General features: G+C 37.5%; 1 protein-coding gene across 3 annotated transcripts; it reads left to right on the forward strand.

Annotated features, from left to right (window-relative positions):
- The first annotated feature begins 7,231 nt into the window (after positions 1 to 7,231).
- Positions 7,232 to 111,078, forward strand: NAB1 (NGFI-A binding protein 1). 3 transcript variants are annotated; one of them, XM_036927940.2, is made up of 8 exons: positions 7,234 to 7,547; positions 17,486 to 18,323; positions 29,817 to 29,950; positions 32,294 to 32,345; positions 42,222 to 42,311; positions 43,913 to 44,075; positions 48,139 to 48,255; positions 49,773 to 52,342. In XM_036927940.2, the coding sequence occupies exons 2-8, from the start codon at positions 17,505 to 17,507 to the stop codon at positions 49,859 to 49,861; spliced, it is 1,464 nt and encodes a 487-aa protein (XP_036783835.1). In that variant the 5' UTR covers positions 7,234 to 7,547; positions 17,486 to 17,504; the 3' UTR covers positions 49,862 to 52,342. The 3 variants fall into 3 exon arrangements, with proteins under 3 accessions (XP_057359703.1, XP_036783835.1, XP_057359701.1); XM_057503718.1 differs by having other exon boundaries at positions 43,916 to 44,075; XM_057503720.1 differs by lacking the exons at positions 48,139 to 48,255; positions 49,773 to 52,342 and adding an exon at positions 110,927 to 111,078 and having other exon boundaries at positions 7,232 to 7,547.
- Positions 111,079 to 144,179: the final 33,101 nt, after the last annotated feature.

Consider the following 144,179-nt stretch of genomic DNA (forward strand, 5'->3'; position numbering starts at 1 on the left):
GAGGTTGGAAGAACATAAATGAGAAGAATGACTAAAAATTCATGTAATCCAGAAAAGATACTGTAAAACAAAGTTAAAAACCTATCAAAAAGTAGTCTGAAAGACAGCCATTGCTGGTGGGTTGATCCCTGCGCTGGGAGTAGGGGGGGCTTTTAGTCTGTGGGTGATAAAGGCCAGAATGAAGCTGGTACTCTTGGGAGATGGTTGTGTTTGTGAAATCCCTGAAAACTGCAGTCTTGGTGGAGTGGGTTTCTTTGTCCTCCCCTAAAGAGCTACAGCAGCCTGCAGCAGGGTCTCTAGCAGCACTGGACCAGCATTGCAACTGGTAGGCCCAGTGTTCTAGAGCAAAACGGGCAGTGAAAAACTGTGACATCAGAGGCTGCTCAGAAGCCAATTTTGTTACTGTTTGGATGTGGAGGCCCACTGAAAGAAATGAACACTACTCTGAATTACTGTGCCAAAGCCCCAGGATTGTGCAAGCCCCTAGAGCAGAGGCAGCCTCAAGAAGAAGATACAAGTGGATACATGCTTGGATGATTAATCAGAAAAATAAGACAGATATGATTGTATTTGTACCATCAGTTTAAAGCAGTTCAAGCAAACTATGTCTATATGTGTATATGTATATGTATTTGCATCTATATCTATATATCTATCTGACACAAAACACAGTTATGCAGGTTTGATTATTATGAAGGACTCAATACATGTTTGTTGGATAAGTTCCTGATTTTTGTTGCCATCTTCAAACAAGTAAGTACAAATAAGTACAATTTAAATTTTTATTTCATTGTAAACTGCTTTTGAAGCAGAATCTTTGTTAAAAAAATTAACATTTAGATTTCCTCCCGATTTTCAAGGTAATCCATGCTTTTTGAAATGTTGTTTTAAAAAAGCACAATAATCTGTAATAGTCATCCAGAGATAACTACTGCTAACACTTGACAAGTTTCCTTCTGTATTTATTTAGGTAGAGAGATTATGGATTGTTCTCCTCTGCTTTATTTTGAACACTAATATTACATCACGAGCGTTTCCCAAGATTATTAAGTATTAGTTGAATATATTCCATCATATAGATGTGATATAACATTATTAACCAATTAATTATTTTGGATGTTTTGGTTTTTCAGTTGTATAAATAATGTTGTGATAAATATCCTCTTCTTAAATGTATATGAGCTTAGGATAATATCCTAGAAGTAAATCTTTGGGTCAAATCATATGAACACTTTGAAACTCTTGGTTCAATTGGCCAAATTGCCCTTCTAAAGGTTGTTTACCTTTACTGGTTACCAGCAATTTGCAGAAGAGCCCCTGACTTTACCAATAATAGGATGAGTTGGAAAATTTTGTTTAAGGAACATATTTTACAATTGGAAAAAACTCTCTATTAGAGATTATTGTTACAGTACAAAATGAAAAAAATACAGCAGTAGACAATGAAGAAATCATGGTCCATAACATTTTTGACTACCATGTATGGCCAATTCTGGGAAAGCTGATGAGTCACAATGTATAAATATGGGTAAGAACAACAATATAATTCAAGCCATAAAAATGCAACTTGGCAATTATATATGAACAGAACCATATTTGATTTACTTTTATTCCAACAGTTTTAAATCTCTTATTGTACAATATGCACATGCCGTTCGGTGTCTCCTCCTAGAAGTCAGTCAGTGTTGAGGCATTTGTTGTGACAAATAATCCAACCCATTCACACACCCATCTTCTTTATATCTGAACCACAGCATGGTTAAAGCACTTGTGGTGGATGTTTTTTGAACTTTTGTTTCCTCTTCCTGATACATACCTGTACCTGATACATACACCTCTCCCCATCCAACTAAAAGATAATACATAGGCTCTTTTCAAGTGAAGAAAGTAGGAAACCACTGTTTCTCTGACCCTTTTTCCTGCAGATCTACCCCAAATACTCCATTGCATCATTGCCATCTGTCCCAGGGCAAGAGCACACTTTTGTGGCTAGCTTAGAGGAATTTATGTTAGGATGACCTCTTCTCTGTCTCTTCCTTTCTCTTCTTTAGGAGAGTCAGGTACTTGGGTACTTTTTTGGTTTTTCACTTCTCCCAGAATAGTTATGTTCACTTTAGTCAGCTTCTCACAAGTGCACACTTGTCTTTTCTTTTGTTTCTCTCCCTCCTTCCTTCCAACTCTGGTCCATTCACCTCAAGAAAAGCTCTCTTCCTTTGCGTGCTCTGTTCCTATTCTTGTTCCGTTTATGAGCTACAAAAGCCCCGTAGGTTGGATGACAAAGTAACACATCTTTGTCAAGGTAACAAAATCTTCCATCACCCTCATGTGGAATGCTCAAAGGGATACTCTAGCTGGTGATGTCCTTTGCCTGAAGAGTGTAGACTTGGAGAGACAAGTTCAGACAGTGAGTACAGACCTGCTGTCAATTTCAACAATCTGGGTGGAGCCAAATATGTGATTGTGAGCAATAAGAAAGCCGAGAGTAAAGTTTGCAAATGGAAGATGGTTTGGAAAAATTTCAGAGACTGTGAGCAGACAATTTTTACCTACATTGCACCCTCCCTTGAGAATTATTAATGGCCAGGGTCTTAGTCCACTCAGGTTGCTACAACAAAAATATCATGGACTCAGTGGCTTCAACAACAATCATTTATTTTTCACAGTTTGGAGCCTGAGAAGTCCAGAATCAAAGCACTGGCAGGTAATTTGATGGCTGGTGAGGGGCCGCATCCTGGCTCACTATGTGGCCATCTTCTTGCTTTGTCCTTACATGTCAGAAGGAAGCTCTCCTGGTCTCATAACCAGTCCCATTCAGGAGGGCTTCATGCTTATGACCTAATCATCCCCCAAAGGCCCACCTGATACCATCACACTGGGGGTTAGTATTTCAACATATGAATTTTGGGAGAACACAATAATTCAGTCCACAATAGCCAGGAAGGAGTGGACAGTCCCGTGTTGTTGGGACTTGAAACAGTGTTACAGAACAGTTAACTGTTCAAGGCCTACACAGTGAATGCCAGAGAAAAAGAAAAATGGGGGAAGAGAAGAGAAAGAGTAGCTGAGTTGTAATCACTGCTGCCAGAGAAAGAGAATAGAAGAGAAAGAAAAACAAGGCTCTAATCCTTAAAAAATATCTGGAAATTCTCTTTAGAAAGTCTTTCAAAAGTTGCTGTTTACATTCTCATCCATCTTAAACACAAACTTTTAAAATAAAATTAGAATCGCTCTTCAACTCAATTAAATGTTTGGTTGTATTTGCTGTTTAATATTATATTAGTATTTTTCTACTTTTTACATAATTAGCAATGGATAGTATAAACCTCCTCATCTGTGGAAGTCAATTGGAATTAGATGACTTCTAAGAGCCTATCTACTCCCCCCAAAATGGGTTAATTCTGTATTTCATTGCATTTTTATAAGCATTTGCAATCCTGCCTGGAAATCTCATTTCTTTCTTTTTTTTTTCCCCAACTGGGATTGCCATACAAATTCAAAATAACTAACTTACAACCTATTGGAAAGTCAACTAGTTGTACATTGAATTTCTGTGACGTATTTGAATATACTTTGAATATACAAAGGAGGTTGAACTAGGTGAACTTCATAATCCTTTACATCCTAAAATTCTAGTGTTTTGTATTAAAATACAATGTATGAAGATTTGCTTACTTTTTAGAAGAGCAAGTATTTTTAGAGTCATGGTTCCTGAAATGATCAGTCATTATATATATTCCTATTAACTTACCTTTAAGAAACTTGTTTATAACCTCTGTATATTTTTAAATATTCAAATCTCCATACACTTAAAAACCCATTTAATCTATTATACCCAAAGACATGCATTATTCCAAAATAAGGTAAATTTTAATTATATTTCTGTAATAGGAATATTGCACATGACTCAGTTAATTGTAGGGCCACAACCACATAGAGAGGAAAATTCATTAAATTTAGAATTGTTCTGAGGAACTACTGGAACAGGAAGATAGAATATTGTATCTTAGATATTGTAGGTCATAAGTTATACTGTATTCATTCTCTGCTCTAAGAAAATTTTACATCTATTATGTGTTCATGTTTTGAATCTGATGCATTTTAAAGAAACTTTCTGAAAGTAATACATTAATGCTCTTACAGTGAAATTTTCACTCAAAGGTCAGAACCACTACCAACTTTCTACAATATTTTTTTTATTAAAAACCTTTTAGTTTTACAATGTAGAAACTTTTTTTTGTCCAAAGAATTCCTTACTTTTGCAAATGCACTACACTGAAGTGTTTTTAATACATTTTTTAGATTGAGTTACATATATATTTATGGAACTGAGAAGTGTAAGACATGCTTACAAGGTGGAATGGAATATGGAATAATTAGAAACTGTAACTGTTACCTTACATGGAATGCTTTCCCTTAAAAAACCCCTAGGGTCTGGGAGTGGGAGATCACTGTGTGTGTGTTGAAGGAGGTGGGTAAGGTAGTATTTAGGGGTGGTGGGTGAACTAAGTGGCAAGGAGCTAAATAAGAATTAGTGCTTCTTCATCTAAGTTGTCTCAGATACAGGTTTCATTCTCTTTTTGAGTAGCATATTGACTACAGTGTTGTCACAGAGAATACAGCATTGGATGCCTCAAAGTTTAAAATTTTATTTCCTTCATCTTCCTTTCTTCCACCACTACTCCCAGCACCACAGGGTGTTTAAAGCAATGCAAAGTGGGCCAAAAATGCCATTCTAAATATGGGAAGAATATACTATTTAAATATGCCCATAAAACAAAGGAGAGATTCAGTGTTTAACTACAGACATAGAGTAGTCCCCCCTCACCTGAGGTTTTGCTTTTGCGGTTTCAGTTGCCTGCAGACAACTTTGGTCTGGAATCAGATGATCCTCCCAACATAGTCACATCAATAGTAGCCATATGCTAAATTGAAATGCCTACATCATTCACCTGACTTCATCTCATCACTTAGGCATTTTATCACTTCACATCATCACAAGAAGAAGGGTGAGTACAGGAAAATAAGGTATTTTGAGAGGGAAACATTCACATAACTTTTATTACAGTGTATTGTTATAACTGCTATATTTTATTCTTATTTACTGGTGTTAATCTCTTATTGTGCCTAATTTAGAAATTAAACTTTATCATATATAGATATATATATCTATATATGAGAAAAAAGTATATATAGGGTTTGGTACTATCTAGTTTCAGGCATCCACTGGGGGTCTTGGAAGGTATCCTCCACAGATATAAGGGAGGACTATTCTAACCAGTTACAAGTCAGAAGAAGTAGTATCTGCCCTGACACATTTCCTCTTCAGCATCCTGTTCAGTGCTGGCTGGACATATATAAGTTCAGGAAGAGGCTTTAATGTTTCTTCGACACTGGAAACAATTCTATTGGGAGTCTCAATTGTCCAGGTTAAGACTACTCACTCATTTAATGACTTGTGAATCATTGACTGTACGTCTTTATGGAAGAAAGTTGTATTTCTCTAGCTGTTTAGAACCAACATTTGCAAAATATTGGGATTCCACAGAGGAACTAGAAGAGAAGAATTCTGCAGGTTTCACTGCTTGAAAATTTAACATGTACCTTTCCAAGAAATTGTCTTTACAACAACCTAAGTTAACTTTCACTTCAGAACAGGGTCCGCAGCTGCAAAACCATGACAATAGGCTAAGACCCATTTCTAGGAGTGATTTCTTTAGTGGAAGAATTCAAGAAAGTAAGTATGCCCATTCATTTGCAGTATTAACGTAACTACTCTAGACAGATCCTTTCACTAACACTGCATTAGAGGTTTAATCATATATATTCCATTGTGGTATTACTCTTTCTTATAGCATGTTTTTGCCAAAAAAAAAAATTCAGTACTTTAAACAAGGTCTTTTTCTTTCAATGTTATCATCCCATCCATTGCTGCAACATAAAGATGTGGTATGAAGAATTTCCCATCTCAAAGAATGCCTTGTATCCCCATCAACAAAGTAGGCACACTCCGGGAGGCCAGCCAGGATGTGGGAATGGCCTTTTATAAAACTAAATCTTTATATGTTAAAGCGGGATTTTACCTGTATTTGCAATTTTATACTTACTAAACGCTTACCCTCCAAGAACATAATGCTAAGATTCAGGGAATTTTCTCATTTACCCGTTTTTGCAAAGGAATTAAAAATAAGATTCTAAAGTTTTTAAGATTTTTTGGCAATAGTTTTACATTTCTGGAAACGTTTTAATGCTTGCTTTGGTTACAAAAGTTTGCAAACCAAATTCGAGAATTCTACAGCGTGCCCGGAGAACTCTCACACACCCCAGGACTGTTCTAGCGCCGTCGGATCTGTACACCATGGAATGGAAAATATTAACAGGCAGGTTTTCAGGATTGAGAAGGTTGACAATAAGTTACCCGGCAGGCAAGACGGTAGTCAGAGCTTCACTTCGGGTTCGTTGGTTCCCACTCCTCCCCTCCTCCCACCACTCCCAACGCCCGGTCGGTGGTGGGAGACTCAAGATGGGAGAGGCAGAGAGTCTACTGACGCTGCAGACTCCCTCGGGGCCGCGCACCTGCCGCCGCCCCGCCCTCGTGCGGTCGCAGCCAGCTTCCCGCAGGGAGCCTCCGACCGCCCTGCGAGGGGAGCACCTGGCCCGCCATCGGGCCTGGAGGCGGGGCGGGGGCGAGCCCGGCGCCCGCTCACGCTCGGTATTTTTGAAGTCAGCATCCCAGGGGAATGTTAGATTTTGCGGGGTGTTCGCTTTGAAATACTATATTGGGAACCTTACACGTTAAAAAAAATTTTTTTTTAATTGCAAACCTCCCCGGTTCACTCGGCAGCGGGAGAGCAGGCCCGAGGCGGCGTCCCCTCCCTCCGGCCCGCCACCCCCTTTCCCTGCCCCCTCCTCCCTCTGGGAGCGGGACTCTCGGGAGCCGCCCACACCCGAGGCCGCTCGGTCCTTCCCAGCTGCCGTGTGAATGGGCCGCCCTCCGGATTCCGGGGCGGGGGCGGCGGAAGGAGGCCGAGCCCGGGCCCGGCGGCGGCCGCCCCCGCCCCGCAGCGGCCCACGCCGGGATCTGCGTCACTCGGCCGCGCGGGGGCGGGCGCTGCAGCGGCGAATGTAGCAAGAGCGGAATATCCCCATGTGACAGCGCGCGGGGGGCGGAGGCGGCGGAGGCGGCCCGGGAGAGGAGGGGAGGGTGCTGAGCGCGCGGAGCGGGGGAGGAGGGGGAGGGGAGCACGCAGCGGGGGAGGTGCCACCGCCGCCGCCCGCGCGCCCGAGCCTGGAGAAGCCGCAGCTGCCGCCCACGCGGCCGAGCGAGCGCCGTCGGGGCTGGCGGGCGGGAAGAAGCGGCGCGCCCGAGTTGCGGGTGGGGGAGTAGAGGGAAGCGCGCCCACCGCCGCTCCTTCCCCCACTCGATGGGAGCGGGGGCGTCCCGGCCGCCGCAGCCGCCTGAGGAGGGAGCGCCGGGGGCCGTCACTTCGGAGTTGGGGCTGAGCAGTCTTTGGGAAGAGCGTGCCAACCCCGCTGCAGCCGCTGGCCGAGTACGTACCAACTCAGTGTCCGCAGAGCGCGGGACGCGTTCGCGCCGGTGCGGCCCCTGCTGAACTTGGGGCTGCGGAGTCGCCCGGCCGCGCAGGCATTTGGGGGCGGGCGTCCAGGGGAATCGGCCCCGTGCGGCCGCCGCCGGAAGGAGAGGGCGGCATCGGACTCCTATGGGCGATTCCCGGAGAAATCCGGTGCGCTGGGGCACGAGAAGAGGGCGAGCAAGGCAGCGGGCCTGACTTGTGCGTTTTCTCTCGGAGGAAACTGGGAGTGCCGGGTCCATTCTAACCGGTCTGGGGTCGTCGCGCGGGCCGCGAAGCTGTCGTGGGGTTGAGTGGTGTATTGTGCGTCGTGGGTGCGCGCCAGCTCCAGTTTTGCAGCCACCTTCCCCAGGGGCAGAATATTATTGGTTTGTTTACTTTATGAAAGTGTTGCCTTTACAGTTTTAATTTTCGCCCTGGCTGTCCTCTTCTTCCGAATGTACTTTTCTTTTTAAAAGCGGAAGGAGAGTTTTGCTTGGAAGTGGCTTATAGAAACTTGGCACCTAGGCGCAAGGAAGAGAGACTTCTTGTGCTCTAAGGCCGAGTGTGGAATTTGCAAACACATGTGGGACATAAAACCCTTGGATGCAGAAGTGTGTGACCTTATTCATGGAGAAACATTGCAAGTACTATCAAATGTTAATAGTCTTCAACCTCAGGGTTCACAAGGCTTAAGAGAGAAAACGGCACTTCAGTAAGCCTAAATGTAGGATCTGGGGAAAAGGATAATTGAATCGAAATAGACATTTAGAGGTTCCGTAGGTGAAGTTTTGCAGCGGTGATCAAAAGTAATCCTTTAGTTACATATACTTATCCCTCACAACGTGAGATCCGGGAGGCATGAAAAATTTGGGGGTAGCTGTCAATTTAAAATTGAATCCGAGAGAGTCGATTTTGAGTAACCTGTCACTACCAACTGGTTTGCCAGTGACGTGTCTGCAAACTGAAGGAGTGCAAAGATCAAAACCTGAGAGGGAAATTCACAGATCTTGTTTAAAAATATTTTGGCAGTTTTAATAGATAGTATTAAATTGCATAGGAACAGAGGAACGGAATTTAAAATAGATTAGTCACGTAGGAAATGTTAGGCTTCTCTATTAGAAAAGTGTGCACACAGTGAATTACCTTAGATTTTCACTTTTTTGAAAAATTTCTGTAAAACATAGCAAATTGTGACATTTCATAATTTATGTGTGGGCTGTAGGAAGAAATACTGGAAGAGAGGATGCATAGGATTTACTTTGTATTTTGGGTGGAGGCTGATTTTCTTGAAGGCTTAAAAGTGCTGCTTCTAACCTAATCTAAGTGCCAGCAAAAGTGGTTTTTAGACTCAAGTGCATTCTTTTTTCCTCCATTTTTTCGTGTTATATGAGACATTAATATAATAAATTTAACTTTGAGTACGTTTTTAAAATTATGTTGCCCTTATACACATTAACACGCACACAAGGGTTCTCTTGAGAATTTATAGATGGCTGGCAAGGTCAGCCTTTTTTATTCCTGTTTGGGTGTAGATTTGGAAAATTAGGTCTTGAAAGAATAATTTCAAAGAACCACTGGGATTGTTTTAATCTTTGGCTCTTGCACAAAAGTTAATGTGCCATCGTTGTATTAGAAAAAATTCATTTTCCTTGGCCCTCTTGATTGCTTGTTATATGTGAATGTCTTGATAATTGCAACAATAAAAACTTTGAGGCCTTGCAGCTTTTTTAAAAATTTCATTCTGCCTGCTAATTGGGGATGTAATTAAAATGACAAAATCCTTAGGAATTCTATAGCTGGATACAAGGAAATTTAGTGACCTTATATATCTAATAAATAATTAAATATATTTAGTAAGTGCATCTAATTCCTAAATTATTAATAAAGTTGAGTAATCTCGGCTAAATTAATTTAAAATTTTCCTTTTTTGTGACTAGTAAATAACGTCCATTACCCTATAGAAAAGGTAATAGATTTTCATTCTTCTTCCTGTTACTTAGAGAATCCAAGCATTAGGTATTTTCTTTTAATCACACTTAAAGAACATACTGACTTGTTATTAAAGAATTTGGGTGTTTGTGTTGTGGATGCTTTGAAAGAAATTATATGTATTACAAAGTGGAGGAGATGTTTGAGGAATTTATTGCATGAACTTTAAATATTTAAAGTAAAAGATAGTTGGATGGAAACATAAGTATGTCAGGTTTTTGTGTCTGTTGGCCTAGACTCTGTCAAAGACTTGGGCCTTATCTATTCCATTTTACTACGTCTAATTGTTTTTGTAGATGCTTTTCATATGTATTATTGGGAATGAAAGCTCTGTAAAATTAACTTTTGGATGTGAAGCAGTATTCTGGGTACCACAAAACCATGATATATTTTATGTTACTTTTATGGAAATGACCATTTTATATGTTTTGAATAGTTTAAAGTCCTGCTAAAATGCATAATAATCTGTATATGTATATTTCATTGAGTTTATTAAATATATTAAGGAATAAATAAAACCCACTCAAGCGTAATGTAAGGTTCCTAGCCCCTTTGCTTTGGATTTAGTTTTATCTTACCTGTTTCATTCTTTTTAGTAGAATGAAGAATAGTACAGTTATTATATTAAATGCAAATTTCCCTTTTGATCTGACATGTTCAATAACTAGTACAATAGTAGAATATACTCCCTTAAACTTAATAATGGAACAAGTGGGAAATTAGAGAAGTTGATGTTAGGGAAAAAATAGTAATCCTCATCTTGTCAGAATTTTCATAGCTAAAACATACCATTAAGCTTTCAAAAAGTTTGTCATTTCTCAGTACATTATATTTAGAGGGCTGTGGATTAATTTGCATAGTATATTAATATTTTTAAAGAGATTTTTTAAAAAACTCAAAATTTATATATATTGCATGCATATTATGTGCTAAAAGAGCACTTTGTTGAATGAATTGACTGTTAGTTGATTGAAGAATTTCTAGCTATATTGTATGAAATACTATTGAAATTATAGTTAATGCAGTTACTGTTTAATTACAAAATGATTTTTCTAATTTTGATAAATTTAAGCTTACACATTGAATACTTTTGGTAAAATATGAAGAGATCTGTAAGAAATTTTTTTTCTAGCTTCATTCAGAATTCAGAAAGAAATCAATAAGAGAGAACATTTAAGTCTTCCCAAATTACTGTTAATTCATTAGGAAGTATATAATTCATAGCATGACAGTAATAAGATGCAAAAATTTCTTAAGATATTTCACTGACTGCTTACTAATGTGCCTAGAGAAATTGGGTTTTGAAACACACATAGGAGTTCAGTACCTAGTCTAACCCTGCAATCTTAAGTAACCCATGATGTAACTAAACTACATTTAATTGTTTTAGCCTGAGTCCTAGACTAGGACAAAGTGAGAATTCATTTCCTAGGCTTAAGGCTCATCCTTCCCTAAGCCAAATTCTGGACTTTCATAAACCTTTTCAGTTTTAACCTGTAATGTACCTTTTTCACCAGGTTCCTAAACCTTCAAGCTACACTCTCCCAAATTTAGCAGTACTTCAGAGGCTTTAAATGTAGTCTGCCTTCAGATTTCCTTCCTCACCATTTCCCATCCCCATCTTTCATTCCCTTAGTGTGCACCGGATCTCATCTAGATGTTAAGAGGAAAACAGTCTGGTGGAACTAATTCACCTTAATCTGTAAATGACTCATGAACTCACTCTTCTCAAGTTTTTTCACATTTTTTAAGTCTGTAAGAGGTTGCTGTTAACTTAGATAATTTTAAAGTAAAAATTTCAGGCTCTATTGGGAGGAAGGAATTTATAGTCCTCTGCATAAATAAGTAAGATCTTACTGGGATTTCACCCTTGGTTTCTCCCTCTCCCCAGAAGAGTCGCTCTTTGGAATGCCATAGATTTCGTAAAAGTATGTGTATACCCACATACTATATATAAGTATGTATTTACACATACATATATATTTTTTTCCTACATAATAAAGAGGAGGATTTAAGAGTAGTGACTGAATCATTTGAATATAATGATCATTTATAAGATTGATAGTTTGGAGATAACTCATACTGCATTTTAATTTATAGAGGAAAAAGACCTAGGATCTCTCAGACTGAAATTGATGTCTTAAAATGCTGGTATTGGGGCTAGACTAACACATTATGTGTATAACACTAACCTTGTGTAGTTCCTGTATTTGGGAGAGCATCCTTTGATATTTTGGAAAAAATAGCCATTTAATAGGAATCTGCCATATAGCCTTATAAGAAGAAAGTATGGAGGATGAGAGAATGAAAAGGATCATAGGTAAAGTAGCAGGATGTGTAATTCAGGGTATACCAGTTTACCTAGAGAGTGTCCCTTTTGGAACATGAGAGGAGGCTCCTGAACAGATTCTCAAATAGGTTTCATTCAACAGCCTTTATAGAGAATGTTACCTCTATACTGAACACTTTTTCAGGAATAGAGGGGGATAAAAGATGACTTTAGATGCTACCCTTGGGGAGCTTATCACCTAACGGTAACCTGTTCTGCAGAGCCAGGTAAGGCTGCTTCTGTGTTCTGTGTCCTTAGGTATAACACTCAGCTCCTGAGGTATAATCACAGTTTGTATATGTCCCCTTACTTGTCTGTTAAACTGATTCTCCTTAACTGATTCTGCACGAAGGACCGTCTTTGCTCTGTATCTTCAGGACTCGCTCAGTAACTGACATATCTGAAAAACAGAAAAAAAATGAGAGAAAAATTATCGTGGGGTTCAGAGAAGGGAGAAGACATCTACAGCCAGGGGGTCTGGGAAAGGACTTATGGAGAAGGCCATAAAGTAAAGGAGTGAGTATGCCTGGCACAGTGGGAGGCACACTTGAGGAATGCCCATTGTATCTTGCAAGAGCTTAGGGGCATGTTAGGAACCGGAGAGAAGGCTGGAAAAGAAGGTTTGGGCCTGGGATACCTCTATAAGTAGTTTGGATTTCTTTCTGTGTGCAATGGGGGGAAGTTTGTACAGGTGTGTAAAGAGCCATACCTGTACTTGAGGAAGAAAAAATTAGCATTGCAGTTTGGGATGTTTTGAAGGTGAGGAAGCTGTTTTAAAAGTTGGAGCAAGAAACAGTGAAAACTAGAATTAGGTGTTTTTGAAGCAGAGAAAGAAAAAGTGTGGTGATGTAGCCTAAGGACATGTAGATTTGAGGAAGGAAGAAGAAAATAAAGATAAAACCCCTACTTTTATTAACCCAGGAAACAGAAGAGAGTTGGAAAGAGTAGACATGGGAATCTGGAAGAAGGAAGGAAAATGGGATAACACACTTGTTTTTGGACTTAACCAAATTTGAGATTTTGACAGTACCCAGGTGGTAGTTGAAATGCTAAGTTATCAGAGTAATGATTTGGGCTAATGGTTCTCAAACTTTTCAGGTATGAATATCACTTTTTAAATTTAAAAATTGCAAATATTCATTAACATTGTATTTGTTGTTTGAGAATACATAGAATGACAACTGCTATGAATTCCACTGTTAATGAGTTTATATTTTATTAAGTCAAAATGTTTATATACTGTTATTTGCAAAGTAGACATGTGTAAGAAGCATCTGTTTTACTCAGTAGCCAGTACTTGGTGTTCATTTGCATTTGAAAACACTTTTCAGTAGCTCTATGGGTCCCTGGCCCATGAACCACTGGTCCAAGCTACAGATAGCCACAGTTATGACTACAGTCTGCTATAGGTGGCAATTAAAGGTTGGGAGTGGATGAGATCATCAAGGAGAATATGGAAAAGACATCTAATATGAAACTTAGGAGAATTCTTGCACTTTGTAGTAAGGGAAGGTGGGGAAGATGGCATCATATGACGGTACCGAAGTCACGGTAAGAGCATTCCAGAGAGTGCTGTCAGACTGCAGAGAGGACAGCGAGGGAGGCTGGTGATGACTCAGTAGTTACTCGAGTGTTGTTAGAGCCATGGGGCCAGAAGGTAGGCTGAAGCTTCTTGGAATGAATTGAGGCAGGTCTGAAGGAATAGTTTTTTCCTTAGTGACTACTGAAGACCTTTGTCCTATGCCAAGTCCCCACATGCCAGCTTAGAGAATGTCAAGGAAGTTGTTTCCCATAGTCATTTCAAGTGCTTCGTTGTGTTTCTGGGATGAGGAAAGAGTTGACCAATAAAATTTTCTGGATCAAACTAATTCACTGAGCATAGTTTGGCAGATAACTGATCCTACCCATAAGAAGCCAAAGTGAGCTTTTTTTAAAAGTTCTGGAACAACTCATTACCACTTAAGATAGATCGATGAAAAACACACAACAAATGGCCTTAAAGGGATCCATTGTTGTTTAATTCCTCTTCCTCTTGAACTGACCAGGCTGAGGAACATTTAAACTGGTGATAAGAGGGAGTTTACTGTACATAGGCCATCGGTTTAGCTTTTGAATGCAGTAAAAAATGAGTAACTGGTTTCTCTTAACTGTGGAATTCATAAAAAGGTCAGACTGCATGGTTGTTCCAGCACATCTTGAAAAGGCCAGGTAGCAGTTTTCAGCTGAACAGATTTACTATACTACTAGGTACCTGTATATATTGGTATATACTGTATGTGTGTTAGGAACCTTTTATATTTACTTCAGGTTGGAGCTATGCAGATAGATGCTTTCCCTTGATTTGTTTGAACTTCACGTTGAAGCATGAGTAGATACAGAGATTGTAAAAACAAAATCTCATCTTAAGAAAATTATCCTTTAAATCAAATCAAATTATGTAAGAGGTGTAAGTGTTCAAATTATTACAACAGGCTTTTGTAGGAAACTGAAACATTATCCTAAAGCAAAATCTTAGGGAGAAAGCTCCTTTCCCAGCAGTAAGTGTGGGCCTTTAGGAAGCCTCCTGGGACTTTATAAATAGTTCACTTACTTAACTTTCATCTGGTATCTTGACTTTGGAAATGTACTAGTGGCCCATCAGTCCTTATGGAGATAATATGATCATAACTACTTTTGTTACCAGTACATAAGCGTTTTCTCTTAGGAACTAGGGGGTTTCCTTTCTTCTTGGGTAAAGATGAGAAAAGATAAAAGTTTTAAGTTAATATTTTCTAAATCACTACCTTGTCTCAGAAGAATAAAATTTAAGTTTGGGTCTTGTGGTCTCCTTTTCTTAAGTTTCTCTTTTATATTTATCTAACATATATATTTTCTTATTACTCATAAAAAGATTCAGAAATTCTAGATTTTCTCACTAGTCTTCCCTGTATTTCATAATTTGAGGGAGCCTATATAGTGAGATAATTGATAACACCTTAAATTTTGCAAGGTTACAGTCCTCATAAAAAATTTTTTTTGTTTGTACACACACATGTATTTATATGTGTGCATGTGTATTTTTTTGTATATTATTGAGTTGAAAGTTTGTGGAGCTATTTACATTAAGTGTATGATGGGAAAGTAAGGTTCCTTCTACCTCAGACATCTTCTAGAAGCCCTTCTATTTAGTATAATGTAGTTCAATACAGACTTTAACTTGTGTCTATAAATCCTGAAAGCTCTGTTTTTATGGGTTAGTGTCTAGCTGGATGATAGACTCTCTCCTTGGAGAGTCTCCCCTGCTGTGGGAGGACAAGCAGATTCTCCTGTGGGTGAATCATAAGGTACAAGAATGTTTTTATCCAGAGGGCTGAGGTGGCATGAACACGAAGGTGGGTTTAAAGAATCTAGATGATCACAGAACATGTAGGAGTTTGTGGTGCTCGGCGGGTATGTCAAATAGGGATCTTCTAGCGTAATTTGCCACATTTGTCAAATCATGGGAGTTTTCCTGAGATGCAACTCAGGGACCTGGGGAATTGTATTTTTCAAAAGGCCCCCGTGTGGTTTCCTGGATATTAACACAAGTTACTGGGTCTCAGTTTAATCTTTTTTGTGTCTCTTGGGCAGTCATCAGGTCATTTGGCAATGCCCTTATAAAATAAAGAGCCATAAAATTGAAGGAGGTCACTAGGTGATCAGAGCAGAATGTGGATGTCACAAAGGTTCCAGGAGGTGGGGCTGACCAGGAGTCAGTCCTCAGAGTAACAGGAAGATGCATTTCCCTTGGATGGGATGACAGACTAAAATTCTAGTTGATGTCTTAAAGCAAAAGTCCCAGATTGGGTGACCTCTTGGCCTTCAGGGATGTTCCTGATTTTCCCTTGCTTGCCTTATCTCCCAGCTAACAATTACTTCATACTATTTTGAGATAAGAGTGTATCGTCCATTTTCCTGATTTAGGTATTTGAGCCTTCTGTAATTTTTCTCCATGGATATCTACAGGGTTCTTTTAATCCTAAGGCTGCACTTACTACACGTTTGTTGGTTTCTTTTAAGTAGAAGTACTTGGCCAATTCCTCGTTGTATGTGGGAGGTCTCCAGGCAACTGTGAATAATTTTTAAAGGCTGCTAAGAGGTCAGGAAATACTTTGCCAGGTCTTTTTCTTTCTCTTAAATGCAGGCTTCTCTGTCTTGAGTGGGCTTTAAAAGTATGTTTCTTCCTTAGGCTCTCTGCTGCTGCTTCGGAGGGCTTTCTCACCCTCTTTATCTTCAACCTTTACACATTTCAACTGTAGTCTGTTATTTTACACAAGGCAGTTCAAGTGCTGTGTGTTTGAAAGGGAATCCCATCATCCTGATTTTTCTGTATCCCCAGTGCCTGTTGCAGCTCTAATTCTCATAACGTAATCCCATAGTCATCTATTACTCTTCTTTTCTTGGAACCAGAGAAAGTGTCAAAAATTGGTAACTGTTCCCTTTCCTTCATCACTTATACCTAAGTGATCACCAAATCTGGTCGTTCACTTGTTTGAATTTTTCCTGCCTCTTTTTTTCTCAGTTCCTAAATGTGTCACATTCTGGTATTCTTACCTCCAATTCATACTGAAATCTATCTTCCTCTGTCTACCAGACTAATCTTGCTGACTTTTCTTTATGAAATGGAAATTACTATACCTATTTCACAGGGCTGTTGTGAGGATTACAGATCTTCCTTATGATGTGTTATATCCTGATAAACCCATTATAAATTTGAAAGTAGCATAAGTCAAAAATGGGTTTAATACGCCCAACTAACCAAACATTATAGCTTACCCTAACCTACCTGAAATGTTCTCAGAACACTTAAATTAGCCCACAGTTGGGCAAAATCATCTAATACAAAGTCTATTTTATAATAAATTGTTGAAATCTCATGTAATTTATTGAATATGGTACTGAGAATGAAAAACAGAATTCTCCTATGGGTGCAGATTGGTTATGAATCTATCAGTTGTTTACCCTTGTGATCATGTGGCTTACTGGGAACTGTGTCTCCCTGTGGCTGCCCAGCATCATGAGAGTATTGTACTGCATATTGCTAGCCCAGGAAAAGATGAAGCACAGTTTCTACTGAATGCATATTGCTTTCACACCCTTGCAAAGTTGAACCATGTAAGTTGGAGACTGTCTGTAGGCATATATACTGTTCATCATATTGTCTGATACAAAATAAGCATTCGGCGAATGATAGTATACTTCTTGCCTCCTGAATTTAATTACACTTCACCTTTGTGTCCACACCAGGAAGTAGCAAAGTAAATAGTCAAAAATATGGAATATAGAGCCCTGTGTCCCTTGGTTTGAGTCGCTAGACTTCTACTGAACTAGTTAAGAGATCACAGGCAAATTACTTATATTCTTTGTGCCTTTATATTTTTCTCTTTAAGAGGGGAACAATCATATCTACCATTAGGATTGATAGGAAAGTAAAATGTGGTAACAGAAATGCTTCCTTAATAGTCAGTTGCTAGGTAAATGTTCCTTGTTTTTGTTCTTCCCCTACTGTGTTCTTAAATCATGTATGTCTAACCAGTAGGCTCAGATTTGATGAGTATTCCCTCTCTTTTTTCTGCAGGTTGAGCCCATCCACAGTAATGGCTGCTGCCTTACCCAGGACCTTGGGAGAGTTGCAGCTGTATAGAATATTACAAAAGGCCAATCTGCTTTCTTATTTTGATGCCTTTATCCAACAAGGTGGTGATGATGTGCAGCAACTCTGTGAAGCTGGAGAAGAGGAATTCTTGGAAATCATGGCACTCGTGGGCATGGCTAGCAAGCCCCTTCATGTTAGAAGGCTACAGAAGGCTTTGAGAGACTGGGTTACGAACCCTGGCCTTTTCAATCAGCCTCTGACTTCCCTGCCTGTCAGTAGCATACCCATCTATAAATTACCAGAGGGATCACCAACGTGGCTGGGAATATCCTGCAGCAGTTATGAAAGGAATAGCAATGCCCGGGAACCTCATTTAAAAATCCCCAAGTGCGCTGCCACCACCTGTGTGCAGAGCTTAGGACAGGGCAAGTCAGATGTGGTAGGGAGCTTAGCACTGCAGAGTATTGGTGAATCCAGACTCTGGCAAGGCCACCATGCCACTGAGAGTGAGCACAGCCTCTCCCCGGCAGACCTGGGCTCCCCAGCGTCCCCAAAGGAAAGCAGTGAGGCGCTGGATGCCGCAGCCGCACTCTCTGTAGCTGAGTGTGTGGAGCGAATGGCCCCCACACTGCCAAAAAGTGACTTGAATGAAGTGAAAGAGCTGCTAAAAACCAACAAGAAGTTGGCCAAAATGATTGGTCACATCTTTGAAATGAGTGATGATGATCCACATAAAGAGGAGGAAATTCGAAAATACAGTGCAATATATGGCAGATTTGACTCGAAGAGAAAGGATGGGAAACACCTCACGCTTCATGAGGTAAAAGCCCACATTTTTCTCTGTATGTGGCCTGTTGTGTTTTCTTAGAGATAAGTTAATAGTTTGCAGTGAAGTAGCTACACTCCCGGAAAGTAAGGGCAAAAACACTTAGGTGTTAGAAAAATATAGCTCTTCTGTGAAAATAGACCATATTTATTGTGTTAGGGTATTTTTGTGTTAATCTCAAACACGTTGAGCTTTGGAACTACAGTTTAGGGTGACTTTTAGAATAGTATCAAAATATAAGCAGTGAAAGCATGAAGTCTTTGCTTTTAGAAGGCAATTTGCTTTTTAAGTAAGAAATAAAGTAGGATTTTAAGTATTATTTAAAAAACACTTTTGTAGGCTTTTTTAGAAGAAAAGGTTTATAAAAAATAACCAGACCGTAAGTAATTTTCAGCTAGCATGGAAGACCAAATTATAATAGATGAATATTAGAAGAATTATTGTGTCTTTGAATATTGTTTTGGTTTGACATTCGGCACTAAAAATTCTTATCTTTGTAGAAATAATTCTTAGGTAGAGGAATGCATATTTGTCTCTTTCTTTGCATTTATACCCTTTCTCCTCTTCTCCATCTGCTCAGCATCTCATATTTAAGATTTAGCTCAAGCATAAGCTTAAGTCTTCTGTGATAATGGTTTCCCCCAAGTGGAATGACCTTTCTTTTTCATTTGTATCCATCTGTACACTGTGGTCACAGTAGCTTCAACACTTTATTACACTTATTTGTATGCTGGTCTGCCCTTACAATATACTTTGGGTTTCTTCAAAGCAGAGATAATGTCTCATTAATTTTTACATCCACAGAGTCTAATGTAACCTGGTAAATACTTAGAAAATAAATGTATTAATTTTCAAAAATTATAAAAGCTACTTCATAGGTAAATATTTTTATGGTCATTTATCCTTTAGAAGAAAGTCCTCTAAGAAAATGTTCAGTTGAATGCAGTATTTCATGTTAGAAACATCAGATCTTACCCCCATGTACTTGTATTTTAACATGAAAAAGAATACTTAACTAATTGTAAAAATACTTAATCATTGCAAAAGGATATAAAGTAATTGAATATGTAACTTTCAGATATTTTTATTTATATGTAAAAATATGGATCATATTTTGCACACTGTTCTCCAAATTCTTCTTTTTTCTAAATAGTACTCTCACAGTACCATATACTATTAGAATCTTTACAAGTGAGTACACAAAGTCCTACCTTATTATTTATGGGTTGCATTGTATTCTGTAGTATGAATATTTTGAATTATTTATCTTAACTATTCACTTTCTAATGTCTTTTAGGTTGTTTTCCATTTTTTTCGATATTGTATATGGTGGTATGTGAACATTATACACATAAATCTACATTTGTACATTTGTACATGTTTTTCTTAGAACATATTCCAACATGTAAAATAATGAGATCAGGTCAAAGGGTACATAGATTTCATATTTTAGTGGGTGCTGCTAGATTGCCTGCTAAAAAACTGCAACAGTTTCTACATTCACTGTCACTATATTCATGTCTCCCTTTCTCCACACTCTTGCTAATACTGTTCATCATTCTTTTTAATCTTTGCCAGTATAAAGGTGAACAGTTTTAACTGCTCAGATTTGCTTTCCTTAATGAGCATAAGTATCTTTTCAGATATTTAACAGACTTTCAAGTTTGTGTTCATATCCTTTGTGGGGGTTGTCTTAGCCTTAAAAAAATTGATTGGTAAGAACTTTTTATATTTTAAGTATATCTAACCTTTTTTTGTATATTGTAAACATTTTCCCAGATTATCATTTGTCCTTTGACCTTTCACACTGTTTTGCTGTGTGGAAGTTTTATTTTATGTAGTATTATCTATTGCTCTTGTCCTGTATGATTCAGTAGTCTAAGTCTCTATTCATTCAAAAGTATAGTTACATTATAAAGTTACTGTAGCTAAATAATACATTTTGTTATCTGGAAAGGCATGCTACCTCTTCAATTGTCTTATTTTTCAGTGTCTTTTTTTATGGAATATTATGCATTTTTCCTTCCAAATGAAATTTCTAATGCATTTGCAAATTTCCCAGAAGTTTCTGTTGGTATTTTGATTAGAAATGCCTTAAACATACAGATTACTTTGGAGAAAATTGACATATTTACAATAATGAAAACTCTTACACAGTAATATAGTATATGTATTTACTTATTTAGAACTTTTATATTCTTCAGTAATTTTATAGTTATTTATATAGGTTTTGCTTATTTCTTGTTAGAGTATATACTTTGAATTATATATATTTATATTAAATGTCTATGTTTTACATATTTAAGTTTAATTTGTTTATAGAGGATCTATAAAAGGGATGTATTGTAAATGAAAAATTTTCCCCCATTTTAGAAGTCACTGTCACTGGCTGATTTTTGTATATTAATCTTGTTTTCAGCAACTTTATTTTCTTATTATTACATAAATGATTTTGAATAAAAATGGATACTGGAGCTTAAGATCAGAGAATTGGTTAGCAAAATTCCTTAATCATAGTGAATCTGTGATTTGACCTATTTGGGCATATTCTTTAGCAACTGTTATGTATTATTGTTGCCATATAGTAACTAACAAGAATTTGTACGTAGATCTAGAAAAATACACTTAGCATTATAATTTAGATTACTTTTAACTTTCATTTCCTATTGGCAGTTTTAGTTCTATGCTTTAGTTTTCATATATGTTTTATAACATAGTAGATGAAACAAAGTAAAAAAAACACCCCTATTTTTATCAAAGTAAAAGTATGTTAAAGAGAGGACTTTAATAAACTTAGTCAACCTCACTTTTCTGTTTAAAATCCTCACTAACCTACTTAAAAAGAATCCAAAACAAATAGTTCACTCTTGGCTTTTGCTAAGGAGTTCTTTGCTTCTTTCAATAAGTAGGTACAGATGATATATAAGTAATGAGACCATTGTGGATTTCCCAAAATAAGGGAACACTCAGAATGAATGCTAGTAGGCTGAGATGAGGGGGTGGGGACTTTGGAAAAATGTGGCTTGTGTTTTTTGAAATTTAACTTAAACCATTTGTTACTTATAACTCAGTTGTATGTGATCCAATAACATAGTTTAGAAGGGTATGAATCAGGATGCTTTCTTCAAACTAGTACCATCCAACAGCATGATGGATATTATGAAATCATGAGGGAATTAAAAGAAAGAAGGTACTATACAGTGTACCTTTTAGACATTATGATGATTTCACACTTTTTCTCTTGACTATTTAAAATGAAAGATATTTAAGTTTTTCTAAATTCCTAAGATTAAAGTCTGCTATTAGTTTGTCTTCAGTTTTCAAATAAGTAAATGTATGACTTACTCTTACTTCACTGATGGTAGTCTTTCTCAAGAGTTTTCCTCATATAAAACCTGTGGACACGGTTCTCTGTCTTTCAAGACATAGAGCTGTATATAGGTCACCAGTGGGTAAAAATCAGGAAGTTGTCTACACCTGAAAAAAATGCTTCAGGTCTTATAAGTACACAACATTCCTTCTGGTATGTATTTTTATACTTGCTTCTAAATCCACTGTACATCATATGGTAAAGATTTATGGACTGAATCATTGTTATAAAAAAATTTTTTTTAAGCCAAAGAATCAGTGATGGCTTAGGACCTGGCTAGGTATGGCCTCGTTTGTAGGAGTCAGACCATAATGCTGGTGCGAGGGGCTAAGTCCTAGAGTCACATTAGTTGTTGGTGTGGTGTAGATGCTAAGGGACAAACAGAAGCAGAGCTAGAAAGAAGTCCAGGCAGGCAGAATGTTCCACCTAACAATCCAAAGTAGTTTACCACATGTTAGTAGACCATGTGGTAAACTAGGCAAGCAGCATGTGTCAGGTTGTAAATCAACGAATAGACAAGGAGAGAGAAACTAAAGTTGAGAGTGGAGAATGTAGGAACTTGTAAAATTCAGAAATACAAGCAGGTAGACAACTTGGTATTATAGAATATTTGTCAGCAGATAGCAACTTCCAGTGAAAGAGCTCTGGGACTCAAATATAGGAAGGGGAAGTGGGGAATGTAAAGTCAATGGGAAAGTTGTAGACCCAGTGGAAATTCTACATGAACTTGAGTGCTAAGCAGGTTACCAAGATAAGGACATAGGCCCATAGAATAAATGATGATGCGAAGTTTAGGTCCGTTTCCACTGTTGTGTTGAGAACTCAAAGCTGAGTATTTCGGAGAAGTCCAAAAATCTTTGTTTTCAGAGAGGAAGAATGCTGAATTTGGGAACCTCATAGACCTTCACCATTATAAGTAAGTTATGATGCTTTTATTCTGAGCTCTTAGCTTAGAATAGGTAGATTTCAGCATCTAATACTTGAAATGTTAGGCATTTCCTTCTGATAATTTTTGAAAGTAGATTATAGGGCTATTAGGATAGTCTGTTTTTTCTTGAGTCACTTTGGTAAGTCACATTTTTCTAAGAATACGTCCATTTCATTTAAATTTCAAACTTACTGGTATAAAGTTGTTTAGTTTTTAAGACCTAATACTGTGTACATTTATCTCTTATTTTCCCTGAATAATCTTGCCAGAGGTTTGTCAACTTCATTAATCTTTTAAGAGGTAGGTTAGTGCCAGTGGGTCAAATCTTGCCTGCCTCCTGATTTTGCAGATTTATTTTTACTGGGACACAGCCTGCCTATTTATGTATTGTCTGTGGGTGCTTTTGAGCAAGATGTCAGTGTTGAGTAGTTGTAACATAGACTATTCAGCTTGTAAAGCTTAAAATATTTACTATCTGACTTTTTATAGAAAAAGCTTTCCAACACTTGGCGTTTATGAAAAAGCAACTTTTGGTGTGGTTGATATTTTACTTGTGATGTGTACATGTGTGTTTTTTTCTGCCTTCTTACAATTTATTTTATTATTCTTTCCTAACTATAAGTAGGGTGCTTAGTTCATTAATGTTTAGCTATTCTTCTTTCTAATGTAAGCAATTAAAGCTATAAATTCCCGCTATGTGTTGAATTAGCATTATTCCCAAAAGTTTGATGTGAGGATTTAGTTTAATTATTTTTCAATTCTGATTATTTCTCTTTTTATTTATGGTCTCTGACCCATGAGTTATTTAGAAGTATTTCTTTTTTCCATCTCAAAATATAAGGGTTTTGCCTTAATTAATTTTTCTAGTGATTTCTAACTGAATTACATTGTGGTCAGGAAACTTGGTTTACATGAGAACTTTAAAATTTGTTGAAATTTCAGTTGTGGTCCAGTGTGTGGTCAGTTTTTTATGTGCTTCTGTAGTTGGTAGTGTTCTGTATGTGTCTGTTTTAACAAGCTTATTACCTGTTCTTTAAACCTTACTATTCTTAATTGTTTGCTCTGTCAGATTTGAGTGTTAAAATTACCTACTTTAATTGTGTAGTTGTCTATTTCTTTGCATTATGCTGTAGCCTCATTAACTTTAATAATACTTTTTACTTTGAAAACCTATTTTGTTTGATATTAATATAAATAACATGTGTTTTCTTCTTGTTAGTAATTCTTGTTATCTTTTTCCCATCCTTTTATTTTCAGTATTTTTGAATCTGTGTTTTAGATACATGTCTTGTAAATACCAGTATTTGGATTTTTAAAAGTCCAGTCTTACATTCTTGTCTTCTAATTGGGACATTGGTCCATTTACATTTATTATAATGACTAATATTTTGAATTTATTTACATTTTATTTTTGTTTCTTCCCTTCCTTCTCTTTATATTCAGATTTACCATCTGGAATTAGTTTCCTTTTGCCTGAAGTACGTCATGTGCAGTTTTCTTAATGAAGGCCTCTTGATGGCAAACTCTGTTCTAACCCCTCTCTGCTTAAGCTGGAAAATATCTTTTTTTTCCCTCATTCTTAATTGTTATTTTTCCTGGGTGTCAAATTTTATGTTGTCAGTTGTTTTCCCTTAGTAATTGAAGGTATCATTTCCTTGACTTTTTGACTTTCATTGTGTTTTAGAAGTCACTGGTTATCTATTGTCTTCTTTTGAAATCTTCTGCTTGCTTCTGCCCAGTTTCTTCTCTCCTGTTTTCTAAATATTTCTTGGTCTTTTTTACTGCATTACTACTCTTCAGTCATATTTTCAACTCCATTTATTTCTCCAAATGAACTCTTTGAGGGTTTCATTCTGTCTTTCTGCCAGTGTTTACTCTTGATGTCTTTTTCCTTTGTATGTTTATGATTTCTGTGTGTGAACTCATATATTTCTTGGAACTGTGGGAACATTTTGAGGCCTAGGAAAAAAATGGATGCTCCTAGAGGTTATGTGCTTTTGCTTCTACCATGCACCTGTACTCTGCACAGTACAACTCTGGGACCCTGTGGAAATAAACTCTTCATCCTACTTAGTGTGAATTAGGGCCGAAAATTCATGTGAGGACTGATTTTGAGTTATGAAGCTTCAAGAGAGTATCTTCTTTTCTCTCCTACTCAGTAACAAGGTTCAGGACAGGTAATTTTCATTGCATTCTGCTGGGGGTCCAGGTGTATTTCTAATTTGGCTTTACATTCAGCATGTAGAGTTCTTCCAGATATCAGCTTTATGGAAGAATAGACTTATCACCTTTGACGGATCCTGGGCTTTCCCTCTTCCTGCTTTAGACTCACCAGCCCTGCAAGGCTGTGAAGACCGAAGTTCAGGTTCATTTAGTTTACTAGCACCTGTCCTCAACTTAGTCCTTTTGAGATACTGTCATCATTCATTTTAGCATGAATAGTCCTTATCCTCTTCCTGGTTTATTGATGCATTTGAGATAATATTTCCCTCTTTATTTAATCCAACTTTTTCAGTCATTTTCTGTGAAAGGGGCCAGTTATGGCACCAGACCCTTCCTGTGCTGGGAATGAAAGTCTTGATTGCCTTGAACCTCCTTTTCACACATTATTCACACAGTGTTTTTATGCTAACAAAGCTTAATAGAAAGCCATAGTCATTTGATTGTTAAATATTATAATAAAAAATTTAAGTTTTTAAATTTATTAAGGTATCATTGATAGATAATATTATGCTCAGTCCAAAACTGTGGTTACTACATTCCCCCATTATCAAGTCCCCACCATATATCCCATTACAGTCACTGTCCATCAGCATAGTAAGATGCTGTAGAGTCACTACTTGTTTTCTCTGTGCTATACTGTGTGCCCCCCTATATTATGTGTGCTAATCATAGTACCCCTTAATCCTCTTATCCCTCCCTTCCCCCTCCCCCTCCCCAGTCCCTTTCCCTTTGGTAATGGTTAGTCCATTCTTGGGTTCTGTGAGTCTGCTACTGTTTTGTTCCTTCAGTGTTTGCTTTGTTGTTATACTCCACAGATGAGTCAAATCATTTGGTACTTGTCTTTCTCTGCCTGGCTTATTTCACTGAGCATAATACCTTTTTGCTCCATCCATGTTGTTGCAAATAGTAGGATTTGTTTTCTTCTTATGGCTGAATAATATTCCATTGTGTATATGTACCACATCTTCTTTATCCATTGATCTACTGATGGACACTTAGGTTGCTTCCATTTCGTGGCTATTGTAAATAGTGCTGCAATAAACATAGGCGTGCATATGTTTTTTTGAATTTGGGATCCTGTATTCTTAGGGTAAATTCCTAGGAGTGGATTTCCTGGGTCAAATTGTATTTCTATTTTTAGTTTTTTGAGGAACCTCCATATTGCTTTTCACAATGGTTGAACTAATTTACATTCTCACCAGCAGTGTAGGGGGGCTCCCCTTTCTCCACATCCTCGCCAACACTTGTTGTTGTTTGTCTTTTGGATGTTGGCCATCCTAACTGGTGTGAGGTGACATTGTGGTTTTAATTTGCATTTCTCTTATGATTAGCTATGTGGAGCATCTTTTCATGTGCCTGTTGGCCATCTGAATTTCTTCTTTAGAGAACTGTCTATTCAGCTCCTCTGCCCATTTTTTAATCAGATTATTTGCTTTTTGGTTGTTGAGGTGCGTGAGCTCTTTCTGTATTTTGGATGTCAACCCTTTATTGGATATGTCATATATGAATATATTCTCCCATACTGTAGGATGCCTTTTTGTTCTACTGATGGTGTCCTTTGCTGTACAGAAGCTTTTTAGTTTGATATAGTCCCACTTGTTCATTTTTACTTTTGTTTCCCTTGCCTGAGGAGATATGTTCATGAAAAAGTTGCTCATCTTTATATTCAAGAGAGTTTTGCCTATGTTTTCTATGAGTGTTATGGTTTCATGACTTACATTCAGGTCTTTGATCCATTTCAAGTTTACTTTTGTGTATGGAGTTAGAGAGTAATACAGTTTCATTGTCTTACATGTAGTTGTCCAGTTTATAATTAATAAGTTTTTAATTTTAAAAGTCTAATTGTAAATGATGGAAAGCTGACTTTAAGAAATCTTTCACATGAAGATGTGAATGGAATTTTGGTATTTTTAGCCTTAAAAAGAGGAAGTGGAGGATATAAGTAAACCAGTCAGAAAGAATATCTTATTTTATGCTTTTAACAAAATTAGTAACTTAGAATTTTTAAAAAGCTACTAGCATGGTGCTGCAGTGAGTGACTACTGTTTTGGAGTATTTGTATCGTTTTCGTTTTTAAGTATGTCATAATAGTTGATTTAATTATTAGCAACTGAGAGCAGAAATATAGAAAATACAGAAATACATTTTTGAGGGGGAAGCTTGATGAATCTGCTTCTTCTTATACCTTGAGGTGAACTATAGTTATTTCTTTATCCTTAGTTTCTACCAGAAGGCTCCCTGAGGAGGAGGGCCTGGAGAGTTCAGTTTGCTTTTTTAGTCTGTTAAGTCTGAATTGAATAACTAAAGACTGTGTTTCTATTGCTGGCAGGATGATGGAAGGAATACCAGAACAATGTTACCAGTTTATATTGAAAAGTTATTTTCTGTGGTGTGCATAAGCTGGTACTTCAGAAATGTTGTCAATGAAAATATCTTACAATCAAAAGTTCTCCATACTAATTTAGATTTACCAGTACAAAAAAGAAACAGCTACATAAAAAGCAACTTGAGAAGGGTCTTCAAGGTTATTGTAGCTACTGCTAAGCTGAAATTGAATTTATTTAGGAAATTAAAGTACATTTCACTTTCATCTCCAATATGTTGTGTCTTTCAGAAGCACTTAGGGAAGAGACTGATCTGTTGATGATTGTTTAGAAGGAGGGGAGAAGGCTGAAAATAAATTTTCCTATAATGCTTTCATATTCTGATATGGATTTAAAATAGGAAGCCTGGACTTATTAATAACCTTGTTGGTAGTAGCCAAATTATTTGAGAATAAATGAGTGTAAATTACAGTTGGAAATCTAGAGAAGAGTATGTTAGATATCTAATGTATATCACACCATATACCATATACAATAACACATTCTAGATGGATTAAGTACTTAAATGGGAAAAATAAAACTCTTCTAAATTATGGGAGAACATTTATGTATTGGTAGGGTGAGAAGGGAGTTTCTATTTCTGGCACCAATGATAAAAACTATAAGGCTAATGACAAACTAATGAAAAAGAAACCCCAGTACATGTGATGAAAATTTAATGATTTTAATGCATAAAGAATTCCTAAAGACCCTAAGAAACAAAATAGTGCAAAAGAAGAAACAGGCAACTGCCATGAGCAAGCAGATTTTAGTATAAGTCAAAAATATAAGAAAAAGGTTAAGTTTTACAGTCAAAGAAATGCAAACTATATCCAAATGTCATTGCAAATGTGTCAAGTAGGTAAAGCTTTTAAAAGTTAATAACCAGTGTTGGTCCAAATCCTGGGAAATGGACTCTCATATAATTGTAGGTAGCATTATGATTTGGAGCAACTTTTCTGTAGAGTAATAAGGTGAAATATATAAGTCTCTTAAAATTTAATATATCCTGTGACCTAGCAAGTCTATTTGTAGGAATTATTGGAAGAAAATAGTTGAATATATGTGCAAAGATGCACATTTTTAAGAATGTTCTTTGTAGCTTTCTTTGTAGTACATGAAAAATTTGGGGTAGTTTAATGTCCAGAGTGAGGATGATTTAAGTAATGTATTGCTCTCCTACAGTGGAATATTTTATGTCCAGGTAGTAAAAATGATATTGTAAAGAATATTTAAATTCAGTGGTCAGTCAACAGATAGATAGTTAATGAGCATCCAACCCATTTCAGATATGGATGTAAACAAGCCAAGTCTCTGCCTTAATTCATGTTAAAAGTAAAAAAAACAGCATACATAAGTGCAAAAAGGGAGATTACAAATCTGTATTCCCATACTTATTTATATATTTACATATACATAGAAAAATATTGGAATAACATACATTAAAATATAAAGTGCTTCTGGATGGAAGAATTGCATGTTGCCTTAATTTTCTTCTTTTGCTTCTCTGTATTTTCAAAAATTTTGAATAACAAAAATTATTGTGAATAAAGTGGGATGCTTGGGTAGGAAGAAAGAGTAAATAAATGCCTGATTTCTTATGGAAGGAAGACAAGAACTAATACTAACAAAAACTTGGTCTCCTCCTCAATGGCAAATGAGTCCTTTGAGGTAGTGGTATTATCCCACTTTGCCTCTGAGAATACTGAGGCTCTGAGTGTTTACATAGAGGCATACAGCTGGCAAGTGATGGAGTAGTCCTCACCTCAGGTCTATCTGCTCTCAACTACCATTCTCTTTTGCCAGGAGTGAGTATGTGTCTTGCTTTTTTTTTTTAAAAAAAAGAAAAGGTGTTGTAACTCTTGGCAATTTACTATTTAAATTGACAAAAATTATGTGAAAAAAACCTTTCTAGCTTATTAAACAATTACAAGTTTTAGTTTAGGATAACATTTGCTGTTTTCAATGTTAGTAGAAGGTATTGGTCAACTAGAAACTTTCTATTGACAGTATTTTAACACTTAGATGAAGGAGTAGAATCAGATGAATCTTAAAGACCTTGATTTTCCATTATAGCCCTAATTTGTGATAACTCTATTTTTTACTAAGTGATTTGATATTTAACTAAAATTATTCAGTTATATTTCTTAAGAATTTTCATGTCAGTTCACATTGAAAAAAATATCTGTCAGACCACATGTATATTCACTTTTGGTTATTATCTAAATATTATATAAATAATATAAATATTATCACAATATCATGTAGTCAAATTCCTTGGCTTTTCATAAGAAAAATGAGATGCAGAACTTTTTTTTAACTTTTGTTTTTATTTTATTTGCTTTTCATAACTGTCATACCTAAACAAAAGTAAAGCATGTAAATATATAAAACCAGGATAATTGCTCAGTTTGTGTTATAAGAGATGGTAGTTGTCTTTTCTTCTTCAATTAGGCATTAAGACTAATTAGGAATAAGGACTAGCCTAATATTTGTAAGTTATGATTTAATTATACAATGATGTGACATTTTAATATTTTTAAGTGAAAAAAATTTTAACATTGATAAAATATAATTTTTAAAACTTTATTTTGGATATGCAGCTCACTGTTAATGAAGCAGCTGCTCAACTGTGTGTGAAGGATAATGCCCTGCTGACAAGAAGAGATGAACTTTTTGCTCTGGCTAGGCAGATTTCTCGAGAAGTCACTTATAAATATACTTACAGAACTACCAAGTAAGTGTTAAACTAATTGGCAGTATTTTTGCATTACTTGATAGAAGTAGAGCTTGGAATACCACCCATTGATAAAATATAAGCATTTCTGAAAAAGAAATGTGATTATAGTTCTATAAAATTAAACAGTGAAGTGACTTTTCAAAACATTATTGCCAAAGTGACTCTTGTTTCATTTAATTCTCTTTTGTCTGTCTGTTATTTTGGAAGTTCCTGGCACTACAGCGTTGTTCTGCTGGTGGTTTTAGACATTTCTTCTCTCACACAGATACCCTCGTTTTGAGTATTGTGATGGGATTCTAGTTAGTCAGCATTATAGACATATTTGTACAACTATTAACTACATGAACTCATTGAACTCTCTGAGGAAGTAGCATGGTGTCTTTTGCAAGGTGTTTGCAATCCAATGAGAGTATCTGAATAGGTAAAAAGATTTCATTGACCAGTATTTAAGGGAAAATTGGGAGATACTAGCTTACTAGCAAGTGGAATATGGAACATGCATTTGAAATAAACAATGTTGAAAAGCAATGGTAATTTTAAAATTTAACATAAATGCACCATATTTTTCTTCATCTTATCTTTACGTGAACCCTAAGCATTGGTTTTATTCACTTGGTTCTGCATTGACCCTGATTTCCAGCGCACATCAGTTAGGCATGCCATTGCTTTTTTGAGTAAATGGAATTGACTGCTTGCATTAGAGTGATGGAGTGTATGTTGAAAAATCACATCCAAAGCACCTTCCCCAGCCCTAATACATTACAATCTCTGGATGGATCCTTGGAATCCAAACTTTAATAAGCATCCCAGATAATTCTTGTGCATATTCAAGTTTGAAAACCACCATTATATGCATTTGCTTATCACCATTTTCCCTAACTCATAACAGCTACATTTTCTGCCCTTCCCTAAAGGATCCACATATTTACAAATTGACAAGTAAAATTACACAGAATAAATGAACAGGGTAAGAATATGCAGCAATATTACAGGATTATTTATAAGATTTTTTTGTTATAGTTACATAATCAAGAGCTGGTTTGATGACTTTACATTTTCTTCACTATACTATACAAAATTCTTTCTGAGTGCTTTCTTTTAAGTAATTTTTTAAAATCAAAGTTCTGTAAACCTTGAAATACCATTTGCATGATTTAAGAAGTCATTTAGTACACAGGGCTTACTATGAAATTTGGCAGATCCCCTGTTCCATCCCCTTTCCCTTCTGAATACACCCCAGAGGCAAATGCTTTCAGCAGTTTTTAGCTGTTTCTTATAGTATTTACATTTATATCTCTTCTTTTAAGTTAAATATATTTTTTAAATACATAACACTTTTACATAATGTAGGAGCCACACTGTAAATAGGTAATACAAAAAAGTTGAACTCCCACTCCTGTCTCTTTTTATCGCTGTTTCTCTCCTCAACATAGGTAGTTTTATTAGTTTCTGTTTCATCCTTCCAGTGCTTGTTTATGCACATGTAAACAAATACAAATGTATTTTCTCATTTTTACCTTTTTTTTCAAAAAAGCAATAGATAGCACATATCTGTGTTATTCTATATTTTGCTTTTAACATATTGGAGATCTTGCTATATTAGTATGTGAACATATTCCTCAGATTCTACAGCTACATGGTATTGCATTATGTGGATATACCATGATTCACTTAACCAGTCTGCTATTGATGGATATTTGAGTTGTTTCTAGTCTTTTGTCATAAATACAATAAATAACATACAATCATAATGATATTTTATTGATTCTGAGATACAATTTTTCACATTTTAACATCTTTTAAGGTATAATTTAACAACTAATGACTTACAGTTTAATTGTCAGTAGTGTTTGCTATATGTATAGGTACCTCTGAGATAGATTCCCAGCAGAGAAAACTAGGTTAAGAGAAAGTACATCTATAGTTTCAGTGAATAGACAAAATGTATTTTAATCTTATGCATCCTTAAGCATTCACCTCATAAATGGTCATGTTTGTCATTTTATCCTAAATTGTTCCTACTGATCCATAAGAGGATATCATGAAATACAGTCATCCTTCATATTTTTTCCTTTTTCATTATGTGATAATCATTGCATACTTATTGAGTACTTTCTGTTAGGGAAGTTCTTAGGTAGTGGCCTTTTAAAATGTATGTAACTGTCTGTATATTTCCTTAATATTAGTTTAGAAACCATGAAAACTCTCCTTAATTATTTCACTGTTCATTATGAATGTCTTCTGGTACGTGGTTATATGTTCTGGTGGAAGTTTGTAGATTGAGATGCCTTTAAATAAAATTTGTTGCCTTCTCAAGTTTTTCTCTCTCATTCCTCTCAGGTCAAAATGTGGAGAAAGAGATGAATTATCTCCAAAGAGAATTAAAGTAGAGGTATGATTATTTATTATATTTGCTATATGTTAGCTTACTGCTAGTTCAAACTAAAAGAAAGGATCGTCACATAAACTAGTGAAAAATGTTTATCGTAAAGTCTTAAAAACAGTACAGAATTTTGTTGCTTTGAAGTGATTTGAACTAGAATATTAAAGTAAATTCTTAGAAGGAAACAACATTGATGAGAGATCAGTGTCCAATTAGTTTATCAAAGGTTGACTTATAAACACCTGTTTCTTACAGATTTACAGTTTTATTGATTAAACTATTCCTTTTATAATCTTATTTACATCATTAGTCATCAAATACATTCAGAGAAACTAAGGTTAATTTCTTTATGTTAATGAATCTGAGATAAATGACAATTTAGTAACTGCAAGTTACAGAGACCTTACAGTAATTAAAGCCTCTTAGAGGATCATGTTGGAGCTTGTTCTTTTGGTTTTAGACCTGCAAGTGTTAAGGTGGGGAATTGAAAGAACAATGTGCTTTTCTTAGGGCTTTCAGAGTTATGGATTAGTTTCAGCACTACTGTTCCTTAATTTGGATTGAATACTTTTTTTAAAGGCCAGTATACAGCAGAGTAGAAATTTGAAGTCAGGTGGCTCCTTCCTTCTTTTCTTGGGCAAGGATGGGGATCAGTATTCCCTTACCCATCTGTCATTTCATTTAAAGTTAAAAGCAAGTATGCTACATTTCCAACATCAAATTATTCTTATTAAGCATTTGTTTGTATGGAATAATCTTTCATTCATACCAATGCCAGAGTTATCTTTTAAAAACATAAAAATCCATTTCTTGTTTAAGTCTTTCCAATGGCTTTCTACTGTACCCAGAATAAAATTTACACTTTTTCCTGAGGCATCTAACACCATGCATGATCTGACTCTGGTTTTTATCTCTAACCTCATTTGCAACCATGTTTTCCCCATTTACTGTGTCCCAGCTATACAGACCAATTTTCTGTTGCTGGAACATGCCAAACTCATTTGTGCCTCAGTGTGCACTCTTTGTTCCCCTGACTTCTCTGCCCCCCTTTCTTGCCTCCAAATCACATTTAGGCTCATTCTCTCTTTTTTTTTTTTTCATAGCTCTTGCCAGTATCTGAAACATTACATATTTGTTTTTAATTTATTATTATTCTGCCCTATTAGATGAGAATAGTGCTTTTATCTGTCTAGCCACTACTTTATACTCAGACTTTAATATAGTGCTTTACACTTAATAGGCACTTAATAAAACAAACCTTTTAGATGACATAATAAATGGCTATTGATAAGAATCTTTGACTTCTAAAAACTCGAGTCTAAAGCAGTGGTTCTCAAAGAAGAGAAGATTTTTGTCCAAAAAGGGCGCATTTAAAAAAATAACACATTCATATTTGTAATCTACCTCACTGTTAGCTCTGAAGTGATATTTAAGATGAGGTAGCCTCAGATACTACTCAGAAATTTTGTTTTCTAAAAGGCCATTGAAAGATGAGCTAACTAATGAAATAGTTTTGTCATTGTGCCCCAAGATGATGAGTAAAAGAGGATCTTAGCCTAACTCCAGTAGGATTAGGACTACCATGGAAAGGAAAGGTAGGTAAACAGAAGCTACTAAGAGGGCATGCACTGTTGGAAGCTGAGAGGAAGGAAGGTACAGGCTTAATGCGGTGCAGGAAAAGTAATCAGCTCCTCTAGAAATTATGTCTGCCTTTGTGTCTCACCATTGCCCTCCACCCCCTGCCAAGTGATCATAATTCAAGCTGTTCCTACATTTAAGCCCATTTCCTTTTTTGTCTAGCTTCAGAGATCACTTTTGAACACTGAAGTTTGAGATCATCCATCTCATTGGACTGTTTGACCTATAGTTTTTTCTTCTTAAGGCTATATCGATAAGTCTTTCAGACCCTCTCAATGGCCCTGATCTCCAATTTAAGCAAATTGTTTCTTATAACTAGTTACAGTGTTTCGAGTTTGACTTAAGGAGCTCAGTCAGAGTTTTGGGTTATAACAATAGAAGTGACCCTTCTATTCCTTGAGATATGTTACATTTACTGATAACTGAATTCCATACTGTTCATTATAGAATTACGTACATTATATAATTACATGTGATATCTATAACTATATCATATAAACATAAGATATATTTAAATATATCATTGTTTTACTAGAGTTCACAAAGCTATTCTAACAGTTCCAGATTTAGAACAAAATCCATGTTTCCTTTTTGTGAGAATAAAAATTCTAACTCTTCCTAAATAAGACAAGTGACAAACTCCAAGCTGCTTTAAATGTTCTTATAGAACCTAAATTCTTGATTTTGTTTCCCAGAAATAAATAGGGGCTTTCACTTTGAATTTAGGACAGTAGTTTATACTTTTTTTTTGTTGGCTTCTTTAGTTTTAATTTCGTTTTGTTTTTTTCTTAGTTTTTTTAAAAGCGCTCACATATTGCCGGGCATCATATCTCTTCAAAGTGTGTGTGTGTGTGTGTGTGTGTGTGTATGTCTGTGTCTGTCTGTGTGTCTGTGTATACTACACATGTATGTAGTGTATTCCTTTGCAAAATATACAACAGTGGTATAAATTCTTGTCTAAATTCTCTAGTGTATTCCAAATCAAATTTGAGATACTAGAGTTGTTCATTTGGTTCTGGAAGCTGATACTGAGATAGTATTGGCTGTGTAGGGTTACTTACTTCCATAAGAAGACTCTTCACCAAGTATAAGTGCTTTGTTTATGTCTCCTGTTTATGTGGCTACTGGGGAGGGGGGGAATTTCTGGCATGAGAAGAGACCAGGGGAGGCCCTATTGAGGAGATAACTATTTAAGCTGGGTTTTAAATGAAGGGTAGAATCTTAGAAGGTAGGAATGTGGGGTGGAGGATGGAGGTGCATTACAAAAACAAACTAGCATCAACAAAAACACAGAGATAAGACAATACTCTATATTTAGAGAACAGTGAGACCAGTTTGTCTAGAATATGTGACTGACACAAAGGACTTCATAAGTAAAACTAGAAAGATTTTAGAATTCTTTAAATATAGTGTTTCTCTGATTTCATTTGAATATTTCTTTTGTGCTTCTTAGCTTACAAAGCATCACTTAAAAACAAGTAATACAAAGATAAGCTTAGCCTGTTATACTTTATATTGTAAAGTATAACAGATTCCTAATTACTAGGCCCAAGTTAATGAGACAATTTTTCTTTTCCCTTTCATCTCAATTTTTCCAAAATCTTTAACAACAAATTAGCATGCCAAATTGCTGATTTTCTTCCATCTTGAAAGGATAATTTTTACATTGAACAAAAAGAAATAGAATGTCCAGCAGATAAAATAGAAATGACATCAAAATAGACATGTGAGAGGAAAAAGAAACTTTCTTGCATACCATTTCAGTGCATTAGGATATATGAAGAAAACCAATGCTGTGTTCAAGTTCCATAACATGTTTTCTTGTTATTAAATGCTGTATTCTCTTGATCTGTTTGTGAAGGTTCGGTGGAATGAAGTTTTAAAATCCACTTTTGATTTTTCTCCTCTTATGTGGTAGGTTGTTACCCACTAGGGCTAGTTAGCTATTTACTTGTTTTTGTTGTTAAATATTAGAATATATGTTTTAGCGAAGTACTCAGGATAATCTGCTATCCTTAAAAGTGCTCCTTCCTACAGGGGATGTTAGATATTAAAAAACAGCGTTTTTAAACTTTATTTCTATGATTCCTAGAATATATGAGATAGACACACAAGAAAAGGCCTGCTAACTTGGGGACACTTTAGGTGTAATCCATTATTTGGAATGAAGCCTCTAGGGAAAGTACCTTTTCAATCTTATACATTAGTAATTGAGGTTTGGGAATAGTTCTGCCCGGGCTAGATGAATAGATTGTCCACCTGGAATACAACCGTCTGTGTGAAACACTTTCAGCTAAAATGAGAACAAATTATGCTTATTCTTTTCTTTTTATCAGATACTCCAAATCTAGCTCTGGGGCAGTTGTAAAACATAACTGCTTTTTGTTCACTCTGTTATACAGCTGTCTCTGCTAGGCATTTGAAATTCATTACCACAAACCTTTTCTGCCCTGTGTGGGGACTTTATGATTTCCATTTCTAGCCAAGGAGAGCCTCAGAAAGGCTCAGTAATGTGCCCAGGTTGCCACATTGCTGTCTAGTGTCAGAGCCAGGACTTCAAATCTAGCCTCGGTCTGACTCCTAAATTTCGAAGCAATACCATGCTCCTGGATGCTAATGAGTAGTCACAAAGTACCTTAGATGTGAAAAACACATTTAGAATTATACCTTTCTTCCTGCTAGTATGGTATGAAGGGCAAAGTGTGCACAGGACTGGTAGGTAGTGTTTGACAAAGGGGAAAGAGTGGCAGTTATTTTTTATTCTAAGGAAACTTATACAATAAACAATTATAAGTTTTGAGTAAAAAATTTAACAATATAAGCCTTAAAATGTGTTATAAGGCATTACCATTTGACAGACTTAATTCTTTAGAATGAGGAAAAATAGTATGTTGGAAAGATAAACAGTAAATCAAGAAAAATTAGTTAATTTATTTATACTGTACCTGCCACAGAATGTATTTAAGACAGCTTGACAACTAGTTAAAGGAGATGAAAAATCAAGAGGCAAAGCCCCTGGCACACTACTAGTCTTCCCCTAATTCTTTTTAAACATAAGCTAAAAGTGGATTTAGTTGATAGCCTTTCTTTTTCATTAAGAATATATCATGTTCCATGAACAAACCCTGTCATTATCTCCAGTGTTATGAATAATATCTTAGAAGAGAGGAAGGATATGTAAAACAACCAGTCTTAGGACCTGTGATGGTAGCTGGCTAAATGGGCTGTTACCATTTGGATCTCATCTGTAAATTGTCTTCATTCACTGAAAATGTGAGAGGCTAGGCAAAGAGATGAGAGGTGACAGCATTCTTGATCCTGTGTGGGCTGAGAGTGCAAAGCAATCAGAGATGACTGAATGAAAGACCTGAAGTGTTAATAGAGACCAGAAAGTCAGAGAATTGGGGCTTGAAAAAGAAAGAGAGGAAACATCTGTTAGCAGTTCCAGTGGGGGAGGAGGCGGGAGAGTGAAAAGGGGGAGGGAAGAGGGTCAGAATATGCACCCATGCTGTTACTAAGCTTGTTGTAAAGAAAGTTGGTCTAATTTGATGTAGACTCTTACCCTCTGGATCAGAAAAACAGAAGCATTGCAATCTGCTATTCATATAGAAAGTGTGAGTAGAAAAAGGAAAATGCACATGTGAGGCTGAGAACATCTGCTGGAACAAGTCATTTTAGAGAGCCAAGCAATGGCTTTAAAGCAGCTTGCTTGTTTTGGTGGGAAGGTGAGGAGGAATGGGGGTGGAGACTAATGGGATGAGAGTAGTTAGGTCATGAACAGCATCCCACCCTATTTCTTTTATTTTCTCAGTGCTCAGACTCAGTCTTGCCAGTAAGGGAACACTGTGATTAATGACAGCAGCCAAGAATATGACGTGAAGATAAATTGCTCATAGCATGGTACAGCTGGTTACCGCGGAAAAAACCTGAAAGGCGTAACAAAAGTCCTGCACCAAACAGTGTGAAGGAGACCAGTTTCTTGGGAATGTTCTCACTTTTATTTCTAAGTCATATAGTTTGGGTACCTGAGACCTTCTTTATATGTCATGAACTGATAAATGCTCAATCCTGTATTTTTCCCATCCACAATGAACCTGTCAAAGACTGTGAGAGAAAATCAGAATGACTAATGTACCCGGATTCAGAGAGACCACTGATTACTTACATATTGTTATTTATTGCTTATTACCTGTTTTTATTTCTCTTTATTAATGATGGATCAGTGTCCATTTTCCAAAAACTTTCTCATGTAGAGTTTGAAGTTCCCCCTTCCAGCTTTTACATATTTTCATGGTTGAATAATCCTGACAGTGGTGCCACCATATATTTATAGCAATGTGTGCTTTCCCAGTATTTACCATTTGCATTATTTTGTTGAATCCCCACAAAGCTCCATTAGTCAGATAAAGCAGTTGCTTTAATCTCCATTTAAAAATTGGGAACACTGGAAATAATGTTAACTTCCTTGCCTGAGGTCACACATCTGGCCTCTAACATGAGAAAACTAGATCACTTCTTCCTCCTGTAAGCTCCTTTAAGAGCAGTACTGAGACGTGGGAAGTTTGCTCTGGGCGCACTTGACTCAGGGCCTGTCAGTGAGCAGGAAACTCTCCAGTGCAGTTGTCCAGCCCTAAACTTGCTCCAAGCTGACAACTCTGCATCTGCCTACGGAGCCTATGTACAAGGGGCCTCTGTCACCAGCAGATCCCAATTGAATTTATCAACTTCCTGCTCACTGCCCAAGCCTCCTTCCTGGTTCTTGTGGATGCTACCACCAAACTTCTGGTTGCCAAGGCCATATCTCAGAAATTCATGTATTTCTCTGTTGCATCTGTCCAGGGCTAGGCCACTCTTCTCTGTCTTCACCACAGCCCTTTAGCCAGCTTTCCTACCACCATCTCTGCCACCCCCCAGTACATTGTCCCCATCCCATTCAAATTGGGCTTTCTAAAATGCAGTTCTGCTGGTCTCTTCCCTGTGACCCTCAGTGGCTTCTCTTTTTAGGAGAAAATCTAAAATTCTTAACATGGCTTACAAGGCCTGACAGAATTTGGCCTTGTGTATCTAACTTCTCTCACCACTCCCTCTTTCTGAGCATATTCCATGTTAGCTATATTTTATATTTTCCAACTTCTCAAGTGCATCCTGTTCTTTGTGCCTCCAGGTCTTTATATAAATTGCTCTCTTTCCTCTAGAGAACTCTCTCCTTTCAAGTCCCAGCCTAGATGGCATGCCGTCTGAGAATCCTCCTCTGATGCAGTGTTGGCTGCTTCAGCTAGCTTCAGTAGCATCCAAGGACTAAATTTATTTCTGAATCTCTTTGTCCATTTCCCTTTCTAGACTACATTTGTCAGGAAGGCAGCAGTCATTGTATTCCCAGCCTTGAGTTTAGAGTATAGAAACTGTTAGGCAACAAGATATTCTTGCTAATGAATAAACAAGTATTTCCAGATTTCCATTGTTCTTTTCACTAAAACAGTTCCCCACCAATATCATCAGTATTCTCTTGCTGGTTTTAGTGTTAAATGCCTTATTACTACTCATTATCTAAGATGTCTATACTATATAAATATCTCTAAAATTTATCTTGTCCACCTGTAACATAGAGATATAATAAGTTACTTATGGCATGCCACCTATTTTTACCGTGATTAAATTTGGTGGCTTTTGGGAGAACTTAATACATATCAGTGGCAAATATTTACTGGGTGATTTCTATGTGTGAAGCATTGTGTTAATAGGTGTTTTTCATGAATTAAAGTTAGCTGTGTGCTGTTGTCATCCCATTTTATAGATGAGGAAATAGAGAGATGAAACAGTCTGTCCAGTATCACAGCAAATAAGTAGTAGAACTGGATTTTGAACGCAGTGCAAACCACAGTTAAACTACTTCAGTTTATGAAAAACAAAGCTGTAAGAGAAATGCCTCTATTTAGTAATAGGAGTTTTATAAGTGTGCTAACTCCAGGATTTTATGGTTTGAGTACAGGCTTTGAAGTGGGTGTCTGTACCTGTAAAAAATGGTAAAATGAGGGAAACCCAGGGTTATTTCTGATGGGGAGTAAATGGAAATAATATATATATAAAGTATAGAACATAAGAAGAACTTATACAATGGAGGCACCTGAAAAATGTTAGCTGCTCTTATTTTCTAAGTCTTCTACTAGCTTACCTCATTGAACTTTAGAACTTAGAGGAGAGTTTGCTAAAAGAAAAAGTTGGATTTATGTCTCAGTAAGTTCTTAGGGGAAAAAATGGAACAAGTAAGAAAAAGTGTACTTTTCATTTAGATTTAGACTGTATATACTTGTAAAAGTTTATCTAGTTTAGTTAATGATTACATTCTATACATTCCTCTAAGCCAAGACCCCTTGGTCTTTCAGTGACCTAAAAAAGTAGATAATTTTAGTACTTTAAAAATGTTGATTATATGTTGACCCACCATAAAGCTTACACAAGACTGTCCCAAGATGTCAGCTTTATTTGCTCTTGACTCTGATTATTTCATTTCCTATCTTTGAATTTAAAAAATAGCAAATATAATGATTACTTGGGAAATGAATTTTGTTAGATGAAATCTTTAAAAACATGAGATCTACAGTGAGAAATAATTTTTTTAAAAAGGCCCTGATGGGGAAAATTTTTTGAACCAGTATCTCATATTTCAAACAGGTCAAGATATTTTACTATTATATCTCTTTGTGCTATGTTACTGTAAGAACTTTGGTTTTTAATGATTCACCCTTTGCTACAAATTCATAGCTTATATGGGAGAGATGTTTTCAGTAAAGTTACCAGAACCATGCTATTGTGGTGTTTGTACACATGTATAACATAGGGGAGAAATGTTTTGGAGGTTAATGACAATTTCTGCGAGGAGTCCTATTTTGAGTACAGTTACTAAAACCATGCTGTCATGATGTTTTTAGTTATAAATTTCATGTGGAGCAGTACGGGCAAAAAAGCCCAGCAACTTAAAAAAAGTAGTAGATGGATGGACATTTATACACATAACATAAAATAAGTTGAAGTGTTGTCCAGGAATAGAGTGCCTCAAGTGGGTTCTATTTAATATAAGAATTTAGTATGTATATTGATAAACTTATTCAGCAGTTACTACATATTAAAGGTAATATCTTACTTGTTTTATTTTGTCCTCACAACCCTAATAGATAGGTTCTTACCCTTATTTTTCACATGAGCAAACTAAAGTTCAGACAGATTAAGTTACTCATCCTTGTTAGGATATAGCTAGTAAGTGGTGAAATCAGAACATGAGTGCAGGTCTTCCTAATTCCAAAGCCCCACTCCATGTCATATGAGATGGCAAAGGAGAAATCACAAATCAACATGGAAGAATTCTTCTGAAATCCAGGTTAGGTATTATTGCACAGTACTTCAAAAAATTTTACTTTGGATCTTTATCACATGACATATAACAAAATAAATTACAGATGGGTTAAAGACTTAAATTTGAAAAACAAAGCAAACCACAAAATAAAGCTTTAGAAAAACTGGTGAGTAGATTTGAGGACTTACCAAATCTTTAAAGCAGAATACCCTTCTAACTATAACATTAGAAGAAATCACAAAATAAAAACAAAAATATATACAACTACATTATATAAAATAAAAAAATGTTTGAATATCAAAACAGAAATATAAATTGGCAACAGTTAAGAAGACACCACTTAGTACTGTCAAGGAAAACTGTCATATATGCTTATGGTATGATAATCAGTAAAGGCTATTGGGGAAAGTATGTGAAAGACATAAAAATTTTCATCCCTTTGCAGTAATTCTTCTAGTAATCTATTTTATTGGGTAATCTAAACTATGGAAATGGTATTTCTGTATATTTTTGCAGTGTTTTTCAAGCCAAAACTAAGGTAAAAAATATAAATGTCCAAAACGAGGGTAGTGATTTAGTAATGAACCATTAGATGAAATGTTATCAACAGTTATATATTAACAGTTATATATATCGTGAAGTCTGCATTCTGCTATAAAATAAGGTGGATGTTTAAATCTTTTTTTTTCATTTATGTTTTTACTGAGGTTACAACTGTACAAATAAGGTAATTGTACTATAAAAGACTGAAATGAAGTATTGTACATTAAAATTGTAATCATGATTGCTCTAGTAGTAGGATTAAGATCGTTTTCTTTGCTTTAATTTCTGAATTTTGATAAAATGGCTGTTTTATTTATAAACTAAGTAAAAAGGACTTATTCTTTGACCCACAGGATGGGTTTCCAGATTTCCAGGATCCCATGCAAACGCTCTATCAGCAGGCTAAAGCTAAGAATGAAGAACTTGCTGCTCTTAGTGCACAGGTGACAATAACTGCCAGTTAGTTATATTTCATAATATCTGTGGGTTGGAAAATAAATGGCTGCTTCAACTAGCTTCAGTAGCATCCAAGGACTGAATATATTTCTAGTTGTTTTTAAAATGTCATCTGATCTACAGCTGTATCAGTAAGATAGCAGTAACAACTTGGTTTGACTTGGTTTATGAGCAGAATCTTATACAGTTATACTTCTTTATTCTTGTAGTTTTGTAGGAACTAAGACTTTCTCTACTTAGGAAAACTCAAAAGAAGCAATTTGATACCCGGAAAACAGCCATGTTGACTATGGCTGTGTGTAATACAGCTCTGAGATAAAATAGTACTAGTTCTTAATAAACCATCCGGAGTTGACATTATAGCTATTGGTAAATCATTTTAATTCATGTATAATGAAGAATTACTAATATGTAGCTTCAGGCGCTTTTCCTAAGTTATCTGTGTATGCTGAAATTAATATTTTAAAAAGCTATTTCTGCAAATCATGCTTGAGAAAGCACAGTTTTATTCCTGTTGACTTTACCCTAGTGACTGCTTTTGGTCAGATTTAGTAGTTTTGTTTTGTTTTTCTATGTTAAGAGGATGAAAAATAGATTTTCCCCTCAAAAGTCTTACTGAAATTTTATCAGTTAATTAGTAACAAATTCAAATTACTTGAAGTTTTAGTTCCTTTTAATCTGGTTTATGTGCATTCAGAAAAAACACTATAAGCTTTTACCCTACTTTATGAATTAATATATTTTGCCTGTTGATTTTTATTGTTGTGAATCAGGATTTTTTGTAACTAATTTTGTATAGTAGCTTCCTTGTACTATTATATAGTAAGGTAGTGATTCATATCTGCATTTTGACTATTACCTCCTTGGCAAAATACCACATATATACTAAGTTTGAATATCACATATTAGTAATATAGAGCAGTACACAGAGAAGGAACTTAAAAGACACATGCAGAGATAAACTGTGTCAGTCAACTAATCGTGTATTTTAAAGCATCTTTTTATGATTGGTTGGGAAATACTGCAGTTTCATTCCATGATGACGGTGAAGATCCTCACTGGCACTGATGTTTTGCTGCATAATTTGCATTGTTTAATTTTAGTGGGTGGTGTGTTTTTCTTGTTCTTCTAGACAGCAGTTTTACACCTTTCTCCCCCAAACATACTGCCACCATTTCAGAGTCTGCGTAGTGCCAAATCCTAAAGTAAAAATGCCCTGTGTGTTAGAATCAGTTTATAGCAGATGTTGCTGTTGCTCTAAGGTTCTTTTTTTAAAAAAGTCTTTTAAAGGACTCAGTATTTTGCAAAACAAAGCTAAGGTTATTTTGCTTTTAAGCTGAAATGGATTTCTCTTTATAGGATTGAGCAGAAAGATTTTTTTCTTTGGCACAGAATCCAACATTTTATGTTTTAACGTGATGATATAGACATCTATGCATATTTATGGAATGTGTATACCACATGAAGTGTGAACTAATTTTAATGAATACTAAATTTATTTGCTGGAGTCTGAAATTGGCATCTTTAAACCATTAAAAAAAACTTTGCATGTTTTAGTTACTGATTTTATTTTTGCTTTACTTACTAGCAGCCTGAAAAGGTGATGGCAAAGCAGATGGAGCTCCTTGGCCCTCCAGCTGGCTATGAGAGACTGCAGCATGCTGAAAGAAGGCTGTCTGCAGGACTTTACAGGCAGAGCTCAGAAGAGCACAGCCCTAATGGCTTAGCTTGTGATAACCATGATGGACAAGGTACATCTCTAAAATGACCTACACCTTTATAGCTAACTACTATGTGCACTTCAAAGAGAAAAAAAATCTACTGATTTTTAACGTGATATTTTGTAGAGATTATTTTATAGATTCTCTATCAAAATTAAGTTTTAAGTTATCCCTTTTTCAAAAAAGGAAAGAATTCATCCTGCAAATTTAATATGTGAGGTTTTACATGATAAAGTTTTAACCTTATGATCCCTGAACAATAGCAAGCACATGCAGTTGACCTGTTCTTTGTAAAGGCTGAGTGGGAATGAGATGTAAACAGTACTGTTTTTTTTTCCCAGAGAAAGAGATTTCATGAGAGATGTTAATCATTTTTTTAAAAGAGCAAAATTTCATATTAGATTTCAAAAACAGATTTGTCTGTAAAATTTATCACATTTGGTTCCTAAGAAAATATGATAACTGCTTCTAAAATATTAGAACAAGAGTTCAAGAGATTTGAAGAGACAGTATAAGAATGGAGAGACTTGAAAAAATTTTGTCTTATTTCAGGCTTCACATTGGCCTATAGTTCCTGTGGAAATATTTTGTGTGCCATATACTTTGGAAATTGTTCTCCTAAACTTAGGTTTAGAAAGGTATAATTCATGAGTATTGCTACCATTTTTAAAAGTATTTCATTTTTTTTGTTCACATATGATGAAAATCTTGTGTCTTCAAGATTCAGTGACAACAAAGTCATTGTCATTCACTCATTCACCTGATACTTTTTAGTATCTCCTATGTTCCAGGCATGTTTCTAAGAATGAATAGATGAAAGATGAAGCAGTGAATAAGATGAAGTGCCTACTTGTTTGTAGCTTACATTCTAGTAGAGGGAGGTGTACAGTATATAATATACAGTATAGAAATATATCCTCTAGTTTCAAATGGTGATAATGTTTGAAGAAAAAATTATTATGTAGGACCTTTTTAAAAATATATATTACTGTTATACTTTCCTAGAGAATGGTTACTATTGTCAAAAAAATGAGATTTCTAAGTAAGAATACCATCTTGAGCATTCTCCAACTGTATAGAATATTACATATGTCAGCAGAATGGAATACTGGAGGAAAAGAACATTCTTCTTTTTTAGATACTACAGAAACTTTTTAGTTGAGTTATTAACTTCCCTAGTCATCCTTGATGGTTAAGAGTTAAGAAGCAAAAGCATTAATGAAAGATTTGATGACTAATTGGTGACACCAGGATAATTCACTATGGGGTAGCAGTTTTCTAAGTATGATAGATTGAGGGTTATGACAGATAATACGATTTGGTGTATAAAACTTTGTTTTGCCATATCTGTGCTAATTCTATTTGTTTTATGGATTTGCCATAGGATTTGTTTGTTCTTTTTAATAATAGGCAATTGGCTTGAAGCCACGTCTGTCTCTCTCTAGCATTTATTACTATGTGGTCAATGACATGCCTTGGTAAATGGCTGTGCTAGTAAGATGCCTTACAGAGGGCATGGGTTGTATGCCAAAGCTGGCGTGTTACTGGAGGTCTCAGTCATTTGTTTATTTTAGTTCATGTGTAGCTCTTAAAAATGTACTGGCAGAATATATGATAAACCCACAGCTAACATCATACTGAACAGCGAGAGGCTGAAAGCTTTTCCTCTGAGGTCGGGAACAAGATAGGGATGCCCACTCTCCCCACTGTTATTCAACATAGTACTGGAGGTCCTAGCCACAGCAATTAGACAAAACAAAGAAATACAAGGAATCCAGATTGGTGAAGAAGTCAAACTGTCACTATTTGCAGATGACATGATATTGTACATAAAAAACCCTAAACACTCCACTGCAAAACTACTAGAACTAATATCGGAATTCAGCAAAGTTGCAGGATACAAAATTAACACACAGAAATCTGTGGCTTTCCTATACACTAACAATGAACTAATAGAAAGAGAAATCAGTAAAACAATTCCATTCACAGTAGCATCAAAAAGAATAAAATACCTAGGAATAAACCTAACCAAGGAAGTGAAAGACCTATACCCTGAAAACTACAAGACACTCTTAAGAGAAATTAAAGAGGACACTAATGAATGGAAACTCAACCCATGCTCCTGCCTAGGAAGAATTAATATCGTCAAAATGGCCATCCTGCCCAAAGCAATATACAGACTCGATGCAATCCCTGTCAAATTACCAACAGCATTCTTCAGTGAACTGGAACAAATAGTTCAAAAATTCATATGGAACCGTCAAAGACCCCGAATTGCCAGCGCAATCCTGAGAGGGAAGAATAAAGTGGGGGATCTTGCTCCCCAACTTCAAGCTCTACTACTAAGCCACAGTAATCAAGACAATTTGGTACTGGCACAAGAACAGAGCCACAGACCAGTGGAACAGAATAGAGACTCCAGACATTAACCCAAACATATATGGCCAATTAATATTTGATAAAGGAGCCATGGACATACAATGGGGAAATGACAGTCTCTTCAACAGATGGTGCTGGCAAAACTGGACAGCTACATTTAAGAGAATGAAACTGGATCACTGTCTAACCCCATACACAAAAGTAAACTCCAAATGGATCAAAGACCTGAATGTAAGTCATGAAACCATAAAACTCTTAGAAAAAAACATAGGCAAAAATAACATGGACATAAACATGAGTGACTTCTTCATGAACATATCTCCCCGGGCAAGGGAAACAAAGGCAAAAATGAACAAGTGGGACTATATCAAGCTAAAAAGCTTCTGTACAGCAAAGGACACCATCAATAGAACAAAAAGGTATCCTACAGTATGGGAGAACATATTCATAAATGACAGATCCGATAAAGGATTGACATCCAAAATATATAAAGAGCTCACACACCTCAACAAACAAAAAGCAAATAATCCAATTAAAAAATGGGCAGAGGAGCTGAATAGACAGTTCTCTAAAGAAGAAATCCAGATGGCCAAAAGGCACATGAAAAGATGCTCCACATCGCTAATCATCAGAGAAATGCAAATTAAAACCACAATGAGATATGACCTCACACCAGTAAGGATCACCATCATCAAAAAGACAAACAACAACAAATGTTGGCGAGGTTGTGGAGAAAGGGGAACCCTCCTACACTGCTTGTGGGAATGTAAACTAGTTCAACCATTGTGGAAAGCAGTATGGAGGTTCCTCAGAATGCTCAAAATAGAACTACCATTTGACCCAGGAATTCTACTTCTAGGAATTTACCCTAAGAATGCAGCACTCAAGTTTGAAAAAGACAGATGCACCCCTATGTTTATCGCTGCACTATTTACAATAGCCAAGATATGGAAGCAACCTAAGTGTCCATCAGTAGGTGAATGGATAAAGAAGATGTGATACATACACACAATGGAATATTACGCAGCCATAAGAAAAAAACAGATCCTACCATTCGCAACAACATGGATGGAGCTAGAGGGTATTATGCTCAGTGAAATAAGCCAAGCGGAGAAGGACAAGTACCAAATGATTTCACTCATGTGTGGAGTATAAGAACAAAGGAAAACTGAAGGAACAAAACAGCAGCAGAATCACAGAACCCAAGAATGGACTAACAGTTACCAAAGGGAAAGGGACTGGGGAGGATGGGTGGGAAGGGAGGGATAAGGGTGGGGAAAAAGAAAGAGGGCATTACGATTAGCAAGTATAGTGCGTGGGGGGCACGGGGAGGGCTGTGCAACACAGAGAAGACAAGTAGTGATTTTACAGCATCTTACTACGCAGATGGACAGTGACTGTGAAGGGGTATGTGGGGGGGACTTGGTGAAGGGGGAACCTAGTAAACATAATGTTCTTTCTGTAATTGTAGATTAATGATACCAAAATTAAAAAAAATGTACTGGCAGAATCGTAAATTTTGGGACTAGCATGAATTGCCATTTTTCTTCTAAATTATTGTTTAAAATATTTCTCCAATTATTATTTAAGTTCTTCAGTGCCTGTTGATTTTCCTTACCCCTTCCCTAAGGGGGTGTTCAGGCACTTGTTTTTAAGAAAACCCATGGAGTGTTTTTAATATTATTCATACTGCTTTCTGTTTTCTTTTCATTAGGAGAAAGACCTTTGAATCTCCGAATGCCTAATTTACAGAATAGACAATCCCATCATTTTGTGGTGGATGGGGAGCTGAGTAGACTTTACTCCAGTGAAGCAAAGTCCCACTCATCAGGTTAGAATGTGGGGTATGATTAATCTCCCTCTCCTCCCAAAAGCTCATAACTAACAATGTTACTTGTCAGTTTTTCTGCCCTTGGAAATAATAGAGTGTCACAATAATAGCCAGTTTTTTTGAGAGCATGATATATTCCAAAGAATTGACAGGGGAAAACTCATGAAGGTTAAGATTATTTTGATTGGCTACTACGAGAATGATGACTTTCATACAAATTTTAAACCAAATAATAAGTGGCCTAAGTGGCAAGTTTGAGTTGTGTCATTGCCTTTTTCTGGCATTTCATAATATGGAATTGATGGATTGCATGTTTGCTTTCATGCTAAGAGAACCTTGTGTACCAAAATCTAAACTTTTCATGCAGATACATTTTGGGGATGATATTCCTATTTCAGAAGTAAACTGAACTCCCTAAAAGGATAAACTCTTCCTTATTATAATTATATTTTATATAAATTATAATTATAAATTTAATTATAAATGTAAATTATAATTATAATTTACATATTTTTATCTAAGTAAATTGAGTTAGACAAAATTAAAGTAGACTAACATCATTTGAAAGAATCTGGTATCATTCAGTCTTTGGCTTAAAATAACTTCAGGAATCACTTGATCAATTGCTTCATTTGTAAAATAGAGATAATTTCTGATTAAACAAGATACTGATGTTAGTGCCTAGCTGATAGGAATTCCATAAAATGGTAGGTACTATTTTTTTATTACTTTTCTTATGCACAATTTAAAACTCACTTATGAATAAATTGAACTTCCTAATTTCAGATAAGCCATTAGTATTTACCTTTTTGGAATCCTTTTCAAAGTGCATGTGTATGTGCGTATGTATCCCCCAGTATAGTACTTCATGTAAATACTACATTTTATTGTCATTCTGTAATGTTTGTGTGAGGTTGAAATAACTATACACAATAACTCCAAGGAATTATTCCTTATGAAAGTAGTCTTCCTTTTTTTATTCCTTTCTCCCACCTTAATGTTTCATGGCTAGAGAAGCTTAAAAAAAATAGTTCCATGTGTAAACATGGAAGATGTTTTCCCTCATTTCTTCCTTAATAAGAAATACTTTTTTTAGTAACTTTGTTGTATACAAGTGACCAATTTTATTTTGTCATATTGGACAAAGCATTAAAAAAATTGTCATGTTTTATATACTAAGTGCTGTTACCTACATTTCATGACTTAACTCTCATACCACCATGTATATGGATACTATTCCCATTTTGTAGATGAAGATACTAAGGCTTAGAAAGGTGTGCATACTTGCCCAGGGATGTACACAGCTCGTAATTGGTGGAGATGGTATTTAAATCCAGAATCCAAACCCTTAACCGCAACTCTGTAAACATAAGGTTTTTATTTGGAATTGCAGAATCATAAATAGCTGATACTGTTTGCTATGGAGTTTGGGGATTTGTTTTACAAATCAAGTTTTTTGTGATCCATTGATGTAAAGTATCAATATCAACACACTTTGTGTTTTCATTTTTATGCAGAGAGCCTTGGAATTTTAAAAGACTACCCTCATTCAGCTTTTACTTTAGAAAAGAAAGTCATCAAAACAGAGCCTGAAGATTCAAGATAGCTGTGATTCTCCCACTGTACTCTGGAAATGGCATCTGATTTAAGGATAATACTCCATCATAGAAATAGCCTTAATTACCAATGCTGCCTCATTCAGCTCAAACAGATTTCATAGCCAAAGCAGAAGGACTGATAACAGTAGTCTGTGGGAACCAGGATGACAAAACAACAGCCACAAAAGAGAAAATTGAGACAATGTTGCAATCTATAACAGAAATATTGATCCATTCACATTCCTGTGTAAGTCATTTAATGTGGAAAGGCTTACAAATTAATAAGTAAGCATTCACTATTTAAGACTGTACAGTGTATTTGTGTAATTTATAGAAGTAAAATCTAGATGTTGAGGCCTATTTGGCCTAATAGATGTGGATACAATTTATTTTACTTGAAATCTTGTTGTCTATTTTAAGTGTATTTAGCATAAATATTATGTCAGTTTAGAATCTTTGCAATCATAAAAAAGAAAGTTTAAGTTATGTAGTTATTGGCAAGTTTGAAATGACTTGGAAAAATGGAAGCAAATGCTCAATTTAAACCAAGGAAAATATTGTGGATTTAGTATTTGACAAAACTGATTTTGTTTAATAGGAAATTTGTCATTTTTAGTGTAAAACATCATTTTTACTGGCTTAATCAGGCACAGGTACACAGTAAATACTGGAGTGCAGTTAAAAAGATGAGTAGAGTAGAAAATCTCTCTTAACCTAGTTGACCCAGATTGCATTAAATGATAGTTACTTAAGGTATAACAAAAATAGGAAGTTATTACTTGGACAGAGAAACAAGTAGAAGTGGACCTATGGGTAAAAGCCTTGACTTAAACATTGTTATTTCAGAATGTTAATTAGATTAAGTCACAGTAAGTTAACCCTAAATGTGATAAGGATGGTAACTGTTAATGAAGGCTATAATAAATCATAGAGTAAGTACTCTTATATCCAGAATTCTTCTCAATGTACTGGACTCAGAGAAACTGGATGGCTCTGCCTGGGGAATGTCTTCTCAAACCATTACAAGTGTGGACAATCACTGCATTCACATTTGCAGGCATATTTCTATGGAGGTTTAGTTGACATCTCTATTCATTATTTATTTCACAATTTCATTTTTGTACACCTTTCAGATTTGTAAATGCAGTTTTTTCTTAAAATTCATTTTAACTTGGAAGTATATTTTAATCTGTTGGCCCATTTAATTAGTGGGCTGTGTGCATATACATGGGGTTGTGCTTAAATGTCAATAAGGTACTTGCATACTTATGAGAATTTCAGATTGGAATGCATAGTAAAAAAATACTATTTCTGCCAGTTAACATTTCTATTTTGTTGGCTTAATAGAAGGTATTTCTTTTGTCTACTTCCTCCAGATTTATCTAAACCCAGATATTGCCGAGAAGAGTAGATTGACTCGGAATATGTATTTTTTTGTTTTTAGTTCTGGTCTAGGTCATAATTGTGTAAAAAATACTAAGTCATAACTTGTTATACTAAAATTCATCAGCCAGATGTTAGATGAAATGTCTGCACTGTAGTCTCTGATCACTGTCATATAACTGCCCTTTTCATTTTGATTTGTAGAACAAATAGCTTTACAGTAGAAACACCAGTAAACAACTTTTAATACTCTTAAAAGGCTTTTTTCCCTACCTAACTGTTTTAATTGTACCACAGTGTTTTACCCACTGAAGAAGCTTTTTATGGACCTTGCAACTTTGTTGCTAGCTTGAGGTTAATAACTGTGGTTGTACAGTTCACTGTGTGTAGAAATAGTATGGGTACAAATTTAAATAGATTGTTCAGTTTTTAATATTAGCCATAGAACTGGTTAGTATCTCAGTAGTTTCATGAAACGTTTCCTGTATTCTAATCTATTTTGAGAAATTTTGTGGGTTTTTTTAAAATTGTGTCTTACAGTTCAAGTTTGTAGATTTTAATAAGCAACAGTTTTTAAAGATGTGGTAATTTTCCAACTATTTATCCATTTTTCATGGCCCCACAAACTGCATCTTTTGATCCATGAATAGGTTTCCGTAAGTATACTTCTCTGGTCTTTCAAGCTTAGTGATAAGGGGGAAGCAAAAGAAAAATCAGTAGAATATGGTTTTTATTTTGTAAACACTAATGTATTAAACTTGCTATACATTGAAGCAAATAATATATATTTTTATTTGAATTGTATATATGAATTGGTTGTCAAAACTAGTTGATTTTTTCATTGTGTTAGAGATATTTTCACTGAACAAGGTCAATTGGTTACCTCAGTATTACAGCCAATATAGTCCAAGGGACCATTTCTCCCAAGTCTGTGTTGTACTTTATTATGTGAAGTCTGTGTTTTTGTGACTCTTAAAGCTGTTGGTGAGGTGGGATGAGTGCACCTGCTTCCTGTGGCAATAAAGATTTTCTGTGCCTCACACATTTATGTTTATAGAACTTCTGCATAGCACTTTTCACAGTAGGTAATACAAGCCTATTCTGCCTCCCTTCTCTGATTATTTGGGCTGGGCTTTTGTGTCAGGGGCCAGGTACTTAGGTCTTAAGCTAAGACTAAATATTATTGTAGGCTACCTTCATTTCCAGAAAGTCATTTGTCATTCAGGTACTTTGTTGACTCTGGTCTCTCAGAGAGTTTGACTGTTACTGTTCTCACTTAGGAGAAGTTTACAAAGATATTTTTAAAACTATTATATCTAACCAACTAAGTTAATAAATAAGGAGGAACATTAGGATTCAACATTTATAATAATACGAATATTTGTAAAGTGTTAATGTAATTTGGCCTCAGTAATTTACAGGCTAATTATATGAAGTTGAGCTAATCTGTGGTAGGCCATGAAGTTTTAATTGATGAGTTTGGTAGATAAATGAAGAGCTTCAATGTGTCCAGCACTGTGTTAGGTACTAGGGTGAGAGTGAAGGTCACAGAAGAAATATAAGACATGATCCTTGCCCTTTGGGAATACCTAGTTGAATGGGAACTGATACCACTCAGATAAAACACAATTTTTTGTGTGTAACAGACTTGAGATGAATAAGGACCTGACATTCTAGTGCATTCTGTATGCAGTAGGCATTATTATGATAGTAGGCATTTTTGTAGGTGAAAGCATATTTAGTGAGTGAGACTTAAAAGAGATCAGCCAGGACTGAAAGAGTTAACAGAAAAGGTGAGATGTGATAGACCCATAATGCTAGTGCATTTCACTTTGAGGCCACTTAGAAGAAAAAAAGGTTATTACAGTTTTATTTTGAAGCTGAATGCCAGTTTGGTCTGCTTACCAGGATAATTCTTTGGCAGTCCCATTGAACCTGTCAAAAGGCAGGAGTAGAAATACGTTCTTTTTCTTGCCTTTAATTAGCAAAACTACCTGGCTAAAAGCTTTAGGATTTGGTGATTATGAGGCTGCTAACACCTACTGTACCTTTACAATTATAGTTGACAGTTCTTAAGACTTAAAACCTAAATAAGCACGCAAGGAATTTTTGACATATGGTCTGCTCACTTGGCTACTCAGATTTTAAGTGTTATTGATGTGATACCCCTTTTGCTTGTAATTCACTTAATACAGAGTCTTAAAAAAAAAAATCAACCAAGATATTAACCTAAGGAAATTAGAGGCTGATCTTTTATGGGAAATGAGTACAATAGATAAATAGCTGGAGTTAGAATTGAGCAAACATTTTGTGCTTGTAACAGCTTGAAGCAAATGACCAAATATAGTAGCTACTGTTTAACTAAAACCACCCTATGGTCCAGCTGTGTGCATGAATGGTGTTTCAGGGATTTCAAGCTTATATATTCATAATTATGTGTGGGTGGCCTCATAAATGAGATTCTTGATTGGGCCTTCAAAGTTAGTATAAGAATGATCAAATTTCCAGAAATTTATTTTTATTGTAGATATGTTTAATCTTAAAAACCTTACTGTTAACTGTATCTTTAGTGACCCTGTAAGATGATTCTGATTTTACATATATGTGATCAAAAGCTAAAATTGCTAGGCTAGGGTTTTTCTTACTTTTTTGAGTATGCCTAGGTTAAAAGCTTTAAAACCTCTTCTCTAGCTTCTGTTTCTACTGACCTGTGAAAAAAATCATCTTGAAGGTTTCATGTTTTTTATGTGGAAAAAAGCTAATCAAATTGGTTTTTAAGTGTAATTTACAAGTCTTTTTCAACCTATAAGTAGCAAATTTTAAGTCACTTTTAAGGGAACTATGAGTAATGAGTTGGTTCCATTTACAGAATTGGTTAAGGTCCTTTATTTCATTGTTCTTTCATATTCTCCCTGTCTTTTAAGGACTACATAATTTTTAAATATTAAGACAATATACTGTTGAATTCTGGGTTTCCTGCTTGTATCTGAGTATTTGGTCACAACTTCCAAGGTTGTTCTTCTGACAGCTAAATAATCTACTTCCATTATCACTCTAATGTTAAATTTCTAGTCTTTACAAGTTCATCTTCAGTCAAAGGAAAATTTTATGACATTTTTGTAGCAATTGGATAATACTTTAAAAACATTGGAAATGAATCTCATAAAATATCGATCTCAATTTTGTCTTAACATCTATAACCTTTTTCAGTTTTATTTTTATTGCCTGATTATAGACACCTCAGTAAGAAATTTCATCTATTTAATTTTACTTTATTATACAATTCTATTTAAGTTTTCCAGTGTAACTTCTCAAAACAATTGAATTCTTCATCTCGGAGAAATAGAGTTAACTGAATGGTGCCGTCAAACGTAATGTTGAAAAATGCAGATTAAGTACATAGAACTTGATGTTCAAGATAGAAGTGCCACACAAATGTTAAAATCATCCCAAGAATTTTTGTTGTCAACTTAGGAGTGGTAAATTTTGTGAATTTCCTGGTAGTTCAAACAATTCGGTAATCAAACCCAGGCTAGTTTTGCTGTGGGTGAGCACCAATGACGGTTTAAGTTTGATGGTGCTTCATATTTACACATTCTGAAACGTTATGAGTCATCCTTGCATTAAAAAGTTTGCACCTCATAAATTTATGTTTAAAGTGCCATATTCAACACCCACACAAAATCCTCAGCAAGCAAGGCCATTCTCTTACAACTGTCACAGACACCCTCTGCTGACAGGTCACTTAGGCTCAAGTATGTAGGAAGGTACTTAAGTAGTACACACGTAGGTGGAATCTTACCGGTAACTGGCTCAGCAGAGGCATTTGATAATTTTCTGAGGCTACTACCGTTCTCAACTGTGAACTGTTAAGCCAGATACCTGCGGTCTAGCCCCATACCCTGTTTTTTATTACCCTTCCCAGAAGACAGTGATTTCTTTGGTAGTGTATTCTCACACTGTAGGCCCTCCAGAGTCTCATCATTTTAGTGATGTTTCCATGGTTCCAAAATATGTGTACACTTTCTACCCTCAGGTCCCTGACAACATAAAGCAGGGATGTTTTCCAGCAACAATGAAAATGGACTAGATCATCCTTTTCCTTTCTGAATTTAGCCAGTCATCAGAACATGTACCTATATTGATTCAGTGAATTTCTTTTGCATGCATCAGCTGGCTCTCAAGTTGGGCCACATCTTTTATGATTTTTATTGATGAGATGGCAAGACAGTTTGTATAATGAGATAGACATCACTGATATAGCCAGGTACTTCTCCAATTCTTAGGGTATTAAAAGGCAATTGGCAGTTTTTTAAAAGAATGAACATTCCAAGATGAAATAAATTTGAGGTTACCTAATATATACAAAAGGAAGAAAAATTAATATTATGTAATATTTAAAAGAGAGAAGACAAGGTTCTCACATCCTAAGACTTTAAGCATGTATGTGATAGTTTACAGGAGAAAGAAGTCACTTTCTTCTATGCTCCCTTATTAAAATGGCAAGAACTAGTGCTTTGTAAAGCAAATGATCTAAAACTGAGGCTTATACTCTTTTCATCTAGTGGTAATTGTATTAGTGCCATATATCAAATCTACTGTAATTTCCTAGCTCTGGGCCAACTGATGCACATTTAATCCTCTGCTAATTCAGGAGGTAATTATCACCATCCCCATTTTGCAGATGAGAAAACAGAGGTCTCAAGATTAGGTAAATCACTTGTTACACCACTAGTAAGTAGTAACTTGGGCCTGTCCACTTTTTAAATTCCAGAGTCCACATACACCTTACCCTGTCAAATTTCCTTTGAAATGAGTGACCGGCACTGTATAAGCATTTTATTCTCTACCACAGTAAACACTTTAAGATGAAGATAAAGCTTAAGTATACACACAAAACCACTAGGCTATCTATGAGTTTGGGTTAGCTGGTTAGTTATTGGTATCTAGACTCCAGCAGGATCTTCTGAAGGAATAAATATCAAGTCATTCTGAAGGCAGGTATTTAAGTGGAGAAGTGAAAGCACATTTTACTGCTTTGGAACGAACACATATGAAAGGCCCAGGTGGAGAGCAGAAAAGTCACATTCAGGTTCCTCTGGGAAATTTAATAGACAAGAGCAGAGAATTTAAATACAAATTTAGAAATGAAGCACCTATAAAAGTGTCCACTAAGTGAAATCTTTTGAAACTCATAAAAAGGTTCTCATTTAATTTGGGAAGCAATTAGAAGCTTTTGAGGAGAGGAGTGGGACAGTCCAAAAATGTTTGGAACACAAGGACCAAGTAATACAAATTGGGTCTTACATAAGGTTTCAGTGAGCGCCCAAAGAATTTGAATCTGGCTCTGACATGAGGAAGGAGTGAGTGGGATGCTGTTGGGAGTGTTCAACATTTACGTTGTCAAACTGAAATCAAGCAGTGAGAATAAGGGTCAACGGGAACAAGAATGAAGGCAATCCAGTCATTCAATATTTCAATCACTTGTTAACCACCTAAAATATGTAGGCATAATGTCAGGAACTGGGAATACAAAAGACAGAAGACACTGTACCTGTCCTCGCGGGACCCTCACTATCTACAAGAGGAAGATGGCAATTGATGAAGTGGCAGGACTTGGTAATAGACTAAAATCCATGTCTGGCTCATTAGAAAGGAATATATTGATAACTGGGTGGGAATTAACCATGCTTGTGACCCTGGGAAAAGAAGGAAGTAATAGAACCACTCTCCAGAAGAGAATTTAGGAAAAAGAGTTTGCTGTTTGGTAATACTCTGCTTCAGTCGTGTTCAGTTTTGGGGTTGTTTGTGTATGTGAGTAGGTTGCCATGCAGGCAGCAAGAGATATCAAACCAAAGATACTGTAAATGGCCCAAGCTGGAGTTGAGGATTTTTGAGAATCTGAAGTCATTTTCCTAGAGACTCCACCAAGAGCAAAGTTAGTTATAAACTGGTAATCCATGAATAAACTTTAAAGAAACCCCATGATTGAAGGTTGAGGGTGTGTTTTCAGTGTGGTATTTAGAGGGAGGAGAGGATGAAGGGATTCAATGAAGGAAATAAATTAGCTAGATTTCGAATTCTGGTTCATTTAACTTTATTTGATTCTCCAAATTTTACCCACAAATTATTTATTACAAAGAGAAAAGGCTAACTTTGCAATTGTGAAATCTAGTCTATTCTTTCCCATACCAAATGGAAAAGTTCTAAAAATATCATCTTTACTTAAAGCTTGAAAGGCTATCTTTATCTTTACAATTATGACCTTTTCACAAACCAGCAAATTTGGCATTGTTTTCTTCATTTTATGAAAGAAAAAACTGCATCAAGAGATTTAGGAATTCACTGATACCTAGAGAAGGAATTAGTTTGAAGGTGATGATTGCTTCTGCGATGGTTTCTTTCCTTAATGAGGAAGGAAAATGAGACTGCATTAAAAAAAAGAGGTTGTCTCCAGCTCTTTATGTGAGCCAATGTGCAGGCTACAAGCTCCGTAAGACAGTGAGAGGAGGGTTGAGGAAGAAGCAGCATAAGGTATTGATGGCTTGAGATAAATTCAAAATCAAACAATTATTTTACTTTGCCTGTTTCCTAAACTGAAGGTCATTTTTAAAGGAGATTAGCTGATTATAAGAAAAGTTTCCATTATTAACATTATTTGGGCATACCTAAGGAAAAGTGGCCATAAAAAAATTAAGATATGATTCCTAAAGAAACATTTAAAATATAAAAAGCATTATTCTGAACAAATGCAAGAAGAGAAAGAATTATAAACTGTGCCCACTCCCCAGGTCCCTTCTGTGTCATTCAAGGTCATGAATACCAGGGAATGAGTGTCATTGCCCACTGTCTGGGAGGCTGCCTTCCACAGTGAGGGGACAGTGAGCTCTGTTTGACATGTTGAGTTTCAGAGTCCTTGAGTTCGTCTTAGTGGAGCTAATTAGGATTAGCTCTAGAGATAAAGTCTGGAGCTAGAGTCAAGACTGCAGTCATATATTTGGGAATTATTGATGTCTTCTAAATGGTAGTTGAAACGATGGGAGTGAATGAGAGAAGATGAAAACAGAAGATAGTTAAAGATAGAAATGTATTAACTCACATGGAGCAAGTGCAATAAGAGCCACCAAAGATACTAAGAAAGAGCAGTCAGAGAAATAGAACTGAGAGAAACAGCCTAGAAACCACAGAGTAGAGGTTGTTAGTTAGTGTCAAATTAGACAAGAGTCAACTAGGATGAGAACACACTTGGATTTGATTAATGAGAAGGTCACTGTTACCCTATACTCTATCAAACAGTAATTTTGTAGAATAATTTATGCAAGTGTTTAATTTGGTAAAGTAAAAATTGACATACTGATAAAAGTAAATATAAGGGATATGAAAATTAGTAATGGACTTGATGTAAGGCATCTTTTGTTCAAATCTAAAGGTTGCCAATTTGATAAAGTACCACATCCCTCCTGTATCACAGAAGGTTAGACAGATTTACTTAAAGCTGTTTGACACATTCATGCTCACTATGCAAGCCAAATTCAGGGTGCCTAGAGCCCTTAAAATCCTTATCCCAGCCCCTGTAACAATCTGCATCTCAAAAGGCTGACACTATTGATTGGGAACACCAAATTTTACAGCAAAACAGATTTGTGCAAAACTTTTTTTCCTACATGTTTCAGAAAAGTGATCTTTTAATTGTAAAATACTAATGATTCTTGACCCATGATTCTTCTAACTTTTAATCATCTGACCATTTACAATAACCTTGTGTTCATTTGTTTAAAAACTATATTTATTTTTTCACTGCTGATATATAGTTTCTATGGCTTCAAATATAGGTAGTAAAAATCAAGAATGAAAAGGATACTTAGAAGAGAGCAGTAATAATTCACAAATGACTTATTTAAAAGATTTGAAATATGTTTTAACCTCTAGAATGTACCTGTTTTCTTCATGCGGAGGGTAGCTTTGGGTTATGATTAGAACGAGTCTAATAAATGTAGTTCAACCTAAACACATTCTCCTTAATCTTACAGGAATGATTAATTTTGATGACTTTATTAATTCGTGAAAGTAAACTTGGTACATCTATCTGCTCTTTGCTTCCGCCTCCAGAGGGAGTGAAGGTACACAGTAAGAGAGCTTTAGGAAGCTGTGTCCAACCACATCCTGGCACTTTGGGAAGACAGACCTGCCCAAACTCAAAGAACATCAGAAGTGGGAATAAAGAGCTATAAAAAATAAGATTTTAGTAGCTTATAATCCACTATTCTTGAGCTAAAATTCAAGGTAATTAACTTTGATATAAAACTCTGGGTTAAAGTAATTAGCTTCATTCTTTGTAACTTGCTGTTCGGATTTAATAAAAGTAGCTTTCAAAATTCACTTTATTCTCAAATCTCTCACAAGATAATCATTTTGCGTTTGCCTGATGGGGGATGGGGCACCAGAATTCTAATAATGAGGTAAATGTTATCACATGGGTACTGATACACACATACAGATGGGAGAATCCAATCTTTTCTATTGAAAGAGTGTATAATGTTCATCCCATATCTTAAGCATAGATAATTTTGGGGTCTCACTTCTAGGTCTACAACTAAAATATAATGGGCATCTTGTAAAATAAGTTCTTGAACTTCTGTTCATATTAAAAAGCAAATTCAAGAAACTGAAATACCCACCTCTGCTTGAAAAGATACATGGAAAAGGAAATAATAAACTTGGATTCTGTTCTTTTTCTTTGGTATTGCCTGTTTAATAATCAGGTGAATGGGTAATAATAGGCTATATACTCTGTTCATTATATAATGACTGACGCATATAGTGAGCTCTTGGTTGACTGTGATAGAGCCCATTCAAATCAATTAAAGCACACAGGGAAGGTTTTTGGAAGAATATGAAGATATCTCAAAGAACTTGGGGGCAGGAAGTCAGTGAAGCCTCAGAAAAAAACAGCCCAAGAAGCTGGGAATTCAGAAGCAAAGTTCATTCTCTCCTGCTCTCTCAAGAGAAGCTGAATGCTTCCTAATGCTCCTTCCCTCTGCATGTCTGCTTTATCTCTCAGACCAGCAGTGTCTGGCTCAGCTTGACAATGACTTTCTGTCCAGACCCCAACCAAGATTGATAAGAGTCTCAAAAGCCCAATTCCAAATTCCCTGCTGGAAGAATTTGATTGCTCCAGCCTATAGCAGGAACACATTCTCGTGTGCTTCAAGAAGTTGGATCATATCACTGCCTGCTCAGTAGGAGCCATGAGAGCAAAATCCCTGAAAAGGGGGCTTGCACAGTTTCCCTAAAAAGAGAGCATTGGGCAGAATGAAAACAACAGGAAAAGGAAAGGACTTTCATCCCTAGCCTACTGCAGACCTCAAATTAAGGCAAGGAAACTAATAGCAGGAGTAAGTATCCTGTAACATCTGAGGATGAAGCACTGCCACATACTCCCAAACTCCAGTCTTTCTGCTACTCCTCAGTGTTCAGAGAGAGCTTCTATCTGGAGATGTCCAGTAACAGTATGGAGGAACTAGTCTTATTATCTTGTCTGTATCTCTTTCGAGAGGGATACCAACGCTTAAGGTTTTATGTTGCAACCATATTCTGCAATCTTCATCAAGAAAATACTAACTTCAGAGTTGCAGTAAATACTACAGATTTTCATAATTTCACAGTAAAAATATAGAACCATTCAACTGCCTATTAGTGTAAATCTCTATAGTGTTTTTAAAAGTTGGAAACACAAAGATTAACTTTGAAACTATAAAACTATTGATTAGCACTGTTTTGGTTGCTAAGTATATAAGCTCACTTGAACTATCTTAAGAAAACTTAGAAAAATAGTTTAAGAATACAGTGATGTTTAAGAATATGAGAATAAAAGGGCAGCTCCAGTTGCGCAGAAACTGAGAAACTAAAAAGAATCAGGAGCCCACAGAGTCTTCTCCCCACTGCCCTCTCTGCTTCTCTGTGGGAGTCCATTCCATTATTATCCTTGCCAACTGGTTTTACCTATTCTCTAACTCACAAGGTGGAATATGAGCACCAACAAAAGTGAGTTTACTCACTTAGGTAATTTCTTGAAATATGAATGTGTGTGTGTTTCTGTTTTGTAATTCTTTCTGCTTCCCCAAAGCTATCCACATTGTCTGAAAGAATTAGGAAGGTTCTAGCTGGCATGCAAAAATAATAAACAGTTCCTGCTTGCTTTAAGAAAGTTTTTTTAATTTACAAAATATGCTCTTTCGTAAATCTATCAGAAACAATAGTTTCGAAGGCAAAGGCACTTTTTTTGTCTGTTTTTTTTAAGGTTCACAGCAAAACTGAGTGGAAGGTACAGTGATTCCCCATATTCCCTACCCCAAAACAGTTGTAGAAACCAAAGCTTTTGATCTGAATGAGGTAAAAAGAAAAGGATTATGAGGAGTGAAATTAAAGGTCTGAGAAGCAGCAGGGCATGGAATTTATGTCCTAACACTAATATATTGGAAAGAGTCTTGTAAAAGACCCTGACTGTAACTACCCCGTTCCCAGGGAGAAGGGTGGCAAAGTCAGTAGAGGCTGGGATAAGGGACCAGGATCTTGGGGGGATCATGTGGATGAAGGCAGAATTGTCCAGAGAGGCTGTAAGTACCTTACTCACCAGGGCTGGGAGCCAGGTCTGCTGATCATGGGTTACCACTGGAGTGAGCACACACTTGCCCTGGTCTTTTGTACCAAGGAGCCATGATTAGCTAGGCTTTGTTGCTCTGCTACCTGTAAAGACCTTTCCACTGACAGCAGCCAGGACCTCATATCCCTTTGGCCCATCCAGCAGTGGGGGTCCTCCTGGACTCAGGGATTTGAGGGTCTCCGTCTGATCTGCTCATGTAGATAGTCGGCCTTTACAACAGAGCAGAATATTCCTAAGCCTTCCACCACAGAGGGTGGGCCCTGACGCCACAGGTGGTTCATGGTAGTAGGGAAAGTACCCATACTTGGGTACTACTAGACAGTGGGGAACCTGACTTTGACACAGGGCCACATAGATTGCTGCTATCTCCAAGTTCAATTCCATATTCCTAGGGAAGGAACTCTGATTGGCTTAGCATGGGTCAGGTGTCCCGTCCAGTCCAGACAACTGTGGAAAGGCAGGTGGAGATTCATCCATTTAGGGTCTGGTTTCCTGGACAAAGGCTCTGCAGAGTGCACAAGCTGGTGGCCACAGTGAGCCTTCCCCCAGGAGCCTTATGAGGAATAGACGTGACAAAACTAAAGCTAAATAAAAGAAGTAGAAAAAAGAAAGCCCAGAGTGCGTGTCAAGCAGTGCTGGTGTGGTTTGGGGACACATTTGGGATTCACTTTGCCTGACAGCCAATGTCCTGCACAGACTCAATAGGGTCTAAAGACCTTTAAGACCCATAAAACTTTGTCTCCAGATGTTTGGTGTGAATTATATCCCCCTAAAAATTCACATGTTGAAGTTTTAATCCCATAGTACTTCAGAACATAACTATATTTAGAGTTAGGATCCTTAAAGAGGTAATTAAATTAAAACGAGGTCTTACTGGGCCCTAACCCAATATGGCCGGTATCCTTATAAGTAGAAGATATTTGGATACAAATACATGCAGAAGGAAGACAATGTGAAGATACAGGAAGATGCCCATCTACAAGCCGAGGAGAAACTCATCCAAGAGATCCTTCCCTCAATGATCTCAGAAGGAATCAGCCCTGCCCACACTTTGATCTTGGATTTCTAGGCTCTAAAATTGTGAGAATAAAAATTTACATCGTTTAAGCCACTGAGTCTGTGTTTTTTTTGTTATAGCAGCCCTAGAAAACTAATACACCAGAACATTGTTTTCCAAAGGAGGTTTCTTGATCTCTGCATTTTATGGATTTCCTAATATCACAGACTAACAGGTTCACTGAATTATAACTATGGTTTATTAGGAACGGAGAAAACATTGGTATTATCCATGTAAAGTTTAGCATGTCACTACAGAACAGAAAAAAAAGCTATGCCTTCAGCCCAGCTAGTGACTGGTGGCTTCACAGGTAGCAAAATGTCCATGTTTCAAGAGATTTCATAATCTCCGAAACCAATCAGCTGTTTGGTTATTGAACCCTCAGGATAGCCCACAAAAGGAATTATTTTAAACTCAGATGGTTTGAAAGATAACTATTTGACTATCTTGGAAATTTAGTCTATAGAAATTCATGTGGATACACTGGAATGTGGGGATATGGTGCTGATTAATTAATTCCTTGCATGATAGGCTAAATGTAAGTTGTCCTGCTCCTTTGTTGGTCTGCCAGCTCCTTGGGGGCTTCCCAGGTGTAATCTGAAACGTACCCCCATTGGTGGAGGGCAGGGAAAGACTCAGTAAAGAGGCAGGCCACGCCAGGTTAGTTAGGTGGCAGGTTTAACGAGCAAGAGATCTTAAATGTGAAGCTAATCTTAAGGCGGCTGCAAGACAAGTGGATCTCCATGCCTGCCTGCCAAATCTTAAAAGGTTTTATAGAAGCCTTAACTGGGTCCAGTCACATGTATAGTCCAGATGGTGTCAGAACTCTATCATTATTTCAAGGCTATGTGCTTGAGGCAGCCTCTAGGAGCATGGAGGGCAAGCAGAACCCACATTCTGAGGAAAAGTGTGGAGGTGAGGAGCCTCCAATTGCTGCGTCTAGCTTACAGGTCAATTTGCGTTCACACCTTCTCCAGGATGCTCCCTAACCTCCTTTGGTGTTCTTGAGTAGAAATATCAAACAATAATCTCTGGTGAGTATCTTGCAACATGTAAATGCATGTTGCACACTGCAATTACAGGCTGGATACCAACCACGGATCAGCTGATGTTGGGACAAGTGATTTGTCATTTAAACTCTGAATCATTTAATAGAACACCCAAGAATATCCTACTTCAAAAAACTGAAAAATAAAACTGAAGAGAAGGCGGGGGTTGGGGGATGGGGTGGTTACCAAAGAAAAGTGGATTTTTTGGCCAAATTTCTTTAGTCTTGACTTTGGGCTAAAAGTTTTTATAGAAGTAAATCCCTAAATGAATGTGTCTTTCTCTTGTTTCCATAAGAGTTTCTTATGCAGAATACATTTCATTTTCTGATTGCAATATAAAAAAATAAGATGGGACAGTGTTGGATGTCTGCTAGGTCAGATAATTATGTTTAAAATTCTATAATTGAAAGCTGATTGAAATTGGAACAGTGTTCTTTTCCAAATAAAGCAAATTCCAATGGGTTCAGCAAAATAAAATTTGATACGGAAAAACTGTGAAACATGAAAATATGCTACATTTAGGGCATATAATAAATCAATTATTTTGAACATAAAGAAGCATATAATTTTTGTTAATAAAAAATAAGTTTACTCCAACTTTATTAAATCCTTGTGGAACAATATTTAAAGAACATTAGCTTGAATTTATGACATTTTTGTTGGGTCTGCTTATATTGTCTTCCTTACCTAGTTGGAATAATTTCGTAATTGGGGAAAAGTTTCATTCTGTCTCTTTCTCTGACCAAATTACTTGATTCAAATATTTTTGGCTTATCAAATTCCATAAAATGAGCTGTATCTACTGAAACATACTCAGGGAAAACTTGAAGGGAAGACAATAAAAAGGCCAACTACTCTCAGTAATCCCCTTAGGGGCCAAGTCCCGTCCAGCTCTTGTCTTGGCCTGACCCCTTGGCCTGCCAATCTCTACCCAACCAGCGAGACTTGGTGAAAGTGTGTGAAGTGTTTTGTTGTTGTTACTGTTGTGTTTTCCCATGGAAGTGTTAGATTTGGGGATAGGAGGACTGTGTGAGAAAATCACTGGTGTGGTTCTATCCAAGGCATTCCCTTGTCCCATCTAAGGAAAAGCTCTTCCCAACCTGAACTTTAAACAGAAGATGTCTACTGTAGGTCCATCCTTCTCTATGTTCCTCCCTCTATTTTTCCCAACACCCCATTAATGGGCCCATAATTTCTCTGGGGGAAATTGACAGGAGGAAGAGGAGGCTCTGTCCAGAGAAACCTCTGGATCTTGAAAACTTGAGGTCCTCAGGCTTTGCTAAGATGTCCTCTGGGGCACTGATGCTGATTCAGTCAGTGCTGGAAGTGATGGGCAGGATCCATTTCACCGTGAATGAGGGTGAAAGTACCTGTTCTAATCCCAGTTCAGCCTCTCTACTGTGAGAACTGCTATCAATTTCCCCATTGGTTAATCAGCAAGCAGTCACACCTCACCGATGCAAGCATTACTTTCTATCTAAGACAACAGAATCTAAATTCACATTTTAAAAATGATACTTCTTCCATTAGCATGGCTTCTTTCTTACTCTTTTCAGAAAGATAGAACCTGCTATTTTTTTGTGCCAAGAAACACTTCTTTCTTTCCTGGGCCTGCCTGGAAGCCTTGAGCCACCACAAGAGCCATAGCTCCAAGAGTGGTTGCTGGGGTTTCGATCAGATTCTTTGGATTCCAAGTTTCCCCTTGGTGGGATTGGGACAATGAAGGGAATATTCTAGTTAATCCCATTTCTCAGTGTTGTGCTCATATAGCAAATACATAACTTCTTCTTTATAACTTTTATGTAGGATACACATGTGGACTTTGTGGGATATACACAGATTAATGAGACAATTTGAATTCCATAAGTGTAGAAGCTAATGGGCCATTGAAGTGTGTCAGCAACTAGTCATGATGTACAAAATGGAATAGCTACTTTAATATGTTGCAAATGGGGAATGTTGAATTTAATTGGGGAGAATTGATTTTGATCAGAAAAGTCTTCTTGGAAGCAGTGTCATTTAATATCCTTCAATGTGAGTAAGGTTTTCGTATTGATTCAAATATTTTTGGCTTATCAAATTCCATAAAATGAGCTGTTTCTACCAATATTGGTATTAGGGTCAGTGGTATTAGGACCTCCGTGCTCCTAGAGGCTGCCTCAAGCACATAGCCTTGAAATAATGATATAGTTCTGACACCATCTGGACTATACATGTGACTGGACCCAGTTAAGGCTTCTATAAAACCTTTTAAGATTTGGCAGGCAGGCATGGAGATCCACTTGTCTTGCAGCCGCCTTAAGATAAGCATCATATTTAAGATCTCTTGCTCGTTAAGAGACAATGGTATTAGGGTCAGATGACACACAAAGGCCTAGAGTATTAGAAAATATGGCACTGTTGGAGGAACAGTATGGGAAAAACAACAAAAATTTATTTCCAATTTTGAGAAATATATGTCAATAAGAAGGCTGGATTGGAAAGGCTAAGATGTATATACTTAAGTATATATATCAAATAGTTGATAGGGCTGGTGAGCTTTGCTTGGAGATATCATGTTTCCTTAAGACCATCTGCAGCTAGCAGAAATTCAGTCCTACCATTTCTTAGGCCTTGGAAGTTCATTTCTGTTGTTTGAGGCTTTGTATCTCCCCAGTAGTGCCATTAACTAGTCTTGATTACTTCTAGTAATCCAAAGAGAGAGTAGAGTCCCTCTTTGTATTGTATTACACTAGAAATACCTTCAAAAGTATATAGTAGATACATAGGTAACTGCTTATAGAGAGAAAAGAAAAACAATTTAAAGCGAATGTATAATGTGATAATACTATTTTAATATTGATTTAATTATTCATGATGGTTATAATGTATGTTTGAAAATCTACAAAAGTGATTTTCTACCTACTGGAGAATAAATGGGCTATTTAAAAATACAAGCCCACAGACAAATCCCTGAGGTGCATGAGAACACATTTCTCTCCTGATAATTGCCCACAATTAGAGCAGATTCTTTCTGATACATAAATTAAAGCAATAAAATGAGAGAACTATATATAGCATGGTTGCTCACACTGAAGGAAATGAGCTGTAACTAAATTTTTGCCCCAAATAAATTTGTTCTGTAGTTGTAAGCACTGATAAGAATAGGTTATGGAATCACCAGATGGGAAGAAAACAGTCTTTTCTTCTAAGCTAGGTGGATCAAACCCCCCATAGGGACAGGAATCTGTCTTGTTCTGTTCATCCATAATAAATGTGAATCCACAGATTAGGCTGAAAAAAGAAATGAGAGTGTTTTGTGGGTATTCCTTACTTACTGGTCACACCCATACAGTATCCCTCTCTTAAGAGGTGAGAACTGGGCAAAAGTTGGCAGATCTCACATGCTGTGGCCAGTGCTCAGGGACAGAGCCCCGTTCCTTATCTGTGGTCGGGTTGGTTGTGGCCAGGTGGTAGTACTGAGAGCTCTGTCCTGAAGTGGCTTCTGAGATACTAAGTCTGAAATCAGGATACCAAGCTGGAGGCTTCTAGGGAGACCGCTGGCCAAGATGTAGAACCAAAATAGGGAAAAGAGTCAAAATCAGAGATTCTGAAGCACTTGGTGGATGGGCTGGGTTCTTTTAACAGATTTGAAATGAGGTGGACCATACCCTCATTCATGGGTATTAAGTACAGACACTTTTTTCTCAAAGCAAATTTTCTAAACATAAATTGATTAAAAGACAACTGACTAATTAGAGAATATGTTTTGCCTAAAACAGAGTTCTTACAATTACAATCAAGAACTGGCACCCCTAGGAATTTACCCAAAGAAACAAAATCCCTGATTCAAAAAGATGTATGCACCCCTATGTTTATCATTTGCAATAGCCAAGATATGGAAGCAACCTAAGTGTCCATCAATGGATGAATGGATAAAGAAGATGTGGTACATATACACAATGGAATATTATTCAACCATAAAAGAAAATAAATCCTGCCATTTGCAACAACATAGATGGATCTAGAAGGTATTATGCTCAGTGAAATAAGCCAGGCAGAGAAAGACAAATACCATATGATTTCATTTATTTGTGGAATCTAAAAACAAAGCAAAAGAGAAGGAACAAAGCAGCAGTAGGCTCATAGACACTGAGAAGTGACTACTGTTACCAAGGGGGGAGGGGTTGGGGTGGGTGTGGGAGTTGGGGGATAAAAGGGCACAATAATTACCAATCACAGTATAAGTTGATCATGGAGACTGTTGAACCACTGGGATGTACATTTGAAACCAACACAAAATTTTATATGAACTATACTTTAATAATAAAAAAAAGATGTATCAGTGGTGGATATTTTAAAATTTAATCTTTAGGATATAAGATATCAAGGTAAGATTGATACTAGGAGTTAAAAAAATAAATCTATCCAGAAAGCCAAAAAAAAAGAAGAAAAAAAAGAACTAGCACCAAAATAAGAAAAATAAAAACTCTATGGCTCACACAGGCTAGGAGTACATTCCTGCTTTGTGTGACTGGCTGCTTGTTTAACTCTGCCTTCTTTTGTTTATCTCATACCACTTTTGTGTTTTATTTGAATTAACAATGAAGGTGATAAGAATTGTGTATGAGGCTTTTCAGATCCTAACCTCATCTCCAATGGAAATAATCATGTTTATACAAATTTTTTGATAATGTGAGCTTTCCAAAGGAGTACAATTTATGCATTATGGCAGAATAGATATTTTCATTTACATTTCTTTGCTTAAATTTAATATTATTCATATTAAAAATATGGAAAATAGCAAGAAGTATATCTAGAAAGACATACCCTCAAGGACTTTATAATCTAGTTTAGATGAGAAATACCCTTTCCCCAGCTATTCAGTCAACCACACTGTTCTCAAAAAAAGAAAAGAAGTTAAAAAAGTTCCTTTTAAAAAAAATCATGTTTTAAATTGTCAAGTTTGAGATTCTGAGATCAAAATCTCATATTCTTCTAAGTTTTCTAGCACAGTTCACTGATATAAAACCCTTTTAGAGTGCACCATGCACAGTTGTATGCTGTATTCCTCCTCAAATATTCAAGCCATCAGAATTGTATTAACATATTTCTCAAATGAACATACAATAACTAAGGTTGCAAAAACACATTATTTAAGGAAATGGCATTTACACATTAAGTTGGTAAAAATATTTTTAGAAGGTACATCTTAGAGTTGAAATCTAAGAAGGTACGTCTTTGAGTTGAATACAAACTCAGTAATTATCTGGTTCCAAATATCCTCTAATGTACCTTCAAAAACTAATATATGAAATATGAGGAATATGAATAAAAGAATGCTGAGACCCAAGGCAAGTATTGCCAATATTGGGCAAGATTTGGGCAAGGAGGTCCCGCAGGGCATTTCAGAGGTGGAGTCAGAATGGGAAACAGCCTCCCTGCCCGCTTCTTCTGGTGCTGGAGAGAAGCCAATTTTTATTACATTAAAGATTTAATTGTACTGAAGTTACGATTCTCAGAAGAAATATTTTTACCAACTATATGTGTAAATGGCATTTCCTTAAATAATGTGTTTTTGCAACCTAAATTATTGTATGTTCCTTTGAGAAATGTGTTAATACAGTTCTGATGGCTTGAATATTTGATGAGGAAGTACAGCATACAACTGTGCATGGTGCACACTAAAAGGGTTTTATATCAGTGAAGTATGTGAGAAAATTTTTAGAAAAACATGAGATTTTGATCTCAGAATCTCAGCTATAATGAACTATATTCAGACATATTTTTATATGAGACAACTGGTGCTTTTATATATATATTTTTTTCCACAAAGTGCAATAGTCTTGCAAGATAGAGATTATTTTAGAGATAAAGATATGGAAATCCAGAGTGACTATAACCTGCCAGTGGTGAAATATAGCAAATATTGGCTAAGCAAGGATTTAAACTAGATCTGACCTACTACAAAGCCCAAGAAAAAATTATGGGAGAAATAGTTGTTTCTAGTTTTATACATCTTATTTTAAGAGAAAATCTTTTTTGTTTACTTACTTTTTAAACTCTTCATCACAGGCTTCAGATCCATAAAATGAAACCCTAGCAAACTAATCTAACCATTTTTTGTATATTGAAATTCAATATTCCCATTGTCACAGTATTTCTTACAAACTACAGGGTTCCCCTGCTGCCCAAGAGTAGAGTGTTCCTATGAAACCTTTCATAAGCCAGAATGGTGTAAACTGAAGAATCAATTACCATTAATTTATATGGAAAATTTCTGGAGTGTTCCCAGACCCAAAAAGTAAGTTTTCTTAGGCTTTTCTGATACCTTAGGATACATTTTGCTAATAGATGTGCCCAGTTGCTCACAGACACAGATAAAAGCTACGGCAGTATGATGCTGCGTTCCTGAGTGTGGTTCCTGGGGAAGGAGCTTGGCAGGGCCACTCTCACAGCTTGGGGTGCACGTTGCCTCCATAAGGGCTCACTGCAAAACAAAGGCTGGATGCTATTTTCACTTTCTACCTTTTTATCGTGAAAGTGAAAATACTCTTAGGATTTCTTTTGATTAGTACAAACAGTTACAAATGTAGATGTTTCTTGCAGAAGTGAAGTGGTGTAATGCAAACTCTTGAAAAGCAGGGGAATACCTGTATTTTACATCAAACCCTACCAAGACAGGACATATACAAAAAAGTAATCTGTCTTCTTTTAAAAGATAATACTAACTTTATTAATTTAATCTTCTGACCTTGCAAAACATGAATCATCAATTTTTTCATTATAAAAATACTATGCTCACATTATATTTTTAAAATGTAGAAACTGGAGATGAAAGAAATCAAGCCTAATCCCTTTAGCCTAAAAAGGAACTCTTGCATGTTGATGTGAGTTTAAAATTTCATACGTATATTTTAAATTTCATATACATATTTTCTTAGGCATTTTTTTTAAAGCTGAATAAATTATGACTACAGAATATTCCCCTTTCACCTCTTAACCCTAACACAAAAGAATTGGGAATTAATCTCCACTCTTCTATTAAATAAAATAAGACTAGAAAAAGATAGGTAGAAAGAAAAAGAATAAAAAAGGATCGATAAAAGCTTTCATCAGTCCTTAATTTGTTAAATTCTCATTTTTTCTGAAGGTCTTATTACATTCTCAAGTACTGTGTAAGTGGGTATAAGGATCTAGTTAGATAAGTCAGCTATAACAAATACCATAGACTGAGTGGCTTAAATATACGTCACTCATTTCTCACAGATATAAAGACTAGAAGTGCAAGATCAAAGCGCTGTCAGAATCTGTGTCTGATGCGGACCCACTTCCTGGGTTGTAGACCATCTTCTTGCTGTGTATTTGTATGGTCTTTCCTTGGTGCGTGCACATGGAGGGAGAGAGTTTTCTGTCTTTCTCTTATAAGGGCAACACTTTCATGACCTAATCCAAACCTAATTTAGGTTTGAATGATCCCAAGGCCCCATCTCCAAATACCATCACCTGTGATTAGGGCTTCACATTAATTATTTGAGGAAACAAACATTCAGCCCAAAACAACAGGTAAAGAATAGTTTAACACAGAGTAAAACCCTTGCCATTACTATGCTGCAAGTGGAGTCCAGAAAGTTTAATCACATAAACATTAAAGCCAGTGTTATTGCAAGGCTAGTAAATGAGTGTGTGCTGGGAAGCAGTCACTAGTTGCATCACATCTGAACTTGAGTTATCACAGAGCATGTTATCTCTCTGTTTTTAGGGCCCCCTTATAAGAATGGTGTAAAAACAGGATATGAGCTAGTAGGGATGATGCCCCTCATCTTCCATTGTTGGATATTATTATAGTCATTTTCACTGTGTGTTCCGTTTTCAATGCCAGTTCTACTTAGTTAGTAGTGGCTACCTGGAGCACTGCTTTGAAGAGCATGCAGAGGCAATGTCTTGGCTCAGAGGAATCTAGAGCCTGATTGATTAGTACTATCTAGAATGACTGAAGAAAGGAAGTATGTAGTTGTGAATAAAGCAAATTGGCCTACTTGTGTGTGGATAAAGTGAAAGTTCCTATGGCCAGGATTCTCACCTGGCTAGCTTACTGCTATACACATGTGGGCAATACGTTGCTATTGACTCTATTATATAAAGAGCTCTGCCCAGTGCTCTGGGCGATACAGTGGCACAGCTGCAAGGTTGCAGGAGAGCAGAGATGAGACTGGAGTGGTGGCAGTGCCGAGGACAGAGACTGAGATGGCTGGGGTGTGGGGGCCAGAGGCAGAGACTGGCTTGCTGCATGCCTACTTGCTCTGAGTGGATGGGATTCTATGATTGACCTACCACTGTGGGAATAAAGTTGAATATAAAGCCTTTCACCCCAAGAAAGTTCCATTGTCATTTTTCGGTCTTATTGAATCCATAGTGAACTTCCCTGGGGCTAAAACCCATTAGCAAGACACTGCATTTGAGACATGTTAGTTTTATTCCTAGTGAGGTGTCTTGCCAATGGGTGAACAGCCCCAAGCAAGTTCACTATGGATTCAATGTGACCAAAGAAATGACAGTAAAACGTTCTTGGAGTGAAAGGGTTACACCCAACTTTATTTCCATGGTGGCAGATCAATCATTAAAATCCCATTCACTCAGAGCGAGTCTGCATGCAGCAAGTCAGTCTCTGCTGCTGGGCCTCTCTGCCCACTCAGCTGTCCTCTGGCTCTGTCCTCGGCACTGCCAACACTCAGTCTCTGCTCTGCTCTCCTGCAGCCTGGCAGCTGTGCCACTGTGTCACGCAGAGCACTGGGCAGGGCTCTTTATATAGAGTCAATAACAACATATTGCCCACATGTATGTAGTGAGCTAGCCAACAAGGGCCAGGTAAGAATCCTGGCCACAGGAACCTTCATTTTGTCAACACTCCACCCCTCCAGGATTCTCGCCTCTCAATTTATGTGCCCTCAATCCTCTGCAATGGTCCCTGTGTGAGAAAGCTGGAGCACTGTAAGCAAATAAAATGAGTTAACCAAAAGGACCATGGGTGAGCCTTATAATACCCACCTTCTCCAGCCTTTCCAGCAGAAAGTCCTGCAGACACACAGGCTGATCTTGTTGCTTTATCTCTGCCTTCTGCTTCATCCTCAGCAGCCAGAACTGCGGCTCCAGTCCCAATCACTGCCACAGCGCCAGTTATCCAATTTCTTTCCGGCTGCTTCTGCCTTTTCAAACCAACCCACATCTGGGTCCTCATGACCTTCACAGGGCCCTTTAAATTCCTCCTTTGAGAAGCAGACCATATTTCCTTTTGTACTTGAGCCTGAGGATAGAAGCAGAGCATGGAGTGCTCCACAACCTGAGGAGGGGGCTGCACCTCTCCTGGAAGAACCCATGGTTGCTGAGTCCTTCTGGCTTTCCACCAGCTTTCAACCAGGTGGGGTCTCAACAGAGGAGGGGCCGATGCCTCCAGTACCAGCAGGGCCTCCACCCATTCCTGTTCATCAAACCTCTGCTCCTCCATTTCTGGGGCTGACAGCTCCACTACATCTTTCTCTTGCCCCATGGTACCTGGCAGCCTGTGTGTTGCTGCTTCTCATGCCGCTCCTGCTTGGGCTGCTGCTCCTTGTCATGCTCCTTCCTCTTGGGCTACCATGACATCCTTTATTATTTCCATAGCACTTTGTAGTGATGCCATTTCAGTCAGTGATAAATTTTCTTTCTCTTGAGGTGGAGCCCAGTCTTCCACCCCTTCACAGTACCACATGTCTGCAGGGCAGACACTCAAGTGTCTCCCCATCCATAGGTGCAGCCTGCTGAAACACTCCTTCCATGAGGGCAGCCTGTTCTTTGGTCAACAATGAGTCCTGCTGACTATGCAAATTGTCTTGCCAGTGGGTTTCAGCCCCAGGCAAGTTCACTAGGGATTCAATGTGACCAAAGAAATGACAGTAAAATGTTCTTGGGGTGAAAGGGTATGGATAAAATGAGAGTTCCTATGGCCAGGAATCTCACCTGGCCCTGGTTGACTAGTTCACTGCACACCTGTGGGCAAAACATGGCTGTTCACTCTATAAAAAGAGCTCCACCCAGTGCTCTGGGCGTAACACAGTGGCAGGGATGCAAGGATGCAGGAGAGCAGAGCAGAGGACAGAGGCCCAGAGGATGGCTGTCTGGGACGACTATGCAGGCAGAGAGGCCCAGAGGACAGCTGTGTGGACAGAGGGGTCCAGAGGCAGAGACCAGCTTGCTGCATGCAGACTCACTCTGAGTGAATGGGATTTTAGTGACTGACCTGCCACCTGGAAATAAAGTTGGATATAACCCTTTCACCCTGAGAATGTTTTGCTGTCATTTTCTTTGGTCACATTGAATCCATAGCGAACTTGCCCGGGGCTGAAACCCATTGGCAAGACAAAGGGTTATACCCAACTTTATTTCCATGGTGGCAGGTCAATCACTAAAATCCCATTCAATCAGAGCAAGTCTGCATGCAGGAAGCCAGTCTCTGCCTCTGAGCCTCTCTGCCCACACAGCCATTCTCTGGGCCTCTTGTCCCGCACAGCCGTCCTCTGGCTCTGTCCTCGGTGCTGCCACCACTCCAGCCTCTGCTCTGCTCTCCTGCAGCCTTGTAGCCATGCCACTGTGTCATGCAGAGCACTGGGCAGGGCTCTTTATATAGAGTCAATAACAATGCATTGCCCACACGTGTGTAGTAAGCTAGCCAACCAGGGCCAGGTGAGAATCCTGGCCACAGCAACCTTCATTTTATTCACATTAGGACATTCAGGGAGACCCATCCAGAGAGGCAGAGGCCATGGGGAAAAGTTGCCTGAAAGGATCACCAAAGAGAATCTGAGAGAATGAATAAAGCTTGTGACCTAAATCAGGAAGAACTTGATTATTCCATGGACTCAGAGTAAGCCAATCACTAATACTTTGATAATTAATAGAGAACTAGGATATCTCTTCAACTAGAAATTAGTGGGCAGTTCAAGAAGAGGCTGAAACAGGAAATGCTTAAGTCCACTGTGGTGACTTATGAGAACAGTCAAGCTTGCAGAAGAGATACCCATCGTCAGTGCCACACAGCTGTGGGTAGCATGAGATTGAGAAGATACACTTCACCTGAATCAGTAGTTCTCAACACTGGCTGCATCTTAGATTCACCTGGGGAGGCTCCAACTCTCTCTCTGTCTGGGGACAACCCCAGGCAAATTAAATCATTATCTTCTGGGGTTGAGCCCAGATGTTTTAGTTTAAAAGCTTTCCAGGAGATTGTGGGTCACTGGTCTAAAGGAAAAAGAACCAGTATAGTATTCCCAGTAAGTAAGGAGGACCAGTAAGCCTATTCTGGAAGAGAAGGATCAGAAATAGATCTGAGGAGCCCTCCATTCTACCTACAGCTCATAGCTCACTGACCTCTATCTTGGGATACATCTGAAAGCTTTGAGGCCTAAACAGGGAACTTCATTCATTACCTTCTCTCCCAAGTCTGGAATTGAATAGAGAGGGTATGCAGAAAGTGGGAGTTGGAGGTAGGAGAGGGAAAAGGAAGCATGGAGAAATAGCAGTGAAGGCAAGAGTTCTCCCAGTCTTTAAATATGTTTGTAAAATACTTCTCCAGGTCTGGATGAGAGAATCAGGTGAAGGAGATGGAGATGTTTAGCTTGGAGGAGAGAAGCCACAGGGACAAGGATAAATGTCTTCAAATGTTGAAAGTCAGTTACCTGATTTCCTGATAAAACCAGTCACAGACCAAATTCTAGAGCAAAGAATATTCAAAACTCTTGGCATGTAGATGGATGTAGGGAAAAGGGAAGTTGCCATGGCCAGGACGCTCTTCTGACCCTAATCTACTTGCCCACTGCACATATGTAATGATGTAATAGTTGGCCTGCTGTGCAGGTGCATGCTTACCCACGTGTTGGCAATGAGCCATTATTGTTTGTGTTGCTATATAAAGACCTCCACCCAGTGCTCTGCATGAAGGTGGAGGCAGATGGCAGATCATGGACTTGCTGGATGCAGATGTGATTCTAGCACTTGACCTGCCACCACAAGAATAAAGCTTGTTATAAGATCTTTTACCCCCAATGTTTCATTGTTGTTATTCAGTCTCACTGAATCCAGAGTGCACTGGCCCAGAGCTGAAACCCTCCAGAGCTACAACACAATTAGACATCTTTAGTGTGATCCTGCAGGCAGAATTAGGACTGAAGAATATTAAGCCCCTAAGATGCAGAATTCAACTCAAACATAAGAACTTTCTATTAGGGACAGTTTACAATTATGGAAGGGCTTTAGTGTCTGATTTGCTGGGTCTAAGTCTTGGGCCTAGCACTACCAGTTGTGTGATCTTGATAAATATAGTTAAACTGAGTTACTATACCTTCACCAATAAAATATAGGCAATATTGGCTTTTTGAGGCTCACATGAGGTAATATATATAAAGGCCCTAATATAGAATGCTCATGGGAACTTTTCCTGTTGTTACAGAATTAACAACTAAAATTCAAAGCTGAAAGCAAAGGGTCGAGGATCAAACAATAAAAAATACATGAACAGGGATCAAACATTCCTTTCAGGGCTTAGCAAGAATTGGATGAATTGGCTCTACTTCCTTAATGTTTATTTCTGCCACCTGCATCCAGTCCCCATAAGCAGTCAGGAGCCAGGACAGAATTCTGGGAAGTCATCTGCATCTTTTGGGGGCTACCTTGTGAAGATAAGATGTTTTCCCTGCTCCCTCCTCATTCACCAATTGGGTATCTCTTTATACTGCAGAAGGGCTGGTCTATCTCTGTCCAATTTGATAAGTGGAAAAGAGGATTGAAAGGAGAAGGCAGAGCAGAGAAAGGGGATAGAGTGCATCAGCTTCCATCCATAGCATTTAGCACTTGGTGATGGATATGTGATTTTACTATGAATTAAAGAGATGCTATGGAAGGCAATCAGGCTTGAGGATGTCTTACCAGTATTTCACTCACAAGATCTGGCTGCCAGGAAAGTGGACCCTGGTGGGGTCCAGGAAAGACATGGTGGGGTCAATCAACAAGGGTAGAAGAAGATGGTAGAGATGGTGAAGTGAGAGGTCCCCTATGGGGCCTCTGGAAAACCCACAGAAGCACCAACGAGGGAGCCAGATTTGGATGTCTGCCAAAGAGAGAGCCAATAGCAGCCTGAATTGGCCAAACAGACCTTCAACAGCCCAAGGCAGGTGTGGATAAAATGAAAGTTCCTATGGCTAAGATTCTCACCTGGCCCTGGTTGGCTAGCTTACTACACACATGTGGGCTATATGTTGTTATTGACTCTATGTAAAGAGCCCTGCCCAGTGCTCTGTGTGACACAGTGGCATGGCTGCTAGGCTGCAGGTAAGCAGAGCAGAGGCCGGAGTGGTGGCAGCGCCAAGGACAGAGCCAGAGGATGGCTGTGTGGGCCAAGAGGCCCAGAATATGGCTTGCTGCATGCAGACTTGCTCTGAGTGAACGAGATTTTAGGGATTGACCTGCCACCATGGAAATAAAGTTGGGTATAACCCTTTCACCCCAAGAACGTTTTATTGTCATTTCTTTGGTCACATTGAATCCATAGTGAACTTGCTTGGGGCTGAAACCCATTGGCAAGACAGCAAGTAAGAAACACTTGCTTGTCTCTCCTGTTTTTCTTCCCTGTCCCCACAAAGGGAGGAGGAGCGCAGGCAGCAGGCGGTACCCCAGAAGCAGGTAAGCCACTCCCTGTACTCTAAGTCCCTCTGGTGGGGATCTTGACCCGGGCTGGGAGAGGGGACATGGTCATTATAGTGAAGGAAGATAGAGGTTTTAAGCTGGACTAGAAGAACTAGGCTTTCATCCCTAAAAGTGGTAGGAACCCTAGAGGTCTGCCTGAAGTGTTGTCAGGGAACACAACAGGGAGATTGTGAACATTGCAAAGTTGAAAGCAATAAAATCATTTAATGTTTGACCCTCCTATGAACTAGGATTTTTTGAAAAACTAGATGTGGTAGCTACTGTTCTTATTAACAACAAAGTGGCAACAGGCAAGACTGATGATACAGTTTAAGGGAAACTGGTGATGAATCACTGTGCGATTACGAGGGTAGGTTTCCCCTGAAGGGAATGCAACCACTCACTGCCAGCTGACCTCAGTCGGTGATGGGGCAGGAAATCAGAACTCTGGGACCTGGAGTCAGACTGACGACATCTTCCAGGAAGGGACCTCCCTCCTACAGCCCAGGAGGCTGTATGTTTCTCCCAGGGCATGTGGCTACTAGGAATGAACTGCTTCCTCCTGGAGGGAACAGAGCCTATGCTCAAGCAATGACTCATTCTCTGTGTTCTCTTTGCTATTCATTGTTCCTGACCTTCATTATAAGTTTATCAAAGTCTCACTTATTTTGACTCTTGATGTTTGAGGGGAATTAAGGGGTAAGGTCCTCAACCACATTTGAGGCAAAGCAGTACACGGGAGGGTTGTGACTCCTATCCTGAGGCCATAGTGGTGGTGGTGGCAGCCAGCCTTGGGCACTAGTTGAGAAGCGCTTTGCCCAGGAGTGACCAAATCAGAACAGCCAATTATGTATCAGAGGTAATGGCCAGAATAGGAGTATTTGAGGGACTGGTTGTTGATATACACAACAGGAAACCCTGCGAATCTCAGGATTCTTAAGCATAGCAGGGGGCACTAGGAGTGGGGGGCTAATTTACATCAATAAGCAGTTTAAGTCAAGTCATATCATTTGAATTATACTATAATTAGAGTTATCCAATAATAGAATGACCTCCTTGTCACTGCAAGTTTTTAAAGGATAATATTTCCTTCTAGGGAGTCTTATAAGGTATTCCTGTGATATTTACTTATTCAACATTTGTTTATCTTGCATTTAATATCAAGTATTGTGCTAAGAGCTTTACACACAATCCCTCTTAGTGACCAGGTTTACAAATAAGGAAACTGAGGCTTAGAAGTTAAATAAGTTGTCTAAGATCTTAACAGCAAATAAATAAGTGGTAGAGATAGGGTATGATAACAGGTTGAACTTTAACCACTATCCTGTACTCACTCCAAAGATGAATGTACTAGACTACACTAATCTAATGGGGAGGTTGGAACAAACGATTAGATTGATTCATTGGTGCAGACATGCACAACTGTTACTGGACACATAACATAAAGGAAGGAGAAGAGTGGAATAGAGAAGATGTTCAGGAGAGGCTTCTCAGTGAGTTCCTCCAAGACTGTGTCTTGAATGATGTATAGGTCTTACAAGAAGGAGGGTTCACTTACAAGTAGGAGTAGGTGAGAGGAGGCTGACATTCTGAACAAAGGCGTCAGTGAAATGATTCTTGAGTAGTTGCAAGGCAGCATGGGCAAAGCCACCTAGTCAAGACATACAGCTCTGCGGGACAGGGGTGGGGTGACTCCAAGCATGGAATGCAAAGGTCAAGGCTGGGTGTGCAGTGAGGTTGCAGACCATGGAAGGCCATGAGCCAGATGATAAAAGAAAAAGCAGCTGTGGGACAGTGGAAATGTTTAGAGGTTGTTTTCCAAGAGCAGATTTTGGAATCTAAGATTTTTTAGGTGGAGCACTTTCAGATGATGAGAATATGCATGGGGTCACCCGCTGGGAGTGTTGGCTGAAATAAGCAGGTGATGAAGCTCACTGGAGTTTAAAGAACATCCATCATTTTGAGCCTAACAAGATCCCTTACAACATTAAGAGTCTATAATTCTATTAATTACTTGGCTTTCTTGAAATGAATGAGTTTGTAAATGTTTTCATATTGGTATACAAAAGCTGGTTGCCTAATTAAAAGTTGTTATTTTACTCAGCTTTCGAAAATACACTGCCAGGGTGCTACGATCAAAGCCTGTGATTTTTGTAAAAGTACCCAATTAAGTACTTCAGTTTTGTGATGTGTGGATAGAGTGTTTATTTATGACTCTAACACCACATAACCTGGTGAAATAAAAACATACAGGTGCACTTCACTGGTTTGCATGCAACTGATAAAACTTATATATGTATTACCATAAGAAAGTAATGGTCTACCTAGCTTTAAGGATTCTTGTAAGGAGCTGGCTAGAAGGCCCTGAAAGCCTACTAGAGGCATCTCTGGTGTTTGTAGAAGTCTTGAGAAGCCTCCATCAGTCCTAAACATCCTTTCCCTAGACACCTTCCTGGTGTGTAAGACATAAGAGATAACTGTTAATAAAAAAAGACACATCTGAACATGGTTATATAAACAGTACCTCTGAGCACTTTAGTACATTACCTTTGAACAACTGACCTTGTCAAGGTCATGATTTCTTGTCACATGAACTGCTATTATACCCTGCTATTCTTCTGTTCAAAAAAGCAACAAAGATCCCAATAATATCTAAGAAACTTGTTATAAGGGTTCACTGCCAAATGTAATCACTATGGCTTGACCTTTTGCTTCTCCCCAATAAGATGATCACACAGAAATACAAATAGATCATTTGAGTCAAACTCAGAAGGCTAATTTTGATCATCAGCAAAGATAATGTGACAGAAATTGTAGACTGTCTTTGACAACTAAAGTGGAGACAGTCTTTGTCAAATGCTCCCTGCTCGCCCATAGCTCCAGGGCTTCTGGGGAAAGGACTCTTCAGGGCGCCACAGAAATCCCTGTAATTTTCTATGTCCTCTAGGTGGAACTCAAAAAGATGGTTCCTAAGTAGACACAATCCCTGATTTCAGTCCTAGAGATAGAACTCATTATTGTGTTGTGCATCTCACAGTCTCAGCCCTTCCCTGCTGCTCACTGGGAAAGATTGCACTGATTTCAACTCCATAATTTGAGAAAAACCTAATAAGCCTTTAAAAAAAAATGCCCTCAAATTTCAATGGAGGAAGTAGTTGTGGTGAATTTTTTTGGTTGACTTACAAAGGGCTAAAGACTGGGGGAAACAGGAGAGGTTTAGAATGGAAATGCTGACTACTTTCTGACTTTACTGGTGCTGACAAGCATCTACTCCACTTAAATCTCACAAACACAAATCTTGCACTTTCGAGTTTCTTACAGGGTTTCAGTGAGGGAGACAGCAGACATGCTGACTGCACTGGAGATTCCCTGGTAAAAAGACCCTTACTAACATTTTGAAAATTGGGTCTCTAGGCTCTGATACTTCTCACTGACCATCAAAGTAAAACATTCCTGACCAATTTAATTTGTGAGAACAAAGAAAAACAAATCTTCTCCCTTAACCGCATGACCACTTGGGAGGAAGAAACCCCTGCCAGTGCGTAGGTGCTTCTCAAATGGTTACCCAGTGTTTAAGAGGAAGGGTCCAGTCCTGACCGGGACACAGCAAGGGCTCTACACAGGATCTGGTGTTCCCAAGTGTCTTCTGCCTTTAGACAACATTTCTTGGAAACTTGGAATGAAAAGCTTCCATTATTTTTCTCTTTCAGGAAATGATTCACAGTATTTCCAAAACCAACAGAATCTCTCTCATACAGCAAAATCTTTAAATTCCCAAAGCAGTAATTGCTTTTTGCAGACCTCCACAATCTCCTTGTCCATTAAGTGGATGTCTGTTAGTCTCTCATTTGTTAGTGATTCTGGCACATTGGTCCCAAATAAAACAAATAATAATTATTTTTAATGTTTATTTTTTTAATTTAAAAAGTTTCCCAGTCTCCCTGAAGCACATCCAAGACGCTGGTTCTGTTTTCTAGGACAAGGATCTGATGACGATGCTGCGGAGACAGGTGTGGGGTAGTGGGAAGAATGCTGGAGGTCAGACTCACCAGATGTCAGGCCCACACCTGTTACTTACTGGCAGTGGGACTCTAGACTCATCCTGTAATTCCTTAGCCTCAATTTCCTCGATTATAAGAATTAAAACATTGCCTGCTAGTAAAGTTTACATGGGTCAGAAGACTTAATATTTGTTAAAGATATGAAAACCAAGATGTCAAGCAAAATGTCTGATTATTGTGAATGTCATACTTGGAACTGGGCACATTCTTTCTCATTTCTCATTTAAAGGATAGGATGCTACTTCTGCCAGTGGGGCAGAATCCCTGGTCCTGGGTAAAGCATTCCAATGCAGAATTCCCCTAAGTGGCTGGGGTCTGGTAATAGGTTTAGGCAGACGTCAGTAACTGATCAGGTAAAGCTCCCCATATGGTTTTATGGAGAAAAGTCGGGGCTGTTCTGAGGGCCTTTAGGTGCTGAGATGATTTAGAAATATTCTGTCCTATGTATCTTATATACCATTAGAACTTGTCTTATGTATACATACACTCTTATTGCTTGAAGTTAGACAACCTCAGAACTCGAAATTCTGCTCTTAGAATTCCAACATCTTCAAAGTGGTTTGATCACAACAGCAAAGAAGCAATGGTGCCATTTATACAACCAACAGCACTCAATTCATCATGCCCTCTGAGAGGTGGATGCTGGGGTGCACTGGCCATGGGACTGAAACACTACTGACCCAGCCCTCTGGGAGGATGCCTATTTCTGGGAGGGCTCAATTCCTCCCTTTCTTTCCTAGGAATTGCTCTCAGCTGAAGGGAGCTCACAATGCATGCTCAATGTGAGGATAGGAAGGTCTGATCCCGTAGACTCAATTTAGGACATCTTTGAAGGCTATTCAGCTCCAGAGCTCTTTGTGGGATGCCAAGGCCTTTGTTGCTGCTGTTTTGTGGTTCAGTTTTTTCTCCACCCAGTCCTGCTTCCCTTCTTTCCACATAGGTGATGTTCTGCCTATGCAGAAAAGTGTTGACTTAGCAACCTGAGACTGCTGTCCTTCAAACCACCTGCTTACAAGTTTAGCCCTTGGCTGGCATCTGGGAACTTGGTTTCAATAGGGGTTATATCATTCCCAAAACTGATTAAGAGCAGCTAACTGTCTCTAAACTGTTTGTAGAAACAATTCAGTTTATGCTAAACACTTGTTTTCCTTCTGGGAGTCTGGAAATTTTGGTATGTGCTAGGCCAAGGATGCCTATGTGATGAACCTCCAATAAAAACCCTGGTCATTGAGTCTCTAATGACCTTTCCTGGTAGATGCCATATAAGTCCCATGTGACTCCATTGGGAGAATCTTTCACTCTTGGTAACTTATGCCTGATTTCCTCTGGACTTCCTCTCGTGCATCTTTTTCCCTTTGATGATTTTTCTTTATATCCTTTTGTTGTAATAAATTATACCTCTAAGTACAACCACATACTGAGTCCTGCTATTCCTCCTAGCGAATCATTAAATTCCCCAACAATTTCCTGAATGCAAATTTCCATCATCTCAGAAAACCTGACTTAAGTAACTTTCCTCATGACCAACCCAAAATCTATTCTTCCCTGGAGCTCTAATTCAGTTAATTGTACCACCATTCTTCAGGTCCTCTAATCTTATAATCTCAGAATCAAAACTCTCCCATCCAACTGGCTGATAATCCTTTCAAATTGTCTCTATAACCACTCCCAAATGTGTCCTCTACATTTTCATTACCACCATGGCTGCAATTTAAGCCATCGTGCTTTATTTCCATCTGGACAATAGCATCAGTTCCCTAGTTATCTTCCTAGTCACACTGATACATGGTGTGCCAAGTTAATCTTCCTAATGTAAGTTTTGGAACAAGTTATTTTCTAGCTTTGAAACCAAACCAAAACAACTTCAGTTTTTCCTCACTGATTTCAGAATAATGTTCAACTTAGCAAGGCATTCAAGCAAAGCTTACATGAACTGGCTTCAGGTGCCATGCCAGTCTTATTCTCTCATTCCCACTCATTAGTACTATACCTTTTAGCCATATGGAAACACACTGCTCACTGAACAAGCCTTATATTTTTACCTCCTTTTTCTTTTGATAATATTATTAATTCCCTATCAAAAAAGTCCCTTACCCATCTTCTCATATCAAGACTCTATCACTGTTTTCAATGCTAAACTTCTCTTGGGAAGCCTCTTTTATAAAATCTTCCCAATCTGCCTCCTCAAGGAAGAATTAAAAGTCTCATCCTCTGCTCTTCTACAGCAAAAACAGATTACTGTGTCTCCTACCCCCCTTTGATATGTTTCTCTGAAAATACTAACAAGGCTTTGCCTCCTTTCTCCTTTGATCTGGATCAATAGATTTGGCTAAACAAGATCAAGAAAAAACTTTTAAGCAAGAATTTCTATTCCTAGTGGGAGTACAAGAAATATGTATTGGGGAGGCATAAAATAACTATAGAAAGGTTTTCAGGAAATATGGTCAAATGCATATTAGCATCAAACATAATCTTGAGAATCTGACAGAGTAAAGTTCAGAAAGCAAGCATATTCAAAACAACATTTACAACAACTTTGAATTAAGTAAGATCTTTGAACTTATTAAGGACAGAGAGCCCAGAAAAACAGGAAATTGTTGCACAATAAATATTTAGGCTAGTGTTCCCCATATAACTTTAAGGTGAAAGCACTGAGATTAACATCAATTGAGACCTTTTGTATTTACAAGTGGATTCTCTTTCTACTTCTGCAAACAAGGCTTACTAGAAATCACTACACTGAGAGACACTAAAACATACAGATACCACAATGGCTCCAAAAGACAAGCCAAGCATCATTAATTACCATTTCACAATCCCACACACTGCATACAAGAGAGGTAAAGATGGGTTGGACTTTACTTTCTGGGTCTGAGTATGTTTCAGATCCAATCACCAATGCACTAATAGGAATGGACAGTTTGGGGTTTAAAGCAAAATTCACTTTTCCATGGGGAAATTTCATTTCAATGAAGGTCAAAATACATGGGGTAGAAAGGGCATGTAATTAATTGCTTTATTTTACCCAGCTGTGCTGGTATATTCTATGTCAACCCAGGTTCTCAGGCATAAGCCTTTGACTTGTACACCACTCCATTCTCACATTGCTCCAGGGAAGGTAGGGGCAGAGAGGAAGTGAAGAAAAGCTTATCATGCTCTCCGACAATCACTCTAGTGCACTATGATGCAGATGCAGACCCCAAGGGTACAGTGTGAGGCTACTGCGTCATGGTGTCCTTGCGCAGCAAAGCTTGGGTGCTTCTAAGCAATGTACATCAAGTTGGGCTGGTAATTAACATAGGTATATTTGTGTTTTCTGCAAGTATTCAGGGAACTTAAGAGTGAAATATAATTCACATGGTATTTTATCCAATAATTCACATTTCTGGAAATGCTATATACATATACATATATATATATCTTGGAATGCAACTAGTCAGTTAATACAGAAAGAGTCTAAACAAGAAGTGATTTTTATTTCTCTCTATAGTACCATATGTATTTTAAGATCTTTTATTTTTTGGTCTTAGATAAAATAAGGATTGAGGAAAGCACCTCACTTATTACATAGCTGGTGAGCCAAGGGAAGGGATACACCAAGATTTATAAGTTTGTCTCTAATTCTAGGGAAATAGTAATATTTGATATTTGTAATTCTGGCTGTCTGGGTAAGTGGATTCAACATGCTGTTTAAAAGTAGTCATTTTCTAAGGGGCTGTAAAGCTGCTAATAATACCAATTAAGAAAACACTAAAGAGAAGCATAGATTGTGACTAAGAGGTGAGATCGCAACTAAGAGAGATCATCAATACAGGAATACTTTTTCTGAAACAAAGATAAATTCTGAAATAGGAGTCCTTACCCAGCCAATCAGGATTTGCCAGTGGCTTTTAAGATCCCATTCAGTAGATCTGTAAGCCATTTGCTGCCTCTGTGCTTTTTTCTTTTTTCCACTGTCCATCCTCATGCCATCTCTCCATGCTTTAGGGAAGGGAGGAGAGGACAACCTAGAGTGACACCTCTTTAAATCCTCCCCGTGGACCTCACCTGAATGAACCCAACCATCACGTCTCCTTTCCAGGGGATGTCAGGGCCTTTGAGAAAAGTAAGTCCTCCTAACATAAAATTCAATAAACTATTCTGAATTCAGTCAGGAAAACAGGAACCATGGTCAGTATTTCAAACACAAGGGATTTAATACAGGGAATCATTTACAAAATGTTGGGGAAGGGTTATAGAAGCAAAAGGAAGAAGGAGTGATACACAGATATGTGAAAGCTCCTGATGCTCCTAAGCTGGCGCCTGCTAGCCTGTTCTTTTTCCTGAGCAACTATGGATGCTGCCACTTCAGGTACTGGAATTGTCAAAATTGTCCCTCATGGCTAGGGCTGTAATCAGCAAAGAGGTTCTGCAGCTGTCTGGGCTGCTGAGCCTGCAGCCACATGGCCCCCTGCTGCCACAGTAGATACTGCTGAGTTTAGAAGCAGAAAATTCTCCCCTCCTCCAATCTTCTGATCTTTCCCAATGCTTGCCATTGATAGATACTAACAGGAAGCCACTGGAGAGGAATCTGAGAAATGTAATTAGCATACTTCCAGCCCTAAGGAGTACAGAGCAGATTATAAAAGATTAAGTATAAAGCTGAGAAGCAGCATAAATCACCAACACTGTCAGGCAACTTGCTCTAAAGCACATCTTCCTAAACTTTTTAAAAGTTCATAGCATATATAGAAACTGGGATAAACTGTAGGAGATTTTGGGACCTCTATGTGGGCTTGGTAAAAACCACCTATTACATTTTATTTATATCAAATTATGATGAATAAGTATAATACAAAGTATGAGGGAAGATATTAAATATTGAGTTTTTCTGAAATGTCCAAAAAAATGGTGAAGTTGATGATAACCTTGAGCTTGCTTCCATAAACATGACATTTTATGTTGTAATTTATGCTTGAAATGGTCACATGTAATTCTTATCAATGCTCTTTAATGAAGAACTCTTCAGTTTTGATAGTCACCTTTAATAAACTTGTTTGTTCACAAATGAATGACAAAAGTAAAAATTTAAATAACAATTCAAAAATTCAATGCTGTAAAAACCATGAAGACTAACAGCTCTTCCTTTCCTTCATTGAAAAACATAATGTTGACATTTCTTATGATATGGTTGTTGAATTCCATCAAAAATTTTCAAATCTACTTAATGTGTTCCTATCACACATGTATGGTCAGTGTAGTTACTCTGCAGTTAGGTTGGATGTCCCTAAAAGGACACATTGGTTGCAAATAGATGGGAGCCCTGAATAAATGCGAAAATAGAGATTTAGGGCTATTGGGTCAGAAGCTACACTCTTCAGAAGCCTCTGCCCCCACTCCCCAGCTCAACTCTTTCTGCTCCTTGGACGACCCAGCCCAAACTCTCCCAGCTGGACCACAACCTCCTCATTCATGTTGAGTCCGTGTTGGCATGCTCTGAGTGGCCTGCTGGAGGAAATGTCAGGTGTTAAAGCACTTTCTTGACTGCAATCCTTGCATTTTGGCAGAGTGTGTGGTAAAGGGCATTGTTCTGCTTGCCATATGCAGGACTCTTGGGGCACATGTCACTCTCCACTCAGCTAAGGAATCAGTATCTAGAATTCAATAACATCCACTTGGAGTGTACAAATCGGGTAGCTCTACCCTCAAGAACGGGAAAAACCACATGGTTTTGGCTGCTGTGAATTTCAAAGTTTGAATCTAGTTTTACTAGGAACTTCTTTAACTGATTTGAAAAAATCTATACTTATCCTCAATATACAGAGACATATGTTGACAAAAATTCTCAACAGATTTCTGTCCCTTTGTAGCAGCACTTTGCATTACAAGTTTGAAATAAGAATGCTGGAAAACTTCCCTTTGGTTAGTGTGTTTGGTAGCTCTAAGACAGCTGTTGATGACCCTTCATCCTGGTATTTATGCCCATGAGTGTGGATTGGATCTGGTGGTTTGCTTCTAATGAACAGAATATGTCAAACAGTGACGGGATGTCACTCTCATGACTAGGCAACAACAGGACACGGGCTTGTATCTTGTTTCCCTTCTCTTGATCTCTCACTTGATCGCTCTGGTGAAGCCATTTGCCATGTTATCAACTACCCTGAGGGAGGCCCTCATGGCAAGAAACTGGGAGAGGTCTCCAGCTAACAGCCAGAGAAAACCTGAGGCCCTCAGTCCAAGAGCCCGGAGAAACTGAATCCTGTCAACAATCATGTGAATGTGTTTGGAAGTGGATCCTCTCCAGATGAACCCTGAAGTGACTGCCGCCCTGGTTGACACCTTGATAGCAGTTTTGTAAGAAACCCTGAGCCACAGGACCTAAGTTAACCTGTACCCACAGTCGTAACCATACACATTGTGAGATAATGTTTGCTGCTTTAAGTTGCTAAGTTTGGGGTTAATTTGTGCCTCAGTGATAGACAACTAATACCATCAGCTTTTTTCAATGGGAAGAATGAGATTAACAAAGCATTCAATAGCCTTTCATAGTATATTAGGAGTCCATTAATTGCACAAATGAGATCATCTGAAGAATGCCAATTTTTCAAAGTTAGGAAGGAAACCAGCAGTAACTATCACAACACAATTCTTCTATTTCACTCATAATTTAGGATTGCATTTGATCATTCATAAATATAAATGCCTTGTAATAGATGTGGTGACAACCAAATGAATGCAGTCTTTAAAAAATACCCAAAAACTTCATACTGTTACAAAAAAAAAGAAAAAGAAGCTAGATTTTATCTTTGAATATTCTCTTATTGAAAGGGAGCTAGTAATTTTAAAACACAGTTTAAGGCATTCACACTCATAATAAAATTAATATTTAAACACTGGAGAACACAGAAAAGCTCAAATAAGAAAATTAAAATTTCTTGTTATCCCACCTTCTAAAGGTAATTGTTATCAAGATTTTGATATTTCCAGTCAATTTTTCCTATGTGTATGTATGTGTATAAAACACCTTTGTAACACCTATAGTATACATTGTAACATTTTTTTTGAAAATAGGATTATACTGCACATTTTGGAAGCTGATCTTTTTCTCTTAATATGAATATTTTATACCATTAAATGTATTTCTCCAAATTTCTAGGGCCAGATAATTATTCTGCTGTATGGACAGACTATGATTTATTTGGTTGCTTCTATTGTTTATTGCATTCCATTCATTTTTTTTATACTATGGAAAGGAGAAAGATAATGCATAGTTCTTTGTTTTCTTATTGCTCATGGATCAAGAGCAAATACACTGTAGTTACCTGTGAGAACTAACCAAAGTAGTCCATGAAGTATACTTCTTTTTATTCTCTCTCCTATATCCTTTTTCCCAGAATCCTGATTTTATTGGGGTAACTTAAAAAAAACCAAAGTGGCAAAAAACCTTTAATTTCCCGTATAAGTAGAGTGATGCAATTCAGTTCTAGGCAATGAGAAGTTAGCAGAATAGTTGGGAGGACATTTAGGAGAGCACGTTTTTTAGGAGGAACGGCAAAATCAGTTAGGTATACTTTTCCCTCTGTCTTTCTTCTGGTCCCTGACTGAGAAGTATACAGGGCTAAGGGCAAGAGCCTAGCAACCATATCAAGAGCATAAAGATGAGTATCTCATTATAAGGATGGCATGAAGCCATTTCTCACGTCTTAATCACTTTAGTGTCTAAGCATTAGAGGAGCAGAATCATTCTGTGTAAACTGTTCTCTCTTTCCTGCTTTCATGTATAGTTAAATTTGCGTAAGTTAAATGTGCATATGATATGCCTCCTTTCTATTTATCTTGCTTAATCTACCCAATACCACCTAAGAAAGCCAACAATTCCTGTTGTATACATAGATGACCAAAGACCATGCTATCAATACTGCACTATCAAAATAGCATCACTATGTACTGTTTTTGTCACTTTCAGTCCAAGTTGGCAGTGTTTTAGCAGATAAAATTATCTTAAAAACTTTATGGGCCTCTTGTGAATTTCACTGTAGTTCACTTCATTAGACAAAAGGCACACCTCCAAAATACTTTCTGTACTTTGTGGTCCTGCAGAGACTGCTGAGGGACAAGTCAGGCTTCTTAGAGGCCCTATTGATTAAAAGGATGTGTGAGGCACAGCCTTCATCTTCTTAAAGGGCTCATTATGTGATGAATAGTACTCTAAGGAACCACTTTTGATCTTTGAAGATCTTTAAATGTTTCACAAGTTTCACTCTTGGCTTTATCTTTAGACTTTTTCTCCTGGCAGTGCCTTGGACTTTACTAAAAACCATTTTTTAAATTTGATCAACTATTTCTGTCTAGAAAGGCTGAGAATTTTCAAAATCATCAGCTTAACAGTCCTTTCAATTTCTCTCTTTCCTTTCACATCTTACTATAAACAGGCTGTCATTTTAACACTGCTTGGAAATCTTCACTAGATCATCAAGTTCATGAGGCATATTCTCTGCTTTCCACATAACTGAAGACAGCAGTGTTGCTAAGATTTCTACCACTATATAACAAGGATCTCCCTTCCTCCAGGGCTCCTCACTGCCTTTTGAGTCTTCATCACCAGCACCCTCAAAGTTCGGATTTCCATTAACAGTCTATTCAAGGAAATTTACTTTTTCTCTAACATGCTTCTCAAAACGTTTCTAGCCTCCAACCACTCCTTGGTTTCAAAGTCATTCCCACATTTTAAGGTATTTGTTATAGCAGCACTCCATGCTCAACTCAGGGTTCAATCAGAGAAGAACCACTAGGATGGATATATGTATGTATATACATATATTCACAGGGATTTGATGTTCATTGTGGCAGCTGGCTAAGTAGTCTCTCTGTAAAGGCTGTTGTCTTCACATCAGTTGCTGGAGCTTGAAGTCAGTAAGATTGGCAGATTCTGAAAGGGATGAGAGAGATCAAGATCAAGCCAAAATCTGCAAGCATGAGGTTTGAGCCCCATGACTACAGATGGAAACCCATGCCAATTCTTGCCTCCAACCTTGGTGGTGTGAATATCCAAGGCTCATTATCACAGAGCTCAACACTCACAGCTGGCCCAGGAGTCAGACGTTGCAGGAGAATCCAGGGGAAAATCGAGCAGTTGCTGACTCACACCCCTTACACCAGCAAAGTAAATCAGCAAACTAGCAACAAGGTGTGAGAGCTATAAAATGGCTGATCTCTGTATCTCCCACAATAATCTCCGTGTGGTCTGCCCTAAATGTAAACATAAAGAGATTTCCGAGGAAAGTAGTTCAGACTGGGTAAACGGACACATTCTAACTCACCATGATTAATACCTGTAGTCCAGCCAGTGGGAATGAGGAAGGAAATGAAGAGCTCACCCTTCTTCATTTAAGGACACTGCATTAAAGAGATACCTCACTCTACGGGCTAAAACCTAAGTCAATTGACTACATTTAGCCGCAAGGGAGGTGGGAAATGTAGTCCTCATTGCAAGTGAGCACAAGCCCTGCAAATTCTGTTCCTGGGAAAGGAAGAAGGATGGATATTGAAGACAACTCATGGTTTTTGCAGCAACACACTTGGTTCTGCCTGAAATGTCTTTTTTTCTTTCTCTGTTTAGCAAACTCTACAGTTCCCTGCTGTTGGCTTAACTCAATTATCATCCTTCGTGCAAAACCTTTACTGTTTTCTCATTGGCTTTATAAATCCATCTTGGCACTTTCTTTTTTATTTACTGAGCAAGTTTTATGTTCCTTCATATGTCGGGTATTGTTCTGGAAACTGGGGATTTGACAGTGACCAAAACAAAGTCCTTTGCCTGGCAAAGCTTATTTCATCAGAATTATTTAGTGTCCTTTGTATTCTAAAGCTGTCTCAAACTGAGACAAGAAGGGAAAATTCATGAGTAACTCCAAGCATTTTTATTCCCAACTAAATGTATAAATCTGCTATTCAGGATTAAGATTAGGTAATTGGGTAAAGCTTCAAAAGAACCTATCGTGCCAATGGGTTTCAGCCCCGGGCAAGTTCGCTATGGATTCAGTGTGATCAAAGAAAATGACAGCAAAATGTTCTTGGGGTGAAAGGGTTATACCCAACTTTATTTCCAGGTGGCAGGTTAGTCACTAAAATACCGTTCACTCAGAGCGAGTCTGCATGCAGAAAGCCGGTCTCTACCTCTGGGCTCCTCTGTCTGCACAGCCGTCCCGCACAGCCATCCTCTGGGCCTCTGTCCTCAGTGCTGCCACCACTCCAGCCTCTGCTCTGCTCTCCTGCACTTGCAGCGCTGCCACCGTGTTGCACCCAGAGCACTGGGCAGAACTCTTTTTATAGAGTCAAAAGCCATGTATTGCCCACAGGTGTGCAGTGAGCTAGTCAACCAGGGCCAGGTGAGACTCCTGGCCACAGGAACTCTCATTTTATCCACAGGACCTCATATTCTTTCCTACTAATCACAAAGGTAATATCTGTGATTTAGAAATCATGTCTCTTTTAGGGAGTCATAAACCTTAAAAGAACGCTGGAGATTATCTAATGAAACCATCTCAGTTTAGATGAGAAGTCTGAGTCTTGGATCATGAGATTATCTGTTTAGGATTATATGCCATGTTAGTTTCAGGGCTAGAAGTAGAATTCAAAAATATTGATTCTTATACAGGTGTCCTTAATGTATTACATTTTTATGGAAAAAAATCACAGTAAAAAATATCCCTCAGCTATGTTTATAAAATCAGTCTGTCCAAAAATTATAGCCTCAAAATCCAGGTTAAAAAAAACTGTTAAAAGAACAGGGGTATGTTGGTATGTATGTGTCATAATTTTAATGCATTTTCTAGTTTCAATTTGTGAAAAAATTATAAATAAAAATTTGACTATAAACACATTAGAGAGTGGTAACGTAGAGTTACGCAGTATCAAGTAAGTTACATTTTAAGGGTGACAGATGACACTTCACATCATAGTCCATGTAGCCCTTTCCTAAAACTTCAGATTCTATTAGAGATCTGCTTTATGTTAATTTGAGAGCTGTAATATTGCACATACACACGCAAAACCTGAAAATCAGAGATTTAATTGAAAACGGATATAAAAAATAAAGCCATCGTGTACAGTTTTTTTTTTTTTTTTGCTGTTTTGTTCCTTCAGTTTTGCTTTTTTTTTTTTTTTTTTTTTTTTATTGAAGGGTAGTTGACAACAGTATTGCATTACATTAGTTTCAGGTGTACAACACAGTGATTCAACATTTATATACATGATAATTCTAGGTACCAGGTATCACCATACCAAGTTGTTACAATATTTTGACTATATTCCTTATGCTATACATTACATCCCAGTTACTTATTTATTTTACAATTGGAAGTGTGTTTAAATATATATATATATATATATATATATATATATATATTTTGTGAGGGCATCTCTCATATTTATTGATCAAATAGTTGTTAACCACAATAAATTTCTGTATAGGGGGGTCAATACTCAATGCACAATCATTAATCCACCCCAAGCCTAATTTTCGTCAGTCTCCAATCTTCTGATGCATAACGAACAAATTCTTACATGGAGTACAAATTCTTACATCGTGTACAGTTTTGAGCAGCCCTGAATGCTAACACACATCCTTCCTCTTTTAACCTTTGCTCCCCCACTCCAACAGATGTAGTCTAAAATGCAAGCCCCCACATTCACACCTGCTATTCAGGATTAAGATTCTGGTGAGTTCAGCCACTCACCCACTCTTTGCACACACTTCTGACATATTTGTTCCATCTCTCTCATTTATGGGAGACAGCATGAAGAAGAAATGGAAGGAGCACAGATGATGACAATGCAATGTGTGTACTACACAAACCCTATAGAAAAAAGCTTTCCAGCAGACTCGGAGACTCCAAGAATGAACTAGTGGTTACCAAGGGGGAGGGGTGTGAGAGGGCGGGTGGGGTGGGAGGGAGAAGGGGACTGAGGGGTATTATGTTTAGTACACATGGTGTGGGGGATCACGGGCAGAACAGTGTAGCACAGAGAAGGCACATAGTGGATCTGGCATCTTGCTGCACTGATGGACAGTGACTGCATTGGGGTGTGGGTGGGGACTTGATAATATGGGTAAATGTAGTAACTGCATTGTTTTTTCATGTGAAACCTTCATAAGAGTGTATATCAATCATACCTTAAAAAATAAAATAAAAAACTTTCAATGAAATAAACAGTATTAATTTATTTCAGAAAAATTAACTTTCAATAGAGCCAATGAAAATACAGCCAGTTTCTCCAGACCAAATTCATGAGACTAAAAAGGAAGATTGTGTTTCAGAGCTTAATCCAATCCATTTTTTATAATATATTGAATAAATAGAATTAACTGATGGTTTCCTGAAAAGAGGGCTTAAAACAGTACTATTAAATTAGCTCTAATAGTCCTAAAAAAGAAGAAAATAATAGTGTTATTTTTTTATGATAGCACAGGAAGACTCTAGATTTAACTAAGGTTTTTGCCCTGGAGCCTGAAGTCTTTCTGTTTGTTCACTATGTTTAGATTTAAGAGGATACAATTAGATCAAATATCAGATTTTTAAAGTACAAGACTATGTATGGCAAATCATCAATGCTACTGCAAAAAAATACACAGGCCAGAAACTGGCAAATCCAAAATTACCAAGATAGATGTTATAAAGTCTCTCTGAACATGGCAGCCATTGACTATATATTACTGTTACCAACAAAGCATTTTGTATGTTACATAATAAATTTTGCTTATCAAGAATCTTGGAGGTTCTGGCAAGCAAAAAAGTTATGAACAACAGGAAAGAAAGAAGCACACTTTCTCCACTACCGAGTGGAAATAGCTTACCTTCAGCACAAGCTAAGACTACAGAATGAGTGGGATTCTTTTTGGTTACAAGCATCAGACGACTTGATCCAAACTTAAAAGGAAACTTACTAATGTAACTGAAAAGCCCAAGTGTAGGACCCAGGTTTCAAGCATAGTTGGATGCATGCTAAACAATTTGCTAGTGCTAGGGTGTGCTCTGCATCCTGTAACCCTGTCTTCTGTGTGGCTTCAGGACCAGGTTCCACTGGTGGTGCTCCAGTCCCTTCCATCCTCTTAGGTTCAAGACCAACAAGCAAGAGCAAGTTGGCTTCCCCAGGAACTCAGACTTCCAGAGCTGAGTCTTATTCTCTTCCCTGAGTCAATCACTGTGGCTAATGGAATGTGATGCACTGACTGGTGCAGGCCTAAGGAGTGTGTTTCACCTCTGAGTGAAGCACTGAGGTGTGGTCTTGCTCAACCACATGGACTGAAGTGGAGGAGTGTGAGGAAAAAGTAAACCTTAACATAAAAATTGGGAGTTGTTGCTGGAAGATGGAATGGATGGGACTCTGGAATGTGAACCACAGATGCCTACTATAGAAGGAATATCAAATGTGGCCATGGAAATATGATTTTACTGGCTCTGTCGGGACCCATTAACAAGTAGTCTTAGATCAAAGGTGATGATAAAAATGCAGAGCAAATCCAGCATTTTTAAGGCAGATGTGCAACTGGGTCATCAGTTTCCTTGGCTGTCCAGGAACAATTATGCCACTTACAACTCAATTTTTGTGGTGAGGATTAGTAAACCAATGCATGTGGAAGCCTAGGTGGTTAATAAACACCAATTATCTTCCCATGCCCCTTTGAGTCACACTTTTCTTTCTTAGCTTGGGCATTCTTCAGAATAGAAAGTCTGTCTGATTTTTGGTTTTCTTAATCTCTGGAACCTAGGACAGCACCTAATACATAGTAGAAATTTAATGTGTGTTGAACATGCAGATGTGAGGTATATTAGGTTATAGGATAAGCTGCTGTAACAAAGGTACCCCAATATATAATAGCTTAAACAAAATCTGTGCTCCTTTCTCTCTCTCAGAGCATTCTGGAGCTTCTGGGCAGTTTTTGGTGGGAAGGCAGCTCTGCTCCTGTGGATCACGCGGCCTCCTTCTGTCCTTCTCTCCCACCTTTCTTTTGTTTTCCTCAGAGGCATGGTTGAAGCTGTCTGAGCACCAGCACAATTGTGTTCCAGCTCATGGGAAGTGGGAAAGAGATATGAAAACAGGCTTCTTTTAAGAAAGTGGTACAGATGTGCACATCTTTTCTATTCACATCCTCTTGGGAAAAACTTAGGCAAGTTGCTAAAATGAGCTATAAGGGACGTTGAGAAACATAATCTCTAGCAAGGAAGTCACATGCAGCTAAAACTCAGGGGTGTTAATTATAAAAAAAATAACAAAATCAGGAGGATGGAGATAGGAGATTCATTAGCAGTCTCTGCCATATGTAGCCATGTGGAGGTCAGAGACACTGGTGCAGTGGGTACCAGTTTTCTCACAGTGTCACTGCCAGTGAAAAGCAAAGGAGAGGCTACAGGTAAGGGACTACGGATCATGGCTCTAGAGTGTTATATGTAACTGTGCCTCTCTATGTTAAGGCTAAAGATGGAAGCTGGACTAATGGAACTTGATGTTTAGCAGATTAACTAAATATAATCTTAAATGCATTCTAGCAAGCACCTTTTTCTTTTAACACAGTTCACCTAATTTTATTTGGTTAGAACCATGAGACTGGATTTTACTTATTGGATGTGATTCCAAAAGAGTTACTTTTCTAGGAATAATTTGCCCTCATTTACTTCTCCATATGAAAGTTCTAAGGACAGTAGGAAGGATTTTTTGAGCTAAGATTTATATTTTGAACTAAAAATATATAAAGGAATCTTAATTGATGAATATACTTACAGTCTGTTCCATGTTGAAGGGAGCTGTCCTGAATCAAATAAGCCATATTTAAGGTAATTAGACTGTCCTAGAAAATCTTGGACAGCCTAATTTTAGATATCTGGTGTTGTCATAAATCCAATAAAACATTTTTGAGTATGTGCCACCAATTTTTGTATATTTATTTATGTATGTATGAAATATATATGTACTAACATATATATATGATGTCATGTACATTATAAAACATATACCAAAATAGAAAATTTTAAAGGGTGAGCTAAAATCATCATAAGTAGGAATTCTAATATTCACTTCTCACATTCACCTCGGACTCATGCAGGCGTACCACATGGAGAAGTCAACAACAGATTCTGCACTAGAACCTAGGTCTCTGACTTCTAGGCCCGTGGTCCTTCCTTGTAACCCCACTGACATCCATCTTGCTAATAGCTACTGGCACTGAAGTATAAGGCAGACTGTTGTCCCAAAGATAGAATAAGTGCATCCTATTTTACACGTCCTTGTAATCATAACAACAACAAAACTGTAGACAAAATACACACATCATTTGCCCAAATCTAGGTATGAAAAGCGGAAAAAAGAAGGTGAAGTAGCTGGAAACCCTGAGACTTGAGGAATGACCTGGAAGCGAGTTCCCTGTTTTTCTTCTCCTTGCTCTCTATATATCCGGGCCTATATGCCAGAAAAATTTGCAACCTGGAAACACAGTGGACAGAGACAAAAAGAGCCCCAAGAAAATCCTACTCTCTCTAGTCAAAGGTCCAGGAAAGGGGCAGCCCAGTAGAACAGAAACCTTTTAAGTGTACAACAATTGATGTACATGCCCTGGCCTGGAACTGTGAATGTGATGGGTATTGCCTCTGTGGTTAGGCCATGTTACATTGCACGAACGACCTTAAGATAGGGATATTTTCCAGGTGGTCCTGGCCTAATCATAGGAGCCCTTTAAAAATCAAGAATTTTCTCTGGCTGGTAGTAGAAGGGGAAGTCAGAGAGATTCGAAGCATGTGAAGGATTCAACATGGGGGAGGTTTTCTTCTGCTAAGATGAAGGGGCCACATGGCAAAGACCTGAGCATGGCCCTTAAGAGCTGAACATAGTCCCTAGCTGACAGCTGGCAAGACATAGGAATCTCAGTCTTACAACTGCAAGGAAATGAATTCTGCCAACAATGTGAAGGGCTTAAAATGGATCTTTTCCTAGTTCAAACTCTAAATGGGCATGTAACTGGCCCACATCTTGGTTTTAATCCTATGAGAAGCTATGGGACTCTTGACTAATCTGAGAAACTATGACATAATAAATGTGTTGCTTTAAACCAGTAAGTTATTGGTAATTTGCTTGTTCTTGAGACAAGCACTCTGAGAAAGCCATGCCATCCCTCACACTAATGCTGCTGCTGTAGGGACCTGGCTGGTGGAACTCTGGTTCCCACAACTTATGTTTCCTATAGCTCTTATAACGAATTGACTTTGTGGCTTCAAACAACACAAACTTGTTATCTTACAGTGTGGAGATCAGAAGGCCAAATAAATCTAACAGGGCTAAAATCAAGGTGTCCACAGAGCTGCATCCTTTCTGGATGCTCTGGGGAAAATCCATTTCCTTGCCATTTCCAGCTCCTAGAGGCTATTTGCATGCCTTGGCCCATGGCCCCTTCCTCCATCTTTAAAGCACATCACTCCAACTTCTATTTCTGTGATCATATTCCATCTTTTTTTGGCCCTTTTGCCTTCCTCCTGGAAAGACACTTGTCTTTCTAAGTGTCATTGGGCCCACCTGGATAATCCAGGATAATTTTTCCACATCAAGATTCTTAATCACATTTGCAAGTCTCTTTTACCATGTAAGATAACATATTCATGGGTTCAGAGGATTAAGATGTGGGCAACTTGGTGGAGGGGAATATTCTGTCTACCACTACTCCCTACAGAATAGCACTATGTAGGCTTTATAAATCAAACTGACATTTGAACCACAGCCCACAAAACTGGGCTAGGACATACATCCTGAACATAAATAGGTGAACTAAATTAGGAGACCTAAATAGGAACCAGAATCTTATAATATCCAAATGTCCAGGATATATTCCAGAATTACTCATCATATCAGGAACATTTCAACTCAAGTGAGAAAAGACAATCACAGATGTCAACACCAAAATGACACAGATGTTGGAATTATCAGACAGGAATTTTAAAACAGCTATTTTAAGAATGTTCCAGTAAGCAATTACAAATACTCTTGAATTAAATGAAAAAAAAGAATCTTAGCAAAGATTTATAGAAGATATGAAGAACCAAATGGAAATTTTATAATTTAAGAATATATTAACTGAATTAAAAAACTCATTAGATATTTTTTATTGTCCCCAGGATTTAATTCATAGAGGTGACTGAGTGAGGACCCTGAGAGGTCAATGCCATTGAAAGAAGAGTTTATTGAGGGGCATGCCATGCCATGCAGGGCTACATGAAGAAGTAACAGATTGGTCAGGAGGCAGGAAGAGTGAGGGGAAAGCAAGGGCACAGGACTTTATTGTGGTTTCCTTGTGGGCAAGGCAGGGTAGGCAAATTTGAGCAAGATTAGGATTGGATTGTTTGATAATTTCAGCAGAATCTGGGCTATAGTGGTGTTATCTAGTTGGTCAGTACCCGGCCCTGGGGTGACTTAGGGCAGGGGAAATATTGGCTCCTTGTGTGAAAGTTAGAAGGAGGTGGTTGGGGGTATGGGCTCTGTACTGGTTGATTTGCAGATGAAAAGCACATGGTGGGAGGAGTCATTTGCTATCTCTAGGAATTACATCTGGGAGGGCCAGTCTCTCCTTGGCCAGCAAGGCCCACAAGATGTGAAAGCATCATATAAAATACAGAAAAAAGGAAAACATAATTAAAACAACGGGCTCAATAGCAAAATGAGGATGACAGAAGTGTCAGTGAGCCTGAAGATAGAGTAATAGAAATTATCAATATGAACAGAGAGAAAGATTTAAAAAAAAATTAACAGATCCTCAGGAACCTGTGGAATAGTAACAGAAGATCTAACATTCATGTGATGAAGTATCAGAAGATGAAAAAGAACACTGAGCTGAAAAAGAGTTGGAGAAATAATGGCTCAAACTTCTCAAATTTTGTGAAAAACATAAACCTACAGATTCAAGAAACTTAGTGTATCCCAGAGTAAACTAAGGAATTCATAATCAGACACCTCATAATCAAACCTACGAAAATGAAAGACAAAGACAAACTTCTAAAAGCAGCCAGAGTCAGAGAGAAACAATGCATTATCCATTCAAATACAGCAGATTTCTCCCAGAAACTTGAAGGACAGAGGGAAGAGGCATATATTTACCAAGGACTGAAAGGAAAGCATTGTCAACCCAGAATTCTTTATCCATTAAAAGAGATTCTTCAGGAAAGAAGGTGAAGAAATGCTAAGAGAATTTGTCACCACATACCTGCTCTAAATGGGTAACAAAGTTCCTCAAATAGAAAGGAAATGATAATAAAAAGACCCTTGGAACAACATGAATGAGAACAAGAGCAGTGGAATTATATGGATTGCATATTGAATAACATTCTCAACTTGACAAAATTATAGTGATAGAGAAGAGAACAATATGTTGAGGGTTGGGGTCAAGAGACGGTGTGATTGTTTAAGTATAACACAAAGAATTTTCTTTCTGGTGATGCAACAGTTCTGGACTCCAATTACGGTAATGGATACAGGAATCCACACATGTGATTAGATTTCAAATTTTAACCCCTAAAAAGACTACATGTAACGAAGGAATGGTGAAATCCAAATAAGGTCTGCATCTGAGTGAACACTATTATAACATTGTAAATTTTCTTATTTTGACATTTTACTATAGTTATAAAAGATATTATTCTTGGGGCAATACTAGGTACACAGAAACTGTATTTTTTGCAACTTCTTATCTTAAACAATTTCAAAATAAAATATAATAAAAATATTGGACATATTTTAGGTTTTCTTTTTAACAATTTATAAAAGTAGGAAGGATAAGAGCAGGTGAAAGCAGGATTTGAAGAAAATCAGCTGAATTGGCAATTAGTGTAGGATGGATTTTGTTTGGCCTGATGATAATTCTTCACACACCTCCCTCCAATCTATATACACATACGTATATGTGCACATTCACACAACATACACATGCAGACACATGCAATTATACTCACTTAGGTTTTGGTATTACCCTGTTGTCATTCTATTACTCTCTTTCCAGCATCTATCTTAGATTTTTCTGTGCTTAGCTTCTGAAAAATCTCTCAGGATATTACCTTTATTTTCCTATTAGTAGCATGATGTATTTAACTCCTCTTCCCCCATCTCCCTTCTACTTCATCTCCTAACCCTTTTGGAAAGCCTTACGGTTTTTGCTGTCATAAAATTCGAGCCTCCATTTCTAATAATCATATTGCCAGCAGCCTATTTTAACATCCCAGCATTTTCTACAACCTGATGAGATATGTTGTGGTGAGAGGACACAGACTGAAGCCTCACTCAACACTATGATGTCAGACAAAGGACTCACCCTAGAGGTGCCCACAATCTCACTGTCACATTCCTGAGGCCCAAATATCCTTTGGAGGGTGAAGACCTCCAGAAAAGTGTGAGGAAACTTTCCTCAGGCAAGTAGAAAGTTGGAGAAGAAAGGAGTGGTGAGAAGTTATTCCGTTTATGAGATCATTATCTAGCTCAAACCTTTTGATGATCTTTCAGGCTGGGACTGAGAAAGGGTAAGAGAAGTCAAGAAAACAGGAGGAACAGAAAACTTCTTACAGCTAAAGACACTATTCCCATCCTGTTCTGAGGCTAGAGGGAAGTCAAGGATGGTAGATGCAGTTCTGAGGCCACTGGGAGAGGGAGTAGAGAGAGCTCAGTTGTCATGGATGACTTTGAGGATCCAGTCCATATAGTGGGAAACCTTGGTGCAGTGGCCAACATCACCTCTCAGAATACACCCTCCTGACCAGGACAGGATCCCTTGGAGCTGATTGTCACACAGGATTGGGGCAGCAGCTATTTCCTGTTAGTAAAAGGAGAGATAGATTAGGCAAGGTAGCCAAAGCAAAGATGATTAGTACCAAGTCCCTATCTGAGGGGCCCAGAATAGAACTGTCTGGTGGCAATCGTAGGCCCATTTCACGACACACCCTGTACCACATCAGAAGAGGCCACTGAGAAATAACACTTTCAAATGTTTCCATACTGACATCTAAGTTCATTCATGATTATAAGAAGGACACTTATTCCTTCCTGGACCCCATTTACCTTGATCTCTTCTTGAATGTAAAGACAGGAAATTGCATAGGGTTAAGGGAGATATGTGGACCCCAAAACAGTGTCACAGACTAAATTTAGGAGGGGCAGAGGGAAAAGAATTACCTTACAGGAGTGTTTGCTCTCCAGAGATGATCCTGCATAGAACATGTTCTTTGTGATTTTAACAGGAATTTGTCTTACAGGGGATTCTTGACATTATTCATTAGAGAACCAAAAGACAGTCTGGTTTATCCGGATATCAGGGTCTGAGTCTGAGCATGCATGGACACCCACACGTACATGCAGAGAGAGAGGGAGAGAGAGAAAGAGAGAGAGAGAGAGAAAGAGAGAGAGAGAGAGAGGCTTTGTTTCTATTTTATCCTTCACATATTCAACTCCCATTTTTCCTCCTTTCCTCCCTCTTTTCTGGTTATTAACTTTCCATCATTCTTTGAAAGAAAAGCCAAAATGAAAAGAAACTAGAAAAGAAGAAAACATAATGAAATGGGAAAACCAAGGTCTGGTTGGTTCTGCACTGTAAACTGCATGCCTTGGGCTTGTGCGTGTGTGTTTTTGTGAATAGTTGTCAATAAGTTTCTACAGAATAAGCTACACTCAGCATCACTTCCAACCTCTTTCTTACAGATATCCTTTTTACTCTCACCTGGGTGAGGAATGAGCCAAGAACACTGGTTTTCAGAGACCTCCAGCCATAAATAGCTACGTTACACCTGGCCATATCATGTCACCAATTTGGGCCTCAATTTTCACATGAAAAAAATGAGAGGTTAAGATGTATTAAGTTTTCAGGTCCATTCTAGCTCTCATGAACTATAATAATAGTTATATGATAATTCTCTTTGAATGGATACTCAAAGGAGCATTAAGGGTTTCTTTTGAGGGTTACTCACTGAAATTCTTCCATGCCCAGCCCCAGCCAGAGACAGTGCACTTGTCCCCTCTTCTATCATCTGTAGTATTGGGCAGAATCACAAGCCTCCACTGACCATTGAGCTTTAAGGGGTGCTTCAGCTTTATGAGCATGAGGTCATGCTCAGCAGAATCCTGGGTGAAATTTGGGTTTTGGACAGTAAGCATGGGTGTTAAGCTCCTCATCTTGTTTTGGAAACTCTCCTCTTTTGAAGGAGCAATGTCTACCTTAAGAAATCTGGAACAGGCCACGAAGGATTAGTAAAGGAAGGAGATATTCTATTGCTCATCTTGCATCCTTGTTCCCCCCAACTTTCTTTGTGACTTTGTGTGAGTTCCTTCCACAATTTGCCAAGACCTCCATCTCCTTGTCTTGCAAATGAGCAATTTCCATTGCAGTTTCATAATTCTTTGATATACCACATTATGTGTAGGCTTTTCTTCCTTGTTGGTTTATCCCTGGTTCCCTGGCTTCCCCCAATTTCCCCCATGTCATCCACCCAGGAATCTAACTCATAACTACCTACATCTGTTTCCTACCTCCTTCTGGTCACCTCTCAGGTTTGCAAGCCTCTGTGCAAGTCTCTTCAGGGCTGAGCCTCAATCCCCACCAAAACAATCCCAGTGACTAAAGAGGAACACCTCTCCCTCCAGGACCACCATTACTCATGGTAGGAAGCAGTGGGCTGCAGTGAGAACCCACTGTTTGTGGATCAGGGTCCCCAGACAAAGCTCATATTCTGAGTTCAGGAAAATCAAAAAGGTTGGCTTTTTGATGCTCATCTGATTGAATTTCTGGACTGATTTTACTTGTGCTGGTGTTGGTGTTACGATTATTGTTGTTACTGCTGCCAGATAGGGGAATGGAGGGAGAATCTTAGAGTTTGGGTCAGATGTTCCAGAGGGCACAAGTCTAATATATTTTATGTGGAAGTGCATTGAAATGGTCAATGTGTTACTGATATTTAAGGTATTAGTGAACCGTTTCAGAGTACTCCTGTTAATTTTCCTTTAGACTTCCCTCTGTATTTGTGCCCTTCCTCTTACTCACTCCTCCTCTTCTTCCTTTCTTCTTCTTGATTTTTCTCTTTTCTTCAAGCTTTCTATCTATCTACACAACAAAATCACATTCTTTTGCCAGCGCCCACCATCCATTGTGTCAAGTCTAATTGTTTGAGTACAAATCTCTTGTGTCCATTTAGCTAGAAGATAATCAGTGGGCCCTAGATATCTCTGAGCATTCTAGGAAACTGCCAATCACTGGGGTCCTGAATTTTTATCTCTAACTTTCAGATTGATGTCAGACAAAGGACCTCTTATCTAGACCCATTTCCCATACTTTTCTCCAATGTGACCTTTTCAAAATCTTAAGCCAAAATAGGAATCTGCAATCACCAGTCACTGTCAGAATGGTGAAGACTAGAAAGAGGTGGTTCATATCTGTGTTCTCCGTACTCTCTTCCAGTAAGACCTGGAAAGGGAGTGAACTACCAATCAATTTGATCTCCTGGAAGCTTTGCAAAAGGAGAAATTATAAGGAGGGATAGGGACACTCAAGGGAGCAAGGGGCTCTGAATTAAGGGAGGATGGCATCAGAGGGAGGAAAGACAGCCAGGACCTATCTTTCTAGAGTGTCTTCCCTCCCATTGTAGTCTGGGAAATTTCTCCTAGTGAGATGACTGGCCCCTAGAGATAAGCACTATAAACCAAGAGCTTTGCTGTTGGCAAAGAGAAATCTCAACTGGCCAGTCCTGTCTGTCTGTTTCCAGTAATACTTCAGCCCCCTAGCTGCCTTAGGCTTACTCACCTGTCCTCACCTAGTGTGGCTGATCTCTACCTCTCTGCATGACATTTACTAGCCCTCAATTTAAAAGTAAACTCCTTCCTCTGTGAGCTACATCCCTCCCTCAGCTAACACACTGAGCCCTCCCCCATGTCATACTGACCCTTGCTCTTGTGTCACACTGGCTCCACCCCATGTCATCGTCTTCTCATGTCACTACCCCATGCCATCTTCCCTCTATTCCTGAGACACCACTGCCCTCTCCCTGAAAGGAGAGCCAGACAGAGAAAGACGGGGTATGCTCAGCATAGAGCTTGGAATGGAGTCAAAGAATGTATCGGTTGGCTTTTGATGCATAGAAAATTTCCTCAAAACGTAGTGGCTTAAAAGAATAGTCAGTTATATGCTCACACTCTGTGGGTTGCCTTGGGATGAGATCAGCAAGGCAGTTCTGTTCTTAGCAGGGCTCAGTCATGCATCTGTGATAAGCTGGCAGTCAGTGGTCCTAGGAACATGTCCACTGGTTGACAGGTTGTTGGCTGGAGTGATGGGGGTAACTGGGCCATGTGTTTATCATCATCCAACAGGCTAGCCCAATATGGTTTATATGATGGTAGTTGCAAGGTTCCTAAGGTCAGCAAAATGGTAAAATCCCAATGCCTAAGCACTTTTCAAGTTTCTGCATATGTCATATTTGCTAATGTCCCATTGGCCAAAACAAGTTGGTGACCAACCCAGATTCACAGGGTGAAAAAGAGTCCACTTCTTGATGGGAGAATGTATAAAAAATCATATTGCAAGGGCATAGATAGAGAATGGGAATAATTTTTGGCCATTTTTTCTTGCCATTTTATTGTGTAAATTTTCAAACACACTAAAAACGCAAAAGCATTGTACAGTGAACACTGCCATACCCACCACCTATTTTCTTCAACACTTTACTACATTTGCCTTGTTACATAGCTAGCCATCTATAGTTGTGGCTGTTGTCACAATCTACCACATAGAAGCAATTGACTCAGCCTCTTCTTAATCTGAAATCTGGCTTCCTCTCCCACCTCTCTGACAGCTCCTTCTTTTTCTCTATTTTCAGTTGCTCCTCACAACTGCCACCCTCACTGTATAATTCCTGAGTTGCTGCAATAGCTTCCAAGCCATGGTTCTTTGACAAGCTCTCTCTTCCTCTGTCCAGTTTATCAGATTGAACCTTTTTTTTTCATTTTTTGTGCTCTTGCTTAAAAGCTTGCAGTGGTTGCTAGTACCCATCACTTCATGTCTAAGGTCCTGTGCCTGGCTGCCAAGGCCCTCAGTAATCTGGTACTGTAGGTAGTGATGCCTGACTCTGTAAGACTAGATATAATGGGCACAGTCAGAGTTCTTGGGCAATCTCAAAAGCAATCTGAGTCCTTGGGAGATCTGATGGTTGAACTTCTTGTCTCTTTATGACCAACTCTAATCCTTGCATGTCCTACCTCTTTCTAAAAATTGGCTGTAATCTTTGGCTCTTAGCCCTCTTAACTTGGTCCCACAACACACACCTGAGTGTCTCCTACCAGCACCCCATAGGAACCAGTTTCTGCCCTGACCTGGATACTTTCTTCTGGGCTCCTGGTCAAAAGTCCATTGACTTTCATTTCTCTAAGGTCATCTGTGTCCTCCCCCTGGCAACTGAGCAAAGACTGGCTCCTTTGGTCAAACAGTGGCCCTGACTATTTTAAATATGCTATTCTGATTGGCTTTGAGTCCTTGACTATGATTCCTGGGCTCATAGCCACAAGAAAGGATCCCCATCCATCCTCTGATCTGGCTACACACCTCACTACACTAAGAAAGATCATTTTCTGCTCCCTATCTGTGCCAATCCCTGTCTGGCACCCATTCAGCTCTACTTGTTCAGATTGAGTTTTAAGAGCCAGGTTCTAATTTGAGTCCATTCTCTACCAAACTGTTTCCTGGTACACTTATTTTTTCTCTACTATTGACTTTTCATTCTAGGCCAGCCAGTTTCTTCAATATTCTTCATGTTGAAAATTTCCATATACTCTTCCTTTCATTCTTTGGCTCAATGTAGATACATATTTGGGGGCATCTACTGTATTTCGCTGGAATCTTACTCTGCTCACAACCCTTGCTGAGTGGCTCAAGCATGGATATAAAGGGAAAGAACTTGGATACTCAGAAATAACACTTCAATCAATCTAGCTTCTACCTCAGCACCCAACCCTGATTCTGCCTGATCTGGGTCTGATACTTTTACACTCGTAGCTCATCCTATCAAATCCCCACATGCTTTAGGATGGGCTCAGGCTGAAAATTTGAACCATCTACCTGGCTCATGACTTTGACTGCCTTGAAGGGGCTTAATATATGATTCAACTCTGTGTCTCTAGATCCTAGCATGATAAGTAGCACCACACAGTGGATTTTACGCACACGATTTTGTTTTTGACTGAAAGAATGAATGCCACCTGTGTATCTCCTAACTTAAAGTTCTCAACAACCTGCCACATCGACCTGACCTCCAGGTAACCAAAGCCCCCTGGATTGACTCAGATCACTTCCTTGTGAGTTACAGTGGGAATAGCATTCCTAGATTATGGTCTTTGAACCCAAGGTTCAAGTACTGGACATCACTGATGTGAGATTTAATCGTTTTTCTTTTAACAGCTTAACTGAAATATAATGACAATACAATAAACTGCACATATTTAAGTATACAATTTACTGAGCATATTCCTAAAAGATTCTTTATGCTTGCTTGTGCCCCTTGTATGTTCCTTCTTTCCCTCTGACTCACCACCCTGTCACCAGACAATCATTAATCTGCTTTCTGTCACTATTGGTTAATTTATACTTTCTAGAATTTTAGATAAATAGAACCATACAGCCATATTTTATTTTTTAGGTCTGGCTACTTTCATTCAGCATAAGTAATTTGGATTCATATATGTTGTTGTATGACTCCAGAGTTCATTAATTTTCATAGCTGAGTAGTATTCCTTTGTATATACCAAAATTTGTTTGATTTCCTATTGATGGACATTTGGGGTGTTTCCCTGTTTTGCACTGTTACAAATACAGTTTCTATGAATGCTCTATATATGTGGGTCTTTATGTAGACATACATACATATATGTCTTCATGTAGACATATGCTTCCTTTTCTCTTAATTAGAGGTAAATAATTAGAGGTAGGATGGCTGAACCATATATAGTAGGCATATGTTTAACTTTTAAATAAATTGCCAAATTGTTTTCCAAAGTATTTTACATTCTCACCAGAAGTGTATATGAGTTCCAATTCCTCTGTATCTTCACCAACACTTGATGTGCTCAGTCCAGCCAACACTTAAGGGGAGAGGAATTAAGCTCCACCTCTTTCAGGAATAAATATAAAAAAATGTGTAGACATACTTGAAAGGCATCATACATGATATCATCAATACAGTGGATCAATGTGATGATATGCAGATTGTCCAGGCAGTCCAGTTTCCTTTAGGGTATATTATGACAGAGGCCAAAATAATAACTCTGGTCCAGACTGAATATGTCTATGTCATTCATGTGTTTCTGTTCCCTTTCCTTGATAGGAATGGAAATGAATGCATTTGCTAATCAATGCAAGGTACTGTAGCCCATATTAATCTGTTATAGCAGAGACATTATATGTGGCATAGCAACTGCATTAGGGAAACTATTTGGTTGGGTTTACTATTCCCCAGGATCAGAGACATTTTTTTAAGGACCAAATGGGTGAATTAAATGGGGATAAATGAGGGCCATCTCTCTACATTCTTTAGGTCTTAAAGGGTAGCACTAATCTCTGCCACTTCCCCCAGGATGTAATATTGTTTATTCTGTCTTGGTGAGGGAGCATATTGGTTTCAGATACTATGCTTGCATTTCCCCACTAATATAATTTTTATCCTACATTTACAAGGAACCAATGTGGAGATCTACCAGCTACTAAATATGTCCATTCCAGTTTCACACTGGAGAACCAGAGAAACAATCTTTTCCTACTTAAGGTTTTTCCATAGTAGTTATCACCATCTAAATAAACCTATATTATACTTAGTCATTTTATTATCTGTCTCTCCAGTGAATATAATTTCTACAGGGGCAAGCATTTTTTGTCTTTTTTTAAACTGATTTATTTCTAATACTCACAAAATGCCTAAGACATCACAGAAACTTTATTGTTCTAGCACATAGCAGGGATTCAGTAAATATTTAAGTGAAAGAATAAATAGTGCCTAATCAATAAGCAAATAAATAGTGACTCTCAATATAAGTTCATTACTGTTATTGCTATAACTCCCTAAGATTTTTCCAAGTCTCTCAGCAAATATGAATTCAAGTGTGAATCATTCACTTTGAAACAAATTAGGGAAAGGTTTTCACAAGAGGATCAGAGATGACCACTAGCACCTCAAGGGTCTGCTGGAACAGCATAAGTGCTGGTGGTGGGCTGACAGGTAGAAGACAGACTATGAGAGACACTTCTTAGTGCTTTCTATATCTTTCTCCTCCCCCAGTGTGGATTGAAGTACACATATTTAATCTCCCATGTTTTCCAGTGATAATTACTGATATTTTTGGCCTCTGAATACAGTTGCTTATTTTTAAAGCATTGAATTAGTCACAAAATATTTAAATACTTTCAGGCTTTCTCCTGAAAGATTGAAAGATCTGTGTATTGCCATTTTTACTGGTGCTTAAAAGTAAATGCTCATTTCACATGGGGCATGTGCTTTCCTGTTTTATCAGTCTTTACTATTTCTTATTGCCTCTTTCACACTAAGGCTAAGTGAAGCTGCCATTCATCAGTGCATGAATAGGACCATTTTTCTTAAAGTTAAGAAGAAAGTGATATAATTTGTATTTCCAAGTCTATATAAAAATTGGGAAGAATGAAATGTAGACAGAGAAGTATACATTTCAAGGAAAATGGTAAGAGTATTTTTGGGAGGAAGAGATAATAAAGATTGTTCCAAAGAATTTAATAAAGAATAGATAAAAAAGTATGACTGTGTACATAGAACACAGTTCACGCTATAAGGATCCTGAATTTGCAATCCTTCCTCCAATCCAATAAATAGGAATAAAAGATGTATTTTACCTACCACATAATTTGCAAAATACTTAGTTTTCTTTTAAAAAGCCTGCATTTCACATTACTATACACCACATTTTTCATTTCGTTTTTTCATATTGACATTTTGCTCCCAAGATACATACTGTCCCATTTCAACTCCCAAATTTTGCCTTTTGGGAATGGAAATACAGGGAGAGTCATAGCTAGTTCATATGTTTCATAAATGTTGCTTCCTTACTTACATAAAGAAAAGTTCTGTGATTCTAGCTTAGAAAAGAATTAAAATCTTAGCTAAGAACCCTCATTCTTTTCAATTTCAAGATGGTGGATGAGTGATTAATTCTTCAGTTGCTTTAGTTGATGGTTGTAGGATACAGTAACTGTAATTACAACAATAAAAGTAAAATTTCACTTAAGCAGTTCAATCTGGGATTTCCTCCGTTAGTAAATGTGATTCATGACTAAAAAACTTTAACAGTGTCAGGTACAATTATCCAGATGTTTTTTAAAAGGCCAAACACAAATCCACCACAATCTTGGCATTAAGCTAAGCTTGAATGGTAGTTAGGGTATTGGTGCATATTTCTTAAACTCTTATAAGGCAACAAGGGTGTTCTTATATTTATATGAATATGTCTTTCTCTCTCTACTACCTTTTCCTTTTTTCATTCAGGCCAGTTACACAAATAAGGCAGTTATTAAGCACAGTATTCACTGATAGCCAAGCAGAGCGCTTTTGGGCACGAATTATTCTGGGGATAACTCATTGGAAGCCAAATGTTTATATGGAAAGCTCCCCCTAAAATGCCACAAAAGCAAATATTTATAAGCATGTTAAAAAAACATTGTGGAACTCTTGGGAAGCAAGGTTAAAATATTGCACCCATTCTTAATTATACCGTTTTGATAAAGCCTGATTTTGCTACCATGGAAGCTGACCTAGGCGCTAAGACTTTCAGAAATAGTCGCTATGCTTGGTAGAACTACCTTGACTCGCAGCACTTCTTATTTTGAAATGTGACTCTACTTTGATAGCCTCAGCCCAATCAGTATTTTGAATGCATCAACAGTTCATTCGTTGCATGTGGAAATTCTAAGTTTCCTATAGAAATGTGTCAATTACAATCTATACAAATAGAGGTCATAAGAAAAGAATGACTAAAAATGGAAATTTGTTTCTTGCTGAGCAAACTCACCTCAAATGGTGTAAGCATATATTTAAATTCTATACCTTCATTTTGCTTGTTGTTTTAAACAGCCTTCTTTACCCCTCAAGCAAATAAAATGATTGTTTTCATTCTTACAGATATTTTTGGCACACATCAAGTTCCTGCTTAGACTTACTGGGCCATTGTTTGAGACCCTAGAGCCCATGACTCAGACTGATTTGGGACCTATGGGAAATCAGTTCCTCCAAGAGGCTGCCGGTGAAGACGAGGTGATAGTAGTGGTGGAAAGCTGGTGTTTTTCCATCTGGTCCTGATTTGAAAAGGAACCAAGGAGTCAAGAGGTGATCAGGCTAAGAGGCCATCCCTCCTGCTAAATCAAGCTGCTGCCCATTTTCTGTGACCCCTACTAGTGTCCTTAGGTTTGTTGGCATATTCTAAAAAGGATATTGAACCACCTGGGCATCCGTGATTGAACTCACTGAATTAAGCACTAGCACTCTTTCAGAATTTTGTCTTATATCCAAGAAACCAATGGGAAGTACTTAGGACAGTGGCTATAAGGAGATGCCAATACAGAGGCTAGTATCATGGAGAGAGAATATCATCTTTGGTCTCTATATTTTGGGCTGGTGTTACCTATTTCTGCAGCAAGAACACCCTGACCAGATGACTATATAAGAGCTATAGTTATAGACATGCTTCTTTCAGTGAAGATCATGAAAAAAATTTGGGTTCTCTAAATAAATGGATTTCCTAGATTTCTGGAGCTCCCCCTATTAAGTACTAAAAAGTTAAAAAAGAATAATCATAGAAAATGGAAGGACCTCTGTGGAGTATGATTGAAGGGGGAGGGGCAGATAAGTAGAAGTTTTTATTTCTCTTTTTATGCTTTTCTATAAAGAATGAATTTTTAAATGTTATTTAAATTTTTTATTTGAAACTATTTCTATATAAATAAATGAGTTATATACCTCTGATCTCTCAGAGCCAAATCAAGCTTTCCTATTTTAAGATTTTTCTTATTGAAGTATAGTTGATATATACTATTATATTGGTTTCAAGTATACAACATAGTGACTTGACAGTTATGCACATTATTAAATGCTCACCCTGACTAGCATAGTTACTATCTGCCAACCTAGAAAGATGTTACAGGGCTATTGACTACATTCTCTATGCTGTACTTTCATCCCCATGACTAATTTATGTTATACTTGAGATTTTGTGCCTCTTTATCCCCTTTACTATTTCAACTACCCATCCCAGTTCCTCCTTTATGGTAACAAAGGAGTCATTTCTCCATGTCTATTAGTTTATTGCTGTTCTGTTCATTTTGTTTTGTTTTCAGATTCCACATATAAGTGATATCTTATGGTATTTGTCTTTCTCTGCCTGGCTTATTTCACTGACCATAATACCTTCTAGATCCATCTGTGTTGTTACAAATGGCAGGAGTTCTTTCTTTTTAATGGCTAAATAATATTGTTCTTAATTCATCATCTATTGATGGACACTTTGTTTGCTTCCATATCTTGGCTATTGTAAATAATGTGGCAATAAACATAGGGGTACACATGTCTTTTCAATTAGAGATTTTTTTTCTTTGGGTAAATTCCTAGAAGTGGAATTACTGGATTGTGTGGTATTTCTATTTTTAGTTTTTCAAGGAACGTCCATACTGCTTTCCACAGTGGCTGCACCAATTGACTTTCCCACCAACTGTGTATGAAGGTGCCCTTTTCTCCACATCCTTGCCAACACTTGCTATTTCTTGTCTTTTGGATAATAGCCATTCTGACTGGTGTGAAGTAATATCTCACTGTGGTTTGGGTTTGCATTTCCCTGATGCTTAGTGATGTGGGGCATCTTTTCATGTGCCTGTTGGCCATCTGTATGTTCTCTTTGGAAAAATGTCTATTCAGGTCCTCTGTCCATTTTTAGTTGGGGTTTTTTTTGGTGTTGAGTCATATGAGTTCTTTATATATTTTGAATATTAACCCCTTATTGGATATATCATTTGTGAATATATTCTCCCATACTGTAGGTTGCCTTTTTGTTTTATTTGTGGTTTCCTTCGCTGTACAGAGCTTTTTAAGTTGATGTAGTACCACTTGTTTATTTTTGCTTTCGTTTCCCTTTCCTGAAAGATGTATCCTGAAAAAATTACTCATGCTTATGTTCAGTACATTTTTGCCTATGTTTTCTTCTAAGAATTTTATGGTTTCATGTCTTATATTTAGGTCTTTAATCCATTTTGAGTTTACTTTTGCATATGGTGTTAGGGAGTAATCCAGTTTCATTCTTATGAATATCACTGTCCAGTTTTCCCAACACCATTTATTGTAGAAACTGTCTTTTCCCCATTGTATATTCTTGACTCCTTTGTTATGTATTAATTGACCATATACATATCGGTTTATTTCTGGGCTCTCTATTTTGTTCCATTGGTCTATGTATCTGTTCTTGTGGCAGTACCATATGGTTTTGATCACTGTAGCTTTGTAGTATATCTTGAAATCAAGACACAAAATAACACAGCTTCTGTTCCTTTGATCTATATGTCTATTCTGTGTCAGTGCCATACTATTTCGATTCAAACTGAGCTTTCTTCTAAGGATTCATTATTGTTATAAAACTCAATAATACTAATAATACTCTGTGCCACAAAGCAGTGATATCCTCAAGTAGTCCTGGAGTGAACTGAATAGTTTATTCCTACACTAAATGTACTCAGATTTAATTTACTTCTCACAAATTCTCTGCTGTCTGCTTCACTGTGAAATTGTCAACTACCCTTTCACACTGACAGAATTTCACCTATCTTTAGCAGCCTCTCTTTTGAATTTGTTGTTTTAACTTAATGCTCCAAATTAGCTGATTTATTAATAGTCAATGCAAAGTAAAATTAAAAAGTAGAGAGCAAATGCCCAAGGGTCACTCCTATGAGTAATTACAAAAAAAAAAAATGCTTTAGTGCAATTATGTGGAGGTTTTTGTCTTATCCTTCCTATCTGGATCCAAGCTATGCTTCAGATAACTAGGTACCACTGAATAAGAGAATTATATATAAATGAAGTGATGCTTTGCTATCATTTAATAATATGAGTTGGATCCTTTCTTCCTCCTCCTCTCATGAAATTGCTTGATTGCAGTCCAAGAAGATGCATGTGATATTGAATTGGAGTTATTCTCATTCTTCAGACTAACTGAAATGATAGCCCAAAACATGTTGCCAGTTTGAGAATAAAATTTTACGTGAGAAATAATTTCCAGCACTTGGATAACCAAGGATTCATTTATAGCAAATTCTTCCAGATGTGATAAATATATACTTGGTCTTTGTCCCTGGTTCCTAACACAGAACTTCTAAAACCCTTAGACTTTCCTCAAAGGAGTGATATGAGCATCTTTTTTTATTCGTAACAAGCCCCTTTCAATTATACCTGAGTTGTATATGCTAATGAGGTAACTCTTGGTGGGCCTTTGGATAGCTTTAGAGTAAGGACTGGTTGCCAGAAGAACCAGTCTGTGATTAGGGAGTTAAAACTTTCAGCTCCACCCTGCTGACCTCCAGAGAGGGGAGAGAGGCTGAAGATTGAATTAATCACCAATGGCCAATGATTTAATCAATCATTCCTACATAATGTACCTCCATGAAACCTCTGAACAAGAGTTTCAGAGAGCTTCCTGGTTGGTGAATACATCAAAGTGTTGGAAGGGTGATATGCATGGACAGGGAATGAAAGATCTGTGCCCCCCTCCCCCACCTCTCACTCTCCCACCCATACCTTGCCTGATGCATATCTTCCATTTGGCTGTTCCTGAGTTGTACCCTTCATGATAAACTGGTAAGAGCAAGTAAACTGTTTCTTAGTTCTGTGAGCCATTCTAACAAATTACGGAGTCTGAGGAGGGGTCATGGAACCCCACAATTTATAGGCTGCTGGTCAGAAGAATGGGTGTTCTGGAACTTGTGACTGGCGTCTAAAGTGGGGGCAGTCTTTTGGGAGTGAGCCCTTAACCTGTGGCGTCTGCACTAACTCTGGTAGTGTCAGAATTGAATTGTAGGACACCTAGTTGGTGTCCAGAGAGTTGGAAAATTGGTTGTTGTAGAGAAAAAACTCACACATTTGGTGTCAGAAGTGTTGTAAATTAAAAACAGGTCAGTAGGCTTTTACAACCTCAATATGCTTGAATATGTATGAGATTTGCCAACCCTGTATTTAAAAAACATACATGTAGGCTTTAGTCTACTGGGTAGATCAGACAAGACACAGCTGACTCACAGGTACATGAAAATAGATCAAATAAGTAGCATGTGTTTGAAAGGAACATTTTAGTTAGACAGGGAGTGGGGACTTTTTGACAATCGTTCTGAATGTGAGTCAGAGTGTAGGTTTGAGTGGGTGAGTGTGTGGGTGGATACAACTGTGGGTGTCAGAAAGAAACAGTCAGAGATAGATGGCTACAGTTCCGTAGCTAGTAAAATGACTATAATAGTAAAATAAATTTAAAGGCATGAAGCTTCGTGGAGCGTTTAAAATAGTTTTAGACAATGTCTACAGAAGACTTATTTAAAATACCAATTGCTTCTCACAAAGAGTTTAAATTACCCCTTCTTGCATAATACCAGGCAATTTTCATTTATCACTTACTTGAAATTTGGAAATGAATGCAAATGAAATCCTATCTTACATTCCCAGTAGTCAAAACTTTTTAATAATGGGAAAAAGGAGACAAATTGACTGCATTTTTCATCTAGAAAATGACCTTCAACTGTCCATACACTAAGAAATGACAGCAAATAGTTTGCCAAGGAAAAAGGAGCTAAAATGGGTAATGGGATAAGAAGAATTTTACCTACAGCTATAACAAGATGGTTTCTGACATACTTGCCTGCATGCAGCAATGGGGCAATACAAAAATATAAAAAGATAGAGAACTGGTGATATAATTGCTTGCTTAGTTTTACCTGGGGGCTGGTGAAGTGGAGTTTATGCATAGACTTCATTTAACAATAAATCCACAGATTTCACTGTTTTTGGCAATTCCATGTTTGCATCTCTGGACCCTGGCAAGTCCAGAGCCCACAAAGCTACTCAGAATACCACTTGACACTGAAGCAAATAATCCTGGAATGAAAGAGATGATGGATAAATACGCACAAGGCAAGTAGAATCTTTCAATATGCAACTCACATATTTAAGCCTCTATGATGTGCCTTCTTGCTGTGCTTGCTCTAGAATTACAACAGTGTATTTACCCTCAAGGAACTCATCCCTTGAATTAAGTAGTTAAAGAATTAATGAGCACTGTTTGTGCCAGGTGCTATTACATACATGTCAGTAGAAGGAACAAAGGAACAATGATTTCTTCATTCACTAACAATGATTTTTTTTCCAAAAAAGAAATACTTTTCCTAATTATAAAAATAATACATGCTCATTATAAAAAATGATGATACAATAGAAAAGTATCATTCATTGATTTAAGAAGAATTCATTTAAAGCTATTAGACACTAAAGGAGCAAAAGTTGTGTGCTTCATTTTATATTGCCTCTTTGTAAACTAACTTCTCCACTCTTTGCCATATATTACTTTTCATTACTAACTGGTAGAGAGTAAGTGATACAATGTATTTGCCTAGCAGGGCAAGAGACCCAACATGCTGATGAGGTGGATGAACAAGATACAGAGAATGTGAGAGAATGTGTCACTACAATCTTTTACGTCTATATACAATACTATTGGTTCTCACATACTGTAAGCATAATATAAGTTTATGATAGAAGTTACTTTGGGCTGGAAAATTTAAAGCAACTACATCTGCCTCTTTTTTGCATGAGTAAGATCACTCTTGCATTCACAAAAAGGGAGCGCTTATTTCTCTTTATTCTAAAGTCCTGATTCTTTACCTCACCTTTCCCTTCATAGCTACGAAGTCAAATTCCATGGAACCAGGCTGAGGATGATTAATGGTGGCTTTGACTCTTCATAGTCTGGAGCTGCTGATGAGGTGGATGAACAAGATACAGAGAATGTGTGAGCCTTCAGTTAGGACAAGATAGGCTTATGCTGCAGTTAGCTAACTAATTAAATTCCAGTGGCTTAACACGAGAAAGATTTAACTCTTACTTATGCCACATACCCGTTACAGATGGAGAGGTGGGCTCACTCAAGGACCAGGATGATAGAGGCTCTGCCATCTTGTGGCTGCGCCAGCTCGTTGGCCAGTGCCGTAGGGAAGGAGAGACAGGGGGATCTCAGATGAATTTTTCACTACCTCTGCCCAGAAGGAACACCTGTGAATTCTGCTCACATTTCATTTGGCCCCAGCTAATCACCTGGTCTTCCTGACTTCAAAGGAGCTGAAGGATTTGGGGAACAGATGAAATGATTGGTTAGAACTGCCTTTCCCCTAAACCTAAGTGTGTATTTCTGACCACAGCCACTGACATCATCCAAGATCAAATAAGTGATATTAAGTTATATACTTACATCAATTTTCTACTCCTTTGGGATGAATATTTGAGTAAGATGCGTGTAGAGAAGAATATATCTTATACCTATATACCTAAGTTAGTTTTCTATACATTAGGTAATATGTATAGAAATAAGATATACATAATAGCTTATTATTTTCCGCAACAGGTATTCAAGAAGGAGGAAAATGATTATGAAAGAGAAAATAAGACCAATCCTTCATTTTTTACCACTAATTCCAATTAGGGTTGCCAAAAAGCTGCAACATGCCTGGATTTGTCAGGGTAGATAAACTTCTTTGACAATTAGTTATCTCTGGTCTTTGGAATTCTGGATAATTTTGTCTTTCATTTGTCTGAATTTTATAGTTTTTCTATAACCTCAGTGTATTTAAGACAGTAACATTTATTAATTGCATATTTATCAGTTCAGTATGGTTTTTGACAAATGGCCTTCAGTGAGATACTAAGGAACCTGGGTTCCTCCTTTCTGAGACCTTGCCACCTTCCAAGGTTCCAGAATACTCCATAGGTACTCTGCATCAGGCAGACAGACAAAGGAAAGAAGAGAGGGGAGGAACAGAGCCTAGGCTTGGAAACACCATGTATCATTTCTACTGACATTCTGTTGGCCAGAAGTTATAATCATACTTAACCTTTGAAAACGGCTGTGTGCACAGGAAGAAAAGAAATGTTTGGTGACTGTCTTACCACAATGTCGCTTACATGACCTAAATAAATAAATAAGAGAACAAAAACTAAGGAATCTGACTAGAGTTGGATGTGTCTGGGAAAAAGAATGCTATTTGTATTGTTTTGTTCTCATTTCCTTCATTTAAATTCACATGTTGCTTCTTCACAAGTCTTCATTTTATTTTTTTTTAAACCAGTTTTTAAGAATGTTAATATGCCTCTTTATTGAGAGTATACAGAAATAACATGATGACACTCAGCTGGTTGGATGTAAACTGATAATAACGTTAGTGTCGGGAAATTTATCTAAATAAATCAAAAACCCTAAAAAGAGTACAGTCAGCAATTCTACTACTAAAATTTTATCCTAGCGAAATAAACAGATAATATAAACAGATGCATGTAGAAGTATATCTATCATAATTGCTAATAATGGTGAAGCACTTTCATGACATGTTTCCAGTAATTGAAGGTAAATTAATGTTACTTCTAGTAAAATGTCCATGAATGACCATGAATGATGCTATAGATGTCTTTTTAGTGATAATGAACAATATTCCTTATACATTAAGTAATGATGTGATATATATATATATATATTTATATACATATAAAATCATCTTTTGAAAAATCAAAATGGGGATATTCTAGACATAGAGGTTTGTAAACTGATATTTTATATATGTATATATAATTTTTTGCTTATCTGTGTTTCCCAATTTTTCTATATAAATAAGTGATATTTTTCTAACAAAGAAATTTATTCTTTATTTTAAAGCAAAAAATTAAAACCCCTGATATTTAAAACAGAAACACAGAGTTTTAATCCATAGGCATCACAAAGATAAAACAAAATGCCACCTGGTTACCCACATTACTCACACTGGCTCTGTGTTCCAGGCAGTCCTTTGCCTGAGCACCTGGAGTAGTCCCTGCCATCAGAGTTGGGTGGGTGGGTGGGATGGAGGTTGGGGAGCCAAGTTCTTGGTAGGCCCTGCCTCAGTGCTTAAGCAAACTGTAGAGTCCATGAAGAGCTGCTGCTCTTCATTCCTTACCTCCTTCATTCTAACAATGATCTGCTTTCTTTCTTCTGAGTAGGAAACCTGCAGCGGCAGCTGGCTTGTTATATTTTGTGTAGGCATGTGAGTTATATGCAGATCACGTGCAAAGACACTCAGAATCTTTTCTCAGATTGTCCAAGTCAAGAATATTTGTCTCAAGTCTGTATTATACCTAAAAGGTGGCACATACTTCTGATATTTCTTTTAATTTCTTCCAAAATAAGTCAAGCTGCTGTCAGAAGAGATTTCAGCTTTTTAAGTTCACTGTTCATTTTGGAGTTATCCATGCATGCATGCTTACAAAAGTTAAGTTATTTTCAAAGATAGAATAATTTTTCACCACAACTGACTTCAAAGGAAGTAAATTTAGCAAGAACATGATAAGTTCTCTAACAGTCAACATCCTTTATAGTTCAAATAACTAATAATATGGAATTAAAAGAGCTGAATGATGAAAACATTTTTAATTGTTTTTGATATTAAGAACAGTGATTTTATGAATTGTAGACTTCACTCAGCAAAAATCACACATCTCTATTACTTATACACAAACACACATCCTAAGTTTTATTAATATCTATTAAAATTCAAGCAGTTATAGTCATTTAAGAATTAATTCAAACTAGTATGCTTTTTAAAAGATAATACCTATACTCAGAAATCAAAGCCAATCTTGATTTTCTGTTAAAGACCAACTTTTAGTCATTCAGTATACTCTCTTCAGAAAATAACTGTATTAAAAACTCAGAAAAAAAATCCAACAGATCAAAACATCACTTTATTTGGTAAATTATAACACCCTATACTAACCTAGGTTGTTTCTTCATTTTCCAAAGCAGGTTGAAAATGAGGAAATACTGATAATTGTATATGACTCATTCTGATTGTAATGGTTAGTAGTAAGTTGCTAATTTTCTTTCCTAACAGAGAAAGATATGCTAATTCTCATAATCATTCAGGATTTTAATGGGAGCTAGAAGAAATTAGTTCCCAAGGTGTGAGGAAATAACCAGTGATGAGATAAAATGGCCCAGGAGACTAGAGGCAGGACCCTTCTGCTGCTCCTGTGATACCCTGGTAGGCTATGGCTAAGTACTGCCAGAAGCAACTCTCTTGTTAAAGTACAGCTTTGCCCCCACAAAGGATACCAGGACCAACATAAAAGGTGTATTCTGGGGAAGCCTGCACTCATGCCTCAACATTACTGCTCCTCTTAGAGATCTTGTCTGTCTCCTTTTCATTGGCTACTTGTTTTGAGCGCCAGTTCTAAATGCTGATCTTTTCTCCTGACTCACCATTTCCAGCATCTCACTTCCTCAGCTTGACCATCAGTAAAAAGACCTTGGTCAGTCAGGGACTTCCCTCCTCACCCACAGTCCCTGGCTGGCTGCCAGAGGTCAGGGCACTTTCCCACTGCTGAACTCAGTATGTGAGGAGGGTTCCCTGAATCCCATCTGAGAACTCTCCTACACTAGTGTTCAGACCAATGAGAGGGGCTAGCACAATTATAAAAGTAACTGAGTATGTAGCTTGTTCTCTGACAACCAGAGATCAGATAGTAAAGGTAAGAGAAAAGAGTAAAACTCAACAACTCACTTATTTTACTTTGAATCTCTTTGAAGCTGCATGATATTTTCTTATGACACCCACTCATTTTCCCACTCACCTATCTCACCCATTCTCCAGTTCTCTCACTTGCATACAGCTCTTAGCCTCCAACATGTACCTTTTTGCTCACTACCCTGATTCACCCAACTACCAGTCGACCCTCTACATGCTCTTGAACCCTTTCGCTGTTACATCATGCATCATGGTTATCTGTGGGATAAATGTGTGTGGTGGGGGGCATTTGTTTCCTTTCATCCTTTCATACTTTTCTGTAGGTAAACAGATTCTTTGATTAACCTGCGGGGCTATGTTGTTACATGATGTAATATGTAGGTGTGTGCACCTCTACTGTGTAGACGGTTGAATCCTGATGGTGGTTTAAATCAACTGTTTTTATATACAAAATGCTGATTTTATGTTTGTAGGTATGTCTATACCAAGAAGTGTGTAATTTTTGTGTTTATTTGGACATCTGTGTTTAGGTCCCGGGTTGTGTTTACGCATGTGTAAGTCTACATCAGTATACATCTGTACAAGTGTCTCAAGATGCAGCCAATAGACATCTGTCTCCATATCTTGCTCCCTAGCAGTGTTACCTTCTCATTTATTTGGAAAAATTTTTATTATGGTAAAAAATACATGTCTATAAAGTCATTGCTAGTGACCATATATTCACTTTCAGATATTAGTAAAATATTTGAGTCTTTTCCAAATATTAAAGCTCATAGAACATTTACAGTGAAGTCCATGAGTAAGTTAGGAATTACAAGAATTAATATTTTGTTAACCCTGTATTTGTGACTATAACATAGCGTAATATTACAGAATTACTGAAAGTAAGAGAGAGTGCCTTTTTTGTTATCTTTCTTAAGCCAAAGATAAGACACTAGGGAAAAGTGGTATTAAAGCTGGCTTGTCACATAGTTCTTATTTTTTTTCTTGTGATGAAAACTTTTAAGATCTACTCTCTTAGCTATTATATCTCAGTAAAACTGGGAAACAAAGGTACCTTTTCGTAAACTTATAAATAACATTGAAACAAAATGAAAAAGCAATTAATTATAATACTTCTGATGTGGCACATTATGAAATATTTTGCTAAAATATTTAACCTAAGTATAATTCTATAATTTTATTACTAGACTAGAAATAAAAAAATTAAGAAAAAATCATAAAGCAAATCCAGAAGCCAGAGAATCTATAAGACAACTATCCTAAGTTCATTAGAAGTCAGTGTCATGACTGACTTGAGCAACTTCAGAGTCTGAAAGTGATTGAAAAGATATAATTACTAAATGCAATTAGTTAAATTAGATTGCATCATGTACCCAAAATTATTTATAAAATCATTCTTGAAAAAACTCAATAAAAACACAGATTTAGGCATGAACTACCAAGGAATCTATACGTGAATTTTAAATGATCTAAAATAATAAAAGAGAAAAAGAGAAAGTCAGCAAATAAGGCCCAATGTTGACTGTGAAATCAGCAAATAAGGTATAAAATTAGTTAGCTTATATATTTAAATGTTTTCATAATAGAAATTGAGGGAAAAATAAACAGGATAATTTCATCAATATCCAGAAATTCATCTACATATTTTGCTTGAAGAAAAAGAAAAATACTGAAATTTGCAGATAGTCTTACAAACTGGCAACAAATTTCATTTCACAAGTATTAATAGATATGATGCTAGAACCCACTCTTTTATAGGCGAGGGTATTCTAATTTGTTACTTGCTACAGAGCACTCTTAACATTTCACAAAAGGAAAGGTGCTTTATTCAATGTGTGTAAAATAAAAAGATGTAGATAGAAATTCAGAGATTGTCTATTTGGAAGGCTAATTACATCTGTCTGTTGCCACATTTCTTGATTTTTATTGTAAGGGTGGCTTTTAATAAAGCAGCAGGTGTGTGAAAGACACTAGAAATAAAACATGTAATGATGGTAACAATCCTAATTCAATTTTGAAAATGTTCAGGAAACATCTTCTTCATACTGTGGACAGTTTCCCTTTCTAAGATTAGTTGAATCAATCTTCTTCACCATAAACAATCAAGTCCAAGGGCAGAAAAAAGAGAAAGTTTTGCCAAGCTCATTTAGTACTAGAGAATTAGGAAAAACTTGACCTGGAAACTCACTTCAGAACTGATCAAAATCTAATGTGATTCTCCACAACCCTCCAATACTACTTGGAATGTTCTGATCTTAAGCATAGTATCTGGCAAGCTGAGAAAGAATTTCCTTTTAAAAATATGACTACAACTTTTCTGATATATATTTAATAATAAAAGTTTCCACAGTTTTTAGATTTAATTTTTTATCTCAGAGTTTGTTATTGTAGCAATATTTGGCATTGGCCTGGGCTTTGGCAGAGTATTATTTTTAATATATAGCCATTTTGCATTTTGTAAAAATGTATACTTGCTGCATCACCAAATCATATTAATATAAAATTAATTATAAACAGAATGCATTGTATCTCCATACATATGACCATTTTATAAACACATTATTTATTTTAAAATTGTTTATTTATTTTATTCTTTTACAATAACTTTCATCTAACTTAATTTTCTTCAAGTATTTAGGTATATCAAAATTTTTTTCTCTGCTGGCTTAATTTTACCAGGTTTATCAATTTCATTTTAATCCACCTATATGTATTTAGTTCACTTTATAAATGTTCTATTATTAGAAAGTGGAAGAAATCAATAAATCATATATTTGCTCATTTATCAGAGATATTTATTCACTAAAATTGTGAAGCTAAATATATTTGAATATGTATTCTCCATGCCTCAGATCTGTCTTATCCCTCACCTGCCAAGTACAAAAAAACAGACCTGTGGTTTTCTTAAAAGATTTTACTTTCAAAGGATCTACAAAAAAGATCATCATGAATATTTTTTATTACCTATGTTTTCAATTAAGCAAATGACCTATATAAGGACTGGCTTGGTGTTAAGTGGTTTTAGGTGTGTCTAGTGAAAATCAGAATGTTCTTTACTATCTATGTGGTAATAACTTTGTTATCAGATGTTATTTACAGTAAGTAGACTTTCATTTATCATAATAAATGAGCATAATTCTATAAAAAAATACATGTAACATAAAATTTATCATTTTAACCAATTTTCAGTGTACAATTCAGTGGCATTAATTACATTCACAATGTTGAACAATCACCACTTCCTATTCGCCCAATTTTTCAACATCCAAATAGAAACTCTGTAACCATTAAGTCAGAACTCCCTATCCCCCCTTCTCTCACTCCTGATTATCTCTAATCTACTTTCTGTCTCTATGAATTTACCTATTCTAAATATTTCATGTAAGTGGAGTCCTATAATTATCTTTTTGTGTCTGGCTTATTTCACTTAGCGTAATATTTTCAAGATTCATCCATGTTGAAGCCTGAAACAGACCTTCATTCCTTTTATGGCTGTATAGTATTCCATTATGTGTATACACCACATTTTATTTCTCTATTCTTTGGTGATGGACACTTACGTTGTTTCTACTTTTTTAGCTATTGCGAATAATGCTGCGATGAACATTGGCATACAGTTTTGTTCAAATCTCTGTTTTTAATTCTTCGGGGTTTATACCTAGCAGTGGAATTGCCAAGTCATAGAGCAATTTTATGTTCAGCTTTTTGAGGGACGACCAAACTGTTTCCATAGTGGCTGCATCATTTTACATTACCATTAGCAATGGATGATGTTTCCAATTTCTCTATGCCCTTACCTATATGAGTTATTTTCTTCTCCTTCTCCCTCTCCTCCTCCTCCTCCTCCTCTTCATCCTTCTTCTTCTTTTTATTTTTTTGGCAATAGCCATACTAATAATGGGTTTGAAGTGGTATCTCATCGTGATTTTGATTTGCATTTCCCTAATGATCAGTGATGTTGAGCATCTTTTCATCTTTATTGGCCATTTGTATTTCTTCTTTGGAGAATTGTCTATTCGAGTTAATTTAACCATTTTTTAATTGGATGGTTTAATTTAATTAATCAATTTAATTTATTTTATTTTATCTATTCCATTGATTCATATGTCTATCTTTATGTCAGCACCACAGTTTTGATTACTGTAGCTTTGTAGTAAGTTTTGAAATTAGGAAACGTGAGTCCTCTTACTGTTCTTTTTAAAATCTTAAAAATCTTTTGGCTACTCCGGGCTCCTTGCAATGCTATATGAATTTGAAAATTGGCTTTTTAATTTCTACAAAAAGTGCTGTTGGAATTTTGATAGAGATTGTATTGAACCTATAGATTGCTTTGGGTACTGCCATCTTAAAAATGTTAAGTCTTGCTACCCCGAACATGAGGTGTCTTTCCATTCATTTAGATCTTTTAATTCCTTTCAGCAATGTTTTGTAGTTTTCAGGGTTCAAGTCTTTCACCTTTTTGGTTAAAAGTTTTCCAGGTATTTGATTTACCCTCTTTTAATTGCCTTTAAATCCTCCCCCGTTGTACTAGATTATAATGTGTCCATAGTGCATAGAATAGTGCCTAGCACATAGCAGACATTGAATAAATGCTAGTTGGATATAAGAATCTAAAAAATCATAATCTTTGAGGGAACACTCATATTAATCCAATCTTCTGAAGATGAAGAATGATATTCAAAGAGGCTAAGTGAATTTCTTCAAACAACACAGTTAGCTAGTGGCAGGGCCAGCAGTTCACATCTCCTGAACATTTTCTGTGGATAAAAAATGTAATCATTACATGCCAAGATTCTGTTTTTTGGAGTAAGTAAATGGGTGTGTTTATAAACTTGGATGCTTGTCTTTGGGTATGGAGATTTTTCAGTGTCTCGTTGCCTATTCTCTGAAAGGAATCTTAAATAATTGGTCTACCTACAAAAATAGCTTGTATTTAAGACCAAAGAAGAGTGTACATATTTCAGCAAATGAGGTTATTTAAATATTAAAGAGCTGAGTTAATTATTATCTGGAGAGATGTATATATGAGGGAATCATGTATTGAAGTCTGAGTGTGTGGGGGTTGGGGCGGGAGGTGTGGGAGTGTGTGCTAGATGAGATGGCTGAGAGTCACTTTGGAAATGAATTTAGCCCATTAGATCTTTCCATGCTGAAAGCAAATGCTCCTCTGCTAGGCCTGTCTCTTTATAGACTTCTTTCATTATAGAATTACTTCCATTTAGAGAAAGAATTGAGAAAAGAGAAAAGATTAGAACTATGTGCCTTGTTTACAAATTGGAGCATTCCTTACTTTTTTTTTCCTTAAAAAAGAATCACTTACTGGCTTTTTGGCCCCCTCCTGAAGTAAGAGTCAATCAGCCTAGCACAGTGTCTAGTCTTATTTTATTTTGGCCTTTTTCCACAGCTGGTCAGTTCCTCTGTCAGACTCCTACCTCCCCTGTTAGACTTCTCCTAAAACCTCCCAAAGATTCCAGTAATCATGGATCTGGGAATTGTCTCTGTGTCAATGGTATGAGATCAGCGAATCTTTGACTGAAATTTGGGGGTTGTAGAGGAGAATTGCAGGCAATAATGTGCTTAGGAAAAACAGAACAACAAAAAAAGAACAAACAAAACTACATTTCCCATTCTCCTTGCAGCTGGAGGTTGTCATTAACCCAGTTTTGGATAATCAGGTGTAAGCAAAAGTTTTGGGATGGGGTTTTCAAGGAAAGATCTTTAAAATGGAACTGACAGTTAACAAATCCCTTTTGCCCTTTACACTCTGCCTTCCTCCTGGCTGGATTCTAGATGTATTGCTGGAGATGGAGGCACCTTCTTATAACCATGGCAACCACGAAGGAAAGGCTAAGATGGCACAGAGATATCAACACTGACATCATTGTGCTGTTGAACAAATGCCCACTACTACCTACCTCTTGTTACTCAAGAAAAACCTCTAATTTGTTTAAACCACTAATCTTTCGGTGGTCTCTCTAACCAGCAGCCCAGTTGAATTCTTAACTGATACAGGAGCTTAAAGAGCAAGATGAAATAATTTGAGTCAATGTGCTTTTACATATCTTGTTGGCCAATCAGATTTAAGGTAAACTTTATGGAGGAATTCTAGGTAGCCAAGATAACAGTGCTGGCATAAATCCAAATCTCCCAACATAATGCCCGACCCACAGAAAAAAAAACAAAGAACAGGAAGATCAAATAACAGTGCATAAAACCCATGTTGTCAGCTTAACTAGAAAACAGAGAATATCCAAATTTCAAATTAATTGTAAATAGAAAAATAAACACTAAACCCCAGAAAATTGCCTTCTGCACTCCTGATGCAAATCTCTCAGGAAAACAAGGTCAGTTTGGGAAAAAATGTGCAGGGATAGGAAAGAAGAGCTAGTGGTGGACTTAAGATTGATCCAAAACTACCAACAGAAAGACAAAGTTCATCCTAAGTTTGAAAACACTGAAAGAACACTTTGGTAGATCACAGTAATCACTACAGTACATTATTACATGTGTGTACTTACATGTGGGTATGAGTAGGCAGTTTTGGAAACAAAAAATTTCATGATGGGGGTGGGAAGTGTCAAAAGGAAAGTAGAGGTGACCTCTGTAAATAATGCACGACGGGGAACAAAACTTGAAGGGTACCTGCCAGGCTCTCTCTCCCTTTAAATTAGAAGGAAACTTACCCATTTTCCTATTATTCCTCTTTAATAATAAAAATAATAATAATAATTTACAGTTTTTAAAAAGAGAAAGCCTATACTTTGTTACACTGACAGAAGAGGGCGCTTTTGATCTAGGAATCTTGCAACCACTCCAAAACCTTCAAGCCCTGTTCACTGAAATCCAGATCAGTCTTCATCTAAGCAAAATTACTAAAAAAAAAAAATAATAATAATCCAGACAATTCAGATGACAAAAATTCTTTCCCAAATAATGGCAAACTGAAAGAAAACTCTCCAACTATAACACAACTCTTCAAACCGAATTACGTATTTTCAAACTAGCATTTGGGAATATGAGACAAACACCCTGAATCATAATTTCAAGAATAAGTACAGAAACAGACAAAAGGAATGGAATAAATGAAATAAGAGTTGGTTGAACTCAGGGGAGAATTAGAAGAAATAATAGAATAAATATTACACCACTTACCTATAACATTATAGGTAATAATGTATTAAGACTTTTTATATACATACAAACATACACATGCCATCCTTGAAAGCACATTCAAATGATTTCTCCATCATGTAGCTTTTAGGTTGCAACCTAATTGCATATGACTTTTGAGGTGTGCAATAAATGGCACTTGATATTATTACTATTATCACCATTATTGGCAATTGATTAAGCACAGCAAGGGAGGGGAGGGAATCCAAAGAAATATGTCTGGAGCAAAAAGTTACATAGTTTATTATACTGTAGTGTCCACCTAGGCCAATGACTTGATTTTATGTATGAGGAATCTGAAATTCAGGGCGGTAGCATTGTGATCCAAGGTTTCCCAAAGCCAGTTAGTGACAGAGAGGGCAATAGAGAAAGCCTTCCTTTCCTCTCTCCTCTTTTCTTCTTCTTCCTTCAGAGGACAAGGTGTGCCTCATCCTCTCTGAATCCACACTCCAACATCCACCAGATGCTATGACCTCTGCTCTCAGCAGGATATTTCTTTTATATTCACTCTCCTCTTTTCTTATGACCCTTTCCCCCAGATCGAATCTGTGCCTAAGTCATTCTCATTCTAAAAAGTGAATAAACCAAGCTACCTTCCCTTGATTATGTCATCTCTGATTTTTCTCTTATCGTTAAACTACTAAAAATGCATTTTAGTAGATATCAGTTCTTCCTCCCTACTTGCTCCTAAAAATCTTGCTATCTGTTTCTCCCTCCATTTTCTCTGAAAGCTGCTCTTTCAGAAACTGCTGGTTACCATCTTTTAGACACTCCTATTCCCCATCTTCTCAAATTCACAATCTTTTTTTTCCAGTCAGTTCTACAGCTACTCATTCTCTTGTTCTGGCTAATCTTCTTCCCTCTTAAATATAGACATTTTTCGAAGTTTTCCACTACTTTCTTTTTCTGCCCTCATAGCTGCAAATTGCAAGTATAGAATTTAAGGTCCATCTGTTTCTTGAGTAAGCTTCTCCTGACTGACCTAGACCTCATCCCTGGGTTCCAGAAGGTACCTGGGGCTCAACATGTCTGCAACTGAATTCCACGGCCTCTTCAACTCTGTACCTTCTTCCAATCCCCAATCCAGCCTCAAATGTTCTTGATACCATCCTTTCCTTTATCTTCTGTACCAAATCATTCATAGATTCAATTTATTAACACATTTATTGAGTACTCAGTATGTGCAGGCACAGGCCGTGGGACTGGGGACAGGAGATGAATAAAACCCATTTCTACACTTGTACTTCAGACTCAGTGAAAACATGTCCAGTCAGCATAGTCAGCTTTCCTTCTGTTCCCAGCATCCTTTTCATTCTCATTGTCATTCTCCGAGTTAAAGTCAGCATTATCTCTTTTCTAGACTAATAAACCAACCCCATAAGATATTTTTCTGAAAGCAGCCTGGTTAAACTGAGTTGATCTCTGTTCTCCTTGCATATTTTGTAGTTTAACACATTTATTCTTGTTTCTGTTTCCCTCTACATGGAATACCCTCCTTGATCTCCCCCGTGCTACACCTTATTTTTCCTTTAAGGCCTGTCTCAAATCCCAGATGGTCTGTGTTTTCCAAGACTTCCTGAACCAGCAGTGTGTCGTCTTTCTCTGAACTCATGCAGACTTAGCTCCTGCACCTATGTTTTACCAGTCATCCCCCTTGCCCCAAATGGTTGCTCTACAGACGATGATTAGAATGTAGAAACCAGTTTTGTGTGATAGGAAAGTGGATCAGTGATCAATTTTAAGAGAGAGTATGCCATTGTTAGGTTACCTGTATAATACATTTTTCTGGAGATTTGATAAACTAAATTACCAGAGAAACTGAATATGCCGGTGTTACTAAATTTTATTCAGTGCTTTAAAGGAAATCCAAGAAAGGCACACGAGTTGTCTGGACCTCAACTTCATTGTCTAGAAAATAGAAAAGTTGTTCTAAATGAACTTCAGTCCTCTTCCAGTTCTAATATTCTATAATTAAGGTTTCTAGGGATTTGATTGGCTGGCTTAGTCCATTGATATACTAGTCCAACATTCATTCCCAGCCCCTCTCCTTGCCTTCTCTATAGAATTTGGAAAAGCTACCTATCTTTACCAGCCTTCCTTTCAGGTAGCAGTGACCATGTGACATAGTTCTGGCCAATGAGATGTAAACAGAACTTTATTAAGGGGAATTCTAGGAAGTCATTTGCTTTCCAGGTGAAAGAGACAGGCATAACTAAAATCACTCCTATAGTGGGCAGACTTCTCAAGTGGTCATCTGGTTTACAAGCCCTGTATAATCTCTTCCTCTTCTGTATGGGCTGAACCATGAGATATTATCCCTGTGATTAGGTTATTACCTGTTGACTTTGAGTCAATCAAAATGGAGATTATCCTGGCTGGGCCTGGCATAATTAGGTTAGCCTTTCAAAAGAGGGGAAAACTTTCTTTTAGAAGAAAGCAAACTGCCCTGTTGTGGACTACCTTGGAGCAACCTCTAGGAGCTGAGGGCCTTGGCCTAAGGAACTGAATTCTATCAACAGCCAGTGAGCTTGAAAGAGGACCCTGAACCTCAGATGATATAGAGCCCAGCTGACACCTTGATGGCAGCCTGGTGATTCCTTGAGGAGAGAACTCAGTTAATCAGTGACTAGACTCGTGACTCATAGAAATTGGAGATAATAAATTTATGTTAAGTTGCTATGTTTGTGGAAATTTGTTACACAGCAATAGAAAATTTTATACAACCTTGTATAACAGAAAAATTACCTTTTCCCATTTAATCTCAATAGCTAGGCACATAAAAAACATCTTGTGATCACAGAGGAAAGTTCAAGTGAATCACAGAGCCCCTGTCCCTGACCTCTTGCGCCTCTAAACTGATTTAGTCAGCAGCTGATTTTCTCCAAGCTTTCTTTTACACCAGAAAAAGAAATGCATTTGTATAAGCCAACAAAAGTTAGCAAGTTTTTCTTTTACTTGAAGTTGAAATAATTTCCAACTGATAAAGCAGACTTTCAAAAGCAGCATGAGCAAATTCTTATTTATTCACTGGCAAACATTTATAAGGAATCTATAATGTTCCAAATAAGGAAAAAAATAAAACCTCACACTCCAGAAATAAAAAAGTCTTTGCTTTCAATAGGCTCACAGCCTAGGGTTGGGGGAGGGACAGTGGGCAACAGGAGGGGGAAAAGGCAGAGAAATCACAATACAATTGAAATAAAGAGTGGCTATGACAGGTATAAGAAGGTCTTAGGGAAGCTGAACAAGGGATACCTAGCACAGACTCTAGGGCTGGCCAAGAGGGGAAGGCTAGATCTCGAGGTTCAGGATGTGGAGCAGAATTATGAGGGATGAATACAAGTTACTCAGGAGCAGTAGAGGAGGGGAATCCTGGTATAGAAAAACATAGAGATCAGCAAATCAAACAACCGACAACTACTAAGCACCTAGCATGAGGCTGGGGAATGGGCCAGATTAAACAGAGACACAGTATATGGTGCCAGCCCTGGATTTTTATAATCATTCCTCACTCGCCTGATGGAGTAGCATGAGTGCTCTTCCTTGTCAACTAGAGAAAAGCAAGCGGCACCTGCTGCTCCCTCCTGTGCCCTGCTCCATGAATTAGGGCCTTTGGCAGTTGTCCCTGAAGTAACCACATCCAGAGTGCATCTTACCCATGGCAAAATCTAGGTTGAGTTCCTTCAAAATATGCTGTGCACAGGGAATTCAGGAAAAGAGAAATGGATTTGACAAGGAAGATAAGCCTTTCAGCTTTTGAAGTAGAATCTTGAAACCCTTCCAGCTCAGACAATCCATGTCATCTCTTTTCTTGACTTAAGAGTTCTTACAACCTAGAATTTGGCTTGGAAATTAGAAAGACCTTGCAATTCTCCTTTAATTAAGTAAAGGAACAAATATGCTGAAATAATAAAATGTGAATTCTGAATGAGGCATACAGAAAAACACTGGAGGCAAAAAGACATAGGTAGATACTATTGCAGGAAGTTGAGAGCAACAACAAAACAAATCTTATTTTATTCCTTGAACTGTTTTCTATCACATTTGAGGAGCAAAGAGGGTTTGGAATGCTAAGAAGTAGAGGTAAATCAGGGGCAGGGGAAGCTCCAGGTTCTCATATCAGAGGACATCTTACCCAGCCTCCTTTGGTTTTTCCAGGATGCTGAGAAAGTTTCCCTTGTGGTAGCAGGTAAGGAGCTTGCCTGAGTCCTAGAGGTTTTTCTTTTTCCTTCAATTTTTTAAGTATAAGATTTACTTATATTCACCCTTTTTCTGTATACAGTTTGATGAGCTTTGACAAATGTGTACAGTAGTGTAACTGCACCACAGGAAGACATATCCATCACCCCACAAAGCTCCCTTCTGCCCTGCTATAGTCAACTCCTCCCTCCACACCTCTCCACCCTCCAGAACTACTAACTTCATTACTGCCCCTATAGTTTTCCTTTTTCCAGAATTTCATATAGATGTAATTATACAGAATATAGCTTTGTGCATCTGGCTTCTTGCACTTAGCATATGCAAGGCCAATTTTTAAAAGCTTAAATGTTGTTTGTGAAGGTCATCTTTCCATGTGATCCAAGGCTAAGTGAGTGAACATAAATGTTCATGCTTGTCTTCACATAGTCACCGGACTACAGTTGTAGACCCTAAATCAAACCTGCTAAATACTAGTTTCTCTTTGTTATCTATTCTGGTGCATTGGCTCAAGTTGCACTTGGACAGTGCAAGCAATAACAGTAATAGTGAATTTATACATGAATATTGCTCTATTTATTAGCATTTAGAAATGCGTAATTGAATTTTAATCAGTCAAGAGCATTTATAGGTCTATAACATTGCCCTCAAGGAACTTGCAAAGATAATTAAAAAGACAGCATACAATTAAATCAGAGAATTTTATTGCTGAAAGGAGTTTTAAGGATCATCTGGTCATAGCATCATAGAATTTCGCAGTTGTCAGTAAACTTCAAGATTACCCAGACCTGCCCATCATCTTAGATTTGAATTTCCTCCAGGGGTGGCAAATTCTAAAAGTAATGCAAATGTGTGACGCTATCCAGTACAGTGATGGGGCCTGAGGCAAACTGGAGATAGCATACTAGCACCTATGGACATTCAAAATTCAATTTAAAAAACAAAACACTGAAAAATCAATTAATACTTATCTCTGGGCTTGAGCCAATCCTTGAATTATCATATCATAATCTCTTTTTACAATAGCCTTTCCAAGATTTTACCTGACATAACAGATACTCTTGAGGTTCTGACCCATACATATCCTTTTGTTCTTAAAATTTTAGTATTTTGACCTGGCTTTCAACTGCCAGCATAACATTTATTTGCTACAGGGTTTCTTGAAACTCAGCACCTGCTTTGCCCCTTTCTACCAGGCAGGCAGGAAGTGGCAGGGGATGAATGCCCTTCTGGAGTAGCTTTCAACTTCAACTGATGGAAATTTTGTATATAATATCCCAGCTCTTGTGTGACAGTGTATCCTTCACTTCCAGCATCCTTTCCTTGTCTTACTTCCCCATTTCCTACCAGTCTTTCCTGAGATCACCTGCCAGATAAGCTACTTACATGCAGATCTTCATATCAGGGTGTGTTTCTGGGAGGAAATCTCAGGTTAATGTAGTCAGTAGATACTTGAACTTACTTCATTCCAAAGATGAGAGACTTACTTCATTCCAAGGCCCTTGAGACTGTCTTGAGAAATCTCTGACCCACAGAAATGTCTTTCCTTTACTGGATGAAAGTGTCTTTCTATGACTACCATCTAGAGCTTCACTCTACGGGACTATATACTCTGTGTGAACTTGTCTGGAATTCTCCCTCTTTAGAGAGAATCATTCAACCCAATTCTTAGGCTGCTTTCAGCAATAAAATTCTATTTCACTCATGAAATAAAAATTGTTGGTTGATATACAAAGCCAGTAGTAGTGAGAATGTGGAATGAGAAATGCTCAAGAGAAGGAAAACCCCCCAAAATCTGGTGGTTGGAGGAGAATACTGGACTTTCCTCATTACATGAGATGAAAACTAAATTCACTTTAGTTAAATGATAGAGGAAGGGTCAATCCAGATAACTGTAGAACATGGGATTATTTTGTTTACTTATATAATACAAATATTATGTATATAATTTATGGTCTTAGTTTTTCACTTGGGAAAGGATCATGAAAAATGTACTATGTCTTCATTGGTAGTCTGGCAGTTTTCAGGCTCCTATGTTTCCTAGTCAAATGTTTAATGTCTGTTCTCATATGTACTACTTAACAGGGCATCACTTTGTAAAGGTGCTGAAATGGTATTAAATTCTCAGCTTCTTTCCAAGAGACATCTTTTAGGCCTCTTGAAGAGGCAAGAAAGGTTCTTAACACTCTAAGCTGTGTCCTGATAACATTGTCCACTTATTCCTTCTCATCTTAAGAGAGAAAGGAGAGTTTCAGAAGAGCAAAGATCTGGGCAAAATGGAGTGCAAAATATTGTGACAAGTAGAGTCCAGAGTCCTTATGAGCATTCCTTCCACCATTATGTTTGAAATAAAGTACTTGTTGAAGTGTTAAATGTACTAGCTGCTAAATTTTGAGAGTACTTTGAGGACATCCATGACCATTTGTTAACAACATATTTCTGAGATGTACTGAAAGGAATTATGACTTGCTAACATGTATTTCCTTATACAAAACTATTCTGTAAATATGCGTTCTCAAGTCTTTATGAATAGTTTTTCCTTTAAAATTCTTTGAAACAGAGTTAAACAAGTGATTATTGAGTTCAGGGCTACACCGTTTCCTCTCATTTTTCCATCTGATTAATTACAATAAGTTTGGGTTGTGCATATCTGAACATCTTCTGGTTTTGATTGTCGAGCAATCAAATAGCATTTCTCGCCCCCACTGAGACCCATAATTTAGAAGCTTCTCTGAAGTGACACTTGGTGCAGTTTAATTATAATGCTCTTCAATCCAGAAAGCTATTTAAAGGATGATGGAAGCTGTGCATTTTCAGTCCTTTCTCTTAAAAATGATTCAAAATTTTTATGTGTAGTTGATCCCAAGTTGAAACTTGTGTTGTGCATGACTTTGAACATTCATGCTTTTTCTTTTATAGGTGGATATATTAAAATACATATTTTTTTCTAAGAAAGAGTGTCCAGCAGTTACCATTTTGAAACTGTTTTTTCACCACAACATTAGAAGAAAGGACTGCACAATCATCTGCATTCTGTTTACAGCAAATATTTTCTCATTTCAAAATTAAATTTTCAAGTCCCAAATGGGTAGGTGTTTTAACTTAACATTGAAATAAAGAACTGCTTTTTCTGGACATATTCTTTTCCCTTCCCTGGCAGTTACTGGTACCAACTTGCTCTTAATTATCTCTCATTCAATGCTAGTCATAACTGCCTGCCTACTTCACACTTAGGCAGGCCAGCCCACAGTACTCACACCAGCCCCCTCTGGCTGAATCATCTTCTTTCGCCCACGTCCTTTCCCGCTGTCATTTCCTTTTTCACTTCAGTGCTCTTTTTAGAGGGAAATTCTTGCTTTTCCAAAGCCTTCTTTCATTCTATTTTATGTCTCCTTTATATTCTAGAAAACTAAGGGGAATTTTCTTCCCATCACTGAAGACAACTCGTGGTTAATGCATCAGAGAATCTGTGTTCATTAACTATGTAATTCTTGTATACTTTAGGGAAAAGTAGAATTTGAGAAACTGGAAATCTATCACCTTCAATCTAATGTAAAAAAGATAAAACTGGTCATTTTGGGGCATTTCCACCTTGGCAGAGACAAAGGAAATCCAAGATCTGAGCAACTTAAACAGTCAATGCACAGTTTGACTCTCCTGCTCACAGCATGCTGCTCTCACTGATTTTTTTTTTTAATGCTACAGATAAGTCCTTTCATGTCATTAACTCTCAGGTCTCCATTTTTTCTTAAGCATAAATGTTAGCCAGATGACTCCTACAACGTGTGGGAAGCTGGAGGCTCTAGAAAATGATATCCAAAGGTATCTAAGCTCTGACCATCCAACAGAAACATGCTAATACCAGCCCAGGCCATGAATTTACAATTAAACATTTAATCTCTATGCATTATTTACTTTAAGTAATCTCAATATTTTCAGGAGGTAACCATGCATGAAGATAAACCTCTCAGCATGTATAGGACAAGTCACTCATCATATCTTACACAGATTCCTTACACAGGTCACAGAGTGACCCCAGCAAACAATGAGAGGAAAAAGGAAGCCAAGTTCAAATGGTCACTGGTGGCCACATTGAGGGTTCTCCTTTTGTTAAAAACATTACAGTTAAAAGAGATACACTTAGTCCAACTGCTCATTTTATATAAGAAAAATGAGCTCTAAAAGCTTGATATGACTTGCCCAAAGTCTTAGGGACCTATAAAAAAAAGCAGTATGTCTTTCCTGAGGGTTTCATCCCCGGGCAAGTTCACTATGGCTTCAGTGAGACCAAGAAATAACAATGGAACATTCTTTGGGTAAAAGGGTTTATACTCGGCTTTATTCTCATGGCAGTAGGTTGAGCACTAGGACCACGTCTGCAGGTCCATAATCCACCTCCATCTCTGCCTCTGCCCAAAGCACTGAGCAGAGCTCTTTCTATAGTGACTCAGTCAATAACAGCTTATTGTCTACGGGCATGGAAGCAGTGGCCTAGCAGTACTACGCCAATTACATCATCAAGTAGTTTAGGGTCAGGTGAGGATTCGGCCATAGGAACTTCTATTTTCTCCAAAGAGTAGAACCCAAGAATTTCCACTGGACAAAAGGAAATGTATCTTTGTGAAGTGTTCGGCACTGTGCCCTTGTCCTTTTTCATTTCACCGAATCCTCATGACAACCCCACAGAAAGGCATCATTATCCCCATTTGACAGATAAGAAAACTGAGGGTCATAAAGGTAAGTAATTATCCCAAGTTCACACACCTGGAAAGTGATGCTCCCACACAGAAGTACTTGCTAATATAGAACATTTTACAGCTTTGTTAGCTTCACTGATTCAGTGCCAGGCATTGAACTAAGCTCTTCACTGTATCATCTGACAAAAATCTCATAAAAACTCCTTATGTTGTTATTTATGTATCGATTATTGGATCATCAGCATCTCCATTATGAAAACATGAGGTTTGAGGTTCCGCTGTGCCTTTTCTGCTGTTCTGTTATTTTTTTGTTTTGTTTGTCTCTCTATATACAATGAACTTTCAAAAAACAGAAGGCAAATGGGTCCTTTCACATGTTATTTTCTGGAGCCCAAATCATCAATATGTTTTAGGAGACAAGAGATTAGTCATACTCTCACGACCCTTAGCATTTTTCCCCTATGAATTGAATGGGAAGTATTTCTGAGGGAAGATGGATGAGGAGTGAAAGATTATAGTCTCACCTATCCTGGACGTTTGTCAGGGAAAAATGAACTGAAAGGTGGTGCTTAATATTTTTGCTCTTAATCAAAGTTTGATTGGATAGGAACACTGAGATAAAATGTGCTTTTGTTATTTTAATTTATCCGTGCATACCAGGGCATACATGCAGCACATTTCTGCATTACTCAGAAATAAAGGAATCTATATTTAAATAAAGCTCCGACTATAGTCTTTAACAACCTATGCATCAAAAACTAGGTAAAGAAAATTGGGAGATATAGAAAATAAAAGTAATAAAATGTTTGTACTCAAGACAAATGCTGGGCATAGAAGCTACAAGGCATAAATCTGCAAAGAAGTAAAAAGCTAACCTTTTCAAACAATAAGGCTTCTCTCTCACTTACCAACTTTACATTTCCCTGTATGGCCCCGGAAGATGACTGGTTAGCCAGAGACGGGTAAGATTCCTCAAGGGAGGAACAACCTAAGACAGGCACAGTCGCAGGGGGGCCATCTGGTGAGAAAATGGGGAGCAGCAGAGGTGAGGTTTAGAACCTCCCCCCTCATGTTCTGAGAGAAATCTTCTGCATACATGGATGTTTATTGCCCTTGTCTAGCTCGGATTAACACATAGTCTACAGGCACACACCTGATCATCTACATTTGCTCTCTTACAACACTAAACTATGTTTTCTACCTTTATCTTGTATCTACCTACCACTTCAGCATTTTATTAAAAACAATAATAATAAAGAGAGAAATGTGGTATCCACATATAAATCAAGTATAAAAATCAAATGAGTATTCATATTTGAACTGTTTATAGTTCATAATGCATGAGCAAAACCAAAAGTTTCTGTGATGACTGCCCTTGTACTGTTCACTACGTAACTTATTCATTATGTAAGAATTTGTTCTACATGTAAGAACTCGTTTGTTATGCATCAGAAGATTGGAGACTGACGAAAATTAGGCTTGGGGTGTATTAATGATTGTGCATTGAGCATTGACTCCCTATACAGAATTTTATTGTTGTTAACAACCATTTGATCAATAAATATGAGAGATGCCCTCACAAAAAAAAAAAAAAAAAGTACACACTTCCAATTGTAAAATAAATAAGTAACCGGGATGTAATGTATAGCATAAGGAATATAGTCAAAATATTGTAACAACTTGGTATGGTGATAGCTGGTACCTAGAATTATCATGTATATAAATGTCTTATCACTGTGTTGTACACCTGAAACTAATGTAATGTAATACTGTGTGTCAACTACCCTTCAATAAAAAATAATTATCTACAAAAAAAAAAATGTTTGTATATTTTCTTTGAAGATGTGGGAACAGACCTTCCAAATCACAGTAATGCATTTTAAATATGCACACATCAGCTTGATACTTTACTCGGTCATCCACTTTTGTCTCCAAACCTTCCCCAATGTCTGGAACACATTCCTCTTCTCAACTCTATGAGTTCATGCCTTTTCAATTGTTCGATCCATCCCCTAAAATTTCTACCTTTCCAGGATGAATTTTTGAACTAACTAGAAGCATGGTGGTGATTTCCTGTGGAATATGTCTTTGAAACAACATTTTCAGACTCCATTTTCTTCACTTATAAGAGTCTGGATTAGAACATTGTAAGGTGTTTCCAATTCTTAAATGTTATGGGTTTCTAGTTATTATATTAAATCAATAAATGAGTATTGAGCACCTACTAAATGTCATGCACTGCACTAAAAGCTGGGGGAACTAGGATGTAGTCCCTTCCCTCAAACACCTCATGTTACAGCAAGGGAGAGGGGCTCAGAGATGGCTAATGATCACTCAATATTAAAAAGGATAAAATAAAGATATTTGCAAAGGGATGCAGTGGTTAATTCTGCCTGATTTGTGGGCCAAGTGAAATACAGACGATGATATCTGAGCTCAGAGCATAGATGGGAGTAGCAATGGGGTAGTAGAACTAATACCACATCCTCTGAAAAATCAGTTATTTTGTGTATTAGTCATCTAGAGATGCCATACAGAATACCACAGACTGTGTGGCTTAAACAACAAAAGTTAATTTTCTCACAGTTCTGGAGGCTGGAAGTCTAAGATCAAGGTGTGAGCAGGTTGATAGCAATAAGAAATGGTTACTGACAGGTTTAGTTTCTCCTGAGGCCTTTCTTGGCTTGTAGACAGCCACCTTCTTGCTGTGTCCTCTCGTGGCCTTTCCTCTGTGTGTGTACCCTACTGTCTCTTCTTTTTCTCATAAGGACGGACATCAGTCTGATTGAATTAGAACCCTGCCCTTATGACCTCATTTAACCTTAATTACCTTTTTGAAAGCCCTGTCTCCAAACACAGTTGACCCTTGAACACTGCAGGGATTAGGGGTGATGACCCCTGCACAGTTGAAAATCTGTGTATAGCTTGGCTCCCCCAAAACTTACAACTACTTGGCTCCTGCAAAACTTAGCAACTAATAGCCTTCTGTTGACTGGAAGCCTTACCAATAACATAAACAATCAACACAATTTTGTGTGAGTATTATATACTTTATTATTATAATAAAGTAAGCTAGAGTAAAGAAAATGATTTTTCAAATTGTCACAAATCTCTGAAAATATTTCCAACATGTTTATTGAAAAAAAATCTGCATATAGTGGATCAACACAGTTGTTCAAGGGCCAACTATACAGTCATTGGGAGTTAGGGCTTCAACGTATGAATTTGGTGGAGGGCACAATTCAGTCCATAACATCCAGCTATGGGTATTATTTGAAAAAGCCTCAGGGCAGCCAGACTGGCTACCATCAGGTCAGCGTATTAAAACTCATTCACCTCATTCATAAGAAAACTGTTAGGTCTCATGCAAATGACTGCATATTCTAATTTAACATTCAGTTTTGGAAAGCTAGTTTGTTTTGCTGTTGTACAACTGAAAGTGTAACTTAAGTGTGTGGGAATCCCATAAAGGGAAGACATGTTGATAGCAATAAGAAATGGTTGCTGACAGATTCTATTTTCTAAAGATGGCTGCAACAATCTCTCCCATACTTCACACTCCCCTCCACTGTAGTCATGCCACTGCCCCATCAAAAAGTGGAGTCTAAATTTTGTGCCCTTGAATCTGGTGCTGACCTTATGACTTGCTTGTTACTAACAGAATGGCCCTGTATGATTTCTAAGGCTGTAAGAAAAAGCCATGAAGCTTCCACCTGCATCACTTGGAACACTTACCCTCTGGAAGCCCCTCTTTGGGGCTTTTCCTCTTGGAACCCAGTCACCATGCTGTGAACACTTCAAGCCATGTGAAGAAGCCATATGTAGTTGTTCTGGTCAATAGTCCCAGCTGAGCTGGGCCTTTAGCTTTTCCAGCCTATGTTCCAGACAGGTGAGTGAGACACTGTCATGGAACTAGATCCTCCAGTCACAGCTGAATCCAGCTATTAAAGTCACTCCTAGTCATCTGAGTCTTCCTAGTTAAGGGGACAGACATTGCAGAGCAGAGAAGAGCTATCACCACATTCCCTTTCCAAGTTTCTGATCCGCAGAATTCGAAAGCATAATAAAATGGTCTTTTTAATGACACTAAGTTTGGGGTAGTTTATTACACAGCAGTAGTAACTGGTTCAGACAGTTAAATCACTATGGGAACAAGATTTTTTTCACAAATACTTCTAATAAATAGATAGCTTGACCCAAAATATGGTCTGACTCCATTTAGTGTAAAGAAAAATAGCCCTGCACACCTTAATGTTGTTCCTGAAAAATTCCCTATTTATAATATGCACACTACTTGATTCTCATAATGACATTAGAGTCTCATTAAGAAAACATTAAATTCAGTTCAGGATACATAATTTTAGAACGTAGGGGAAATAGATCATACAATTTAAAAAGATATACCTTAAATTTGTTAATATTTAAAATGCTTTGGTGCTGTAAAAGGAATGAATGTAAGTTTCCATTATCAGGAAGATTAAAATACATAAACATTTTCATTCTTTGATAATACTGGATAAATTAGGCTTCCCTATAATTTTTAATTGAATGTATTTCACACTTACTGATATTTGTGTTGCTTGTCAGGAGTAAGTCTTAGAAACTAACATACCATTATTTATATATATACATTCTCTTTTTCAAAAGAGGATTTGAACAAGCTTTGATGTTTCCTTCCCACCCCATACAATGTATGATGGAATCATTAAGGAATACACTTTGACAATTGTAATGATGTTAAATTATGGCCACTCTAGGGACTAGGGACCACACCCTATTACTCAACTGTGTATCCCCTATATTGCCTACTTCAGTGTTTTTTGTGTGATACAAGTTCACAAGAGATTCAATTAACTTAATTGAATTGACTGAATTGTGATCAGATCTTTAAATAACTTGTGTTTAAAAGTTTTCTCCAGAACACTACAGAGGAATCAGCAAAAAGATCTAAAGTAGTCATTATCCTCAAGTTATACAAAAAAGCCCCGTAAAATATGGATATACCTATGCATTACAATAAACATACAACATGACAGGTTTGTCTAATTTTTTTCCCAAGAGGTTTCACACTATTAAAGTGGTATTATAAAGAGACCAATTACAGTTCAGGTCAGGACTAACATTGAATGAGGAAGATTGTACGAGTAGTTACATGTGGTTATGTGTATATATATATATGCATGTGCTCATATGTGTATGTTTAGAAAGGAAGCAGACTTATAAGCAGAGATAGGACTTCAGTTCTCATAATCCCTTTACAAATATTCTTCTCAAAGAGCAGACAGTGACTGGGGCACAGCAAGTTCTGATGTCGGGCTCTAGAGAGATACAGGGCACCTGCAATCATGTTGACATCGGGAGTCCCAGCTACCTCTTTTCCTCTTGGATACCACCAAAGCCAAAGTCCTCTTCCTGCCCTCTGAAGGCTCCCACCCTGAAGCTAGCATTCATTCTAGGAGGGCTAGGTCCCTGACTGGAGATAGGTCAGGGGGAGGTTCCCTCCCAATTATTCTATGGTACAATTTAAGATTGCAGGGATGAACTGTTGACTGAAATTTTATCTTTGCTGATGATGTAACTATATGCAGACAGTGCAATTACAGCTGAGGATACAATTAAAATTCTATTTAAAATATAAGGTTGCTACCCTCCAGTATTTACAATCCAGTGGAAAAGACAGGCTCAGACATTTCTAGCTAGCTCTAGTCATTCTAACTACAGAAGTCAGATGCCAAAAGTATGAGTAAAATGCTTACATGGGGAATCTGAGGAGGGAGGCCATTACCTCTGATATTGTAGAGGAATATACAGATCTTACATGAATCTCACTTTTGATAAATGGCTATGATTCTAGCAACAAGCACTATGAATCTGTGAAATACTTTTAATAATATAATAATAGTATTTCATTTATACAATATCCAAGGTACGAGCCCTATGCTTTGCACTCAACTTCATTTCTCATTTTAACCTTAAAATAGCCCTAGAAGTAGGTATATTATTATCCTTGTTTTATAGGTAAAGAAACTGAAGTTTAGAGAAGTGACTTACCTAAGGTCATATAGTTAGAAAATAGCAAAGCCGGGACAACAGCCCACACCTATCTGACTCCATAGCTCAAGATGTAATCACCATGAAATTCATCTCTCTCACTCTTTCTTCCCCTCTTTTCTCTTTGTGTGTGTGTGTGTGTGTGTGTGTGTGTGTGTGTGTGTGTTGTGTGAATTCTATTTTATAGATGAAGAAGCTGAGATAGGCAAAAGTTAAATGACTTCCCTAATTCCCTATCATTGGAATTTTTAGCAAAGAAAGCCAAAACTGTTTAAAAAACAAACAAACAAAAACCACAGAACATTATCTTCAAAACATTATCTTTATCCAGAGTTCAGGGTATTTCAAACCCAATTTTGCACTGCCCAATGTCAGAAAAAGGTCTGAACTCCTTGCTTCTGCAGTATGTGATTCTAATGTTTAAAAATATTTCTGTTTTGAATTCCCCTTACCCTCAAGAAAGAAAAGAAATTTAAGACAAGACTTAATTTGTAACTCAAGATTTATCTGCCTTACACAGCAGAGTATTAGTTGTCTAGGAGCTTTTCTAGTTAATTGCTAATTAATTATATATTTCAAATTGCTTGTAATGTTTCTTTAAAAAGAGTAGAGAGCTTTATTGGAAGGTTACAATTATAAGATTATACAGTTTCCACCACTGATTTAAAAATAATTAATGAAGACTTAAGTTTCTAAATGGCAAGAACAATATTTCAAAAATGTTAATTTCTAGCTCATTGAGGGTAGCAAGAACCTCTTCAAGTATTTTATTTTCAAAAGTATCAAGTTTTCCCAAGTCAAAGTTCACAAATCACAATTTTTGAACAAGATTTCAATGGTACACCAGTGGCACAACGAATCACATACCATACCATATCAACCATTCCACCCATCTGGAGTAGGAGCAAGCACCTTCTGTATCTTGCATTACTTTGAAGCACAGGAGAACTAATCTCTCTCCACCTGAGAATAGAATTATAGCCTTCACCCAGGTTAGTTTATCAACTGATCCCTGGTTTCCACTTTAATCAACAAGCATACAAAATAGGGCAGAATGCTGAAGAAAATGTACAAATAGACATCTGGTAGCCTGGATTAGATTAAGCAAAGCGCAAAGAGGAAACTTAAGTATACACCACAAAAAGCTAAAACAGCATTTAAGTAGTCATTAAAAGGGAAAGGAGATCTTAATGAGCTACATTACACTGATTTGGTAAATCAGAATAAAAAAATATTTTTGGAATACATGTGTGACATTCGGGGATTGTGGAAGCATCATAATGTTTTCAGTGGTTGATGCCACCAAAGGCAATCAACCCTTATTTACTTCTCAAAGTAGAATAATTTGACACTGTATAAAACTGATCATTCAGAATTCTCAAACAATTCTTTGTGACACATATTGGAAACTTTTAATTCAGTTCATAAATGGTTCTGGTCAAAATTAGAGCCTATTTATAAGTAATTGTCCTCACG

Source organism: Manis pentadactyla, chromosome 6 (genome assembly GCF_030020395.1).
Source record: "Manis pentadactyla isolate mManPen7 chromosome 6, mManPen7.hap1, whole genome shotgun sequence".
Classification (NCBI taxonomy): Eukaryota; Metazoa; Chordata; class Mammalia; order Pholidota; family Manidae; genus Manis; species Manis pentadactyla.

What these genes read in the sequence shown, in the direction of transcription:
- NAB1 (XM_036927940.2), top strand. Translation starts at nt 17,505, where the DNA reads ATGGCTGCTGCCTTACCCAGGACCTTGGGAGAGTTGCAGCTGTATAGA. An exon ending in CAAAGAGAATTAAAGTAGAG is followed by an intron (nt 32,346 to 42,221) that starts GTATGATTATTT and finishes TTTGACCCACAG; the next exon opens with GATGGGTTTCCAGATTTCCA. An exon ending in TTGCTGCTCTTAGTGCACAG is followed by an intron (nt 42,312 to 43,912) that starts GTGACAATAACT and finishes TTTACTTACTAG; the next exon opens with CAGCCTGAAAAGGTGATGGC.